The sequence below is a fragment of the Prionailurus bengalensis genome, chromosome C1 (genome assembly GCF_016509475.1).
Source record: "Prionailurus bengalensis isolate Pbe53 chromosome C1, Fcat_Pben_1.1_paternal_pri, whole genome shotgun sequence".
Lineage (NCBI taxonomy): Eukaryota > Metazoa > Chordata > Mammalia > Carnivora > Felidae > Prionailurus > Prionailurus bengalensis.
In genome coordinates, this window is record NC_057345.1 from 66,025,089 (window position 1) to 66,169,267 (window position 144,179).

At 38.0% G+C, this 144,179-nt stretch overlaps 1 protein-coding gene across 1 annotated transcript; it reads left to right on the plus strand.

The window, feature by feature from the left end:
* The first annotated feature begins 45,122 nt into the window (after window positions 1-45,122).
* On the plus strand, window positions 45,123-97,093 carry PTGFR (prostaglandin F receptor). The gene is made up of 3 exons (XM_043575369.1): window positions 45,123-45,329; window positions 46,795-47,665; window positions 93,127-97,093. The coding sequence occupies exons 2-3, from the start codon at window positions 46,868-46,870 to the stop codon at window positions 93,427-93,429; spliced, it is 1,101 nt and encodes a 366-aa protein (XP_043431304.1). The 5' UTR covers window positions 45,123-45,329; window positions 46,795-46,867; the 3' UTR covers window positions 93,430-97,093.
* The last annotated feature ends 47,086 nt before the right edge of the window (window positions 97,094-144,179 follow it).

Sequence of the window (144,179 nt, forward strand, 5' to 3'; positions counted from 1 at the left end):
AACTTTGCTGAATTCATGAATGGGTTCTAGCAGTTTTTTGTGGAATCTTTTGGGTTTTCCATATAGAGTATCATGTCATCTGGAAAAAGGGAAAGTTTGACCTCCTCCTGGCCAATTTGGATGCCTTTTATTTCTTTGTGTTGTCTGAAAGCAGAGGCTAAGACTCCCAATACTATGCTGAATAACAGTGGTGAGAGTGGACATCCCTGTCTTGTTCCTGACCTTAGGGGGAAAGCTCTCAGTTTTTCCCCATTGAGGATGATATTAGCGTTGGGTCACTCATATATGGCTTTTATAATCTCCATGTATGCTCCTTCTATCCCTACTTTCTTGAGGGTTTTTATCAAGAAAGGATGCTGTATTTTGTCAAATGCTTTCTCTGCATCTATTGAGAGGATCATATGGTTCTTGTCCTTTCTTTTATTGATGTGATGAATCACATTAATTGTTTTGTGGATATTGAACCAGCCCTGCATCCCAGGTATAAATCCCACTTGGTCGTGGTGAATAAATTTTTTAATGTATTGTTGGATCTGGTTGGCTAATATCTTGTTGAGGATTTTTACATCCATGTTTATCAGGGCAATTGGTATATAGTTCTCCTTTTTAGTGGGGTCTCTGGTTTTTGAATCAGGGTAATGCTGGCTTCATAGAAAGAGTTTGGAAGTTTTCCTCCCATTTCTATTTTTTGGAACAGTTTCAAGAGAATAGGTGTTAACTCTCCCTTAAATGTTTGGTAGAATTCCCCTGGAAAGCCATCTGGCCCTGGACTCTTCTTTTTTTGGCAGATTTTTAATTACTAATTCAATTTTGTTACTGGTAATGGGTCTGTTCAAATTTTCTATTCCTGTTTCAGTTTTGGTAGTGTATATGTTTCTAGGAATTTGTCCATTTCTTTGAGATTGCCCATTTTATTGGCATATAATTGCTCATAATATTCTGTTATTTTTGTTTTTATTTCTGTTGTGTTGGTTGTGATTTCTCCTCTTTCATTCTTGATTTTACTTATTTGGGTCCTTTCCTTTTTCTTCTTGATCAAACTGCCTAGTGGTTTATCAATTTTGTTAATTCTTTCAAAGAACCATCTCTTGGTTTCATTGATCTGTTCTACTGTTTTTTTTTGGCTTTGGTAGCATTAATTTCTGCTCTAATCTTTATTATTTCCTGTCTTCTGCTGGTTTTGGGTTTTATTTGCTGTTCTTTTTCCAGTTCCTTAAGGCATAAGGTTAGGTTGTGTATCTGAGATGTTTTTTCCTTCCTTAGGAAGGCCTGGATTATGTATTAGGTGGAAAATTCTACATATTAATAAATCAAGTTTATCAAGTTATTCTGGTCCTCTCTTACTTACTTAATTTTTCTCTGCTTGACCTGACAAATACTCCTGAGGTCACAGTTCTGTTTCTCAGAACTCTGTTTTTTTCTAGTAGCTGTTAAGGGATCTACTTTTTTCATTTTTGTATTTAACAATATAGGACAGAAGTCAAACACCTGTGTGATTCTCTTTTATTTGAAGATAATCTTTTAAAAATTATTTTTGTAAGTATGTAGCATTTTATTTAAAACTACAGATTTAAACATTTCACCAGAAAATGTCTGGCTATCCTCCCTGATATTGAAGAAGCCCTTTTCAGGAAAAGGTTTTCTCTTATAACTTTGAACAGGTAGAGGAAAGAGTATGTGTGCAAGTCTTGAAGACTTTTGTGTACCTGGAAAAGCACAATGGAGCTTATGTGCTTGGAAAGGACTGAGCTCAGAGAAGAATGGCAGAATATGAGCTTGGGGAGTTAGACAGGGCCTACATCATGCAGAACTTTGGGAGGAAACAGTTGCCTTTTTTGTAAAGCATATTGTGAAGTCATTGATGCATGCTAGGCAAATCAGTGGCATTAATCAATTTATATTTTATAAAACTGTATGGAAGTTGTATGGAACATTGGAGGCAGATGAAAGTGGAAGCTGGGAGACTAGGAGGGGGACTATAATAGTGTTTCAGGTGAGAGTTATGGTGTGGCTTGGGTTATGTTGTGGGGCAGAGAAGAGGAGAAGAACAGACGGGATCCAGGGTTTATTCTAGAAGTAGAACCAACTAAAGTTACCAATGGATTAGATAAAGGGGATAGGGGACATAGAAGAACTAAAGAAAGTGGCTATCAAAGTATTCAGTTTGTATAAAGGGGGTACAGAATTATAATGGAGCATTAGAGACTCTGTTAACCCTGTCTTCTTAGTCATATCCTCATTCATCCCCAAAACATTTCTGTGATAGTTTGTATGCCAGGAACTAGAGAAGCAAAGATGACATATCCCTTTCCAGTTCTCAATGGGGTCGCAGAATTATCCTTTATTTGGTGAGCATAATCTCAGGGATATGGTGTTCACTAAATGAGGTGACCATGACAATGGAGCTATGTTAGAGGCCTTTGGTACAGGTGGAATCTCTAGCATTAGCAAAAGCTCAGTTGCTGTTCAACTGATTGATGAAGTCTGACAGCATTCCCCAGTCAAGAAAGATACCAAGGGTTGGCTCTGTTTATACAGAAGTACTATGTTCTTTGATCCTTATTTGTAAATAACAAACATTTTTGGAAAATAATCCAAATATCAAATTGACAAGAGTTAAAATCTCAGGTAGAGGGGTGCCTGTGTGGCTCAGTCAGTTAAGCATTTGGCTTTTGTTTTCAGCTCAGGTCATGATCTCATGGTTCATGAATTTAAGTCCCATATCAGGCTCTGCGCTGACCACAAGGAGTGTGCTTGGGATTCTCTCTTTCCCTCTCTCTCTGCCCCTCCTGGCTCATTCTGTCTCTCTCTCTCCCTCTCTCTCAAAATAAATAAATAAATTTTAAAAAGAAAAAATGTAAGTCAAGGTAGAACAATATACATTATATATTTTAGGTGTTATAAGTAATAAATATTTAATATTAATAAATATTAATTTAAAAAAGTATTATATAATTAATAGAAATATATTTACTAGTGGAATATAATAATTGTAGTGTTCTACCTTGACTTACATCTTAACTCTTGTCAATTTGATATTTGGATTATTTTCCAAAAATTAACAATAAATATTAATATATATACTAATATGTATGTATATATATTATTAATTGTTAGCAGAGTTGAATACGCACACATTGTGTATTACATGAAATGTTTAAATGTACGTATAGATTCCTACTGGATTTTCTGATTTGTTAGTCCAGTAATAAATCACTCATGGAGAATTTGGGAAGCAATGCAGTATAAAAACAAGCATGAATCCTAGGAATTTGGCTGAAGTTAACTCATGGAAAAATCCTGTGATAAAATAAAAAGGTTTGGAGAAACATTAAAGTAATGCAAGGGAGAATGTAAAACTTCACAGATTTGTTTAATAAAGAAACATTATGATTTTGATTGATGTAGAAGAAAGGACTAATTATAGTGTGATAATTGTTAGACAAATCTACTCCTGAAGGAGATTCGTCTCAAGAAAATAGGAATGGAAATAGAACACTCAGTTGTACACCTCTTGAACTCCAAACTGAAATGTTAAGACAGAGGGTTTTGCAAGATGGCGGCTTAGGAGGACGCTGGGCTCACCGCACGTCCTGCTGATCACTTAGATTCCATCTACACCTGCCTAAATAACCCAGAAAACCGCCAGAGGATTAGCAGAATGGAGTCGCCGGAGCCAAACGCAGACGAGAGGCCCACGGAAGAGGGTAGGAAGGGCGGCGAGGTGGTGCGCGCTCCACGGACTGGCAGGAGGGAGCCGGGGCGGAGGGGCGGCTCACCGGCCAAGCAGAGCCCCCCGGGTCTGGCTTGCAAAAGCGGAGGGGCCTGACGGACTGTGTTCCGACAGCAAGCGCCACTTAGTGTTGGGAGGTCATAAGTTAACAGCTCTGCTCGGAAAGCGGGAAGGCTGGAGGACAAAGGGAGGGAGAGCTGCTCTGCCCCCGGAGGACAGAGCTCAGTTTGGTGGGGAACAAAGGCGCTCGCCAGCGCCATCTCCCCCGCCCATCCCCCAGCCAAAATCCCAAAGAGAACCAGTTCCTGCCAGGGAAATTGCTCGCTCCACGCAAACACCCAACTCTGCGCTTGTGCGGAGCCAAACCTCCGGCAGCGGATCTGACTCCCTCCCGCTGCCACAGGGCCCCTCCTGAAGTGGATCACCTAAGGAGAAGTGAGCTAAGCCAGCCCCTCCTGCCCCCGAGCACCTTGCCTACCCACCCCAGCTAATACGCCAGATCCCCAGCATCACAAGCCTGGCAGGGTTCAAGTAGCCCAGACGGGCCACACCACCCCACAGTGAATCCCGCCCCTAGGAGAAGGGAAGAGAAGGCACACACCAGTCTGACTGCGGCCCCAGCGGTGGGCTGGGAACAGACATCAGGTCTGACTGCGGCCCCGCCCACCAACTCCAGTTATACACCACAGCACAGGAGAAGTGCCCTGCAGGTCCTCACCATGCCAGGGACTATCCAAAATGACCAAGCGGAAGAATTCCCCTCAGAAGAATCTGCAGGAAATAACAACAGCTAATGAGCTGATCAAAAAGGATTTAAATAATATAACAGAAAGTGAATTTAGAATAATAGTCATAAAATTAATCGCTGGGCTTGAAAACAGTATACAGGACAGCAGAGAATCTCTTGCTACAGAGATCAAGGGACTAAGGAACAGTCACGAGGAGCTGAAAAACGCTTTAAACGAAATGCAAAACAAAATGGAAACCACCACAGCTCGGCTTGAAGAGGCAGAGGAGAGAATAGGTGAACTAGAAGATAAAGTTATGGAAAAAGAGGAAGCTGAGAAAAAGAGAGATAAAAAAATCCAGGAGTATGAGGGGAAAATTAGAGAACTAAGTGATACACTAAAAAGAAATAATATATGCATAATTGGTATCCCAGAGGAGGAAGAGAGAGGGAAAGGTGCTGAAGGGGTACTTGAAGAAATAATAGCTGAGAACTTCCCTGAACTGGGGAAGGAAAAAGGCATTGAAATCCAAGAGGCACAGAGAACTCCCCTCAGACGTAACTTGAATCGATCTTCTGCACGACATATCATAGTGAAACTGGCAAAATACAAGGATAAAGAGAAAATTCTGAAAGCAGCAAGGGGTAAACGTGCCCTCACATATAAAGGGAGACCTATAAGACTCGTGACTGATCTCTCTTTTGAAACTTGGCAGGCCAGAAAGAATTGGCACGAGATTTTCAGGGTGCTAGACAGAAAAAATATGCAGCCGAGAATCCTTTATCCAGCAAGTCTGTCATTTAGAATAGAAGGAGAAAGGTCTTCCCAAACAAACAAAAACTGAAGGAATTTGTCACCACTAAACCAGCCCTACAAGAGATCCTAAGGGGGACCCTGTGAGACAAAGTACCAGAGACATCACTACAAGCATAAAACATACAGACATCACAATGACTCTAAACCCGTATCTTTCTATATAACAATGTAAATGGATTAAATGCACCAACCAAAAGACATAGGGTATCAGAATGGATAAAAAAACAAGACCCATCTATTTGCTGTCTACAAGAGACTCATTTTAGACCTGAGGACACCTTTAGATTGAGAGTGAGGGGATGGAGAACTATTTATCATGCGACTGGAAGCCAAAAGAAAGCTGGAGTAGCCATACTTATATCAGACAAACTAGACTTTAAATTAAAGGCTGTAACAAGAGAAGAAGAAGAACATTATATAATAGTTACAGGGTCTATCCATCAGGAAGAGCTAACAATTATAGATGTCTATGCGCCGAATACCGGAGCCCCCAAATATATAAAACAATTACTCATAAACATAAGCAACCTTATTGATAAGAATGTGGTAATTGCAGGGGACTTTAACACCTCACTTACAGAAATGGATAGATCATCTAGACACACGGTCAATAAAGAAACAAGGGCCCTGAATGAGACATTGGGTCAGATGGACTTGACAGATCTATTTAGAACTCTGCATCCCAAAGCAACAGAATATACTTTCTTCTCGAGTGCACATGGAACATTCTCCAAGATAGATCATATACTGGGTCACAAAACAGCCCTTCATAAGTTTACCAGAATTGAAATTATACCATGCTTACTTTCAGACCACAATGCTATGAAGCTTGAAATCAACCACAGAAAAGTCTGGAAAACCTCCAAAAGCATGGAGGTTGAAGAACACCCTACTAAAGAATGAGTGGGTCAACCAGGCAATTAGAGAAGAAATTAAAAAATATATGGAAACAAACGAAAATGAAAATACAACAATCCAAACGCTTTGGGACGCAGCGAAGGCAGTCCTGAGAGGAAAATACATTGCAATCCAGGCCTATCTCAAGAAACAAGAAAAATCCCAAATACAAAATCTAACACCACACCTAAAGGAACTAGAAGCAGAACAGCAAAGGCAGCCTAAACCCAGCAGAAGAAGAGAAATAATAAAGATCAGAGCAGAAATAAACAATATAGAATCTAAAAAAACTGTAGAGCAGATCAACGAAACCAAGAGTTTGTTTTTTGAGAAAATAAACAAAATTGACAAACCTCTAGCCAGGCTTCTCAAAAAGAAAAGGGAGATGACCCAAATAGATAAAATCATGAATGAAAATGGAATTATTACAACCAATCCCTCAGAGATACAAACAATTATCAGGGAATACTATGAAAAATTATATGCCAACAAATTGGACAACCTGGAAGAAATGGACAAATTCCTGAACACCCACACTCTTCCAAAACTCAATCAGGAGGAAATAGAAAGCTTGAACAGACCCATAACCAGCGAAGAAATTGAATCGGTTATCAAAAATCTCCCAACAAATAAGAGTCCAGGACCAGATGGCTTCCCAGGGGAGTTGTACCAGACGTTTAAAGCAGAGATAATACTTATCCTTCTCAAGCTATTCCAAGAAATAGAAAGGGAAGGAAAACTTCCAGACTCATTCTATGAAGCCAGTATTACTTTGATTCCTAAACCAGACAGAGACCCAGTAAAAAAAGAGAACTACAGGCCAATATCCCTGATGAATATGGATGCAAAAATTCTCAATAAGATACTAGCAAATCGAATTCAACGGCATATAAAAAGAATTATTCACCATGATCAAGTGGGATTCATTCCTGGGATGCAGGGCTGGTTCAACATTCGCAAATCAATCAACGTGATACATCACATTAACAAAAAAAAAGAGAAGAACCATATGATCCTGTCAATCGATGCAGAAAAGGCCTTTGACAAAATCCAGCACCCTTTCTTAATAAAAACCCTTGAGAAAGTCGGGATAGAAGGAACATACTTAAACATCATAAAAGCCATTTATGAAAAGCTCACAGCTAACATCATCCTCAACGGGGAAAAACTGAGAGCTTTTTCCCTGAGATCAGGAACACGACAAGGATGCCCACTCTCACCGCTGCTGTTTAACATAGTGCTGGAAGTTCTAGCATCAGCAATCAGACAACAAAAGGAAATCAAGGCATCAAAATTGGCAAAGATGAGGTCAAGCTTTCGCTTTTTGCAGATGACATGATATTATACATGGAAAATCCGATAGACTCCACCAAAAGTCTGCTAGAACTGATACAGGAATTCAGCAAAGTTGCAGGATACAAAATCAATGTACAGAAATCAGTTGCATTCTTTTACACTAACAATGAAGCAACAGAAAGACAAATGAAGAAACTATTCCCATTCATAATTGCACCAAGAAGCATAAAATACCTAGGAACAAATCTAACCAAAGATGTAAAGGATCTGTATGCTGAAAACTATAGAAAGCTTATGAAGGAAATTGAAGAAGATTTAAAGAAATGGAAAGACATTCCCTGCTCATGGATTGGAAAAATAAATATTGTCAAAATGTCAATACTACCCAAAGCTATCTACACATTCAATGCAATCCCAATCAAAATTGCACCAGCATTCTTCTCGAAACTAGAACAAGCAATCCTAAAATTCATATGGAACCACAAAAGGCCCCGAATAGCCAAAGGAATTTTGAAGAAGAAGACCAAAGCAGGAGGCATCCCAATCCCAGACTTTAGCCTCTACTACAAAGCTGTCATCATCAAGACAGCATGGTATTGGCACAAAAACAGACACATAGACCAATGGAATAGAATAGAAACCCCAGAACTAGACCCACAAACGTATGGCCAACTCATCTTTGACAAAGCAGGAAAGAACATCCAATGGAAAAAAGACAGCCTCTTTAACAAATGGTGCTGGGAGAACTGGACAGCAACATGCAGAAGGTTGAAACTAGACCACGTTCTCACACCATTCACAAAAATAAACTCAAAATGGATAAAGGACCTGAATGTGAGACAGGAAACCATCAAAACCTTAGAGGAGAAAGCAGGAAAAGACCTCTCTGACCTCAGCTGTAGCAATCTCTTACTCGACACATCCCCAAAGGCAAGGGAATTAAAAGCAAAAGTGAATTACTGGGACCTTATGAAGATAAAAAGCTTCTGCACAGCAAAGGAAACAACCAACAAAACTAAAAGGCAACCAACGGAATGGGAAAAGATATTCGCAAATGACATATCGGACAAAGGGCTAGTATCCAAAATCTATAAAGAGCTCACCAAACTCCACACCCGAAAAACAAATAACCCAGTGAAGAAATGGGCAGAAAACGTGAATAGACAGTTCTCTAAAGAAGACATCCGGATGGCCAACAGGCACATGAAAAGATGTTCAGCGTCGCTCCTTATCAGGGAAATACAAATCAAAACCACACTCAGGTATCACCTCACGCCAGTCAGAGTGGCCAAAATGAACAAATCAGGAGACTATAGATGCTGGAGAGGATGTGGAGAAACGGGAACCCTCTTGCACTGTTGGTGGGAATGCAAAGTGGTGCAGCCACTCTGGAAAGCAGTGTGGAGGTTCCTCAGAAAATTAAAAATAGACCTACCCTATGACCCAGCAATAGCACTGCTAGGAATTTATCCAAGGGATACAGGAGTACTGATGCATAGGGGCACTTGTACCCCAATGTTCATAGCAGCATTCTCTACAATAGCCAAAGTATGGAAAGAGCCTAAATGTCCATCAACTGATGAATGGATAAAGAAATTGTGGTTTATACACACAATGGAATATTACGTGGCAATGAGAAAAAATGAAATATGGCCTTTTGTAGCAACGTGGATGGAACTGGAGAGTGTGATGCTAAGTGAAATAAGCCATACAGAGAAAGACAGATACCATATGGTTTCACTCTTATGTGGATCCTGAGGAACTTAACAGGAACCCATGGGTGAGGGGAAGGAAAAAAAAAAGAGGTTAGAATGGGAGAGAGCCAAAGCATAAGAGACTGTTAAAAACTGAGAACAAACTGAGGATTGATGGGGGGTGGGAGGGAGGAGAGGGTGGGTGATGGGTATTGAGGAGGGCACCTTTTGGGATGAGCACTGGGTGTTGTATGGAAACCAATTTGTCAATAAATTTCATAAAAAAAATAAAGCCAGATGTAAAGCAAAAAAAAAAAAAAAAAAAAGAAATGTCAAGACATAAGATCATTGCACTGTTAACAATGTAGTACCATGTAATATTTTCTATCCACATCTCCTGTAAGGTATGTGTATGTAACTTAAGATATGGGGTTTTGAAGTAATTCGATGATAAAAGGGAAAAATGGGTAAAGAGTATTGTAATATTAAACACAAGTGCCCTCCTTAATACCCATCACCCATTTACCCCACCCCCAGCCACCTCCCCACTGGCAATCCTGTTTGTTCTCTATAGTTAAGAGTCTCTTGTGGTTTGCTTGCCTCTCTTTTTTCTCTTCCTTCCCCTATTTTCCTCTGTTTTGTTTCTTAAATTCTGCATATGAGTGAAATAATATGGTATTTGCCTTTCTCTGCCTGATTTATTATGCTAAGCATTATACACTCTAGCTCCATCCACGTTGTTGCAAATGGCAAGATTACATTCTTTTTGATGACTGAGTCATAGTCCATTATATACATGTATATACGTATATACGTTTCTATACATATGTATATATGTATATACACACCACATCTTCTTTATCCATTCATCAGTTGATGGACATTTGGTCTCTTTCCATAATTTGGTATTGTTGATAATGCTGCTATAAACATCGGGGTGCATGTGCCCCTTTGAATCAGTATTTTTGTATCCTTTGGGTAGATACCCCTTAGTGAAATTGCTGGGTGTAGAGTAGTTCAGTTTTAACTTTTTGAGGAACATCCATACTATTCTCCAGAGTGGCTGCACCAGTTTGCATTCCCACCAACAGGATAAAAGGGTTCCCCTTTCTCTGCATCTTCACCAACATCTGTCATTTCCTCTGTTGTTAATTTTAGCCATTCTGACAGGTGTGAGGAGATATCTCACTGTGGTTTTGATTTGCATTTCCCTGATGATGAGTGATGTTGAACATCTTTTCATGTGTCTGTTAGCCATCTGGATGTCTTCTTTGGAAAAAATGTCTCTTTATGTGTTCTTCCCATTTCTTAACTGGAGTATTTGTTTTTGGGTGTTGAATTCGTTAAGTTCTCTATAGATTTTGGATACTAACCCCTCATCAGATATATTATTTGCAAATATCTTCTCATTGTAGGCTGCCTTTTAGTTTTGTTGATTGTATCCTTCAGAGTGCAGAAGGTTTTTACCTTGATAAAGTTCCAATAGTTTATTTTTGTTTCTGTTTCTTGCTTCCAGCTATGTGTCTAGTAAGAAGTTGCTATGGCTGAGGCATCCATTCTTTTGTGTCATTCCTGTTATCACTTTAGTCTATCATCTCTTGTCTGGATTTCTGCAGAGCTCAAATATCAGTAGATGTATAAGCCTTAGAAAAAAATTAAAAATGTAGCATATTTCTTTGAATTTAGGTATAAATGCTACTTATGCAATATAAGGATGTTATGGGAATATAACAAAATATTTTGAAAGGGTTTGTGGATTACCTGTACTTGGGCAGGCTAGACTCTGAATGTATGTTTTTTGTCCATGGACCCAGCATACATCCAGCTTGTCCCATAAGAGCAAGGTTTTTTTGACATTATTTCTGAGACAGCCTAAGGCAAGAAGACACCTATAGCTGCTTCTTTTGTACTGTTAAGACCATCTGAATCAATTGTTAGTCATCCCCTGATCACATGAAGAAAGACTCTTTTTAGAAAACTCTAGGCTCTCCAACTCAACACTCTCCAACTGTATGGAGAGTGCCCCATGCTCTCCCCTCTTTCCTTCCTTGTTTATAAGTTTTAAGGGTGCAGGAGGAAGCATTAAGGCTGGCTGTTGGTTTACTGCTCTCAGGAGTCTGCACTATCTGTGTAAAATCTGGTGCAACAGAGGAATAAATCTGTTCTTTGTTCCATCCTGAGTACTAGAAAATTATCTATAATCAAATGAACACATCTTCTATCCAGTTTCTCTGATTCCAGTTTTGATCCTGCTCATTCATTTTTCACACAGCAGCCAGAAACTGAGTTTTAATAAATTAAAAATTTTAAGTATACACCCTGAAGAACACACAAATCCTAAGTATAGACTTTGATAAATTATGACAAAGTTATTACTACCAAATTCAAGAAATAGAAGATAGTCTTTAGAGAGATGGTGCGATGAACACTGCCTCCAGCCTGGCAGACAAGCTGAATTTCAAAAGGCTCATTATACATGGAAAGAGCAAAAACTGGAGTCTGAAGACTTAGGTTTGAGACCTGACTCCATAACTCACTTTCCAACCTCTCTCGTAACATAGCACAAGGAAAAAATTATAGTATTTGGTATTGGTTACATTTTTATTTAGTGTTTAATACACAGTATACAATATTTAATATAGTGTAAGTATAGTATTGTCAAAGTCACCAGGCATTTCCACTTTTGAAAACATCAATTCTTAGAATTATATTTGACTTGTTGGTGGCATTTGTCAGTCGATCACTTTTGTCCTGTATACTTTCTTTACTTTTTTACACCAGAATATCACACTTGTCTGGTTTGCCTTCTACCTATCTGCTGCTTCTTAGTCTTTTTTGCTGTTCCCTCTTTATCAACCCATACTCTTAATGTAAGAGTACCTCCTCTACTTATTCTTACAGGTTGAAATATCATCTATAGTTGGACAATTACCAAATTTACATTTCCAGTCTGATCTCCAGGTTTATATATACAACTGCCTGATCAACACTCTGTGTGTATTACTGACAGGCATATAAAACTTCCCATATGTGCAGCTGAATTCCTCTCTCCCTCACCAGACCTTCTCTATCCTTAGTCTTACCCCTCTCAGCTAATAGAAACTCCATTCTTCAGTTGCTTTGACCAACATCTTTGGAGGCATCTTTGACTCTTCTCTTTTCTTTTCACCCCAATGGCAAATCCATCAGTAAATCTTATTGGCTCTACTATGTGATTATGTTCAACTACTTGTCACATTTCCACAACTTGGTCCAAGCCACAGTCATATCTTTCCTGGACTATGTGGTTACTTCCTAATAAGAGGCCCGAAGTTTGAGAGGGACTCAACAGAGAACACAGTAAGAGCCGTTGTGCCGGAGGCAACAGCTAGTGCAAGGCCCCGTGTTTCCTGCCATTGGCACACAAGCTCCATGAAGGATTTGGGTCTGGTTAACTGCTATATTCTAAGTGTCATCCAGTGCCACAGCAATGCCTTACAAATTATTTGTAAGTAAATGATTTTTCACTTTTAATGATATCTCATGATATGAAACATGGATTTCTGGTATACTATATTTATAAAATTATAAAAATTTTGCAAATAATAATAATTTTTGTCACTGTTACTTCTTTCTGCCTTGACTATCTTGTACTTTTTTATTCCACCATTTAGTTATGCTGTATATTTCTAACATCTTTCCACAATCTATTATATATATATATATACACACACACATATATATATACACACACCACTTCTTCTTTATCCATTCATCCATCAATGGACATTTGGGCTCTTTCCATACTTTGACTATTGTTAATAGTGGTGCTATAAACAAGGGGGTGCATGTGTCCCTTCGAAACAGCACACCTGTATCCCTTAGATAAATGCCTAGTAGTGCAATTGTTGGGTCGTAGGGTAGTTCTATTTTTAGTTTTTTGAGGAACCTCCATACTGTTTTCCAGAGTGGCTGCACCAGCTTGCATTCCCAGCAAGTTGGCATTTTCTTCTCTCTCTTTCTTTCTTTGGTATTTTATTCTTTTTTTAAAAAAATATTTATTTTTAGAGAGAGAGAGAGCACATATGTGTGTGCATGTGTGAGTGGGAGAGGGGCAAAGAAAGAGGAAAAGAGAGAGAGAATCCCAAGCAGTCTCCATGCTCAGCACAAAACTGGACATGAGGCTCGATCCCATGAACCTGTGAGATCATGACCTGAGTTTAAATCAAGAGTCAGACGCTTAACCAACTGAGCCACCCAGGTGCCCCAGTATTTTCTCAAGTGTGCATATTAAGATCTGAAATATTCATTTGAACATAATAGGGGAAATTATAAAAAATTATCTTCAGGAACACATTTTTTCTTTGTGAACATTAATCTTGTCATTTCTTGGTAAAAATTTTCAATCTAATAATAATATATTTTATTTTGAAGTTTTTTGAACTTCTAATAAAAGAAATTTAAAATATTGGTATTAGTTTCAACTCCCAAGTTTCCAATAGCCACTGATAAACTTTTTTTTTAAAGAGCAAAAGGAGAAAGTTTAATTGGAATCCTACATATTATCAGGTTTTCCTTTAATAAATAATGAAAAATGATATTTTTCAAATGGAAACTTGTTATCTCTTCTATTTTTTAATAAGGAAAAGGGTAGTAAGACCCAAGTATTTATGTGGAATCTTCTGCCCAGCCAGTATACGGTTTATTCCTCACTTCTTCCCCAAAGGCACTGTGTGCAGAGAACAGGACAGTTCAGTGCCAGACTTCTGCCCTGCCTGGATGGCTTCCTGCAGCTGCTGGGAACAGCCTGAGTTAGGGGTCCTCCCAAATAGAATTTGGATCTTTGCTGTCTATATCTTGAATCACGGGTCTACTTTCCTGGATGACTAACACTATTTTTCATGTTACTCCTAAACCTTTCTTTTCTGGATGATGTCAAGAATCTAGGTTTTCTTTTTTATAAAATTATCTTGAATCTCATAAAAATACTGAGGATGAATTTTGAGTGCTATGAATCACAAACCCTGTCTTCAAAGCTTGTAGAGAGAAAATGCAGGTGGTTAAAGTACTAATACATTCACAGGTAAGATTGTGAATGCTTCAGTAATTAACATTTGGTTTACTAATTGTTATTTGGTTTTAAAAGAAAGTGAATTCATTTGGGCCATTGGTTGTTACTTCTAATTTGCAGTAGGTTAATTTACTTTCAGCCTACATCACCCCCTCACTGCATGCATACATGCACACACATACATGCAAAGTCTATTTTTGAATCTAGATCAATGGGAATCCTTAGGAAAAAGGAAAAGTTGTCAGCTTAAAATACAATTTTTCATGAGATTTTAAAATAAAATGTTTTTGTGATCTCTCTTCTTTCATTCTTGATTTTATTTATTTTGGTCCTTTCCTTTTTCTTTTTGATCATACTGGCTAGTGGTTTATCAATTTTGTTAATTCTTTCAAAGAACCAGCTTCTGGTTTCATTGATCTGTTCTACTGTTTTCTTGGTTTTGACAGCATTAATTTCTGCTCTAATTTTTATTATTTCCTGTCTTCTGCTGGTTTTCAGTTTTACTTGCTGTTGTTTTTCCAGCTCCTTAAGGTGTAAGGCTAGGTTGTGTACCTGAGATCTTTCTTCCTTCTTTAGGAAGGCCTGGATTGTTATATACTTTCCTATTATGACCACCTTTGCTGCATCCCAGAGGTTTTGTGTTGTGGTGTTATCATTTTCATTGACTTCCATATACTTTTTAATTTCCTCTTTAACTGCTTGGTTAGCCCATTCATTCTTTAGTAGGATGTTCTTCAGTCTCCCAAGTATTTGTTACCTTTCCAAATTTTTTCTTGTGGTTGATTTTGAGTTTCATAGCGTTGTGGTCTGAAAATATGCATGGTATGATCTCGATCTTTTTGTACTAACTTAGGGCTGATTTGTGTCCCAGTATATGGTCTATTTTGGAGAACGTTCCATGTGCACTGGAGAAGAATGTATATTCTGTTGCTTTAGGATGAAATGTTCTGAATATATCTGTTAAGTCCATCTGGTCCAATGTGCCATTCAAAGCCTTTGTTTCCCTGTTGATTTTTTGACTAGATGATCTGTCCATGGCTGTGAGTGGGGTGTTGAAGTCTCCTACTATTATGGTATTACTATCAATGAATTTCTTTATGTTTGTGATTAACTGATTTATATATTTGGGTGCTCGCACATTTGGCGCATAAATGTTTACAATTGTTAGGTCTTCTTGGTGGATAGACCCCTTGATTATGATATAATGTCCTTCTGCCTGTCTTGATACAGTCTTTATTTTAAAGTCTAGATTGTCTTATATAAATATGGCTACTCTGGCTTTCTTTTGTTGACCATTATCATGATAGATGGTTCTCCATTCCCTTATTTTCAATCTGAAAGTGTTTTTTAGGTCTAAAGTCTGTCTCTTGTAAACAGCATATAGATGGGTCTTGTTTTCTTATCCATTCTGTTACCCTATGTCTTTGAATGGAGCATTGAGTCCATTGACATTTAGAGTGAGTACTGAAAGATAGGAATTTATTGCCATTATGATGCTTGTAGAGTTGGAGTTCTGGTGGTGTTCTTTGGTCCTTTCTAATCTTTGTTGCTTTTGGTATTTAATTAATTAATTAATTAATTTACATGTTCATCTTTTCTCCCCTCAGAGAGTCCCCCTTAAAATCTCTTGCAGGGCTGGTTTAGTGGTCACAGACTCCTTTAATTTGTGTTTGTCTGGGAAACTTTTTATCTCTCCTTCTATTTTGAATGACAGTGTGCTGCATAAAGAATTATTGGCTGCATATTTTTCTGATTCAGCACACTGAATATATCCTGCCACTCCTTTCTGACCTGCCAAGTTTCTGTGGATAGGTCTGCTGCAAACCTGATCTGTCTTCCCTTGTAGGTTAGGGACTTTTTTCCCTTGCTGCTTTCATGATTCTCTCCTTGCCTGAGTATTTTGTGAATTTGTCTATGATATGCCTTATTGATGGTCGGTTTTTGTTGAAACTATTGGGAGGCCTCTGTGCTTCCTGGATTTTGATGTCTGTGTCTTTCCCCAGGTTAGGAAAGTTTTCTGCTATGATTTGCTCACATAACCCTTCTACCCCTATTTCTCTCTCTTCCTCTTCTGGGACCCCTATGATTCTGAGGTTGTTCCTTTTTAATGAGTCACTGATTTCTTTAATTCTCAAATAGTGCTCTTTTGCCTTAATGTCCCTTTTCTTCTGCTTCATTATTCTAAGTTTGTCCTCTATATCGCTGATTCTTTCTTCTGCCACGTCCATCCTTGCCGCTGCTGCTTCCATCCATGATTGCACTCAGTTATAGCATTTTTCATTTCATTCTGGCTATTTTTTTACTTCTTTTATCTCTGCAGAAAGGGATTCTAATCTATTTTTGACTCCAGCTAGTGGAGTCTAAATTCTGGTTCAGACATCTTGCTTGTATCTGTGTTGGTTAAATCCCTGGCTGTCGTTTCTTCGTGCTCTTTCTTTTGAGGTGAATTCCCTAATTTTGTCATTTTTTTTTTTGGTTATTGTGATGATTAGTCTCTTTTGTGCATTTTTTATATTTATTAATTTTTTGTTAACTTACATCCAAGTTAGTTGACAAATAGTGCAATAACAATTCAAGAGTAGAATCCAGTGATTTATCACCTACATATAACACTCAGTTCTCATCCCAACAAGTGTTTCCTTAATGCCCCTTGCCCAAATAGCCCATCTCCCCTCCCACAACCCCTCCAGCAGCCCTGTTTGTTTTCTGTATTTAAGTCTATTATGGTTTTTCCCCATATTTGTATTTATAATATTTTTGCTTCCCTTCCCTTATATTCATCTGTTTTGTATCCACATATTCCACATATGTATTCCACATATGAGTGAAGTCATATGACATTTCTCTTTCTCTAATTTTGCTTAGCATAGTACACTCTAGTTCCATCCATTTTGTTGCAAATGGAAAGGTTTCACTCTTTTTGATTGCCAAGTCATACTGCATCGTGTGTGTGTGTGTGTGTGTGTGTGTGTGTGTGTACTTTTTTTACTTTGAATTTATTTATTTATTTATTTATTTTTCTAAACTATCTTTATTCACAGATGGCATGATCCTATGTGAGGAACGTATTTTTATTTTTTTTAATTTATTTTATTTTTTATTATTTTTTTAATATATGAAATTTATTGTCAAATTGGTTTCCATACAACACCCAGTGCTCATCTCAAAAGGTGCCCTCCTCCATACCCATCACCCACCCTCCCCTCCCTCCCACCCCCCATCAACCCTCAGTTTGTTCTCAGTTTTTAACAGTCTCTTATGCTTTGGCTCTCTCCCACTCTAACCTCTTTTTTTTTTCATTCCCCTCCCCCATGGGTTTCTGTTAAGTTCCTCAGGATCCACATAAGAGTGAAACCATATGGTATCTGTCTTTCTCTGTATGGCTTATTTCACTTAGCATCACATTCTCCAGTTCCATCCACGTTGCTACAAAAGGCCATATTTCATTCTTTCTCATTGCCACGTAGTACTCCATTGTGTATATAAACCACAATTTCTTTATCCATTCATCAGTTGATGGACATTTAGGCTCTTTCCATACTTTGGCTATTGTTGAGAGTGCTGCTATGAACATTGGGGTACAAGTGCCCCTATGCATCAGTACTCCTGTATCCCTTGGATAAATTCCTAGCAGTGCTATTGCTGGGTCATAGGGTAGGTCTATTTTTAATTTTCTGAGGAACCTCCACACTGCTTTCCAGAGTGGCTGCACCACTTTGCATTCCCACCAACAGTGCAAGAGGGTTCCCGTTTCTCCACATCCTCTCCAGCATCTATAGTCTCCTGATTTGTTCATTTTGGCCACTCTGACTGGCGTGAGGTGATACCTGAGTGTGGTTTTGATTTGTATTTCCCTGATAAGGAGCGACGCCGAACATCTTTTCATGTGCCCGTTGGCCATCTGGTGTCTTCTTTAGAGAAGTGTCTATTCATGTTTTCTGCCCATTTCTTCACTGGGTTATTTGTTTTTCGGGTGTGGAGTTTGGTGAGCTCTTTATAGATTTTGGATACTAGCCCTTTGTCCGATATGTCATTTGCAAATATCTTTTCCCATTCCGTTGGTTGCCTTTTAGTTTTGTTGGTTGTTTCCTTTGCTGTGCAGAAGCTTTTTATCTTCATAAGGTCCCAGTAATTCACTTTTGCTTTTAATTCCCTTGCCTTTGGGGATGTGTCGAGTAAGAGATTGCTACGGCTGAGGTCAGAGAGGTCTTTTCCTGCTTTCTCCTCTAAGGTTTTGATGGTTTCCTGTCTCACATTCAGGTCCTTTATCCATTTTGAGTTTATTTTTGTGAATGGTGTGAGAAAGTGGTCTAGTTTCAACCTTCTGCATGTTGCTGTCCAGTTCTCCCAGCACCATTTGTTAAAGAGACTGTCTTTTTTCCATTGGATGTTCTTTCCTGCTTTGTCAAAGATGAGTTGGCCATACGTTTGTGGGTCTAGTTTGGGGTTTCTATTCTATTCCATTGGTCTATGTGTCTGTTTCTGTGCCACCTAATTTTGTCATTTTGAAGGGAGAGAAGGAATTCATGAGGTAGAAAAATTGAAATAAAAAAAATTTAAAAAATATTAAAATTAAAAAATTAAACACACACACACAAATCGACTAAATGATGCTAGATCCTAGGTGTGTTTTGGTCTGGGTGTTGAAAGTGGTTTCAAAGATTAGAGAAAAAAAACGGGGGGGGGAAAGGAAATCGTTTGAGAATTTGAAAAAGTGAATGCACTGAAGTAGACTAAAATAAAATGATGGAAGTAAAATAGAATTTGAGAAAGTTACACAAAAGCAAAAAATATAGTAAAAAAAATAAATAAAATTATTTTTAATAAAAATTGAAAATAAAAATGAATATTTTTTCTTTCTGCTGAATTCTGTGGTTTAGGCTGTACAGATTGTTGTGTTAATCCTCCAGTGAGTTTTCTATGTGTGCAGGATGGTTTAGTGTTGGTCTGGCTGTATTTAATGGACGTGAGACACACAAAAAACTTCCATGCTATTCTGCCATCTTGGCTCCTTCCTAAAATAACATGTTTTTAAAGATTGATTATAGAATTCCACTTTTTTTTGCTCAAATATTCAATCTAATAATAATAATAAAACATCCAAACCTCTCTGAACTATTATTTTGAAACTAGGCTTTTATTTTGTGATGTTGCTAAAGAGCTCCTACCACTTAATTAAGTTTATATCGGACTCTAGAAAAGAGACATTTTAAAAGGCATTTGTTGTATTAGAAGAACTCATGTTTTACACTTGGAGAAATATTATTACTATATCCATACATAGCAGATCACTTGTTATTGGGTGTACTCTTAACCCCTTCAAATTTATAATTTTAAGAAGAGCTATTTGTTTTGTATTATTAATACTAATAAGCGTACATGTTTACAGTTGAGCTTTTTTCAGAGGGATCCTTTTCACTGCTTGATTTTCACTAGTCTGAGAAGCACTTGCTTAGTCTTTCAAATAGCCTTAAAAATTGATGCTACCTGATAAGTAGGGAAATATTTAGGAGTAATGTTTTCAAGTGGTACATGTGGTTGTTGCTGCATATTTCCTAATATTTTCAGAGTAATAATAAATTATTAATAAATTAATAAATGCATTAAGCATTTACTATAATAAGTGTGAAATTTATTTGCTCCTTTCAACAGCCTTATATATAGGTAGGCGGAAGTTATATGCAAAGCATTTAACAGCATGTAAAGCATGGGTTCTGGCCCATTGGAATGGATATAGGCCATGGAGCTAGAGCAGGGTGGCCAGGCTTCTGCTTCAAGGTGTTTTCTTTTTTTAAATTCAGTGTTAAGGGGTATAGAGAGGGAAAATAAGGGGTGAGGCCTGGGTGGAGGTTGTGTACATATGGGCACTGGGGTGCTTGATTAGCTAGCAGGTTAGTTACTGGCATGAAAACATTTTACATATTTTTATTTTATTTTATTTTATTTTATTTTATTTTATTTTTTTATTATTTAAGAAAGAGCATGAGCAGGGGAGAGGGGCAGGGGTAGAGATGGAGAGAGAGAGAGAGAGAGAGAGAGAGAGAAAGAGAGAGAGAGAGAGAGAGAGAGAGAGAGAGAGAGAGAGAGAGAGAATCTTAGGCAGACCCCATGCTCTATGCAGGGCCTGATGTGGGGCTCAATCCCACGACCCTGGGATCTTGACCTGAACCAAAATCGAGTCAGATGCTCAACCGACTGAGCCACACAGGTGCCCCATATTTTAGTTTAGGTGCCCCAAATCTCCCATACTGGTGCATGCTGGGGAATATTAGCACTAGTGGTAGTACTGTTATCATCTCAATTTGCAGTTAAGAAAAATCACTGTACAGAGAGATCAAGTAACTTGCTTAAGGTCACAATACATGAAGCTGGAGTTGAACCAGGAACATTGGTGCTAAGACCTGTGCTCTTAGTCATTGTGGAATATAGCTTCATAGAGATGCATTCTGCTGATCTGTTACAATGAATGGTGTAGGGACTAAGTGGAAGGGAGACAAGCGGGCTTTAAAGTGAGCATCCAGGTTGCTCCTTTCTCCATCCCTGGTCACACATCTTAAGAAATTCAGTTGAGAAATAACTTTCAGAAACCATAAAAAAGAAAATTGAAATAGAATGTGTCTGGTATATATTTTTTTAATTTGAAAAAGTATGGATAACTGTTTATGTAATTATATATTTTGTATGGAAGCAGGTTGATTTAAAAAGAAATGAGAAAAAAAATTATAAAAATGCTCAATGAAATTGTAATGTGAGAAATGTTATGAATATGAAAGTATATAAAATATAAGTATATACTTTTATATATGAAATGCAGAAGAATTATAATGTGAGAAAATGTTACAAATTCACAAGGTATTATATATCATAAAATGGGTAACAACAAGCAGTAGTTGTGCTCCAAGTTTTACCAGATCCTTTCATTCCTACTATTCCTGACTGTGTGTTATGTCCACCTTAATCGCATGTTAGTTTTATTAGAGAGGATAAGAGAACAGCTGCTCTGTGTGGGGTTGAGAACTGAGTGAGGGCCAGTCTTCTCTTTTGTGAGAGAAGAAAACCATGTTCCACAGTATCTAGAGGATGGGTGCTCTATAAATATTTGTTATACAAGTACAAATGTTTGAAGATTTGGGATGAAGAGAGAGAAAGATGGGGCACAAGAAATGTATAAATTCTTCAGTGAGAAAATTTCTGCATTTATATTTTGCCTTTCTCTTTTGATCACTTCAGTTTTGTTAGAAGAGAATGACAATAATAATACATTCCACTTTCTTTTTACATCTTTGCTGTGGGATTGGTCAGCAGAATTTGCTTAAGGATTTGGGATCTGAATCATTATTGCGTGAGTTTGACTCTCAACCCACCACTTACTAACTTTGAGATGATGGACATGTTATTTACCCTTTTTGTGCCTCAATTTTCTCATCTGTAAAAGTTGGGATAATAAGAGTATCTGCCTTTAGTACTGTTTTGAGAATATAAATTATGTTAGTGAAGTAATATATGTAAAGTATTTAAGAAAGTTTTGGGGCCTATAGAGAGTGCTCAAAAATGTTGATTACTTTGGGAAGTTCAAGCATGCTGATGACAAACTCAGGTTTACTTATGAAGATAGAAAATGTCAAGAATTTTCCAAGTGTGTGATATTCCATAAGAACCATTATTAGATAGGGATGATTGAGAGAAATAAATAGGCTGCTCTCATCTAATGAGATCTCCTTACCTTGTTAATTACAAAGTAGGAGATCAAGACAAAGTAGCAAAATAGAGACCCTCTTACTGTGCTTCTGATGATCAAGGCTGGACTTCATTATGGAGTTCCAGGGGAGAATGACATTGGCTCTGCATAATGAGGTGGTCAAATGAGCCACTACAACAGAACCATCAGATTTAATCAAACATTAGTTTTAATGAAATCTTCTCACTGAATTGTTCTGAATGTCAAGTGTTGCTTCAGCAGAGCTGTATTGGAACCATTCTCATCACAAATGTGAGCGTACCCATCAGCTACAGCTCTTTCAGCCTTAGAGAGTTATTGGTGTCATCCTACCATTCTCCGCTTCAGAGAGGATAACTTTTCATGTTAGTTTTGCCAAAATAACTTGAGGACCATGGGCAAGTCCCCAGCCTCTTCTGAGCCTTGTTTCCCTCTATTTATAATGAGTTACATTAGATGTTCTCAAATTGAACTTTCCAGTCTGTTATTATTATAAGGTTGTGACATTAGTTTTAATCAAATTTGGAGGGAACTAGAGATATCAGTTACTTACTTGCTGGGCTTGGTTAGGCAAGCTGCTTAGACTTTTGGAACAACGGTTTTTTAATCTATATGATGAAGAACAGAATAGTATTTACCTTCTAGGATTGCAATGAGGATTCAGAGATAAAGTGTGTGTAAGTTACAGGGAACAATATTTGGCTTAATGGTAGGCATTCAATTAATATTAGATATTATTATGATTTATGATAAAGTTGGCAATGTATTTTAGAAATTATCACATTAATTCCATCCCATTGTTACTTATACAAAAACAGTACACTAGATCTGTAAATTTAAGCTTCCAGTTAGGCTCCCATGTAAGATACTTATTTTAGATGTAAGATGCTAGTGAACATTAATAATAGACAATATCACTTAAATCTCTTGGTGCCATGCCTATTGCTGGGCCTGACAATGGTGCATTGCTCTGCACACCATGCACCACTTACTCTGTACAGCAACCCTTTTTAAAAAATGTTTTAATGTTTATTTTTGAGAGAGAGAGAGAGAGAGAGAGAGAGAGAGAGAGAGAGAGAGAGAGAGGCAGGCAGAGAGAGAAGGAGACACAGAATCTGAAGCAGTTTCCAGGTTCTGGGCTGTCAGCACAGAGTCTGAAGTGGGGCTCCTACTCAGGAATCGCTAGCTGAGCTGAAGTAGGACGCTTAACTGACTGAGCCACCCAGATGCCCCTGCATATCAACTCTTTAAGGTAGATGTTGGTATCCATGTTCAGTTGCTTTGCATGTATCACATAATTTACTGTTTACGATAATACAATTAGGTAGGTAATTTTTTTATCCCTATTAATGGATGAGAAAACTGAAGCTTTGAGAGGTTAAGTAGGGGGCTGGTTTTTAAACCCAGATGTTTATGACTCCAGTGTTCTTACTCGCCATTGCATATTACATATCATATTTTGTCATGCATATTCCAATATAGTATCTCTCATTCATGTGCTAGAACAATTCTCTCCCCACACCTCTACTTCAAAAAACTGGTATTTCACCCTTCCTTCTTTGTCTCTAACAATGGTATGACTATTTCTTCCTTTATATGTTGTTTTACAAGAAAGCTTAGGTCCAAATTTGTGGCTCAAATATAGTAATTCTATAATACTGATAAATTGCATGTTTAAGCTCTCCTGGTAATGCTATCTTGGGCATATTTTGCCCAGTCTTCATTGTTATTTAAAAATTTTTTTAAATGTTTATTTATTTTTGAGAGAGAGAGAGAGAGAGAGAGAGAGAGAGAGAAAGAGCATGAATGGGGGAGGGGCAGAAAGAGAGGGAGACACAGAATCCGAAGCAGGCCGCAGGCTCTGAGCTGTCAGCACAGAGTCCAACGCTGGGCTGGAACTCATGAACCGCAAGATCATGACCTGAGCCGTAGTCGGACACTTAACCGACTGAGCCACCCAGGAGCCCCCATTGTTACTTTTAAACTTGCATTGTTATTTAACCATCTTTACTAAAATAGCTCCCTTTAAGCCACAGGCATGTTTTTGGTGGAACTAGACAAGTGAATGAATGAATAAGTAAAGCCTATATTCATAGTTTGATAAATTGCTCAAGATGGATTAAAGACCTAACAGCTATTAATTGAGAGCAGCCATTGCTTCTGGTTGTTTCCTCAAGTTTTATGAGTCCCAAATCACCAAGTGCTAAAACATACATTTTTGAGAGTCAATATTGTAGATTATTATCTGGAGTTGTAATTCTTCTCTGTATGGTAATAAACATCTTTAAGAAGGTCCCAAGTCTAGTATGCCATTCAGTAACTGTTGACTGAGTAGCTAAACTTTCTGAATTAAAAACTTTAAATGTATGTATCCTCAGAAGTAGTCTTTTGCAGATATTTTATAGCATATAGAAAAAACAGAAAGGTGGGTAATAATTTAAAAAAAAGGAAATGAAGGGTGAGGGAATCGTATTTCAGTCTAATCATTCAGGGAAATTCAATTTAATAGCAAATCCATTTCTTCCAGAGAAAGAAATGTGCTAAAATGTGACAGAGGTAATTGTGTGAATAACACTAGACAGTATGGGTTTTTTATTTATTTATTTATTTATTTATTTATTTATTTATTTATTTATATGAAATTTATTGTCAAATTGGTTTCCATATAACAATGAGTGCTCATGCCAACAGGTGTTCTCCTCAATGCCCACCACCCACTTTCCCCTTCCTACCACCCCCCATCAACCCTCAGTTTATTCTCAGTTTTCAAGAGTCTCCTATGGTTTGCCTTCTTCCCTCTCTGTAACTTTTTTTTTCCCCTTCCCCTCCCCCATGGTCTTCTGTTAAGTTTCTCAGGATCCACACAAGAGTGAAAACATATGGTATCTGTCTTTCTCTGTATGACTTATTTCACTTAGCATAACACTCTCCAGTTCCATCCACGTTGCTACAAAAGGCCATATTTCATTCTTTCTCATTGCCAAGTAGCATTCCATTGTATATATAAACCACAACTTCTTTACCCATTCATCAGGGAATGCAAACTGGTGCAGCCACTATGGAAAACAGTGTAGAGGTTCCTTAGAAAAAGTATGGGTTGGTTAAAAGCCCTTACCAGATTGTGAAATTCTCTGTGAATGGATCTTAAGATCAAATATGATTCTTTCAAATTCTGAACTCTATGTTTTAAACTACTTGTCTTGTTCTACTTTAGACAACAGTTTACTAATCCAACAGATATTTGTTGATTCCCTATTGTGTTCCAGGTTTGGGCTTGAGACACCTGAGGGAACAAAATGGACAAGAATCCTATTCTCATTGTGATAGCCTGAACAGTGCCCACCAGAAATCTATGTCCTAATCCCTGAAACCTGTGAATATGTTACTTTATGTAGCTAAAGGGACTTTGCAGACATAATTAAGAATCTTGGGATGAGAGATTATCCAGGATTATCCCGGTGAGTCTTAAATGTAATTACAAGTGTCTTTTACAAGAGGGAGGCAGAAGGGGATTTCCTTCAGAAGAGGAAAAGGCATTGCGAATACATAAACAGAAGCTGGGGCAATGTGCTTTGAAGATGTAGGAAGTACCACAAGCCAAGAAGTGTGGGTGGCTGCTAGAAGTTGAAAAATGGAAGGAAACAGATTCTCCCTCAGAGCCTTCTGCTAACACCTTGACTTTGGCCCAGTGAAATTGATTTTGCGCTTGTGACCTCCAGAACTCTAAGGGAACAAATTTAATTTGTTTTAAACCATGAAGTCTGTGGTAGTTTGATATAGCAGCCATGAGAAACTAATGTATTCATGGAGGTTTCATTCTAGAGGAAGAGATGAACAGTAAATAATAATGACATTAACAAATCATATAGTATATTAGAAGGTAATAAGTAGTATGGAAAAGAGGAACGGTAGTGCAGGGTAAGAGGGATGGAGAAGGTCTACCCCACTCAGGTATGCTGGTGAGCCATGGAGGGAGATTTATAGTAGAAGTAGAATTGGCAGGATGGACCTCATTGAGAAGGTGAGATGTGAGGGAAGATGTGAGTTGATAAAGGAGTTAGCTAAGTGCCTATCTGTGGGAAATACTCCAGGCAGAGAGAGCGACAGTGACGAGTGCCCTAAGGCAGGAGTCTCCCTGGTGTGTTTAAGGAAACAGGCTGGGGTGATGAAAGTGAGAGGGAGAGGAGCAGGGAGACTGGAGAAGTAGCTGTAGGCTGATGAGGTGAACTCTTCTAGCTCTTGTAAAGCCTACTGTTAGGAAGAGGAAACCATTCTACATATTTACTAGAAGTTATTCTCTAGAAGACAATATGTAGCTGGCCGATTCAACTTAATAGTTTTTGATTGAAAAACAGTTATTGATAGGTTAAGCTAGAGGATGACCACAGACACAGAAGCATCTCCTAAATTAGTTTCAAAACACCAACCGGTGTGGCAGAATGAGATCAATCAACTGATTATGTGTGTGAGACAGAGTTTTCCATTGCTTTTGAGTGTATATATACATGGACTCTACTTGAAGCCAAATGAGTTTCAGCTGGTATCACTGTCTTTTATAAATTTTTGATTATTTTAAGGTCCAACTTTCATAATTTTGATGAAATAATTTCTTAAAAATTTTTATTATCTTCTGGCGTATGGTTTTGGATTATAGCACCCACTTTTTGGTGCAGTCTGTATCTGGATTTAATGTATTTGAAACTACGGGAAATTCTGTGTGTGAGACAGGGTGTCAAAGATTAGTAGCTAAAGTTTAGTTGCAAGGGTCAGCAGCATGGCAGAACAGCATGGACTGATTGCTTTGAGCCCTTGAAGGCACCATGATGCAATGATTTCCAGCCTAGTCCTGGGACAGTGGTTCATTTCATATTCCAGGCACCTTCAGCCTTTCAACAGCAGCAAGGTTCACCCACTGTGTTTTCCATTCCACACCCTGATATGGTCAAATTCTAAAATCACCTGCAGCTGTGGTGTGATTATTAGCTCAACCTCTCTTTCTTCTTCACATGTTACACTTGGATTATGTCTACCATGTCAGTTCTATCAAAGTTCTCTTAGCCACTTAAATCTTGGCTATATATATATAACTTGATGGCAAACTCCAGAAACAATCTAGAATTATTACATCAGACTTTTGTTCAAGCTAATCAAGTAAGTATTTGTTGAATAAATGAATAAACTGATATTAGAATTAGCAGGGAGTGTGTGTCCTTGCCTTCCCTGGCTACTCTTAACTTTTAAGTTTTTGCAGACTCCTGGGCCTGTTCTGATGTTCGATGGAGTTGTATCAGTGGTCTCAGTCCATCAGCCAAGGGGAGCTGGAGAAGATCTTGCACAAGTGGTACCTGGGCTGAGTCCCAAGCACTAGCATGTCTAGTGAGCTGAATCTTCCACTAATCCCACTACATTTAGTCTTTATAAACAGGGTTCTATCTTGGTTTCTTATTCTATGCTCTAGTTCCTTGTGTGATTGCTACCCCAACTGGCTGGTGCTCAGACCACCTGCATGGTATATGGAGGGCCAGTTTCATTTAACATGCCAGAGTATGATCAGGGGTTTGTATCTGGGTTCTTCAGAATAACAGAGCTAAAGGATGTGTGTGTGTGTACGCATATATACATACTGAACACTTGACTAGAACAAAAAGAGGCTTTTCTAAGGATATGATACATATAATGAAATGTATATATTATGTATATATTATGTATATATATCATATCTCATTCTATGTATATCTGTCTATATATCTATGTATGCGCATGCGCACACACACACACACACACACACACACACACACACCTTAGTGGTTCTATTTTTCTAGAGAACTTTGACCAATACAGAATCCTAAAGACCATTCTATCCTAGCCATTTCTCCTCTTTTTCTTTCCTTTGCCTATTGCTTTCCAGTGTGGAGATGAGAAAACTAAAGCTTAGAGGGGTCAAGTGACTTGTCCAAGATGATCAGCTGAATGGTGACTGAGTTGACATGTTGAGCTATTGGTGGGATGGGGAAGGGGTGGGATCGGTGATGGCTAATACATTGACCTCTTGGATACCTGGGATTGTTTGAAGGAATAGAGATGCCAGGAGAATGTACATATTTTGATTGTACATTTGATTCAATTGTGTTTAAACCATCAACCGTGGCAGAGATATGCAGAAGGTGTTCAATGTGCAGGAGAGCCATTTTGGAATGGCAGACATTTCTGTCTGATGATTATCCTATTAAGAATAAAGATTTGATTATGTGAAAGAAAAAAACTTCCAACATGTGTGAAAAAAGCAGTTTCTATTTGTCAGGGACACAGTGTTCTGACAGCAGTTTTGTTCCCTCTGGTTAATGATAACTGGCTCTGGCTGGCACTTTCATGAGATGAGCTCGTCTTCTAGTTAGAGAAGTAAAACTCTGAAAGCCAAGATTTTTTTGAACTTTAATAAAGAAATGCATGACAACTCGGTTTTTAAAAATTTGACAACAAAAGAAACAATGTCAGCAATTTAAGAGTAAGTTACAACTGGCTTTTAGAAAATGAGATGTGAATCTTCAACTATGTCTGGATGTAGAACATATTGGAGAATGTGGATAATTAGGTGCACAATTCAGCCAAGAATGACTTTTCCTCTTCGTTTCCTTTTCTGCCTTGTGTGTTGGATAATTTGAGGGTATTTTTTTTTGTTTTAATTTATTCAGTCTATAATTTTTATGTCCACTTAAAATTTTCTAGAGAGATATAGTCATTGAGACAAGGAAAAGACACAAATGTACATAATATTTAATATACATTAATAGCTATCACCAAAGGAATTGTGCTAAGTTTTATGGAAGATACAAAAATACAGAGAATATAGCTTCTTTGTCAGTTTAGCTGGTAGAAAGAATTAAGTTCCATAAGGGAGAAATTGTTATAGGAATTTATTTGCTCACTCACCAAATATTTATTGATTGTATATTATAGCTTAGACACTATAGATTTATAGATGTATAGATGCCTAAGATCCAGTGTTCAGTGAGGAAGCTGAGAGAAAAGCAAAAAGTAGGGAAAAGTACTAGAATATAAAGCTTTTTCATTTATTATTTTTGTGGTCTCTGCCTCAACTTGTCATGGTGTTATATGCTATTTGATGTTCTAAGTAAATAAAAATCAAAATGTTAAATTATTAGCATGAATTTTAATTGTTCATCTCTATATTGTGCAATGCCAATTCAAATGCAAATATCAGAGCATTTCATTTGTGTGCAATCACCAAAATTACACAATTTGTATTTTGTGGCTTGTCCTTGGAAGGTGCCTCTAGGTTAGAGATAAACTCAAGACAGAATGAGGAGGATTGGAAGGAAGAAGAGAAGATCCCCTAGGCATGGAGCTGGCTGAGGGGACACTCAGCACAATGATATTCATGGGGCTATGCAGCCTCTCATAAGCATCCTGCTCCATGATTTGGGGTGTGTGCGCATTTGCTTGGGCCTGATGGCTACTGCTGGGTTTCTCTTTCCATCAGCCAAGGAACCTATAAGCAGCATCCAAGCAGGGGCCTGGGGCCATGGAGTCAAACCAGGGGTCCCTTATTTCCATGGGCCTACCATCCCAACCGATGGTAGATGGCAACCCCTATAGATCCTAAGCCTCTGTGCCAGGATGTATTCCATGCCTTGATGAGGTACAGAGGCTTGCCCCTGTCCTGGCCCAGACAGATCTTACCTGGAATGGGAATGGCAGCAGCTATGCCCGGTCTGAAGATGCCACAAGGTATGGCATCTGATCCCAACCCCACCCAAGCTCATGGCCAGGCCCCTTCCTAGGGTGAAGAGTGACAGCAGTTACAGGTAGGGGTAGGGTTGGGGAGTCTGGCTGGAGTCTGGGACAGGGGAATGGGTTGCCAAGAACTAGTTCCAAGGGGGCCCATCCCAGAAGGTGGGACTGTGCAGGAACCAGAGGTTCTAAGCCCCTGGGGCATGCTCCATTGTCCTGTTGCACTTCACTTACAAAACACAAGTAAAAAATGATTAAGAATTTCAAGATTTCTCTGGCTGCACAGCTAAGAAGCTAGTCCTAGTCTGTACTCAGTTTTTTGATACTGTTTCCACAGGTGTGATGACTCCATCTTTCAGGGAAAGCAGTTTCTTCTCTGTGCTGAGTTAGAGGAATAGTGAGCTATCAATATTTTCCCCTTCAAGCTCTCTTTCCTTGAATTGCAGTTCCAGAGACTAATTTTTAATTTTTTTTAAGGACTGATTTTCTTCATTTTTACAAGGATGGTATCATCATCCTTCCTAGTAGTTGTGGATTTGCTTTGGATTTGCATGCTGATGTTTTGAAGCTTCATTAAAGTGAAGTTTCATGTAAAAGTTGTGGACAAGTACTGAATGCAGTCAAGAAATCAAGATGATCCTGATAACCACTTAACCACAAAAGGAAGCTCCATAACAGCTTCCTTTGGATATTGGATAACCCTGTATGTCCAACTGCAGTGTGCAGGGGAGTTGTGGCTGCTTATCATTTTCAGTGAGGCAATACAGCCACTGGTTAAGGTCAAGGGAGGTATTGAACAGACCCGAGACTGAGTTCCTCCTCTATCATTATGTGATTTAACCCCTAAATCTTCCTGTCCCTCAGTTGCCTCATGTGCAAAATGAAAATCATGGTTTTGTCTTTTCTTGTAGAATTCTTATGAAAGTTAATTGAACATGCATGTAAAGCATTTAGCATGGTAGTTGAGACATAGTCACTTCTTAAGAGATGTAAACTCTGTGTCTTTTCATATGCAAGCATGAACAAAAAAGTGAACACTATTCTCCTTTTTGACACCCTGTGCCAGGGTCCCCGTTGCCTTCAAGCATTTCTGGTCCACTCCCTTCCGTGCAGCAAACTCTTGCTTGTTACCTTCACTCTTGTCAAACACTATATCTCCTGTGTCCCACCGCTTAGGACTATTCAAAAAAATAGTTTACTTTGTGGCTTAAATTTGTTTCTTAGTTGGATCCTAGATACCTATATCAAATATTGAAGTCAGGTAAGTCAAGAAGAAAAGTTCCATAGAGCAAATAGGAGTCTGGAAAAGGATGCAGGGGGTACTCCCAGCAGAAAGCCATGGCTGCCATGGATGGCCAGAGATGAGATTGGGTGCTGCCAGGCACTGGGCTGAAGCTGGGGAGCAGTCCAGAGTCATGGAGGGCCGGGGTGGGGGGAGCTGGGGTGGGTGGAGGTTTCTGGAAGATCTCACTAGAAGATTTTAGAAAAGAATTTTTTTGTGGATGGTTGGGGATAGTAAACTTCCTGAGCCACTTGGGCCCTTCAGGAGTTTCTCTTCAGGCCAGTTTTTTCTTTTTTAAATTTATAACTATAATATATATAAATATAGAAAAATAGGTAATGTTTGTGAGAATGGGGCAGGCTGACTGAGGTGTTGGGGTCAACAGGGAGGGGCCAGAGCATCCTCTCTTTCGGCCAGCACCCCTACCTCCACCCCTAGTCCCAGAGCAGGTGCTTGGAAGCCATGTGGCGTGATCTTGCAGTCACGAGGTGCCTGCTAGCTCTCTCCTCTCAAAGGTCAAACCTTCTGGAATCAGAAGAGGACCACCATGGATCCACTCCAAGGAGTACAGCAGGGGCTGCTGGAAGTGAAGGTATGGAGGGCTCCTTGCCATCACGAGCTCTCCCCACCCTCCACAGTGGCCCTGCAGTTCCTTGCCTCTTCTGATATCACCCATCTCCAGCTGGAGGTGCAGGCTTGTGGAGATCTAAAGAGGTGACTTGGGTCAAAGGCCCACACTCTGCCTAGGAGGGGGCCTGATTCTCCAGAGCCATCCTGCGTGTCGTGCTGTGTGTCCCATCTGAGTGGGTGACAGAATAGAGAGTTTGCCTTTGGATTTAGTTCCTAAATCAATCCTCTCACCAGGGTGAAATTTTAATTTAAAAACTTAAAAGAGACTTTTCTAAAAACAAACAAAAAAAAAAAAAGGAAGGGATGAAGTTGAACTGGAAAGCAAAGTTAAAAAAAAAAGAGGGGGCTGTTAAAGCACTCTAGATTTTAAGTCTCTTGAGGGCAGAACCTGGAGCTATCTGGTCTCTGCATCTTAAATGTTCTTAGCACAATGCCTTGATCACTTTAAAAGTGCAACAAATTCTTAGAATAAATAGCAAATAGTGCTAGGCCCTTAGGGGTCTGAGGGGAGTGGCCAGGAGCAGAGTCCAGGTTGAAAGGAGGTGTGGGAATGGGCAGGAGGTTTAAGAGAGTCTGCACTGCCCCCTGCTCGCTGAATGAAGCAGAGGGAATGGACACTTCAGGGCTTGGATTGTATCTCACTTTCAGCATAGCTGTGTGATCTTGGATAAATTAATTTATTCTCTTTGGGCTTCAGCTTCTTCTTCTCTTCTCTGTGTAATAAAGGTAAAAATAACCACCTGCTGGTGTTAATGTATACATTAAAAGGGCCTGCCATAGTGCAGAGCAGGAAATCAGTAAATATTATTGTTTTGTTCTGCCTCTTTCCAATTGTTCCCTTCTTCCCACCTTGCAGACTTTCTATTCTGCTCCTGTCATAAAGAGTTAACACAAACATTAATGCTAAAAATGTGCCACTGTTGGGTTTTGGGTATTGTGAAAGAATGTCGATGGATTATTGAAAAACTTTTTGCACTGAAAGAAAAACAACAGAGGCTTCTGTCCTTCTGGTGGTAGGATTAGTAGCAACAAACCTTGTGCATAAAGGACAGCACTTTATGTTTTATTAAACCCAGAGGCCATATGAAGAGTTGGTCAGAGTACGGGTTTTGTGGTCAGATAGAATTGATTTTGTCACATGTGCTTGCCATTCTAATCAGGCAAGTCATTTCTTTATGCTTGGGTTTCCACCTCTGTAGTATACATATTTTATTTTTTCATTTCTTCATTCATTCACTCATCATTCATTCATTCATTCATTCCCGAGCACCTTCTCAGCATGTAAAAAATGGTGAAAACACAATGGCAATGGCAGATGTGCAGCTGGCACAATGTATAGAAAGCACACTAACTTCTGGGGTGCTGATCCCTGAAGCCTGAATAGGAGTCAGGCAATGCATGAGGGGTTGAGGGAAAATTGTTAAAGATAGGAGGTGAATGAAGGCCAAGGGATAGGGTTCAAGTCCTGAGAGTGTCAGTGGTGCTGAGACATTGAGCTCTAAGGGTGAGGAGTGAGTTAAGCCTTGGAGAGAAGCGGCTGGATAGATGATGAAGGGCCTTGAAAACCATGTTAAAGAGTTCAGAGTATCCTAAGAGTGACAATAGCACTAGGACCAGAGGGCAGGGGGACTGCTGAGCATTCTGTTCCTTCCAGAATATTCACAATGCACAGTAGTATCTGTTAATGTTCTTCAATAAAGAATTCTATTTAATATTTGTTTACCAGCTTTCCCAAACCTAATTAATGTTTTTAAGAAACTAGCCTCTTTCAAACTGAGGCCCCAGAGAAACTGCTTGGGAGAAATGATGAGAAATGGAAAGCCATTTCAAGGTTGTAATTTGGGGCCCAACATAACCATATTTGCATTTTATAAAGATCTACCATATATGGAGCACCAGGTACTCTTCAAAGCACTTAACTAATTTAATTTAATTTTTATAACAAGTCTGTGAGATAGGTATTGTTATTTTTTGCATTATTAACATGAGAAAATCAAGGCATAAAAGAATTAGGTAATTTCCTAAGGTTATGGAACTAGTAAGTGGAGAGCCTTGAATATGAACTCGGCCAGTCTGGCCTTGGAACCCATACTCAATAGATCAATGTGACTGCATGGGGCAATGGATTAGAGTCAAACAAGCCTGGAGACAATTAGGAGGAGGTTGTTGCCATAATTCAGATGAGAGGTGATGGCCACTTGGACTTCCTACATTGGTTTACAAGATTAAATATCATAACATAATTAAAATATTTAGTATAGTTTTTACTATACAGTAGGAAGTCACCAAAAATAGTTTTCCCATGAATGTATAGTTAGTGATGAAGCGGGGGGGGGGGTGCTGTATCAATTTGCTAGGGCTGCCACAAAAAATGACCACAAACTGGGTGGATTAAATAACAAAAATTTATTATCTCACAGTTCTGGAGGCTAGAAGTCTAAAAGCAAGGTTTGGGCAGGGTTGGTTTTTTCCGAGATCTATGAGGAAAGATTCTGCTCCAGGCCTGTTTCCTTGGCTTGTTGCTGGCCATCTTCATGTTCACATTGTGTTCTTCCTGTATGTGTCTGTCTCCAAATTTCTTTCTTTCTTTCTTTTTATTAGGACACCAGTCATATTGGATCAGGGCCTACCCTGATGACCTCATTTTAACTTTACTACCCAAGACCTTATCTCCAAATAAGGTCACATTCTGAAGCACTGGGGGTTAGGGCTTCAACATATGAATTTGGGTGTGAGGGACATAATTCGACCCCAAATAAAAAGATGATTTAGTAATAGCACCACAAAAATCAGTTATCTGTATGGAGAAAAAACCCTGGATTCCTACCTCACATAATACTCAAAAATCATTATCTGAAAGATTGAAGACTTAAATATGGAAGACGAGAATGATAAAATGTTTAGAAAATGTATAGTAGAATATCTTTATAATATGGAAAAACTTAAAATGTGACACAGGGGGTGAATTGCTGGGAAGATGGCAGAGTAGGATTCTAAGCTCACCTTGTCCCATAGATACAACTAGATAACATTCATATTAATGTAAATGATCGAGAAAACAACCTGATGACTGGCAGAACAAACTTCATAACTAAATGTAGGGAAAAAACCACATTGAAGAGGGTAGGAAGTGTGAAGATGAGGTGGGGAGGGACTGGTAGGCACGGAGAGGGGAGAGAAACAGACTGTCACACCAGGGAGCTTGCATGGGGAAGATGAATCCCTATAACATTTGGCTTTGAAAACCAGAGGGGTTGAATTTCATGAATTCTTACACCAGCAGGACTTAAAACCTGGAATTTTAAAAATCAGTGAGCTCAGCTTTGGGAGAGAGTGGAGGGCAAGAGGAAACTGAGTCCTTGCCAATAAAAAGAAAGCACAATAGCCCCTGGAGATACAGCATAGAAGCAGTAGTTTGAAAAATGCCTGAGACATATGGGAAGGAGAGTTATTTACTAATCTCAGAGCCACAGAGATGTTGGGAGACTCCTCCAGGAATAAAGGAGCTGGCAGGCACCATTTCTCCCCCCACCCCCATCCAGCATAAACACACAGGCAACAGAGAAAACTAGCATGGCACTGACATTCCCTACCTAACTTGCTAATGCTGTGCCCCCTGTTCCCCCTGTTATGCCTCAACAGATCTGCCGCCTCCAGGCAGGCCTGCTTTGGTTCTGGTGCTGTCAGTCCCCTCTCTCAGAAGACCAGTGCAAACTTTTCTAACACCTTATCTCCTGACCTATGTGCTTTGCGGATCTGCCCACTCAAATTTGGTTGGCCTCAGTCCTGGCAGTGGCAAAGGCAGGTCCCTCTTACAGAGGACCAAAATGCAAACCTTGCTAAAACTATGTGCCCCACCCCCATGCGTGTTTTGGATCCATTCCCTTCAATGTGCTCTTGGCTGAAGCCCATCCAAACCAGGGCCACAAGCTGGGCTGTGTGAAAGCAGCCCTGAGAGAGGCCAACACCACTCCAAAGTGACTCCTGTCCTGGGGAGAAGTAAAGATAACCATACACACCAGTCAGACTATGGTCCCAGCAGTGGGCTGGGGGAAGACAGTCTGATTGGAGGCCCCACCTGCCAATGAAAGCTTCTCAGGGGACAACACAGGGAAAGCACCTTGAAGTTTGGTGATACTGCATCTCTAGCAAATGCCTGGTCTGACTCAGCTCAAGCCCAAGGTGGCCCAGATTGGCCCATTAACACCATGGTGACGAAACACTGCCTACAACAGGCAGAGAGCAGATGACTGGACTGAAGGGAAAATCAGCTTAGCCACAATAGCAGGGCACATACAACACACATAGGAATCACCTCTGAAGTGCCAGGTTCTGGTAAACAGGGGAGACTGTACTAGGGGCACTCCAGGACATCTTCATAAGACCATTACTTTAAAGAGAAGGATATATAGCTGACTTTCCTAATGCACAGAAACAGACACAGAGAGGTATACAAAATGAGGAGACAAAAGAATATATCCCAAATGAAAGAATAAGACAAAATCACAGCAAGAAACCTATGCAAAATGGAGATCTGTAATATGTCTGATAGAAAATTTAAAGTTATGGGGGTGCCTGGGTGGCTCAGTCAGTTGAGTGTCCCACTTTGTCTCAGGTCATGATCTCACAGTTCATGGGTTTGAGCCCCGTGTTGGGCTCTGCACTGACAGCTCAGAATCTGGATCCTGCTTCAGATTCTGTGTCTCCCTCTCTCTCTGCCCCTCCCCCACTTGTGCTCTGTCCTTTTCTCTCAAAAATAAATAAATAAACATTAAAAAAAGAAAATTTCATGTAATGATCATAAAGATACTCACTGGACTTGAGAAGAGAGTGGAGGACATCAGTGAAACCTTTAACGAAGAGAAAAAAAAAAGAGATGAAGAACACAATAAATTAAATTAGAAATATACTAGATGGAATAAATAGCAGACCAGAGGAAGCAAAAGAACAAATCAGTGACCTGGAGGACAGAGTAATGGAAAGTAATCATGCTGAGCAGGTGAAAGAAAAAAAAATTACACAAAATGGAAACAGAATAAGGGAACTCAGTGACATCATCAAATATAATAACATTTGCATTATAGGGATCCCAGAAGAAGAGGGAGAAAAGAGGGCAGAAAATTTATTTGATGAAATGATAGCTGAAGACCTTTCCTAATCTGGAGAAGGAACAGAGATCCAGATTTAGGAAGCACAGAGAGCTCCCAACAAGATCAACCCAAGGAGGTACACACTGAGATACATAGTGATAAAAATGGCAAAAAGTAGTGATAAAGAGAGAATTTTAAAGTTTTTTGTTTTAAATTTTTCAAATTTTTATTTGAGAGAGAGATAAAGAGTAAGCAGGGGAGGGACATAAAAAGAGGGAGACAGAATCCCGAGCAGGCTTTGCACTGCCAGCACAGAGCCTGATGTGGGGCTCGAACCCATGAACTGTGAGATCATGACCTGAGCTGAAGTGAAGAGTCAGATGCTTAACCAACTGAGCCACCCAGGCACCCCTAAAGAGAGAATTTTAAAAGCAGCAAGAGGAGAATAGTTAAAAGGAAACCCCATACAGTGGATTTAAAGAAGAGTTAATACCTATTATTCTCAAATTATTCCAAAAAATGGAAAAGGAAGAAAAACTTCCAAATTCATTCTATGAGTCTTTCATTACCCTGATACCAAAACCAGATAAAGACAGCACAAAAAAAGACAACTACAGGCCAATATCTCTGATGAACATAGATGCAAAAATGCCCAACAAAATACTAGCAAAATGAACCCAGCACACATTAAAAAATCGTTCACCACGATCAACAGGGAATTATTCCTGGGATGCAAGAGTGGTTCAATATTTAGAAGTTAATCAATGTGATATATCACATCAATAAAAGAACGAATAAAAACTCATGATTATTTCAATAAATGCAGAAAAAGTATTTGACAAAGTACAACATCCATTCATCATGAAAACCCTCAACAAAATGATTTAGAGGGAACCTACTTCAATATAATAAAGGACTTAGAAAAACCCACAGCTAACAACATGCTCAACGGGGAATACTGAGAGCTTTTCCACAAGGTCAGGGGCAAGACAAAGATGTCCACTTTCACCACTTTTATTCAACATAGTGCCAAAAGTCCTAGCCACAGCAGTCATACATGAAAAAAAGAATAAAAGACATCCAGATTGGTAAAGAAGAAGTAAAATTGTCATTATTTGAAGATGACATGATACTATATGTAGTAAACCCTAAAGACCCCACCAGAAAACTACTAGAATTCAGCAAGGTCACAAGATACAAAGTCAATGTACAGAAATCTCATGCATTTCTATACACTAATAATGAAGCAGCAGAAAGGGAAATTGAGAAAATAATCCCATTTACAGCTGCACCAAAAATAATAAAAATGCCTAGGAATAAACCACCACGGAGGAGAAAGGTCTGTACTCTGAACACTATAAAACATCGATGAAAGAAATTTGAGATGACACAAAGCAATGGAAAGGCATTCCATGCTCATGGATTGGAATAACAAATATTGTTAAAATGTTGATCTCTCCAAAGCAACCTATAGATTTAATGGAATCCCTATCAAAATACCAACAGTATTTTTCACAGAACTGCAACAAACAATCCTAAAATTTACATGGAATCACAAAAGACCCCTGAATAGCCAAAGCCAAAAAGAAAAATAAAGCTGGAGGTGTCACAAGTCTAGCTTTCAAGTTATATTACAAAGGTATAGTATTAAAAATGGTATGGTACTGACACAAATATAGGCACATAAAATAATGGAGCAAAATAGCAAGCCTAGAAGTAAACTCACAATTGTATGGTCAATTAATCTTTGACAAAAGAGGCAAAAACATGCAATGGAAAAAAAGGCAGTCTTTTCAGCAAGTGATGTCGGGAAAATGGACAGCTACATGCAAAAAAATGAAACTGAATCACTTTCTTACACGGTACATAAAAATAAAGTCAAAATGGATTAAAGACCTAAATGCGAGGCAGAAAACCATAAAAATCCTAGAAAAGAGCCTAGGCAGTAATTTCTCTGACATCTGCCATAACAATATTTTTCTAGGTATGTCTTCTCTGGCAAGAGAAACAAAAGCAAAAATAAACTATTGGGACTACATCAAAGTAAAAAGCTTCTACACAGCAAGGAAACAATCAACAAAAGTAAAAGACAACCTACCCAATGGGAGAAGATATTTGCAAATGACATATCCAATAAAGGGTCAGTATCCAAAATATATAAAGAACTTATACAGCTCAACACACAAAAACCTACAAATAATCCAATTAAATACATGCAGAAGACGTGAACAGACATTTCTCTAAAGAAGACATCCAGTGAATGGATAAAGAAGATGTGGTACATATATACAATGGAGTATTAGTCAGCAATCAAAAAGAATGAAATCTTGCCATTTGCAACAATGTGGATGGAAGTAGAGGGTATTATGCTAAGTGAAATTAGTCATTCAGAGTAAGACAAATATCATATGACTTCATTCATATGAGGAATTTAAGACACAGAACAGATGAACACAAGTGAAGGGAAGCAAAGACAATATAAAAACAGGCAGGGGGACAAAACATAAGAGACTCTTAAATATGGAGAACAAATAGAGGGTTACTATTGGAGGGGTTATGGGTAAGGGGCATTAAGGTATCTACTCCTGAAATCATTGTTGTACTATAGGCTAACTAACTTGAGTGTAAATTAAAAAAAAAAAGTCATATGGACTTATAGACTTAGGCAAGGTTATTGTAATAAAGTTTATTTAAACTTAAAAAGAAGACATCCAGATGGTCAACAGTTACACGAAAAGATGCTCAGCATCACTCATCATCAGGGAAATGCAAATCAAAACCACAATGAGATATTATCTCACCCCTGTCAGAATGGCTAAAATCAGAAACACAAGGAGCAATAAGTGTTGTGAGGACATGGAGAAAAAGGAAACCCCTTGCACTTTTGGTAGGAATGCAAACTGGTGCAGCCTGTGGAAGATAGTATGGAGATTCCTCAAGAAATTAAAAATAGATGGGTGCCTGGGTGGCTCCATTGGTTAAGTGTCTGACTTCAGCTCAGGTCATGATCTCACAGTTTGTGAGTTGGAGCCCGTATTGGGCTCTGTGCTGACATCTCAGAGCCTGGAGTCTGCTTCAGATTGTGTGTCTCCCCGTCTCTCTGCTCCTCCCCTGCTTGCAGTCTGTCTCTCTCTCAAAAACAAATAAACATTAAAAAACAAGTTAAAAAAATTAAAAATAGAGATACTCTATGATCCAGTAATTGCAGTACTGGGTAATTTACCCAAAGAATATGAAAACACTAATTTGAAAGGATATATGCACCCCTATGTTTATTGCTTAGTATAATAATGGAAGCAAGTGTCTATGAATAAATGAATGGATAAAGAAGATATAGTATATTATGTAGCCATAAAAAGAATGAAATCTTGCATTTTCAACAACATAGAGCTAGAGATTATAATGCTAAGAGAAATTAGTCAGAGAAAGACAAATACCATATGATTTCCCTCATCTGTGGAATTTAAGAAAAAAAAAAGAAAAAACAAGAGACAAACCAAAAAACAGACTCTTAAGTATAGAGAACAAACTGATGGTTAGTAGAAGGGAAATCGGGGGGGGGGGGAGGGGGAAGGTGAAACAGGTGATGAGGATTAAGAGTACAGTCATCTTGTTGAGTACTGAGTAATGTATAAAATTGTGGAATCACTATATTGTACACCTGAAACTAATATAACACTGTATCTTAACTACACTGGAATTAATATTTTAAAAAAAGTGACACAAAAATGCTAAAAGGCAACACAAAAGATAAGATTTAGAATATTTAAATTTGGTCACATTAAAATTAAAAACTGATTTGACAATTATGTAGTTTACAAAGTTCTCACCAGGATAAGTGTAGTCACCATCTGTCACTATATACAATTATTACAGTATTATTGACTATATTCCCTATGCTGTACTTTTCATCCCCATGGACTTATTTATTTTATAACTGGAAGTTTGTACCTCTTAATCCCCTTCATCTATTTTGCCCTTCCTTTCATACTCTTTCCCTCTGGCAACCACTTGATTGTTATCTATATCAGTTTTTTTCTCTTTTTGTTGTTATTTATTTTATTTCTTAGATTCCATGTATAAGTAAAATCATTGTGTATTTTTTTTGTATGATTTATTTCACTTAGTATAATACTTCTAGGTCCATCCATGTTGTTGTGAATGGCAGATTTTATTCTTTATTTATGGTTAAGTAATATTCCATTGTGTGTATATACCACATCTTTCTTATCCACTCATCTATTGATCGATATTTAGATTGCTTCCATATCTTAGCTATTGTAAATAATGCTGCAGTAAATATAGGAGTGCACATGTCTTTGAATTAGTGTTTTCATTTTCTTTGGGTAAACACCCAGAAGTGGAATTCCTGAATTGTATGGTAATTCTATATTGTACACCTGAAACTAACACACCATTAAATGTCAACTCTACTTCCATTAAAAATACAAAAGATAAAAAGTAAAAATATGCAAAAAATGAACAACTGTTCATAAAAATTGATAGCATAAAGAGAATGAAAAGACAAGGTGTGATTTGGAAAAAGATGTTCTCAAAATGTATAACTGAAAGAGGTTAGTATCTAGAACACAAAAGAATTAATGAGAAGACAAACAACTCAATAAAAAATTGGATGAAAGAGACAGATATTTCATAGAAGAATAAACATAAATGTAAAGGGATATGTAATTTAGGTTTGCAATGTAATATCATTTTACTACCATCTGGCTGGCAATAAATGAGAAGGTAGACAGTTCCAAGCATTGTCACGAAATGTGGCTGGCAAGACATCCTTATGCACTGTTTAAGGAGTATGAATTGATACAAAATTTCAGCATTATCTTGTAAAGGTGAACATTCTCACACCTTATGATCCAGTAATTTCACACAAGGTACGTATTCTAGAGAAACTCCTACATAAGGTGAAGAGTATGAGACCATACTCATAGCGGAATATTTTCTGAGAACAAAACCCAAGGGTTATTGACAGAATAATATTTTAAAAATTTGGATATCCAAACAGTGAGATATTATAGAACTTTGTTAAAGAATAAACTACTACTGCATACAACAATATGCATGAATCTTATAAATCTTGTATGAAAAAAGCAAGTTATGGAAGGTTAAGTTATAAGATAAGGAAAATTAAATAATATGTTGGTTCTTCTGCATATTTATGTGATAAAACAATGAAATTCAAGAGAATGATGACAAACACAAATTCAGGATAGTGGTTATGTCTGTTATTCCTGAGAGAGAGATACAGAGGAATGGAATGGGGCAGAAACATATAAATAAATGTAGCAATATCAGTAATGTTCTAGTATGGTTCTTGTTATGGATTGAATTGCTTCCCCCCCAAAAAAGATATATTGATGTCCTAACCCCCAGTATCTCAGAATGTGAACTTATTTGGAAATAGGGTTATTGCAGACATAATTAATTAAGACCAGGTCATAGTGGAGTACAGTGGATCCCTAATGCAATGTGACTGGGGTCCTTAAAAGACCCCTTGTGAGATCAGAGACATGGGGAGGATGGCATAGATTGCTGATGAAGGTAGAGATTGGAGTGATGCATCGACAAACCAAGAAACACTAAAGATTCCCAGCAAATCACCAGAAGGCAGGCCTGGGACATGGAAAAGATTCCCCCTCACAGCCCATAGAAGGAGGTTTTGGACTTCTAGCCTCCAGACTGTAAGATGATAAATTTCTATTGTTTAAGCCCCCTCGACTTTGTGGTGCTTTGTAGGAAATGAATGCTGTCCTTATATTAGGTAGTTGGTGCATGGGTGTTTATATTATGTTATAATTCACAATTAACCAATGTGTTACATGTATTACTTTTTATGTATCAAATGGTTATATAATAAAAATAAAAAACCAAAAGAAGTTATTAGTTTCCAAATCAGGGCATGTGTCTACTATTAATCTCAATGGCAAATTCCAGAAAAGATTTCTAGACAGTTTTATTAAAACTATAAAATTCCACTTCCAACACTCCCTTTAACTTTTATGGAGTTTTTATTGCCGCCTCAGTGTCACTAAGTTCCCGTTTCTCTGACTTTAATTATAGTGTTCACGTCTCCTTAGCAAAGTGTCCTGCACTGAATTCTGAGTGAAGGTGGATTGCCATGCACACACCTGTCCCGGTATGTTATCTCCTTGTAGACCGGCTGACATCAGCTTTGCCTCCATTTCACACAAAGGGAATCCTGGACATCTAAAATCACTTTAAAGTTTCCGGCACAGATGCCACAAAAGTGAGTGCCTTCTCTTGGCCTAGAAGTCACACCTGAGCAGGGGTGTTTTGTTCATGTAGCTGCATCTCTGCCACCTCAAAACAGCGCCTGACACAAAGTAAGTGCTCAAAAATTTTGTTGAATGCATGTGTAAATGAATAGTTTTATAAGAGTATCCACTTCTCAGGATACCAACTACTATGTTTCAGAAGAGTTTATCAGCCATTCCCCACGCCCCAATCATTTTTGACCTGTTTGTTTTTCTTGTCTGTGGAATTACATGTTATTCTTCCTTATATAAGTAGCCAAAGGCTACCTTTGGGAACTTGGAATAGACGATCAGATTTGGGTCCCATAAGGCCAAAGTGTGTGTATGTGTGTAATTTTTAAAGAAAAGTTAGGTGTTTAATCTTCCATACTGATTAGTAGCTGGCTCTACTAAGAGTAACATATTGTTTTTATCTTGAGGAGAAGAGATGTTGGTGTTTTAGAATCTTTTATTGAATCCCAAGTGAAATGTATCTTGATTAAGGATTGGATTCTAAAAAAGAAACTCCAACAATACATGCAAAGTAGATACTTTTTTAAAAAAAAGTGGGATTTATGTAGTATTTTGAAAAATAAATTGCTATTGTTTTGAATATGTCACATAAAGAATGTTATGATGCGACATTACATTAATGAGTTTTTGTTTTTTGTTTTTTACACGATAGAGCAGCTGATGTTAGTTAGGTGCTCCAGTGAGAGATGGAGAGTTGTCAAGGTCTCAAAAGTATGATACTAGAAATGCTGGTTGTAACATTGATAAATGCAAACAGCAGATAAATGACCAGGCACAGTCCTAGGTGAGGATGGAGAGATGAACAAGACCTCTGCAGAATTAATTTCGGTGGGAGAGACATAAATAAACAGATAATAGCAATGTAATGTGATTAAGTGTTCTTAGTCATTCAAGGAAAGAATATTGCTCTATGGCATTCATGTTTTAAGTATAGTTTAGTAGAGTTGTTCTTTGGATACTGGTTACCCAGATATAATATTCCTTTACTAACCAGAATATTTGGTTAATCAAATTGTTCAAGTCCCTGACCATACCTGAGTAACAGTTTATTTTACAAGTTATGATCATATCATTAAAAAAAAAATCTCAGTATCTACCACAGGGGAAAACTGTGCAGTTGTTCCTTTCTATAGTTAATGACTAATTTATTTTATCTTACTTTAGCGTTTTATGGTCCTTTTCAATTTCCAGGAATTTAGAGGCCCCTTCTGATTTTAGAACAGAAAAGAGGGTTTATTTCCACGTGGCACTGTTTTTTCACATAGGTGGTGGCAACATTTTACTAAAATAAAAAAGAGCAAGGGTCGGTAATAGATTTCCTTAAGTGTTTCGCTGGAAGAATGAGACACAGCAGGTATGGATCCAAACAATATTAGCAAAAAAGCAGTTACAGTGTTAAAATGACTCAAATCATAATTCCTAAGGAAGTAGTGGGTATTTCTTCACTTGATCATAAAACGATCTCCACAAAATTTAGATTCACAACGCTGGGTAAACACACCATTAGAAATACTGTCAACATTGGGCTTTTAAAATCATCAAAATGTTACTAATCCCTTATCTGCAAGTATCCTTCACTAATACTTCCCGTCCCTTCTCCTTCGCACATTAGAAAAGTTAGAAAGTAGTCCAGTCTTCTAAGTGACAGTGAACCCTTAGGCAGCGACTGCTTTCATTTACAACACGTGGCTTGAATACTTGTTCTAACCCCCCTGGGGATATCGGCTAAGCCCCACCGTCGCTCTCTCCCTCCTTGGTTTCTTTACCCCTTTCGAGGTGGATTTGGGGCGAATTCAGTCTGCAAACTACAATCTGACAGTACAACACGCTGCCAAGACAGCTGTCTGCAGGCTCTCCTCAACTCTCCCGATTCCTATTTTGCAGCTTTAGAGGCGGCACCTTTAGCTTGAACACAAGGTTGAAGCAAAACTTTTCCCTGAGCGGTGGGGCTGCTGCAAGGGCAGCTCTGATGCTGAGGGGGGATGCGGTTGCACCGGGGCGCGCAGCCCGCGTGTCTCGCGCTGGGGCTCTGGGCTCCTGGAAAAGGGGGCGGAGAGGAGCGACGAGAGGAAGGGGGGCTGAGGTCACCCGCGCTCTCCATCCCGCCCAGGCTGCGAGCGCCGCTGGGCGCTGAGGGACCAGAGGAGCCCAGCGCGCCCGCAGGTTCCGCGCTGGGGCAGCGCGCGGAGGGACGTGCTGCGGTGCCGAGCGGAACCGAGCGGGAGCGCGGCGCTGCGCCAGAGGAGCCCGCAGCGGCCGGGAGAGGAGCCGGGCGCGCGATGGCACTGGGAGACGCGCGCCCTTCGCCGACAGTTCTGCGGGCGGCCTGGGAGGCCAAGGTAACCACCTTTCCAGGGTCTGGATTCCCGCGCGTCGGCCTCCGGGTGCTCCACCCGACCGACGCGGCGCGCTCACCCAGCCGCACTGGAGGGCACCTTAGTCTGAGCTTGGCAACAAGTTTGGACCAGATGGCCCGAGCTGGGGAGATCTTCAGAGAGAAGAGTATTCCGGCCGACGCGAACCGATTCAGAGCTGCGCGAGTAGGAAGCGGGTGGAAAGGGTCTCAAGGGAGGGAACCGGGCCAACGGGGAGTTCTCTTCTCGTCCTGCGGTTCCCGGCCAGCGACCCTTGGGAGTCCCGCGCAGGGGCAAGCGCAGGCCTTTGGCGCCCCCCCAGGGAGGAAGGGAACCGGCCCTTTGGCGTTTGAGCAATAGCAGAAAGTTTCAGCAAGTTAGGTTTGGGAAGGATGTTGCAAGCGGAGGCTTAGGGGCAGAGGGGTAGTAACGGCGAAAGTTGAGCTGTGAGTAAGACCCGGAGCAGGCGGCCGCCCTTGGGGCAGCCCGGGCGGCCCCACTCGGGCCGGGCCCAGGAAAGGCTGGCTCCGTAATTCCCAGCCTCCCGGAAAGCGGCTCGGGGAAACCCCAATCGAATTAGTTGGGGCGGGTGGGTGGCTGTGGTCTTGGGTATCAAGGTCTGTGACTCAGATCTCAGCACACTACGGAGAGGACGATAAATGAATACAAATGAATACTTCGCGTTAGATGTCGCTCCCCTGAAGCTGTCACTTGATCAACAGCATGTAGGCAGATGTGCTCACAGTGTGCATGACCTGCCTCCTTTCCTACCGAGAGAGCCGGGATTTCTGCACAGGTTGTGGCTCGACAAGAAAAGCTTCTTAGCGACCCACCAGTCTACCTTCCAGGGGTTCCAGACCGTGTGGTTTGCTATTATTTCATCTAAATTCAACAGTCTTAGAACGTACTGTGGGAAGCCCCGTTTAACAACAGTGAGTTTGCCGGTCCACTCGGCCCCCTCCCAAAGTTCGAAGAAGATGGTTTTGTCCGCCTGACAAACAGGTAGTTTACCTAAAGAATAATCTGCAGTTTGGGGACAAAGCCTATGAAAGAAAAAAAAAAAAAAAAGCAAAACTTGAAACGGTCACTTAATTATTTAAACAGACTAGTATGCTTTTACAAATTTTCTTGGGTTTAAATCTAATCTTGTTAGTGATTTTGTAAGCTTTAAAAGTTTTAAGGTGTCTGTGAAGTGTTAGGAGATTTAGGAGGCACCCATTTGCAGAGGGGCCACAGCCTTAACCAAAGGGTCTCAAGTTTGGCAGCCTCTTTACCTTGAACATGAAATGTGGAACCGCAGGCAGATGTGCGCTGCTTTGGTATGATGCAACCTTGTTTATGATAGGCCAGATAAATCTGATTCTCACCACAGGGTGCTGGGGCGCTTCAGTCTTAAATGTCAGATGAGCAGTTATCCAGGGCTCATAATTCCTCTGTCTTTATGCTGCAGATGTCCGGACTAGAAGCCTGCACTGTTTTGAGAGGGAGATGACTTAAGTGGCCAGCTTTTTATCTCCACAACGATGTCTATGAACAATTCCAAACAGCCAGTGTCTCCTGAAGCTGGGCTCCTTTCAAATACAACTTGCCAGACGGAAAACCGGGTTTCAGTATTTTTTTCAGTAATCTTCATGACAGTGGGAATCTTATCAAACAGCCTTGCCATTGCTATTCTCATGAAGGCCTATCAGAGATTTAGACAGAAGTCCAAGGCATCATTTCTGCTTTTCGCTAGTGCCCTGGTAATCACAGACTTCTTTGGCCACCTCATCAATGGAGCTATAGCAGTCTTTGTATACGCTTCTGATAAAGAGTGGATCCGCTTTGACCAGTCGAACATCCTTTGCAGTATTTTTGGTATCTGCATGGTATTCTCTGGTCTGTGCCCACTTTTTCTAGGCAGCGTGATGGCCATTGAGCGATGTATTGGAGTCACCAAACCAATATTTCATTCAACGAAAATTACATCCAAACATGTGAAAATGATGTTGAGTGGAGTGTGCTTGTTTGCTGTTTTCATAGCTTTGTTACCCATCCTTGGGCATCGAAACTATAAAATCCAAGCATCGAAGACCTGGTGTTTCTACAAAACAGAACACGTCAAAGACTGGGAAGATAGGTTTTATCTTCTACTCTTTTCTTTTCTGGGGCTCTTAGCCCTTGGCGTTTCATTCCTGTGCAATGCCATCACGGGAATTACACTTTTAAGAGTTAAATTTAAAAGTCAGCAGCACAGACAAGGCAGGTCTCATCATTTTGAAATGGTCATCCAGCTCCTGGCTATAATGTGTGTCTCCTGCATTTGCTGGAGTCCATTTCTGGTAAGCGTCTAACGTTTTGACAATTTCTGCTTTCTTCCATTTTTCCATGTTTAATACAGGGTTTATTGTGTTTTTTGAAGCTGTTAGTCTTGATGGGCAACAGTGTTCAATCTTTTAAATGCTGGAGTTTATTCCTACTCAAAACATATGTCAACACCCAGCTCTGGCTTAGAATTAAGCTACTTATGGTACATGTGGTTATTTTCCCACAAGTCCTGAGTTGAAAGAAGGGTCTTGCTAAACATTTCTAACCATAGTGTAACTTGCTTGCAGTAGAGTAGGGAGTAATTTTAACAGAGTAACATAGTTTTAATATACTTAATACGATTGGTTTCTAAAGTGTGAAACAAAAATGACCAAGTATAATACAGTCTTGGAGTGGACTCAACCAAGTCTTGGTAGCAAGTCACAGAGACTTTTAACTTATAGAAAAGGCATATTAGCTACTGAGTTTTTCTAAACATATAAGACTAGGTCTCGGCTTGCAAGAGGAGGTGATGAGTTGAAATAGTTGGATAGTGCAGGTGAAGTCTATGGATAGATTAGGTGAAGTGATCACTAGTACACCAACCCAAGAGCAGTGCCAATAGTTCAGGGAGAGGTATGATTCTCAGGAGAGCCAAGGATCCTTCCCTTATCATTCCATTCCATTCCTTTTTTTTTTTTTAATGTAGCCAGTAGCTATGTTTCACAGCTTGATATTTTTATTTGTAAATGAAGGCTAAAGTTAAGGAATTAGCAACAAACATAAGTCATTTATATTACCTTCTTGGTAGAAGGAAAAAATACTTATAATTGATAAGTATGGCCTTAACTCCCTTCATCATTTTATGACAGAAAGGTCGACAACATGTCACGAAAGAGAAAAGAATCCTCTGTACATAGTGAGTGAAAGCAGCAAAGATGATTTTTATTCCTTTTTCTGTACCAGTGAAGAAATGGGCTAGAGACAATAATATAGGTGGTCCGCAGGCAGAGGTAAGGCAAACCGGGGAGACAAAAGTAGATGGAACAGAAAGGTTGTGGTCATACTTTGCCTGGTACTTGTTACTGATGCAGTTTTCCTAGGCCCCCAGCAGGACCACTGTCCGAGAATTGTTGCCAGTGGAGTTTTAATCAACAATCCTGCTGATCCTGATGCACAAGAAAGTTGGGGAGAGCTTCTGTGGCTGACAGATTCCGTGACGGCTGACTTTATTTTACAAAAGGATTTCTACTTTTTGAATATTTCTTTATTCATATTATGTCCTCACACTTTGAATTTAGCATCTTCAATTGTTAAATCACTTAAATATTTTTTCATGATGTGCCTGAACTGGTCCTAAGAACCCAACCATGGGGGATGGGGGTCAGGTTGAGATTGTCAGTGGCAGGTCAACATTTTGAGGCCTGCTTGTTGTCAGTTTAGGAGGCCTGGGGTGAACCCAAGCAGTGATCTGATCTGTGCTCAGAGTCTAGTTATTTGAATCTGAATAGCAGAGAGCAGTTCTATCAATACTTAGAATCACTTTAGTGCTCATTCTTGGAGATTTTAATTTACACCACTCAACAAAGGGAATTTCCCTTGGACAATGCTTCTTTTTTCCTTAAACTTTGAAACACAGCAACTTTTCCAAGTAAAAAGTGAGTATGAATAGCACTGAAATTAATTTGGAGGTTGGAAAGGGAATGTGAAGAAGGTGAGAAAAGAGGTACCTGAAAATATTTAAAGAAAAATTTTAAATGAGGGCCCTAGCGCTGGAGAGAACCTGAAAACAACAAAATAGTGAACTCAGTGAGATACAAGATAGTCTGGACAATTGAGATAATCACTGGTGCTTTGGTTTTTTGTTTGTTCCAGTCATGTTTAAAATCCTGCTTCATTCTGGCTTCTGACTGGGAAATAGGAATGACAGGTTAGCTGCGGTGACACGGTGGAAGGTAGCACAATTTCATGCTCATCATGGATATTTTGAACTTATGTTTTTCTTTAATTTCTCTTTCTGAATTCTTGGCTTCCTTCACTGTTAAATTGGATATAATTTAATTCATATTTTGAACATATTTCTAGTAGAAGCATAATTTTATTTCTGAGATCTGTGTTCTATTTACAAGTTATCAATACATCTATGACACCAATGTATCAGTACTTTTTAGTGTGAGAATTATTTCTGTGTGAGATGCATGGTAGATATACCACAGATGCATACTCCTTTTATTTGAAGCATTCTTTGCATTCCTGGTTTCTCTTGTGGAGACCTGGGTCTTCATAGCACATTCTGCCTAAAGGATTTATAACTTTTGTGGTCTGGACACATGTGCCTTGGGCATTAGGTTAAGGCCATCAGACAGCTCTAAATGGAGCCCTCATAAAAAACTCAGGTTTGGGAATGCCAAATAGCACCCAACACTAATATCTCATTTGAAATATTTCTCTTTTTTTTCCCTTAAATGCTTAGAAAAAGTGCATAGATATTAATGACTGAGCCATCATTCTCTATTCTCCATTTTTATTTTATCTTATATTTTTAATTTTTAAATTTTATTTAAGTCCGAGTTAGTTAACATATAGTGTAATAATGATTTCAGGAGTAGAATTTAGTGATTCATCACTTACATAAAACACCCAGTGCTCATCCCAACAAGTGCCCTCCTTAATGCCCATCACCCATTTAGCCCATCTCCCCACCCAACACCCCTCCACCAGCCCTCAGTTTGTCTTCTGTGTTTCAGAATCTCTTATGCTTTGTCTCTCCCTCTCTCTTTATTTTATTTTTCCTTCCCTTCTCCTATGTTCATCTGTTTTGTTTCAATTCCACATATGTCTACTGTCCATTTTTAAAGTGCCTCTGAAATCAAGCTTCTGGATTCCCATAGTTGTACTATAATGCTAACAGCTTCCACAGTGCCCTACTTTACATCATGTGTCTTCTTTCTATGATTGATGAGTATGAATCAACTGGATTCATACAATCTAAACCCAATAAATCATTTGGATTTATAATTTGAATGAACATCTATACACATTTTCTGACCTGTTATCACTGTCATGTTCAAGCCTCAAACTGAAACAAAAAGATACAGGTGCACTCATGAAAAGGAGCAGATGATAGTGTTTGTGCTTGACAAGATTTAGTGCATCAGAATTTATCAATAGAGGCATACTTTCTAAAATTATTTAAATTTGTAGCTGATGACAAAGGGAATACTTTATTAATTTTGATGATTAGGTTCAGTCAATACAAAGATGATCCTGTTGTTTGAGTTTTCTCTTCCTTTGTGTTTTTAATAGACTTTATTTTTCTTGAGTACCTTTAGGGTTACAGGGAAATGAGTGGTAAGCACAGAGTTCACATATACCCTCTCATGTCCCTCCCACACCCCCAGGTATCCTTATTATTAAGTCTTACCTGGGTGTGGTACATTTGTCACAATTCATGAGTCAATACCGTTACATTCTTATTGACTAAACTCTGTAGTGTTTTACCTTAGTGTTGTAGACTGTGTGAGTTTTGATAAATGTATATTGACATGTGTCCACCATTACAGTATCATGCAGAATAGTTTCATTGCCCTAAAAATCCCGTTTTTTTTTAATTTTTAAATTTAATGTGTTATTTTTCCAAAGGAGGAAATGTGTGTTTTCAGGAATTAGGATTCAGAAATGTAGTACAAAAATAGTATTAGTTTAAAATATAGCTCATTAAAATTTTGAAATTAAAAATTTTACAATATCTGGATTTTATAGTTTTAAACAGGGTGAGCTCATATAAATTCGGTTAATTACAATCCCAACTGAAAAATACAGGAAACTACAATGGGCACTTATTAGCTTATAAGCTTATTAGCTTATTAGCTTATGATTTCATTTAGCAACAAATTAACACAAAAATCTTTAAGAGTCAAATGGCAGTTATAAAATTGTCTTGTGCATATCCTAGGTGAATCACTTCTCCTTAATAAATAAATCTTAAAGACATTCTTTCGTTGTTTCTAGAGTGAGGGAAAAAAAACCCATTTATCCACACTTCAAGTAACATTTTCTTATTATTTTTGCCTTTATACAAGTAATGATTCTTTTTAATGTTCCATTTCTAGAATATGTAACCCTGAAAAGAATTTATTATTATTGCTATGCTTATTTAACCAGTTTGGCAGAGCAATAAATACTTGTTGACTGGTTGACTGTAACTTAAGTAATATGAATGTCAAAAGATTGCAAATGATTGACCAGAATGTGGATTTGCAGTTTTGTAGGTAAGAGTCAATTAAGCAAATACTGAAACCAAGTGGTAATTTTTAATCTGTTCCCTAAGTCAGCAACTGTAGATGCTATTAAACTTCGACAATCTTTTACTAGAAGGCCATACGTTGTTTACTTTCTCTTCAGGGATAGAAGATAATTTTGACTTGGGAAAAGAAGTGTAAAGTATATGAAAAGTACATAGATTTCTTACGTAGGTGGGTTTACCCAAGAAATGTGTTCTCTTGCATATATAAATTTTGAACTTGATTTCTAAAAAGGTTATTACTCTTACACTAGTGTTTCTAGTCAATGTAGTTAAACATTTAGTCACTAAGATGTTTGTCAGATATAAATAACAAAATTAGGTAGCTGATTGAAGTTTGACTGAATTACTAAAGGTATTGGCATCATAATGAACAGGTCTTAGAGGGCTAATGGCAAATGATAGGTGAGCCTTTCTCTCCGGGAAGTTACCCTTAGCCAACGGAAGCTGCCTTGACTGTGGTGCACCCTTTGGTCACTGTGTCTGCAGGGACGGATGGTTGTAGAGATACAGAACTCTTACCCCCTTGCCTCATTTAGGACATTTCTGAAGGGTCATCCATACTTCAGAACTCACTGGCTGAGGCCTTTGTTGCAAATGCACTGAACTCTGCTTCCCTCTTTGCCAAACCCTGCTTCCCTCACCATCCCACACTCCCCGGAACCTGCTTGCAGATCTCTGTCTCAAAGTTTATTTCCTGCAGAGTCCAGCTTAAGACAGTCTTTCAGAAGCCCATTTGTTCATATATTATCTAAATAGAACATATATTACACATAGGTTTACAGTCTGATTCGACTAATATATTGAGCTATGTATACATCTTTGGAGTTGAATTCCTTTTAGTTTATTGTCTCCCTCCATGGAGCATATGGTGTAAAATTGGTCCTGCAAAGGTCAATCAATTAAAAAAGACATTGCTAAGCTGACGATTTTCATAAAAATCTGCTCTGTATGTGTACAGTGGTGTGGAATAATTTTGGTATTTTAAGTTCATTTACTCTTAACAAAACATGATTTCCTGTTTTTAAGGAGAAAGAGTTATAAAAATGCCCAAAGATACCATAGACATTGGGACAGCACTTAAAAACATTGCTTGAGTGATTCAAGTGTAAATGAATCAGAAACATGTGGATTTATTTATACTCCCTTGGATATAAAAATCTTTTGGCTTAATGTGTCTTGGGGTTTTTATTAAGCTCCCAAACATTTAAAGAACAATTCAAGATGTTAATGTGCCCAGAATCTCTCTAGGTTGCCAGTTTTAACTTTATTTGTTTAGTCGTATCCTTACAGGGGGGTATATAAAATGCCTTCCATTTATATTTGCTCTGGAAGGCATTTATAATCACATGAAATTTACCTCGGATATCAATGCTGTTTATCTATATTTAGAGAGGACTTCATCCAATAGGAAAAAACTGCCTTTTGATATTTGCAAATATTACCTTTCAAAGCTTGTATAAGTTTGTCATTCTGTCCATCCTCTGTCCTGGGTGTAAGTATGGTAGTGTCACAAAAGAGTGGGTACAATTATGGCTTCATACAGATGGGGAGGTGGTTTTTCTCACTCCCCCTTGGCTAATAAATCCTCAAAAAGAATTCAGACAGTGGAATGTCAGAATGGAGTGGCTGTGGTATGGTGGTGAAGGAGACAGAGACAATGGGATTATGTAAAAGGATTTATTTTTAGCTTTTAGTGCACAGTTTCAAATTAAGCCTTCTCTTTAGGTACTGTAGTTATTCAAGTACAGGAAGGGGACAGGATCCCAGCCCTACCACCTCTTAGCTGTCACATGGAGCTACTCTAAGCCAATTCTGTACCGTTGTCAACCGATTATAATAATGCTATTTCCTTAAAAGTGCTATCAGAAAAAATGATTTGACCTCCCTACATCGATAGTACAGTGATTGGCTCGTAGTAAATCTAAAATCCCCAAATCCTGCCATCCACCATCTCAATTAGAAAAGATCATCCCTGTTTAGTTCAGATGTTTTCCGTGTTCTCCTCTATGAAGAAGCTTTGCTTGCACTGGAAAGGAGCATAGGGAGCTCGCAGCTTCATAAAACTTTTCTTGGACATTTCCACCTAAAGTTTCGGGTCACTGTTCCTTATTTCACTGTCTCATAAGAAGTAAAGATGTCACCTGCTAATCCTTTGCATCTTATTCAAATTCTCTAATATTTTATAATTATAATAATTTACAAGGTATTAATGTACAAATTATTTAAATCAAGTTAAAATTAGTTCAAAATGATTGAGACTGTTAGGTATAAGGCAGTATGCCCAGGTTGTGAGTAGTTCTAGGGAGTGAGAGATAAAACTCTTTCCTCAAAGAGCTTATAGCTTGGAGTAAAAGATATACCCTGAGAGCTAAGATAAGTCTTATTTCTTCCACTTCCTGGCTGTGTGACCATAACCACTTTGTGCCTCAGTTTCCTCATATGTAAGAGGTGTTGTAATAGTTTTCAACTTCCTTGGGTTGTTGTGAGGACTAAATAAATTAATAATGCAAGTTAAAATAGTGTCTGACATAGTATCATATGCTTCAGTTATTATACTATTATTGTTATGGTTGCTGTTATGATTAAATATTAATGCAGGGGTGCCTGGGTGGCTCAGTCAGTTGAGCATCCGACTCTTGATTTCAGCTCAGGTCATGATCCCGGGTGGTTGGATTGAGTCCCATGTAGCTCTGTGCTGGACATGGAGTCTGCTTAAGATTCTCTCTCACTCTCTCTCTCTCCCTCTGCCTCTCTCCCCAGCTCGTGTGCTCTTTCTCTCTCTCTCAAATTAAAAAAAAAAAAACACAACAAAACATTAATGTTGCCAGACAGTAACTTTGTCAATGAGATGATTGAAGGCACTTTTTAATTATTAAATGAATAATGGATGCTATAGTAGATGGCTGTCCACGAGTTATTTGTTTATTTATTTGACAAATATTTATAGAGCACCTACCATTGTGCAAGGCAGTGTTTTAGATACTATAGTAACAATCTCTGTGATTTAACTGTCACAATGTCTGTGCTGTAAGCAACAATACTTGTAGACGATGAGAAGAAAGGGTATGTGTAGCAAATTGAAATATGAAGATACTTGATTATATTTTCTATTCTAACAGAGTAACAGGTATTCTGTTGTGAATATTTGTGGATGAGATTGTTTTTTATAACATGAAGGTGAAAAATTTCTATAGTATATCACTTAGAAGGAAAAATTACTGGAAGTAAATGTGATCCTAAGTGAGGTCATGTAAACTGTGAAAAACAAGGAGAAGAGAGGTCATAATGCATATAATTCCTAGCGATATAAAAATGTACAAATAAGACAGTATTTGGACAGGTTTGAACAAGATAAGAATACAGCAGGCTGTAATAAACTAATATTGAAAGCTAGAAGAATTTTCAAGTAATGAAACAGGAGTGGCAGAAAAATTAAATCATATCATAACAAGTTAATAATTCATATCAGTATTTTATGCTATCATTTGATAAGAAAAGTGACTCAAGATATAGAAGAGAAATAAATGGTGAAGTGAAGCATTACAGAAACCACCAACTCTTTCTGAGATTATACATAAAGAAAGTGTTGGAAAGGACTGAAAATAAAGAAAAAAATGTGAACATTCATAATAGAAATGAAGAAAATAAAATAATTCATTGATGCTTTAATGTACTCGTTATTTTACTCATTGATTTGTTCATTCAGCAGGCATTTGCTGAGCAAAACGTGGGGTGTCTCTCCAGGTGGAGGGTGAAGCCCAGATGGAGACTTGACCTGGGAAAGTACTCCTGAGGCACACACTAGGAATCATATTTTCTAGCTTCTTCATTTTACCCATGTTCTTTGCACTCCGTTCTTCAATCTCTTGCTCATATGTGCATCCTCCTTTTCCTTCTCTTTCCACATGTAATGTGAGATAAATATAACTGTTTGCATTTTTCCAGCCTTGTCTGGGAGCAGGGCAAAGGGTTGATTGCTTTATTGATTGTTCTAGTGATAGTGGAGGAACATCTGGGCCCAAAGGTGCATTAATAAGTATTAAATAATAACAGTGCTGTAGCAGTCCAGCAACAGTGGTTGATATTGTTATTATGAGTACGTATTCCTTTATTTTGCTTCTTGCATTTATGTTCATGGCAGAGGACCAGAAAACAAGGAAAACGAAACCCACAGGAATGCCCAGGAAGGACTGGGAGACAGAATGCAGGAGTTGCGAGAGAAACAGGGACTAGGCAGGGAAGGAAGCAGAAAGCCCAGGGTAAGAGTGTAAGTGAAGAGAGAGGCACTCCAGTGTCCTAGGAATTCCGTTGGAAAGGAAAGGCTTCTGTTTATTTCCACAGGTATCTTTTCCTTATTGAGGAATATTAAATTTTGTGTACTGTGTTCTCTCAAGCTATTTTTAAAAATGCAGTGTTTTTTTTTTTTTAAGTATAAAATTTTAGTGTAAAAAAATATAGAAAACTACAAGTTAAAATTAAGGAAAAAAATGTCCCAAATCCCCACTCTCCAGAGATAACCACTATTAGCATTCTGAGTGTATCCTTTTACTTATCGGATAGGGAAAATATATTGATTTAATTTCTTTGATTGACAGAATAAACTTTCTTTTTCTTATATAATTGGGCATTATCTTCTTTTTTTTGAGAATATGAGGTTTCTGTGAATCATTTGCAAGAACTCTTTGGATAATAAAGAACAGATAATTCTATTATATAAAAATAATTTTAAAATCAGTTATTATAAAAATAATTGTTTTTCCATATTTATTGTTAACCTTTTAATTTAGTATTTTAATTTATATAAGTAGTGAATGAATCAATATTTTTTTGTGTGGTTACTGCGTTCATGTTAAGAAATACTTTTCTCAGGCTGAGATGATATTGATGTTCATCTTTTTTTTCTTGTAGCTTTTTTCTTTTTGCTTTTTCATTTTTTGTATTTATGTTTTTAACACATTTATAGTTTATTTTGTTTAGTTTGCACATTAGTGATATGAATTTTCTTTTGAATGGTTAGCTAGCTGTCCCCAAATAGTTTATTCCGTGGTCTTTCTGCAAGTGTTTAAAATTCCACCTTTAGTATGTATGAAATTCTTAAATGTGTTTGGCTCTTTCTGGACCCTTTATTTTACCCTACTGATCCATCTTTAACTTTATGTACAATTACAATCTTCTTCACATTTTACTTAGGTATACTTTCAGTTTATTAATTACAATGTTCCTTTCCATGATCATGATCTCCCATACTTGAAGTCATTTTTAGAATAATAATTTATTTTTATTGTGACAAAATTCGCATAACGTAACATTCACTATTTTAACCATTTTAAGGGGGACAATTCCATGACATTTTTTACATTTAAAATGTCATGTAACCATCACCACTATCATGTCTAGAACATTCTCATCATCCCAAAAGGAAGCCCCATACCCATTTAGCAGTCATTCCCCAGACCCTGTTTCCCACCTTGTGGCCCATGGCAACCACTAATCAATCTCTCTCTGCCTTTATGGATTTGCCTATTTTGGTTATTTTATATAAATGGAATCTTAAAATATGTCGCCTTTTCTGTTTGGCTTCTCTCAGCATGATGTTTTCAAGGTTCATGCATGTTGTAGCATGTATCAGTATTTCATTCTTTTTTGTGGCTGAATGATAATTTGTTTCTATGGATACACCACATTTGGTTTATCCATTCATTAGTTGATGGACATTTGGGTTGTTTCCAGCTTTGGCTATTGTAAATAGTGTTGCTATTTGTATACAAGGTTTTGTTTGAACACTTGTTTCCAGTTCTTTTGGGTATACAACTAGGAGTGAAATTTGCTGGGTCATGTAGTAATATTAGGTTTAACTTTTTGAGGTAACACCAAATTATTTTCCACAACAGCTGCACCATTATGCCTTCCAATCAGCAATGTATGAGGGTTCCAGTGTCTCTATATTTTCACTGACACTTGTTAGTTTCTTTTGAAAAAAATTTTATAATAGCTGTTTTAGTGGATATCTAGTGGTAGCTCATTATGCTTTTGATTTTCATTTCCTTTCTGACTAATGATGTTGAGCATCCTTCCATAGGCTTGTTGAGCATTTGTGTATTTTGGGGGAAAGTTGTTCATGCACAACTTTTTTGTGTTTAAAAAAGTCTATAATTTTCTTCTTTTATTGTATTCAGCTTTTGATACTAGAATTATACTAGTTTAAAAAATCAATAGGGAAATTCTATTTCTATGTACTGGAATAATTTAAGTAACTTGGATGTTAGCTGTTTTGTGGTGATTTGCATCATTTTGATGTTTTTTTCATAGGGTTTCAGGGTTTTTTCCTGATTTTTGGTTTGAGTTTTCTACTTTTTCTTGAGCCAAACATTGGCATATTTTCACATAACTTAATTTCATCAAGAATATAAACTTAGCAAATTTTTATACTGAGAATTTCTTTATAATTGAAGATATTCTTAACTCTTAACTTATATTTATCACACATAAAAGTTATATATACATTTATATGTGTTTATTTTACCAATATTTTATATAATATTTATATTTTTTCTTTTTAAATTAGGCTTTTCAGAGGGTTATATAGTTTAATAGTTAAAAATTTTTTATATCAACTTATAAATCTTACTCTTCAAATTAGTTAACTTTTTACTATCAGATTTTGTAAATATTTCACGGGCATTTGAAAAGAATCTACATTTTCTTTTTTTAAGTTATAAAGTAAAATACATAGCTATTAAATCAAGATTATTATTTATAGAATTCTATTTTTCTTCTTTTTTTTCTAAGGTAAGCAATTATGATTACAATAGTAGCATTAGACTTCTTGTATATTTTGGATTTTGTTGTGCATTTACTATTATTGATATAGTCTAAGAAAGTTTTAGGCACATTCTTATTAATAGGATGCAGCATCATCATAACATTCAAACAGAACAAGTAGAACTTCTCCCCCGTCTCTGTCATGCCCCCATACCTCTTGGTTGGGCTTCAGAATCCTGACATTGAAAAAAAGGTAATGTGGGGAGTAAATTTTCTTCTCATTTTCTGCTACCTGTATTCTGTTAGCTGCTTTGGTTTTGCTAACTTAGGAAGTATGAAGTTAAATCAGAAGGGAGTCAGTGTATGGAAGGACATGGTAAAATCTGCAGTTTAGAAAGCAAATCAATTCTGATTAGTTCCAGGAATCTACTACTGACAACTCTGGGCATCAGCACTTGCCGTTGGCCTGTCCTCCATCCAGTCCTGCTTGAGGTTTTGGTTTAGAATTGCTCAAGACCTGTGCACTAGGAAGAAGCTTCTGAGAATATTCCTCCAACATAACATGTTCTTTGGGTCTGTTGATATTACAAATGCACTCTTTGGAGAAAAGCAGGACTAGAGCTGCATATAGAAAGAAGGAACTGTTGGGTGCCTGGGTGGCTCAGTCGGTTAAGCGTCCAACCTCGGCTTAGGTCATGATCTCACAGTTTGTGGGTTCGAGCCCCTCGTCAGTCTCTGTGCTGACAGCATGGAGCCTGGAGCCTGCTTCGGATTCTGTGTCTCCCTCTCTCTCTGGTCTTCCCCCATTCATGCTCTGTCTCTCAAAAATAAATAAAAGTTAAAAAAAATTAGAAAGAAAGAACTGTGTGAATGCCTTCTTACTCCTCATTTCCTAATGTAAAAGCTTATTTCCAAATTGCAACAGAAAGTAGCAACAGATGTCTTTATTATTATGCTTGTGATCATTGTAGTTCAGAGAATTAGTTTCTGATACAGTTTAATCTTTATATGCTTCTATAACTACATATTTTTGCGACTGACAATTTCACTATTTCTCTCATACACTATTTCTGAATCAAAAAACTACCTGACATACCAAAGAATTTTTAAAAATTCTAGAGTCTTTATAAACTTTGATAACATGCCGTGATTTTGAAATGATTGTAGGATGTGTGGTGATTCTTTTCTCTACCGAAAGTCCAAAGGCAGACTGTTTCTTATTTCAAAGGAATACAGACTTTCTAAAAAAAAAAAAAAGCAGTTGTAAATGCACGCTTTTTTTTTTTTTTTTTAATTTTTTTTTCAACATTTTTAATTTATTTTTGGGACAGAGAGAGACAGAGCATGAACGGGGGAGGGGCAGAGAGAGAGGGAGACACAGAATCGGAAACAGGCTCCAGGCTCTGAGCCATCAGCCCAGAGCCTGACGCGGGGCTCGAACTCACGGACCGCGAGATCGTGACCTGGCTGAAGTCGGACGCTTAACCGACTGCGCCACCCAGGCGCCCCAAATGCACGCTTTTTAGAAGAGATCTTTGTTTTTTTAGTTCATCCCCTGGAGCTTATGGTAGGCTGATCTATGGATTTGGGTGCTGAAGCTAGTTTGCTAGAGGCTCTCCTGGATGGTGGCAGATCCAGTAGTCTGTCCGGGAATAATTTCCGCTGTGTGATATTGACCTTCTCCTAATTGCATGCTTTAGGTTTATCTGTGTAAGCTAAATGGTAGTAATACAAAGCCATTTCTGCTTGTTTAGATAGCTTTAGATTGATGTGGATTTCCATATGGTCGATTTAGCACGCCATTTATATTTGGCTGTAAAAATGAATGGATAACCTCTTTTATCTATATTGGTACCCTTGCCTCTAATACCTCCCTTGTGTATAAATTGACATTAAGATGTAGCCAAACTGTTGACGCCTTCATTTTTTTGAATTTCTTGGATTGTTTTATATAGTTGCCGAAATCTCAAGTTCAAATCAATTCAACTCACCCAGAGATTATCTGCTAAACAGTATAAAGAAACAGCCAAGAACTCAAAAATCACGCATCCAGTGATTTCTGAGTGATGCCCTATGTATTCAGGTACTGAGCAAAGTAATAGAACCCAAAGAATTCTGAGGAATTTCTGTTGGCCTCCCTTCCCTACTCTCCTCCCCAGTCAGGCCAAAACACTAAAAAATGTTTTAGTTTGAAAGATAAAGATCTCTGTTTTGGAATTAACTTCATTTTTCCTGGCTACTGAAGGCCACTCTTTGTGGTGGGTAGAGGGAGAAACCCAGCCTTAGGCTTTCTTACTCAGTGACAGACCTAGTACCCCACACAGTCTGGAGAGGGGAGGGAGGGATGAATGTGCAGTGACTTTATTTTGATTTTTTAAATTTATTATTTTATTGCATTTTAATTTTTTTTTTTGAGGGAGAGAGAGAGAACAAGCAGGAGAGGGGCAGAGAGAGAGGGAGAGAGAGGGAGAGAGAGAGAGAATCCCAAGAAGGCTCCATGCTGTCAGCACAGAGCCCGATGCACAAACTGCAAGATCATGACCTGAGCCGAAATCAGGAGTCAGTCGCTTAATTGACTGGACCACCCAAGTGCCCCTGTGCCATGACTTTAATAATAGGTAAGTGTTGTTTTTTAAATAATGCTTATAATTAAAGTCAGAACGCTCAGGGGCGCCTGGGTGGCTCAGTCAGGTAAGTGCCTGACTTTGGCTCGGGTCATGATCTCATGGTTCACAAATTTGAATCCCGCGTCGGGCTCTGTGCTGACAACTCAGAGTCTGGAGCCTGTTTCAGATTCTGTGTCTCCCTCTCTCTCTGCCCCTCCCCTGCTTGTGCTCTCTCTCTCTCTCTCTCTCTCTCAAAGAATAGATATATAAATTATTAAAAAAATAAAAAGAGTGGTCATATATAAACACTGATTAACTATTTTTCCTTTCATATTTGCTTGAAGAAAGGCTGTTTCATAGATAAAATGCCAAAGTTCCATAGTTTAGCATGAAATGTCATCAAATGTGTACACACCTGGTGGCTAGAAATCATGTCTTTAAGAATATATTACTATAGCACATTACACTGATTCAAGTCTGATTTTCTTTTTATTAGAGGAATCATAATTCTGAAATTCTTTGTTTTTATTTGTAATAATTTTCTCCATGAAACCTGTTCTGATTATTCTATCCCACATATATATCTCTTTCTGTGGATAAAGTATAGCATCTAATTCTATGTAATCATAAAATTCACACTGTTTGTTGTGTGATTGTCTAATCTCTTAAATGGATAGGGAGCTCTTTAGTGACCGAGTCAATGTCATATGTTTCCTGCGATGTCTGGTATACTTCTTGGAAAGGTTCAAGGAAAATGCAGCTCATCTAATAGAATTCTTTAATCACAATTAAATTAGTGATGAAACAATATCCTTATAGCTATGGTTATTAAATGCCTATGAATATCATATAAAGATTTTATTTTTTAAATGTTATTGTTTTGAAAAAAAGTAAAATTTTGGAAATATAGCTGTAAAACTCTAATGGTATGATCATTTTAAATGCAAAGTTCTTCCTTGCTTAGAAATGTTGTTTTGTAGTGTAAGGATTAACTAATTTAAAAACCTGTAAATCTGTATCTCCTACCATATGCCAGACACAGTGCTCTCAGCATTTCACAGAGAATTCAACCCATTGAATCTTTATTATATTTTCGGTTGTATATTTTCTCAGCCATGACTCTCTATGTGCAGAGGATTTACCCAAAGGATACAGTCATAGAAGGCTTGATGTTATTTGCAGTTAGCATCAAGAGCAGTTACACTACATTCTTGGCCATGTGTTATAAGTGAAATTTTAGCTAAAATTAAGATGTCTTCAGATTTAAGCCAAGATTCATGAAAAAGACCTCTGATAGGAAGACAGTTCAAAGACATTGAGTTGCTTCTGATGGAGAAAGATAAACATGATTAAAAGGAAGATTATTTTTGTACTCTTGTTGTACTGACCTAGGCCTGATTGAAAGTAAATCTTTGAACAAATTTGCTAAAAAACCTGCCTGCAATAAACTAAAAAAATTTCTTTGCTTCTCTTCTCCTTTCTAGAACATTAACAATGCCCTTAGTCTCCTACCTTCTCCTGTCCCCGACCTAAAAGGGTCCTAATTTATCTGTGTAAATTATAAATTCCAAATTAGAACAAATATGGTAGCTTTGTTAGTTGGTATTGGATATTAAAAATAACCTGGATTTTGTGCAGAATTTTTTTTTACCCTTTGAGAAGTGTTATTTTTCTTCTGTCATTGAAAGGGTAAAAGCCCCTTCCAGGAGAAAGAAGTCTTCACTGAATGTTTTGAGGGACTAGTGAGCTTTGATTAAAACCAGAAGGTGCCATGAGCATTACAACAAAACAAACTTTTATGTTGAAAATATCTTCATCTTTCACTGAACAGCCTGTTTATTCCAAATGTCTTGCAAAATCTGATGGCTTTGGTATCAGAACACTACTGTTTGCAATCATACCCAGGCATGTTTGTAGCTGGAGGATGCCATAGTCCTTGATTTTTAAAGAGAGCCAAAGATATGGCCTTAGTGAGAATTCACTGTAAAAAAGGAATTAAAACATGTCCGTAAATATAATATGTTTAGAAATGCTCATTCACTTATTCAATAAATATTTTTCTTGGCGCCAAGTTTCAGACACTGTTCTGGGTGCTAGGCTATGGTGCTGGACAAGACAGGCGATATTCCCTCTCTTGCGAAGGTTACGTTCTTTTGGAGGAGTGGTTGCCAAGGGCTAGGGGCTGTTTGGAGAGCGCGCGAGAGAGCGCGCACGAGAGAATATAAGTAAATAAATTAATGGGATGATTTCAAATAGCAATAAGTACTTTAACTGAGTAAAGCTCAAAAACCCAGTGGTGTGGATGAGCTGCTTGTAATGAGGGACAAAACAAAGGCCATTACCTGGGACAAGGGAACCCAGGTGAAGGTGATAGGATCTGATGATGGAAAGGAAGGCAGGGGCCAGATAAGCTGTGGTGGGTTTGGGTTGAAATTCAGTTGGAAACCCTTGGAGAGTTTCTTAACAAGGGAAAGATATGATCTGATACATGGCTTAGAAAGATCACTTCGGTTGCCAGATATAGAATGGGTTACAATGGAGAAGAACTATAGCAGAAAGTTGTTTGACATTTCATTTGACACATGAATATGAATAAATTACTTTTCTTGAACTTATATTGGGAAGTAAAGCAAATAATAAGTCACTATTAAACAAAGGCTAGCTTGTGAGTAGAAAAGGAAACATTTTGGGGCGCCTGGGTGGCTCAGTCGGTTAAGCATCCGACTTCGGCTCAGGTCATGATCTCGTGGTCCGTGGGTTCGAGCCCCGCGTCAGGCTCTGTGCTGACAGCTCAGAGCCTGGAGCCTGTTTCAGATTCTGTGTCTCCCTCTCTCTCTGACCCCCCCCCCCCCCGTTCATGCTGTCTCTCCCTGTCTCAAAAATAAATAAACGTTAAAAAAAATTTTTAAAAAGGAAACATTTTCAAAGTAATTCTCCATAAGGCTTGAAGTATAATTATAAAGGAAATGTTTAATTATACCTTATCTATTCTGCTTGATTAATAATTTCAGTATATCTTCTCTGATGGTTTAGCGAAGGGCATTTTGATGGGCATTAATTTGACTGAGAATATGCAATTATACATCTGCAGTTTGCTCTTGAAATGAAGTTATTTGGCTCTTTTTTAATTCTTTTTATTATTATTAATTTTTTGTTTCTGGTTTTGCACAGCCTAACACACACACACACACAATGAAATCACTGCATGTTTTTTAGAAATAGAAACAAATGGTTTTCTATTTCTTGGCTCTTGAGAAGTCAGCTTTGAAATGCTCTAATAATTATTTTACTACAAAAGAGAAATGTTCAGTCATTACGGCATATGTAATTATAGCATGAAGGACACACATGTGCATGCATTTATAGGAAAGTGTGTATTACGTGCCAGATGGACCATCGACAAGGAGTTTATATATCCCTTGTTTAGGGTTTGACTTTGGAATAAAAGCCAATTTTTCTTTTTTGCAATTGATTTTAATACCACAGTTCCCCCCATTTAAACTGTGTCAGATATGAACAGGGCATATAATTTTATTTTGTGGAGTTTTACTACAGGGCCCTAAAATATTTTAAAACTTGAATACCCTGCAGAAGTGAATCTTTCTGGGCAAAGAAAGACAGCTGACCCCATTGTAACAAACCTCAGCAAATTCTGACTTGAGAAAAGGCTGTGCTTTCTGAGTCAGGGTGCTTAACTATTCTCTACCTTCTGTTATTGGGAAGAAAGGATGGGTATTGACTCCCAGTTGAATGGCATAGTTAGGATCTCAGTAGGATTCCCTAACTTGGAAGACTGGTGGAGTTTCCAACTTCAGTGCTGCATTCACCGACTAAATATTTAGCAGGCATGTATCATATGCAAAGATACCTCAATCTATGTTGTCTACACCAGTGAGCATCTTCATTGGCATTGACTCCACAACATATGACTCTACTGAATCTCCTTAGCCTATCCTTGAATCTCTACTTTTAATAGGTGAACTCATATAGCCTATTGTGGTATGCAGAAATTTCTCACTACTTGAGTTTGGACAGGATAGACACACATCCTTTGGAAAATTACTAAGAATCTTTGTGAGCTTCAATTTTAACCTCTGTAAAATATGAATAATAGTAATGCTGACCACATCAGTGGTTTAATCAAGTAACATGAGTTTTCACATGATACCTGGTGAACATCCAGTAAAAGGTTCTGTGTAATGGTTACTGTTATGGCCATTATTCCCTTTGGTACCATAGTGAAACCCAGAGGTAATTTGAAAAACATTTACTGAGTGTCTAGCATGGGCATTCGCACAAGTGCTGCATGGGTATATAAACATGACTAAAATGGGATCCCAACTTCAAAGGAATGTGTAGTTTATTTGGGGACGCATGAGCAGAACTGGCTGTATTACAAAAGAACAAGTGTGAGCAGAAACTTCATCTGTGTTTAGTCTATGCCAAGAGGCGAAGGGCAGTAAGTTCTTGATGGAAGCCTCCTTGAGTTCAGGTTCACTGTGGTCTCTGGTGGTCTCTGGGTTTAGTGAAGTAGGCTCTTAACCGCCAGTTCTCTCCTAGGAATGCAATTCCTGTCTTTTGATTTAATCATCAATTTATAAACTTTCTGTTTTCTTTTCTTCCTTGGATTAAATGACCTCATCTTTTTCCTCACACTGATTTCTTTTCCATAGACTTGTAGTCAATGCCATTTTAGGTTTATACCTCCTCCTTTCTTTTCATGATGTGCTTCTTAATATGAATGTGTTTAATAAGGTCAGTTCTTCTCTAAGATGCCAACCAGACACTGTTTTACTCTTTGGGATTTTGGACCTTTACCTACAGGTCTAAAGGAGTCTTGGCTCCTTGTATCTTTCACTGGTTAATCCAACCAGGGAAATCTGAGGGCTACTTAAGGCCATTTTATCAAATCACTTACCTGAATGCAAAGCCTAATTTCTTGTTGATTACAGATGTTTCTTACCTCTCGTTTATTTCTGGAAAAAGTCATGGTCTTTTACGTGAGGCCATTTTTGGGGTATTATTTGAAAAACCTTGTAAGATCACAGTGTCTTCTGTACAACCACAGAGGAAGGACTTGGCTTTCTGGTATTGCAAATAATACCACAAAGGAAAAAATAATAGAATTTGTACTGGAAAGGAGGGAGTGGAATTGGAGCCACAGGTTTACAGTATGCAAGGAGGAAATTTCCTGAGCAAAAACTTCCCAAGGGAAGGAGAACAGTCTTGGTGTTTTTGGTGGTCATTTTCAGACCTGTTCATAGGATTACTTAGACCTCTCTTAGTGATGGGAGTGAATCATTTGGGCAATTTGTGATGATTGGCTTTCATTGTGGGATGGTTTAACCATGGTTAAAATATACAGAGGGTGTTTCTCTCCATTGCCTACCTTGAATATGTTCATAAGGTGAAAATAATTTGACCTCCTAAGCTGCTTTTTGTATTAAATTTACATACTGCTCTGGTGCATTTTGTAAAGGTACTTATTAAGTATGTTGTGCATTAATCACTATCTTTTGATTGCCCCTGGGATCTGAGAATCAAACTCCATGAGGGATTTTTAATACTGTTGTTTCATAATTTGAAGGCAGGTAATGGCAAGGTCCCCAGTGTTCTCATTCTTGGAACAGCTGAGTTCATACAGAGAGTTGCAATATGAGCTACATGCACTTTTTTGTTCTGTCCCTTCAGAAAGGACAGGATGGTCAGGTGCAGCCCATGTGTGCTAATTCCCTTTCCTGCTTTTCCATTCTCCAGCCTTATAGACATGTCCTACTTTCCATGCCAGCTCAGTTTTTTGCTCTCTGAAATCTTTTCAGTAAACCATCTTGCCTTTTTGATCTTCTTGGGCTGTGTTCCCTTTTTCCTGACTACAGTACGCATAATTAATTCAGAGCAATTTCTCAGAGAAGGTAGAAGGCTGAAGTTTATCTTCCCAGACAGTTCAGAGACAGAAATATAATAATCATTTAATTAACAATTGTAAGGTGCAAGGCTGAACTGCCTATTTATTGCCGGTGCCATTCTGACTGATTGGTGCCAGTGTTCTACATATTTTGAATATCACCACTGCTATATTTTTATTAGCAAAGTAATGTGTGTTTATTATGTGAAATTTGAAAAGTACAGAAAAAGATGAATTAAAATGTAAGCCCCTTTAAAGGTCCTGTTTATTTCTTAAGTAAATTCCTAGAAACCTTATAATTTCTATGCTATTTTGAATGGGAGTTTTATTATATTCTGTGGTTTGTAATGTTAGTTTAGAGAAGTGTCTTTGACTTATCTAAGTTGGTTATGTATTCATAAACTTGCTGAATGCTTTTATTGGTGTAATCATTTTTTTAATATTTATTTTTTTTGAGAGAGAGAGATGGGGGGGAGGGGCAGAGAGAGAGAGAGAGAGAGGGAGACACAGAATTTGAAGCAGGCTCCAGTCTCTGAGCTGTCAACACAGAAGTCAGATGCTTAAGCGACTGAGCCACCCAGTCACCCCTGGTTTTAATCATTTATTGATTCTAATCATTTTTAGATAACAAAAGTTTATATTTTTCTAATTCTTATAACCTCATTTTTTTTCTCAAAGCATTAGCCAGGAATTGCCATGCTTTGTGTTTGTTTTTAAGTTTATTTATTTATTTAGAGAGAGAAAGAGTGTGCAAGTGGGGAAGGAGCAGAGAGAGAGAGAGAGAGAGAGAGAATCTCAAGTATGCTCCACATCACAAGTGCAGAGCCCGATGCAAGGCTCAAACTCAAGAACCGGGAGATCATGACCTGAGCCGAAGTCGGATGCTCAACTGACTGAGCCACACAGGCGCCCCACCATACTATGTTAAGCACTGGTGGTAATAATGGGTATCTTTGTCTTGTTCCAGATCTTATAATGTATCCATATTTTCTCCATTAAGTGTAATGACTGGAGATTTCTACTATTTCCTAATTTTAAGTCCTGCATAAGTACGGCATTAGCTTTCTATTACTGTATAACAAATTCCAATAAACTTAGCAGTGTGAAACAGCTTTAAAGTATCACAGTTCTGTAAGTCAGAAGTCTGGGTAGGTTCATCTGGGTTCTCTCCCAGGGAACTGAAAACAAGGTAAGAGCAGGCTTGGGCTCTAACCTAGAGGCCTGGGAGAAGAATCTTCTTCAAAGTTGTTGGCAGAATCCAGTAGCTGAAGACCTCAGGTCCCTGTTTTCTGGTCGGCTGGTAGCTGCTCTCTGACTTCTTGTGCTACCAGCTGGAGAAAGCTGTTTGCTTTTTTTTTTTTTTTTTTTTTTTTTAAGTTTATTTTGGGAGAGAGAGTGTGCGTGAGCAGGGGAGGGGCAGAGAGAGAGGGAGAGAGAATCTGTCAGCACAGAGCCAAACGTGGGGCTCGAACCCACGAGCTGTGAGATCATGACCTGAGCTGAAGTAGGATGCTTAACTGACTGAGCCACCCAGGAGCCCTGAAAGTTCTCTGCTTTTAAAGGAGCTCATGTGATTAGATTAGACCCAACTGGATAGCCTCACTGTGTCACCTGTGTCATATAGCATAATTATGATGGGAGTTATGTCTTATAATCACAAATCCAGGGATCAGGAGCGTTTACAAATCCACAGGGATTGGGGCATTACGAGGCCATTTCAGATTTTTTTTTTTTTTTAACCGTAAGTACATACCCAGCCTCTGTTAAGCAGTTACATTTTTGTTTATATTCTTCCATGCTTTTCTCAAAGCATATACACATGTATTAGAGAGGCTATATTAAGAGTGTGGCTGGGGCGCCTGGGTGGCGCAGTCGGTTGAGTGTCCGACTTCAGCCAGGTCACGGTCTCGCGGTCCCTGAGTTCGAGCCCCGCGTCAGGCTCTGGGCTGATGGCTCGGAGCCTGGAGCCTGCTTCCGATTCTGTGTCTCCCTCTCTCTCTCTGCCCCTCCCCCGTTCATGCTCTGTCTCTCTCTGTCCCAAAAATAAATAAAACGTTAAAAAAAATTAAAAAAAAAAAAAAGAGTGTGGCTTTGGGATCCAGATTATCTTTACTAATGATTTGACTTTGGGCAAGTTAATCAGCTTTCTTTTGTCTCTTTTTCCTTATCATTGAAATGGGAATACTGGTACTACCTGTCTCAGAAGATACATAGTAATTATGCAATAAGTTCTAGCTATTGTGATAATTATTATGTTAATCAAACTGAAATGCTATTATTTAATAATCCTTATTTTCTTAACTGTAACATATTTTATTTGCAAGCGTCCTTAGGCAATGCCATTTTAATGGCTGCAAGCTATCCCATTGTGTAGACATACTATAACCAATTTTGTTGGGGGTTGCTTCTATTTTTCTATTTTATAAACAACACTGAGATGAATATCCTGTGAATTTTTGCACACTATTTCTGTTTACTTGATTAGAATAAATTCATGGACATGGAATTGTTTTTTTTTTTTCAAGGGGAACTACCTTATAAAGGCTGGTGATGTATTTTACCAAATTGCCCTGCAGAAAGATTGAACCAGGTTGCACATTTCCCTCTCTTTCCCCTCACCCCCAGAAGTTTCATTTACTTTTTATTTATTTATTTTTTAAATTAAAAAAATATTTTAATGTTTATTTATTTTTTTGAGACAGAGAGAGACAGAGCATGAACAGGGGAGGGTCAGAGAGAGAGAGGGAGACACAGAATCTGAAACAGGCTCCAGGATCTGAGCTGTCAGCACAGAGCCTGACGCGGGTCTCGAACTCACGGACTGTGAGATCATGACCTGAGCCTAAGTCGGATGCTTAACCGACTGAGCCACCCTCACTTTTTAAATGATGGAATAATACTGTTAGAGAGTGAGCCCTAGAAATAACTACCTTAGAACAGTGGAAGGAGGAGAAATAGTTCAATTTGAAGCTCATGGGGAAGTTCTCATGAATAAAAGTCTGAGTTGGAGAAAAGTCTGAGTTGGGGGAAAGGAGAATGTGAAAGACAAATATAAGTACCTTTGGACTAATAAGGAAATGAAGAATCTGGGAGTTGGAACTCTACATAGCGTTCAGATGGGACATAAAGTTCAATTTAGAAAGCAATATTTTTTTTTGGTGAGGATTACTAACATTGCAACAGAATTTTACTTCAGTTAATTTTTTGTGTCAGTGGCACACTATTTTAAACTAGCTTACACAATAGGTAGACTGCATTGCTATGGTGGGCTATAAATGGTGGGCTCTTAATGATAACTTACAAATGAATGATATTTCAAAAGTTTGTAAATCGGGCACTGTCTGCATGTCATTGTTTAAAAAAGAGATCCATTTTTATTTATTCATTTATTTCATTTATTTCATTCATGCTCACATGTCCTGACACACTCCTAACTCTTGGGAACTCTATACCAAACATATCTAAAAGTGGCATCTGATCCAGCAAAAGTATTAACACCAGATTTCTGAAGAGAAGATCTCAGCAACACTTCTGGCAGGCAGAGATAAAGTTGTGGATGACAGCATATAAGCAGTGTATGGATGCCTTCTTGTTGGTGTTGCCTTTCAGGCAGCTGCTCATTAATAGAATGATGTAACTTGATGAGGGCACTTGTTCAAAGTGAGCGAGAACTTCTCCATCCCTGTACTTGTCCCTTTCAACTCCCACCCCTCTCACACCACACTCAGCAACTGCATACACTGGATGAGTTAGTTTGTCCCAGACGTATTGGGGCAGCGTTACTCCGTCTGGCTCCAACTAAGTGAAGGAAAGGATAAATGCATACTATCTACAATAGTACTGGACTTTTATTAGTTCTTTTTTTTTTAAGTTTATTTACTTTGAGACAGAGAGAAAGAGTGGGAGAGGGGCAGAGAGAGAGAGAGAGAGAGAGAGAGAGGGAGAGATGGAATCCCAAGTAGGCTCCATGCTGTCAGTGCAGAGCTTGATGTGGGACTGGATCTCACAAACCGTGGGATTGTGACCTGAGCCCAAATCAAGTCGGACACTTAACCGACTGAGCCACCCGGGCGCCCCAAGATTTTTATTAGTTCTTGAAGTGACTCCAGGACCAGAAAAATCCTAATAGTAACAACTATAATAATGAAAATTATAATAATTATGATAATGTTCATATGCAAATGCTAGATATACTTTTTAAGGAACGTATTATGCATCTGACACAATACTAAGTGTTTAAATACATTATTTGAGTTAATCTTAATTACTTATAATTTTTTTTTTAATTCTCATTTTACTGATGAGGAAACTAAGGCACAGAGAGATTAAGGAATTGTTCCAGGTCACATTGCTAGTAAGTGATAGAACCATGTTTTAAACCCAAGACTACTCAAAAATCTTTATTTCTTTAAAAAAACATGTAAGCTTTTAAAATTTTTAAAAAATAATTTTAAATGTACTGAAGAGTTTGCAGAATTATTATGGAGAGTTCCTGTATGTCCTTTACCCATTTTCCTCTAATATTTTCTTTTCTTGGGGGAGGAATAGAGAGAGAGAGGGACAGAGAGAATGAGCAAGGGAGAGGCAGAAAGAGAGAGGGACAGAGGATCTGAAGTGGGCTCTGTGCTGTCAGCAGAAAGCCCGATGCAGGGCTCAAACTCAGAACCATGAGATCATGACCTGAGCTGAAGTCAGACGCTTAACTGACTGAGCCACCCAGGTGCCCCAGTTTCTTCTAATATTAACATTTTGCCTTTCCATAGTATAATTATCAAAACTAAGAAAATCACATTAGTACAATATAAAGACTTTATCTGGGTCACCAGCTTTTTTACTTATGTCTTTGTTCTGTTCCAGTGTCCAATTCAAGATCCAGCATTATATTATCATGGCAGCCTTCATTGTCATGTCTCCTTGGCCTTTCCTTGTCTTTCGTGACTTGGCCAGTTTTGAAGAATTCTTGCATTATTTTGTAGGATACTCCTCAATTTGGCTCTGCCTGATAATAAAGCTGATATTCTTCACTGCCAGGCCTCTCAATAAAGATTTATTCCGTTTTCTAGATGAGCATATGATTTTTGCATAATTGGTTTATATTTGTGTGTTTTGATGGACTGTATCATTTTGAGTCCCTGGGATTGTGAGGAGCAAAAGTTTGTATAGGCAGTAGCATCCCCTCCGCTGCTGCTTCTAGAAGGACCTCTGCAGCCAGAATCTCCTACTTGCTTTTCTCCCCAGATGGTGCCTTGGCCACTCAAGGGGCTGGAGGCCTGAGGGGTTGTCCTTGAATGTGCTTACATGTTGGCTGTGGGTGCCTGATTCTCTCTATCTGGTTCAAGTTCTTTCCTGCCCCTCACTGGAGCCAGGAATTAGAACTGAGTTTTAACTGTTCAGACAAGGAATCAATTCTACATTTTTTACAACAAGACTTCTATAATAGAGGCTGATGAATACAAAGTTAGAAGTGTGCCTTCTTCATGGCTTTGGAAAGTCACTGTTGTCACTGAGCCACGTAGAGAGGAAAGCAAGATAAAGCATTCCTGTCAAAAGCTTCAAGCAAGTTGGCAAGGTCGTGCCCCATGTATGCAATAGGGAAGTTTGGTTTTCCTTTCTTTTCCTAAAATCCTTGAATGACTTGACATGTCTGTAGAATAATGGCCAAATCCCTTTGGCAGAGAAGTCCTTTCACGATACCCCCAGCTGTCTTCACGGTGCTCTCTTGTGGCCTTTGATTACAGGACTTACATAGCTCCATTTATGCTTTTATGAGGATGAAGTTCCTTCCATTAGAAAAGAAGGGCCTAATAATTCTTCTTGACATCTCTAAATGCCTAGTACTGATTTATAATAGATGCTTTACAAATGCTTCTAGAATGAGTGTGGATCTGCATAGGCTACCCCTTTTGTTATGGAGGTCAGCAGAAATGTAAAGAAGACGTTAAAAGTGCTACTTTAATGATCAACCGAAGAAAGACATGACATTTGATTATCCTGCGTGCCATTTTTTTTTCTGTCTGTCTCAGTGGCAAGGCAACCTGACTAGAATTTATCTGCCTTAGTTCCTGAACAATGTGTTACCACAGGAGGATAAGAATCACAGTATGATTTTAGATACTACAGATCTTATCTTGTCCCAGTTGGATGTTAAAATAGCTGTTGGGCAAATCACTTCTCTCCCTCACCTCAGTTGTTTTTGTCCTTGTGAAATGAACAAATTAGGCTACACAATTTTAAGGTTCTTTCCAGTCCCAACCTGGGACTGGATTTTGAATTCCATTCAAAACCCTACACTTGGAACAAAATGCTGAGAATTTTTTAAATTTATTTTTAAAATTCTTTTCTTTTACTGCTAGCTATACCTAGGTTAACCAGATGGCTTAATTGAAAAGTTCATGCATATCCTCCCAAGTGCTTCCTAATGGTATGAAAATGGTATGCAGTTCCAACTGGCAAGATCAATATCAGGATGCCTAAACTGAAGCAGTCCAGGGCTATTGCAATACTTCCCGTGTTGCTTAACTTTGTTACTCTGACATGCTCAAAGATGTTACCAGGTACCTGCAAAGCGGTTCTGGTGCTAACTGCCTGGAGTTATTTCAGATCTCACAGATTAGGGGCACCTTCTCCCTCCAGATTGCCCTCACTTCAGACACTAGCTGCAAGCCTGAGGATTCCCAGGCCCCTTGCTTTTCTGACCAACTGACTACAAAATCAGGAGTACCCACTACATCTTCAGATATGTTAATTCTCTGGAATGACTCACAGAACTCAGAAAATACTATACTCCTGATTACAGTTTTATTGTGGAGGATACCTCTTTTAATGTGGAGGTACCTATTGTGGAGGTACCTATCATACCTGAAAGGTATGAAGGAGGATACCTTTCATCAGGTTTCATTACCTACCCATGAGTGACTGAATCATTGATCGTGTCCATCTCCAGGAGGTCAGGCTAATTTCTCATGGCTCAAAGCCCAACCCACCACAGATCTTACTCAACTCAGGAGGGGATTATATCCTGATAAACCCATTGTAAGTTGAGAATATTATAAGTCAAAAATGCTTTCATGTGTTTAAAACATTTTTCCTTTTTTAAAAGTTTATTTTACTTGGTTGGGGGGAGGGAGAGAGGGAGAGAGAGAGAGAACGCACAAGTGGAGAAGGAGCAGAGAGAGAGGGAGAGTCCTAAACAGGCTCCTCACTGTCAGCGCAGAGCCCAGTGTAGGGCTTGAACTCACGAACCATGAGATCATGACCTGAGCCAAAATTAAGAGTCGGGTGCTTAGCTGACTGAGCTATCCAGGCACCCCCAAAATGCTTTAACTATATCTAACCTACTGACCATGATAACTTAGCCTAGCCTACCCTAAACATGCTCAGGACAATTACATTAGCCTGTAGTTGGGCAAAATTATCTAACATACGACCTATTTTATAATTGCCTTCAATACCTCCTGTAGTTTATTGAATACTGTACTGAAATTAAAAAAAAATAGAGCAGTTGTATGGAACAGAAGGGTGATAAGTGTATCATTTTGTTTACCCTGGTGGTTGAGTGGCTGACTGGGAGCTTTGGCTCACTGCCACGTGCTGCGCAGCATCACAAGAGAGGATCATACCGCATATGGCTAGCCTGGGAAAAGATCAAAATTCAGAATTTGAAATACCGTTTCTACCGAATGTGTACAGCTTTTGTATTATTGTAAAGTTGAAAAATCATGAGTTGGACCATCATAATTTAGGGACCATCTGTAACTACATGAGGGGTCTTTCCAGCATGGCCTGCCCTCATCCTAAAATTATCTAGGTGTCTACCAGTAATCACCTAATGAGCATAAACACCCATGATTCCAGGGGTCCACCATGAATAGTAAAGACATACCCACCATTTAGGAAATTCCAAGGGTTTAGAGGCTCCCTCCCAAGAATCAGGGACAATGGCCAGCCAAATTCTTTATTATACCACAGTACTAAAAGCAGTATAACAATATTTTGTTTGTTGCTTTAGCATCTTAGAAACTGTTCCAATTCAATAGTTGTAAATTGGAAGCAGTCTTCTGAAATTGGTGATATGCTTATATAATAATTCTTCACATAATGATTATACCAAGGAGACGTGGTTTGTTACTGTGATTAATTTATACCAGATGAACAGTATGTCTTTAAAAAACAAAAACAAACAAATTAAAAAAAACCCACCCAGGTCCTGCTCTGTACTACAAGAACTATACATAATTTAAGTTATTCATTGGAACTAGAACATTATTGCTAAACCTGTATTTGAAAGCGATATCCTATTCAAGTGACAGAAAATTGAAGACAAACTGATACTTTTTTTTCTGAGAGGCTACTGAAGTATAGGGTTAATATGGCATCAAGCCAACACTATACTGAGATCCTAGGACGCAGGAGCATTCCTGAACCTCCTCCATGGGCATGACTCATTTCTAGAGATAGTCTTACATGAGATGATTGAATCCTACTAGACATGTGCTGGCGCTTTTGCCTTTTGCTTTGTTTGGTGTCATTTGTCAGCAGGAATGATGCACAGGTGAGGTATAAATTGACACGTATAACTTGTATAAGCCAAACACCCCATTTGCCACAGATATCTAGGGTCCCAAACAGTTTTAAGTACAGATCTTCCTGAACAGCGTGGTGCAGGGCAAGAACACCAGTGATTTTATTGGAATGAAGCCAAGTCATGTGCTTTTTATAATAGAGGTCCTCAGGATTGGACGAATAAAAAGAATGAGATCACCACGTATATAATTGGTGAGCAAGCTACAAGTGAGGCAGTAAACAATATCTTAGTCAGTAGCACAGCAAGGAAATATTCACGACAGGCATTGTGATCTGTGAGAGGAACAGGAATGAGGTGCCTTCAGTGAAGCAAAAGTTTGGGGTCAGTAGTGAATTAGGAAACATTTCATGGATGGGTTACAGTAACACATTAAAGGGGATAGAATGCACTTGTGCTCATGGAAGAAATAACCAGGACTTATCCATAAAATAGATGGTGGACTCAATCTACTTCATAAAAGCCAGGTCTGGCAGGACTGTGAATCCCTTGTTAAGGATAAATGATAGCATGGCTGATGTGTCCTTTCTCGCAGACCACTTTGACACATTCTCAAAAGTTTTCTTACACTTTCATACAAGCCATAGTCTTCAGCTACAGAGGCAGCTGATATACAGATTTTTACTAGCAACTGTGAACTTTTAGGCAATCAGTATTTTTTTTTCCAGAAAGATCAGCTCAACCTAATGACTGTATATTCTGCATTGTAAAATGGTTCTTTTTATTTAAAAGTTGAGTTTTTGTGATTTCTGAAAAAGCAATGGGAATCTTTATTTAGAAATTTAAATGGCATAAAGGCAGTAAGCTTTCATATTTTAGTAAGTTTGATTTTTAGACAATGATTGCTGGTCCCTCAGTACTAACTGTAACTAACAAAAGAATTTAATGGAATTTATTATTATTGTTATTATTATTATTATTATACTGATAAAGCAGTAAATGATTGACTTTTTGAAGTCTTAGGGAAGTAACGATTAATGAAATGTAAAAATGTCATCATAATTGCATTCCTAAAATCATACCAAAGATATATATCAGTGACATACTTATCCTAAACTTTCAAGGCCCTATTTTACCACTTTAAATAACTTAGTCTCTTACCAGAATAGATAAGTAAGTAAATAAGTAAAATAAAATGAATTTAAAAAGATCTCTCTTCGGGGCACCTGGGTGGCTCAGTCCGTTAAGCATCCAACTCTTAGTTTTGGCTCAGGTCATGATCTCGTGGTTGGTGAGTTCAAGCCCTGCACTGGGTTCTGTGCTGACAGTGTGGAGCCTGCTTGGGATTCTCCCTCTCCCTCTCTCTCTGCCCCTCCCCTACTCTCTGTCTCAAATAAATAAACTTAAAAAATTTTTTTTTGAAAGATCTCCCCTCACCCTCACTTAAGACCCCACAACTCATTAAATCTGTCCTCTATTGGATGTTGAACATAACGGTATCATGAACATTATGAATGTTAGCTATTCATTTATAATGGTGGTGTAGCCACTGAAGTAAATTGGAATAGCTTTGTGCGTTATAGAGAAGGTTGTATGCCAATTAATAATTAGTCACCCACTATGTGCCCTGCAGTGTGCAATAATAATCATGGACCTCCATGGACCCTAAAATTTCTAATTTATTTATTTATTTATTTGGTATTTATTGAGTGCCTGTTATGTACCACGTATTGAGTGTGACCCTGGGGATAAAGAAGTCCACAAGACAGATTAAATCTTTCTCTTTCTGGGGTAGATGGAGCTGTAGTATCTGCTTCTGAGACAGTTGAAGAATAGACAATGGATATCTTTTTATTATTTATTTATTTATTTATTTATTTATTTATTTATTTATTTTTGAGACAGAGCGAGACAGAGCATGAACAGGGGAGGGGCAGAGAGAGAGACACACACAGAATCTGAAACAGGCTCCAGGCTCTGAGCTGTCAGCACAGAGCCCGACGCGGGGCTCGAACTCACGGACCGTGAGATCATGACCTGAGCCGAAGTCGGACGCTTAACCGACTGAGCCACCTAGGCGCCCCAATATCTTTTTATTTTTAAAAGCACACTCATTTCATTAAAAATTGTCATTAACTTGCAAATTATGGTCCTAGAACTTAGAGTGCGTCAGAAAATCTTTCTGAACTTCTGTAATAATAAACTAACTTTGCCAGTTGGAAACATCTCTTTGGAAAAACATGGTATGCTTCAGAGCAGACATTTGCTGAATCACCTTACTGCTACAGTCTGCATTTGGTATTGAAAAGAGTTTTGCCAACAGTCAGAGTAGTTTTTCGTTCCTGAAACAGTGTGCCTCAATACTACCACTAATTTCCAACTAGGTCTTTTCTCTTTAACTCACACATTAGTTGCTAATAATTACTTCAGTTATGACATTTTAGATAAAAAATTCTTGATTAGGATGAAAATGTCTTAAGTGTCTATCATTGCCAATGTTTAAAGCACAATCCACCTGTGGTACATGACCCTACCTGTCACTTGCATCTGTTGTTATGGGTATAAGAGATCTGGAGCAAAGTATTTAATAGCATATGTTCCTGATTTTCACAAAAGATATTAGTGAAATGCATTAATAGAAATACTGAGTGAGAAAGTGCTAGAATTGTAGCAGGATTCTCACACAGAGAGTCATGACACTGAGGCTTTTTGATTTCCAGGAAGCAACTTCATTCATGCCAGCACCGCTTAGTTGTGTTCGTACCCGAAAAACTGAGCACCAAACGTTACGTGGCATAGTTTTTTATACATTTTCTGTTTCTTTGTCTCACATATATGGTAACACACAAACATGTAGTCTGATTAAGTAGTCTCAGTTTATAAGGTCGTGAGGGATGTTGTCACGTAGGCACCTAGCCAGCATACCTTGAAGTTTTCTCTCCCTTTTTTTCTCTCCTTAGGGAGGGGTCCCTACCACAGAATCAGCTAGAAAGAACACTAGATATGGACAGAAAGAGATAGGAACCTAGTGAGTTCAAAATGAGATCTGTGAATGCCAAGGAGACCAACACGTTCATCCTCACTCACCATCTGCAACTCTTCAAATCCTGACCCTATTACATTTTAGTGCCATGACCTTGGGCAAGTTACTATACTTCTCCATGCTTCAGCTCCTTCATCTTCATATAGAGATAACACTGTTTTCTTCAAGGACTGGTAACAGAATTCAATATGATGATAGATGCAAAATATGTTAAGACAGTGCCTGGAACATAGTAAGTACTCATAAGTGTTTGTTATTATTTTCTTTTTATCATCTTGTTCATAAATGTATCATACAATTATTGGTTTCATTACTGGAAATGGTTTATTAAAGATCATAAGTTTTGAAGCCACATAGACTTGGGTTTAACATTTTTTAAAATGTTTACTTATTTATTTTTGAGAGAGAGAGAAAGAGAGACAGACAGACGGAGCATAAGCAGGGGAGTGGAGAGAGAGGGAGACATAGAATCCCAAGCAGGCTCCAGGCTCGAGCTGTCAGGACAGAGCCCGATGAGGACAGGAACCCGTGAACTGCAAGATCATGACTTGAGCTGAAGTCGAACGTTTAACCAACTGAGCCACCCCGGTGCCCCAGACTTGGGTTTAAATCCTGCCTCTTCCACCAACCAGCAGTGTGAACTTGGCAAGTTAATGTCTCTCTGATTTTGTTTTCTTATCTGGACTATCAGCAAAATAGTAACAATCCGTGTGAGTTTTGTGAGGATGAAATAGTTAAAATATATAAAGTGCCAACAGGACTTTTCCTTTCCCTTTCTCTCCTTTCTTGTAGACACGTTGGGGCAAAGGAATCCCATCATTCCTACGGCACCTACTCACCCCAGTGGACTAGTTTGGTCTTCCTGCAGCCCCCTGTGGCTGGAGCTGTCAGTGGCCAGCTGTAGGTGGGCCAAAGCCTCTCTCAAGTTAGATCAAACTCATTGATTAGTCAGCAAGTTTGATTTAACAGCTGATGCAGGAGGTGCAGGGATGGCAGAAGCCCTTTAGTTAGGACCTCTAAGACAGAGAAGTCTCTGGTATAGCATTTTGAATGTACCCCCTTGCCCTTCCCCAGGCCCCCAAACCCTCCTGGGGTCTGGCCAAGGTGGGAATCTCTGCATCTGCCCTGCTTCTTTACCCTCTGCAATGATTCTCAATTTGACCAGAGGATGAGGGACATTTCTCTGAACCGTAAAAGCTTCCGGGGGGAATGCTTGGTTAATCCCCTGAAAAATAAAAAATTTGGGGCTCCTGGGTGGCTCAGTAGGTTAAGTGTTCAACTCTTGATTTTGGTCTGGTCATGATCTCCTGGTTCTTGAGTTCGAGGCTTGCAGTGGGCTCTGTGCTGATGGTGTGGAGCCTGCTTGGGATTCTCTGTCTCCCTCTCCCTCTGCCCTTCCCCACTCACGCTCTCTCTCAACATAAACATTAAAATAATTAAAAATTTAATTTTTTTTTCAACGTTTATTTATTTTTGGGACAGAGAGAGACAGAGCATGAACGGGGGAGGGGCAGAGAGAGAGGGAGACACAGAATCAGAAACAGGCTCCAGGCTCTGAGCCATCAGCCCAGAGCCCGACGAGGGCTCGAACTCACAGACCGCGAGATCGTGACCTGGCTGAAGTCGGACGCTTAACCGACTGCGCCACCCAGGCGCCCCAAAAATTTAATTTTAAAAAATATTTTATTTATTTTTGAGAGAGAGACAGAGCATGAATCAGGGAGGGCCAGAGAGAGAGACACACAGAATCTGAAACAGGCTCCAAGCTCTGAGCTGTCAGCACAGAGCCTGATGCGGGGCTCAAACTCACGGACCGTGAGATCATGAACTGAGCTGAAGTCGGACACTTAACCGACTGAGCCACCCAGGTGCCCCAAAATAATTAAAAATTTAAAACTAACTTTAATTGTACCAGGTTCTTTTAGTCTTAAATACATGGGTGCTCTAGGTAAGCTATAGACGAATGGTCAGAGAGCCTGAGGCATTCTTTGAGACACAAGTCCACATAAGCTTTCATTTACTTCTCTTATTTTTCAGTAAATCCTTGACTTCTTGGATCTGGGACTGCCTGACCTACTTTCTGCTTAACCCTCCAAAATTCTGTGCTCAGAATTACCTGTTTTTTCTTGTCTTTCTCATCTCAACTGTGGGAGTCTTTTCCCCAATTATCCTGTCAAAAGTAGAGGAGAAGGATTTGAGAAAGTTAAAGATACAAGGCATTTACAGTACAATTGAAGGGCTATTATGCTGACTTGATTTGGTTATATTTTACACATGGTGTCAGTGGGATGGTGAGAGCATAATGGGAATGTAGAATGAGAGAGTACAAGCCATAGAGTGATTTAGGAAAGACTTCCCAGAGAAGATTGGATAGGAAAGGTGGGAGGATTTAGACAGGTCCTGCCTGGTGAGGAAAGGACAGGGAAAATGACCTGTTGTGGCACTTATGAAATATTTGACAAATAAAATGAACAAGTTGAAATAAGATAAATGAATAATTAAATTGTGTCTGGAGGATAAGTTAGGAACCTACAACATAATGGTCTGGTTTTTAAGTGATCAGACAAGAGAGGGCAGGTGTTGGTTTGAGAGACATCATGCTAGTGGATCAAAGAGCATATACAGAGGTCCTACCACGGGGTTGACATCTGAAGCTCCAGAACTGGGTATTATGCCACAAAACAAATCCATTAGGATAGCCACAGATATGTGCTATAACTGTGCATATTTATGTCTAAATATTTATTTATTTGATTTGACTTAATTATTTATTTTTTTAAATACACATAAAAATTAGCATATAATGAAACAATGATTTCAGGAGTAGATTCCTTAGTGCCCCTTACCCCTTTAGCTCATCCCCCTCCCACAATCCCTCCAGTAATCCTCAGTTTGTTCTCCACATTTATGAGCCTCTTCTGTTTTGTACCCCTCCCTGTTTTTATATTATTTTTGTTTCCTTTCCCTTATGTTTATCTGTTTTGTCCCTTAAAGTCCTCATATGAATTAAGTCATATGATTTTTGTCTTTCTCTGACTGACTAACTTCACTTAGCCTAATACTCTCCAGTTCCATTCACGTTGTTGCAAATGGCAAGATTTCATTCTTTTTGATTGCCGAGTAATACTCCATTGTATATATATACCACATCTTCTTTATCCATTCATCCATTGATTTTTTTGAGGAACCTCCATACTGTTTTCCAGAGTGGCTGCACCAGCTTGCATTCCCACCAACAATGCAAAAGAGACCCTCTTTCTCCGCATCCTCGCCAACATCTGTTGTTGCCTGAGTTGTTCATGTTAGCCATTCTGATAGCTGTGAGGTGGTATCTCATTGTGGTTTTGATTTGTATTTCCCTGATGATGAGTGAGGTTGAGCATTTTTTCATGTGTTGGTTGGCCATCTGGATTTCTTCTTTGGAGAAGTGTCTATTCATGTCTTTTGCCCTTTCTTCACTGGATTATTTGTTTTTTGGGTGTTGAGTTTGATATATTCTTTATAGATTTTGGATACTAACCCTTTATTTGATATGTCATTTGCAAATATCTTCTCCCATTCTGTTGGTTGCCTTTAGTTTTGCTGATTGTTTCCTTCGCTGCGCAGAAGCCTTTCATTTTGATGAGGTCCCAGTAGTTCATTTTTGCTTTTGTTTCCCTTGCCTCTAGAGACATGTTGAGTAAGAAATTGCTGCGGGCAAGATCAAAGAGGTTTTGCCTGCTTTCTCCTCGAGGATTTTGATGGCTTTCTGTCTTACATTGAGGTCTTTCATCCATTTTCAGTTTATTTTTGGGTATGGTATAAGAAAGCGATCTAGGTTCATTCTTCTGCATGTCGCTGTCCAGTTTTCCCAGCACCACTTGCTGAAGAGACTGTCTTTATTCCATTGGATATTCTTTCCTGCTTTGTCAAAGATTAGCTGCCCATACGTTTGTGGGTCCACTTCTGGGTTCTCTATTGTGTTCCATTGATCTGAGTGTCTGTTCTTGTGCCAGTACCATACTGTCTTGATGATTACAGCTTTGTAGTATAGCTTGAAGTCTGGGATTGTGATGCCTCCTGCTTTGGTTTTCTTTTTTCAAGATTGCTTTGGCTAGTCAGGGTCTTTTCTGGTTCCATACAAATTTTAGGATTATGTGTTCTAGCTCTGTGAAGAATGCCGGTGTTACTTTGATAGGGATTGCATTGAATATGTAGATTGCTTTGGGTAGTGTTGACATTTTAACAATATTTGTTCTTCCTATCCAGGAGTATGGAATCTTTTTCCATTTTTTTTTGGTGTATTCTTCAATTTCTTTCATAAGCTTTCTATAGTTTTCTATAGTGTTTAGATTTTTCACCTCTTTGGTTAGATTTATTCCTAGGTATTTTATGGGTTTTGGTGCAACTATAAATGGGAATTGATAAACCACTAGTCAGTTTTATCAAAAAGAAAAAAGGAAGGACCAAAATAAATAAAATCAAGAATCAAAGAGGAGAGATCACAACGAACACAACAGAAATAAAAACAATAATAAGAGAATATTATGAGCAATTATATGCCAATAAAATGGGTAATCTGGAAGAAATGGACAAATTCCTAGAAACATATACACTACCAAAACTGAAACAGGAAGAAATAGAAAATTTGAACAGACCCATAACCAGTAAGGCAATCGAATTAGTAATCAAAAATCTGCCAAAAAACAAGAGTCCAGGGCCAGATGGCTTTCTAGGGGAATTCTACCAAACATTTAAGGAAGAGTTAACAACTATTCTCTTGAAACTGTTCCAAAAAATAGAAATGGAAGGAAAACTTCCAAACTCTTTTTATGAAGCCAGCATTACCTTGATTCCAAAACCAGACAGAGACCCCACTAAAAAGGAGAACTATAGACCAATTTCCCTGATAAACATGGATGCAAAAATCCTCAACAAGATATTAGCTAACTGGATCCAACAATAACTTAAAAAAAATTATTCACCACGACCAAGTGGGATTTATACCTGGGATGTAGGGTTGGTTCAACATCCACAAAATAACATGATTCATCACATCAATAAAAGAAAGGACAAGAACCATATGATCCTCTCAATAGATGCAGAGAAAGCATTTGACAAAATACAGCATCCTTTCTTGATAAAAACCCTCAAGAAAATAGGGATCGAAAGAGCATACCTTGAGATCATAAAAGCCATATATGAATGACCCAAGGCTAATATCATCCTCAATGGGGAAAAACTGAGAGCTTTCCCCCATGTCTAAATATTTATACATCCTTACATATAAGCCTGAATAATTTGGAAGCAAGCAGGGAAATATGATGGTTGTCTTGCTCCACATATTCATTAGGAGTACTTTTAGTAAGTAAGAAGCTTGTTTCCTGTAATGAGCCAGGATCTGTTCACAAGGGGAAGCTGGCTGACATAATCCTGGAGGCACAGATAGAAGTGGTTTCTCCAGATTTCAAGAAGCGATTGTTCCCCTGAGCTCTGTACTTGTCGGACTATATAAGAAAGTGTTAATTTTACTTCCAACCAGTGCATTTTTTAAAAGGGAGGTTGAGAAACTCAGGTATAAGACGTGGATAGCCAGGCATTTGCAAGCCATGTCGTATGAGGAGCAGTAGAAGAAATGGAGAAATAGATAAAAGTGTTATTTATAAAAGTTGTGAAAAGCTGACAGCACTTATCCTATGGTGCTCTGGAAACCAAACCTAGAATACATAAATTTCATCTCATGATAATAGAGAATGTTCAGCAACTCACACAGTTTAAATGGAAGAGATTCTCTCATGAGTAGGGCTGAGTCTTCTCCACCAGATGCTTAAAGACACCTGCAAGGAATTTCCACTTTATATAGAGGATTGGACTAGATGAAGGAAGGTTTCCTGCTTACTCTAAGATTTTGTGATTCTGTCTTCTCATGTGAAGTGATGTAGACAGTTCTGTGTATATAATAAGCAAAGCAGATTTTGTTTGCCTTTGCTCTTAGAATCCCTTCAGTGACATTCCTGCTTTTCTTTCTGAAGTATGAACTTGTGTCTTGGTGGTAGTGATCCCGTGAACACGTAGTTGTGCCCTCTACATCATCTCTAGCTTTGGGCCAAGAATTTTGAACGGAATTCCCTGGACCCCTCTGACTAGGAGACATCAATCTGGAATCTTGTTTACCAGCCTCTGCCTTGTCATCCTTGTCCTATCTCAGGGGCAAGGTGTGTATATCTGTGTTAATCTGAAGGGAGAAAGAGAAGGACTTCTTAAGGCATTTTTATGATTAGAGCAGGGCCTTAATTCAGCATTGTTGTCTCCTATCCCCACCACTGCCTCAAGGTGGGTGGGGATGTTGGCAGAAGAAGTGGCAGGAATAAGGCCAGGAAAGGCACTTTTCTTGATGCTGAAACAGATTCTAACGGCGTCCTTTCCTTGGAGTGGTTGCTGTGAGGTCTCTGTTCCTGCAGGCAAGTGCCTTCCTGAGTGTGTCCCAGTCCTGAGGAGGCTCCGTCTACTCTTCCTGGGTGAAGTTTGGTCAGAGGATTGAGCCAGTAAGCTACAGAGCCTGGAGGTAGTAATTAAGAAGACAGGCCTTGGACAGGCTTTTATTCAGGCTCTGACGCTTACCATGGTTGGGTCTCTTATCTTGCCGGACCATACTTTCCTTATCTGTAAGATGCAGATAACAATACACAGGTCACAGGGTTGTTAGGAAGACGATATGACCTGTATATCAAAAGAGCTTTCCTAGCACAGGGAAATACTCAGTTTTAGTTTCTGTTGTTAGTATTCATGACTATGTCTCTCACTCCTAGGTGGCATGTTCTGGTTTAGAGGAGACTTTATGTCTTTCCCATGATACAGGATCCCATAACTGCTGGAATGACCAGTCCTTATGGACTAGTGCCAGCCTGGGTTTTGATAATGGTCAAGTTCTATGAGGGGTCTGCAGTTTGTAATAAGGATGTTCTCTTAACTGGGTAGTTGATTTTCATTCAGTTATGAATAATTTACTTTTATTGTAACTCAGTACAATCTCTTTGGTCTCTAGAGCATATCTTTTGATTGTATTTATTTTACATTTTCTTTTTTTTTTTACTTAAAAAATTTTTAATGTTTATTTATTTTTGAGAGAGAGACAGAGAGAGAGAGAGAGAGAGAGAGAGAGAGAGAGAGAGGCAGAGAGAGAGGGAGACAGAATCTGAAGCAGGCTGCAGGCTCCAAGGTGTCAGCACCTTTAGGTGTCAGCCCCATCTTGGGGCTCAAACCCGTGAACTGTGAGATCGTGACCTGCACCGAAGTCAGATGCTTAACTGACTGAGCCACTCAGGCCCCTATTTTACATTTTCTATATTTTTTCTTAAAGACATGATCACCTGTGACATAACTGATATATAAATTTTATTTATTTTAAATTTTGTGATATTTGGTGTTTTGGGATAAATGACTGTTTTATTCCCTTAAAAAGTATCAGAAGAAGAAATTACAGCATTCTTTTGTGAGTACTAACAGCCAAGGACGACATGGACAGTTATACCTCGGGCGTCTGGTATAAATCTTCCCACTAACAGATTTAAAAAATGATGTATCCTGAGAAACTTAACAGGAACCCATGGGGGAGAGGAAGGAAAAAAAAAAAAGAGGTTAGAGTGGGAGAGAGCCAAAGCATAAGAGACTGTTAAAAACTGAGAACAGAGGGTTGATGGGGGGTGGGAGGGAGGAGAGTGTGGGTGATGGGTATTGAGGAGGGCACCTTTTGGGATGAGCACTGGGCGTTGTATGGAAACCAAGTCGACAATAAATTTCATAAAAAAAAATGATGTAGACCTTGGAGAAGAGACTGCAATAGCAAATGAAAATACATGCGTTCTACAACTGAATCTTCTTTAGAAAGATGAGCTTTTGGATTTTTCAGGTAGCACACATTTTTTTTTTTTTTTTTTGGTCTCTGTGTACTGTTTAGTTAAAAATTTTTCCCATTGCTCATTTTACACATCATTTCTTCAGCTGATGTGAAGGAGCAAGGATGCATGTGAAGTATTATGGGTATTATGGTTGGGATTGCACCCATTCCAAAGGGGGCAATATCTATACAGCACTCCCTGTTCTCTCATTTGTTTACAACTTTGTAAGTCTTTAGGCAGGTGCAAGAATGTGCGGTTGACTGGTCTTTGGTTAATCTTCTTCTTTTTTTACATTTACTTATTTATTTTGAGAAAGAGAGAGAGAGAAAGAGAGAGAGAAGGGGAGAAGCAGAGAGAGAGGGAGAGAAAGATAATTCCAAGGAGGCTCCACACTATCAGCCTGGAGCCTGACTCAGGGCTCGAATTCACGAATCATGAGCTCATGACCTGAACTGAGGCCAAGAGCCAGACGCTCAACCAACCGAGCCATCCAGGTGCCCCTTGTTAATCTTCTGTCAACAAATCAAGTAGAAAATAAAAATTTAATCTGCACAAATGTTTGTATTTTGCAGCACTGATCTGTACTTTGGGGGTGGCAACATTTTGTAGCTGTTCTACAGTTGGGGTATAAGAAATACCATACGCTTTTGTCCTCTCCCTATTGTAGTATTCTAGTTTTACTTATCTCTAAATCATCTACCATGTGCAAAATACTGTTTAAAAAATTTCAATGAGCAGTCTGTAAATGGGAAATGACTGAAATATTGCTACCTTCTATATTTAATGGTGTAAAAGTTTACATGGTGTAAATTTAAGTATGGAAAAAATTCATAGTTGTAAAGAAGTATCCTGTTAGAGCCTCTATGTTTCTGTTTCTGACAGTTTTTTTAAACCTATTTTTCTAGATTTGCACAAGAGTAGTTTGTTTTTTTTTTTCCCTGAAGTCTCTTGTAGTCACTATTGTAGAGATACAATACTATTCTAGTTCCAGAATAAATGCTATCTGGTTAAATCACCACAAATATATTTAACTCTAAAAGTCACCCGTCTAGTTGAGACAGATTCAGTAACTTATATGATTTTCCTTTTCCAAAATTGCCATTACAATTGAATTAAATGGAATTTCTCCTTTGAAGATACTCTTAGGTGCTGTGGCACTTAAAAATCCATTATCTTTACCTAGTTCTTTATAGTCACTAGTCATCCAAATAACATAAGCTAAACTTCTCAAACATGGAGATAGAATGGAATGGTCCATTGGTAAAGCTTACAGATGGAACTTTTTTTTGTCATCCAATAAGGCTGGATTGTAATTGCATATTCACACCTATCCCCTATCTCTGTGGTTATTCAAGTGCCAGACCTAAAGATCAGTGTTTGGTTGATAATATTATAAGGGACGGTAACTTGTAATCAGTGGATTGTACTTCTGTATACACTATCATTCCCCAAAGAAACTGTCCCTGAACTGGTGTTCTGTGATGACAGAAAGGACGGAAGTTATGGTCTGCTTCTTGGAATAAGATAATTACGTGTGAAAACACCTGCTTCAGGGACTAGATGAGAACCCTGTATAATTGTCATAGACATTGTTCATATGCAAATAGATGATAAAATTCTAGAAAATGGTTTGCTGTCTAAAGAAGTTGGACATCCCACCAGAAATGGTTTTGATTATGTATTCATTTAAATTTCCTTAAAAACTAGTGACAAAGAAAATTTTGGCAAACTGCAGCAGAATCACCATGAATTCAAAATTAGTCAAGTATGAATAATTATAGTTGTGGTATACTGGAAAGATTGCAAAATGTTATAATTTCCAATGACCGCATCTGAGCTCACATGTCAGTAAATAGCCCTGCCTATGGCATCTTTTACATGCCTGTATTACACTACGACATTATAACGTCTGCTTTCTCGTTGGGCTCTCCTCATAGGGACATCCTTCATTTAATGCATTCAACAAACACCGACTGCCCTAGTGTATGGCAGGTGCTGGGGATACAACAGAGAACCAACCAAAGAAAAATACGTGCTTTCTAGAAGATTTCATTTTGGTGTGAGAGACAGAAGTAAAAACTAGATTCATACGCAAAATATATGTTAGATGGGATTTCTCTATAAATATTCATCTCTGCATCACTGCTATCTAGCACAATACCTGGATATAGTAAACACTCAAAAGCTAATCCCTGCTAGAAGGATTTACTTATTTAAAAAACTGAGATAAAACTGACATATAACATTATATTGGTTTCAGGTTTACAACATAATGATTTGATATTTGTGTATATTGCAAAATGATCACCACAATAAGTCTAGTTAAGATCACTACAAAATTCCCTCACCTGTGGCAAGCACTGGTCTGTTCTCTGTGTCTGTGAGTTAGTTTTTATTATTGTTGTTGCTGTTGTTTGTTTGTTTTAAATTCCATATATATGTGAGATCTAGATTAATTTACTTTTATGATTGCTCAGAGGAAAGGAAGCATGATTTTTGAATTTACCATTGCTTTTAATTGTGAACAGCCACTGGGGTCCTGATAGTGGCCCAAAGATACATAGACTTACAGTAGAGGATGATAAAATAGCTTCCAGAATGAAACTGTTATCTATGAGTAAATATCCTGGAAGATTTATTAATTTTGGTGACCTTAACAATTCATATAATTGTATTACATGGTCCAAATGAATGGATGATTTATTCCACCATCTATCTATTTTGGTTTTTGCAACCAGCAGTGAACATAATCCCTCCCCCCTATATACTTCTTTGACCTCATTATTTGTCTTTCATCTTAGTGTGGAGTGTTTAGAGGGATCATGTTAATCAGTTGGTTTTTCCATAGAATATGCAAACGCTTGGCCCTGTCCATTTCTCAGAATTCTAATCATTAGTCAAGATGAACATGTCAAGGTTCAAAGGAAGATATTTTAGAAAAATAATACATAATATTCCTCTAGTTCCATGTGATGGATAGCACTTGGAAATTAGATGAAAGGCGGAGTGTGTAATGAGAATCTAATCTGTACACAGCTCTCTGGAATCCAAGTTTGGGTGGGCTGACCAGAGAAGAAGTCTTTCAAGGATTATGAGGTGACTATTGACAGACACAGCCCAGGGAACATGGCATACTTCCTCATTCACTTCCCAGCCCCCACACTTCTCCTGTCAGGGTCATCAGGTCTTGCCCTGTTCAGGCAATTCTGTGGCACCTCATTCACATACACACAGACATACATAAATAATCCACATAAGTTCTGATTCTTTAGTACAAGAGTATATTTCAAATTACTTGGAAAATGCATGAATTACAAAAGCAATGCATGATCTACCTAAAATATTAGTAAATTAGTGCTTAACCAAAGGCAAAAATCAAAATTATCTGTAATTCTACTATCTAGATATAACCAATTGAAATACTGATATGCACCCTAGTCTTTTTTCTACACTTTTGCAAAATTACATATTTGGTTTTGTTTTTTTTCCCTCCAAAATTGGGATTACTTAGTTGATACAGTTTAGTAACTTGCTTTTTAAAAAGTTAACTCTGGATCACAAACATTAATGCTTACATATTTTTCCATTACATAAAATTACCATAATTTAGCTTTTGTGGGTTACTTAGGTTGTCCTGAATTTTCAATAATATTCTAATAAATATATTAATATACTTCTGCTAGCCGAGGACACAATGTCTTTGCACAGCTGGTGACCACACTGCAAGGAGAGAGGAGAGTTCGAGAAGCACGTGTCATGTTATTCAGGTGTTTTTAATTTGAATGTCTCTAAACAAGGCCCAGCTGTTCTAGGCAATTACATGAAGCATCTTTGTTCCCAACTTTGTTCCCAGTGTCTTGTCTGGGCTCTGAGATTCCTAGGAACATATCTAATCATTAATAGAAAATACATTCATTTAATACTCACAAGGCAAGAGAAATACTTATTCATTCATCCCTGAGCCAACTCCCCATCTCCCAACCCCCAGCAAATAGATTGCAAATTCCGTGGGAGGCAGGCACACGTCTACTTGTATGCCACTCCATCTTTGCCTGGCCCATAGCAGATAATCAATAAATATTTGATTAGTAAAGAAAAAATATAAAGTGAAAATATCTCAATCCAACTACCTGAGTCTTGGCCCTGCTTTCTTCTAAGAGGAACTAGGCTCATAAAGGTTTATTTGTTCTATGCTGTTGGATAACTTGGGGAACAGTGACATAAGAGCCTATACTTGACCCAGGTACTTATTGGATGAGGATTTTTATTTTTATTTTTTTTCTTTTTATTTCCAATTTTTTTTCAATCTTTTTACTTTTGAGAGAGAGACAGAGACAGAGTTAGAGTGGGGAAGGGACAGGGAGAGAGAGGGAGACACATATATGAAGGAGGCTCCAGGCTCTGAGCTGTCAGCACAGAGCTGGATGAGGGGCCTGAACTCATGAACTGTGAGATCATGACCTAACCCTAATCCTAACCCTAAACCTTAACCCTAACCCAAAGTCAGGCGCTTAACCAACTGAGTCACCCAGACATCCCAAGGACTGTGATTTTTTTTTTCTATGTTGAAACTTGGTTGGCCTTATTTAGCTACAGAATGGTTAGGTCTAACGTTTGATACATTATTCCCCTAGGAAATGAACCCAGAATGAAAGAGCCATTTCCCAAGGAATTAGCATGGAATGCAAGATCCTGTTCCTTTGAGTGACAATAAAGCATTTTGGAATCCTTCACTAGTGGATGCTATTGTATTAAAACTTCCAGAAACATTTAAGCCTCAAAATATTAGTTGGTTATGATGGATGATCACATATTTTGCTGTACTTCTAGAAATAGCCTCAATGAATAGAAAATAATACAATTTTATTCATTCTAATACTGAGTACGTTCTAGGTGTCAGCTTTTGTACTGGATATTAGAAAAAAAAAGAAGAAATGCTTACAGATAATAGAGACAAATGCATGATTATCACACAGTGTGGTAAGAGATATAATTGGCTATGGACAGGGGGTTGTGATAGCACAGAAGAAGGAGCAACTCATCTTGGAGCTAATTCATCTTGGTAAAGTTGGGGAAAATGTCATGGAGATGAGCTCATTTTCCATGGGGCTTGAAGGATGGATTGGAGTTTATCAGGCAGAGAAAGGGGACATAGGAGATTAAAATAGAGTTGCACAAGCCAAAGCTCAGAAGGGCAGGGTGCTCCTGGGACAGGTGAGGACTTCACAGCAGTTGGAGCATAGCATATAAAATTGCAGCAGACTTCGGATGTATCATCAAGGAGCCAGCCAGATAAGGAGTTTGTACTTTGTTGTGTAGGTAATGAAGGTTTGGATGAGGGACGTTCATCCTTCAACCATTCATATCAGCCCAAATTAAGACATTTCTTTCTGATAATGGTCCATTAAGAAGACAAGAAAGATGATTTTCTTTTCATTTGGGTTTTAGGCTTTGTTATACCCTCTCTTAATGCTGGTGGTGTAGTGGTCTGACCCTCCCTTAATTTTTCAGTTTCACCTTTGCTTCATTTTCTTTCTTTCTTTCTTTCTTTCTTTCTTTCTTTCTTTCTTTCTTTCTTTCTTTCTTTCTTTCTTTCTTTCTTTCTTATAGCCAAGGTTTTTCAAAGCCCTCTTGTTTGTCTGTTCTGCAACTGTTTATTTGGAAGTCAAAGCTGGGCTCAGTGATTGGACCAGTTCTGACATGTAGCTGGGGCCATTTATGGAACTTATTCCACAAAATGATCTCTTTAACATCACGGGAGGTCAGGAAATGAATACATGAGGCCAAAATCTACATTGTTATTGTTGACCAAGTGGTAGTATAGAGGGGACTCATTTCCTCAGAACCCTTAGAAAATTCCATTGCATTTTTGGAATATTTTAGCCAAGTTAAAGCGAGGGTGAGGAATCAGAGAAGGGAATAAGAAATAAGAAGAAAGCTACCAGTATTGTGGTTACAAAGCAGAAAATTCTAAAAGTAACATTCCAGAACAATACCATTTCCATGTGCAAATTGTATCAGATGCTCTAAATTAATTTTAAGAACCTCTTATCTATAGTTTATCTACACTTTAGTTTATCTGAACTTTAATTGGTTTACATAAATAAACTTTAGTTTTTTTCATTGAAATTTCCAAATGTATGTTGGCTTTGAACTTACTATTCCCAAAAGTAAGAAAAGGTCTGTTCCTGGTCTCATTTTTTTGTCCTCTCTTGAGTCATTCTATTTGTGTACAATTGACTTGCCAAATAAGTTATCATTGTTGTAGTTCTAATGTCAATTTGAACTCAAAGTATCCAGATGTCTACATCAGTGTTTTTGCTACTGTTCATTTCTTTCTGTCAGTATTTTGCAAAATAACATCACTTTGTGGAAAATGAAATGGATGCCCTGTAGCCTAGCTAGTTAAGCTAAACAATTATATGACTAAGAAAATGCCTGTATCAACTGATTTTGTTATTTTGTTTGTTTCTCAGGTGACAATGGCCAACATTGGAATAAATGGAAATCATTCTCTGGAGACTTGTGAAACCACGCTTTTTGCTCTTCGAATGGCAACGTGGAATCAAATTTTAGATCCCTGGGTGTATATTCTGCTACGGAAGGCAGTCCTTAGGAACCTCTACAAACTTGCCAGACGCTGCTGTGGAGTGCATATCATCAGCCTGCATGTTTGGGAGCTCAGCTCCATTAAAAATTCCTTAAAGGTTGCTGCTATTTCTGAGTCACCAGTTGCAGAGAAAACAAATCAGCGAGCACCTAGTTTAATAGAACAGTAAGTCAGTGTAGGTCTAAGACAAAATTAAAAGCGTCGTCAGTATTTCAGTTAATTGGCTAGAAATAGAAAGCCTAACAGGGAAATTCAGACCTCAGCAGTTAGTTTGGGGGCACTTTTGTCAGACTCGGCTTTTGAAATTTGTTAAATTAACTGTATAATTACATCTTTTCACTTGTTTTTGTCAACTGGAGGTAAACACGATGGGATAATTCCATGGGGGAGTCAAATTGAAAAAAAAATTGAGCTTATTTATGTTATTTACACTTTTGGAATGAGTGACTGTGTTGAAACCTAAAGCATTGACTCAGCCTATCTGACAAAGAACATCTCAATACTTACCTTCACAGTGAAATGGCTGATTTGGGGGTCACTGCTCTGCAACTGTTCCTTATAAACGAGGCTCAATGAAGGGGAGCACCCTCACTGTTTGATCTGGTCTGTTACACCCCTCATTATGTTGCTTCTATCTATATATGTATGGTCATGTCACATGGGAGTCACTGTGGCTTTATAGTTATAATGACCTCTCTTACACCAGGTGTGGCTTTCAGGTTGCCTGACTTGGCGAGCCTCTAGAGAATGAGCCTATCCTTGTCATTTTGACAAACATGACTGCTTGCATGTTTTACTATGGAGGTAAATTGTTGTTTGAAGGTTTTTGTTTTGTTTTTTGTTTTCTGGGTTTTTTTTTTTGGCAAGCTATAGATTTGCACGGTTTTCAAGCAATCTCCTTTTTCTCTGAAAATTCTAGTGCACAGTAAGTAGTTTTTAGAGAAACAAAGGCTCTATGTCAGCACATAAACAGGTAATTTGCAGTGTAGCAGATCCTAAGAAACTCTGCCCAGTGATAGGTACAAAGAATGTTGGCAAAGGAGCTCTACTTTGAGCTCTCATTTTTGTATCAGAGAACAAAAGAAACACAATCTATATATAATATTCAAAGACTATCTGTAGCTTATTTGTGCTTTCTACACACACACACACACACACACACACACACACACACAAGCATATGAGAAATTTCTGTTGAAAGCTGGTTCATTAAATCTCTCAGATGGCATCTTTAAAGCCTATGCTACCTGTGTCAAGGGGAAATTGGCAATTAGTCAGGCATTTGGAAATCATTATTATGGTTGACCAAGAGATCAGGGGATGATGATCTCTCCCCAAATTTCCCAGTAATACTTTAGACTTCTTTGCTTGTTTGTATAATTCAACCCCCCAAATTTTAGTAATCACTCAAAATGTCCTGGGGCCATCAGAACATAGGGTAAGCAGTTCTGTTTCATAGTAAGGAAATGTATTTCTGTAAAAGAATTTTTTGCCTTCATTAACTGTGGTCCATTTTAAAACTAACCTTCTCTGTGAGACTGATTTCACATTCCCCAGGAAATCTGTGTGGTTCAGCTAGACTTAAATTATTATATTCACAAGTTTTTGCTTTTGGCTGGTAATTTACATTGGAAGTTGTTAGCTTTTGTGAATTTTGGTAAATTCTTATGAATAAATGAAAAGAAATGAAGCAAATAGTCTCATTAAAGATTTAAAGGAAACTACTTTTTCCAGTGAATTCAAAGAAAGGAAACACGCTCCCCAACACACACAAAAAGGCACATGATATTCTTTGTTTAAGACCAGTAAATGATGAGTAACACAAAGGTTATTCTAATATATAGAACACATAGAAGATGCTCAGTAAATACTTGTCAGTTGAATTGCAGACAAGAATTTTTTGATGCAAAATAAGCATGGAATTGAAAAGTTTTTGTGCATTTTGTTTCAAATGACAGTTACATATCGGTTATTTTGATATATATATATATATATATTTAAATATATATATATAATTTAAATATATATATTTAAATATCCAGTGTATATACTTTAAAAAAGCCATTGCAATTTTTGATTGCTGTTACATTACATGAATGTTCTCGTGTTTCAAGAGCACTTAAAGCCTAGAACTTTTAGATGGTTTAGAGGAGACATTTGTTTCCCATAGCTACTTAAGAGAATGTTGGTTTCCTGGGAACTGAGGCACGAGGAAGCAAAATTTCATCCTTCCTCCTCATGCTGGATAGGATGCTGTAGCAAACACTTCCATGTATTGTGACTCAGGATTCCAGGCCTCTTCTCCTTAAGGCTTCTAAGTAAATGGCATAATGGTTGCTCTATTGCCATGATGTAACCCTGGCCATGTGTATCTGTATTGAAGAGAATTTGTGACATTACCATATGTGGGAATGCATGGGTGTGGAAGGTGTTAGGGAATGACAGGTGAGTCACTCTCTGCATATCCTGGAAGGATTATGTGTATTATCTGAGTGTAGGTTTAGGGCAACTAAGTTGGTTTTATAATGATGTTAAACCCAAGAAATAGACACCAAAAACTGAAAAAGAAATAAAATAAAAGAATATGCATTTACATTGTTTTAGGCTTTTTGTTCAAGGAAAATGAAATAAAGTGAACACGATAATATGCATATATCTGATTTCAGAATTTTATCCCTGTTATTATATATATTTCAGTGTAGTTTGGCATCCTAAGTTGAATAATAGAGTGTAGCATCCATCAGTAACTTTCATATAAATGTTTAATGTGAAAGTACATTTATTAAGATGAGTGGAAATAAATAGCACAAATAGTGGTCAACAGGTTAACCAATTTTGAAATTTTAAGCTCTGTTTAAAACTTATAAAATGTATAACTTAAAAATGTATAATTAGATTACCAGAATAACTGACTTTCCCTTCTCATTGGGTAAAGTAGTATCGAAGCAACTTCACATAATATTTGATCTTATTATTTCTGGGAAATTATTTTATTCTGGGAAAATGGCTTGCAAATGACAGGCTTTTTCTTTTTTTAGTGACTTTAAAAAATGAGCCAAAAAAGCCAATGACATGTGGGTTTTTATGATTATGATACAAAGACAGATAATACTGACTCATAATTAGTTGTAGGTGCATCTCAACGCATCACACGTTTTACTGAGGCTTTAACTAGGTGACAGAAATTTCTAAATTTTTTCCTAAAGGCCAAAAGTTGCTTTTACTTGTTTGTATTGCTGAAGTGCAATACAGTTTGTATTGCTGAAGTTAACCCAAAAGCTAACACATGCGTGCGTGCATACACGTGTGTGCGCGCGCGTACACACACACACACACACACACACGTCTTATGGAATAAATGGTCTTGTTTGCTCATTTTCAGTCTGTAAAAGAAAAAGCTGCTTTATTATTGTGTCTGTTCTGAATTTAGAACCCAGATAAGAGCGCCTGCTAAATACATAGACGAACTTTTTATGAAACTTGCTGCTAGCTTCACCTGTATTGCCATCATTGCTCCAAATGAATAAACTAAGGTCAGAAGATGAAGGATGGGAATGGACATTTTCTTGCTTCTTCAGCTGGGTGTCAGAATATTTTACCACCTGGTAAATAATGTTGGACTTCAACTTGTTACTGATGCATTTTAACAGTAGACGCAAAGTGTGATGTGAATAAATATATTTTGTGTTCTTCATATGTGCTGCACTGTATGAGATTAAAGATGTGTATATTTTGTTGCTTGTATCAGTATGCAACTCATGTAATTTTAGTGTTTTAGCTTAAAACTTCAAACAAATGATTTATAATAAACTTGGACTAGTGTTTATCGAGAATCTATTTTTGGGAAGGTCATATAAAGCTTGGAACTCTTGAATCTAAACTTCTATTTTTATCTATTCGGTGGGAAGAATTTCAACTTGTTTTCTTTATTATCTTTGGTATGTCTCTCCTTCCTACTTTTCTGTGACATTGGCTTTCTTTCTCTTTCTTTCTTTCTTTCTTTCTTTCTTTCTTTCTTTCTTTCTTTCTTTCTTCTTTTGTGGTTCATCTAAGCAGGTCATAATTAAAAAAATTTTTTTCTATGTTTTATTGATTTTTGAGAGACATAGAGACAAAGAGTGAGCGGGGGAGGGGCAGAGAGAGAGAGAGAGAGACACCCAGAGAATCTGAAGCCCGCTCCGGGCTCTAAGATGTTAGCACAGAGCTAACAAGTGTCTGAGCTGAAGTCAGACACTTTACCGATGGATCCAGCCAGGCATCCCAGCAGGTAGTAATTTTGATGGAAATCTGAAAATTTCCAAATGCATCAGGATAGCAGAGAAATGTCTGTGATAACAAATAACCCCCCAAATTCTCACCTATGGCTCCTGTCCATTCAGAAAGGGAGCTCTTTTCATTGTAATGACTCAGAGACCTTAGGTGACAGAGCAACCACCATCCTACATGTTGTTCGCCATGCTACAGGGGAGAAAACACGGCGAATCACGAACTGGCTCTTAGAGCTTCCACCTAGAGGTAAGACATAATACTTTTGTTCACACATCTCTGGCCAAAGCAAGTGATGGCCCTGTGACCTTTAAGGGAAGCAGGTTAGTACAATACTATGATATGCCCAGGAGGAGAACTGAAAATAATTGGTAGACAACACAAATGATTTCCATATCAGGTTATATATTTTCATTCTTGCCTTCCTAATATAATTCGAACCTGAACTTAAATTTTTTTTTTTTTAATTTAAGAGTATCAGGGGATGAAAGCATTTAGGATTCAGTCCTCTGAGTAGCTTATAATCTATAAAGATAAGGGAGAATGAATGCTACATATGTTGTTGGCAATTAATAGAAACGTTAGAAGATAAAAAACCACTATAGAATAAAAAGTGAAAAAAACTTGGTTTTAAAAAAAGGCAGGAAGTGAGACGCTTCTGTGCACTGCCCAAACATTGCCTAAATTGCAGCTCAGTCTGGAATGGCTGCTTTTCCAATAAATGAGGATGCTTGAAATACATTTTTCTCTTTGTACTTTCAGTTTCCTTATGATAGAATATATTTACCTTTGTATATCCCATGCCATTGAATTCTATCAAATGGTCAGAAAATCTAAAGTAGTATAATAGCCCTAGAGAGAGATTAAACTATTCTTTTTCTCCAAGTAAGAACAGTCCCTTCATTTCCAACCTAAACATGAAGTATATAAAACAAATCAGGGGTGCCTGGGTGGCTTAGTTGGTTAAGCATCTGACTTCAGCTCAGGTCATGATCTTTGTGAGTTGGAGCCCCACGTCAGGCTCTCTGCTGACAGCTCAGAGCCTGGAGCCTGCTTCAGATTCTGTGTCTCCCTCTGTCTCTGCCCCACCCCCACTCACGGTCTGTCTCTCTCTCTCTCTCTCTCTCTCTCTCTCTCAAAAATACATAAAGATTAAAGAAAAAAATTAAAAAGAAACAAATCAGAAACCTGGCTAAAATTAAATCATAATCTTGAGATGTACGTTCATATTTACCAAGTATTTTGTTCAAAGCTGCCAGAGGGAAAGAATTGCAAAGATTGCAATTATAAAGAATTTCTGGGAGAGCTGCCTTTCTGCCTGCAAAAATACCACCTGCACACAATATGATGAAGATACGCTATACAATAAGAGAAGCGTGAAGATTTTTATGCTGTCAAAAATCTCACATCCATTAAACATATTTTTAGTTAGCAATCTAGATAGTTTATGAAATAAAAATGAAAATGTCATTTTATATATACTGTACATCTTATAGTACAGTAGGGGCAGAATTATTGAAATTAAAGGAACCATATTTTGGATTTGAAGTGCACTTTACATTTCCACTTACAAAAGCATGGAAACTCTTAGGTATTTAATAACATTTGAGTTATTTTTTAAAAATATCTGATTGGTAAAACCCCAAACTAACAAAATGACTTCTGTTGTTGTAGTACTGACTTTCCCATGTTAAATAAGGCAATCCTATCCTTGTCTACACCTAAATAATGAGATTCTACTAGATATACTCTTGTGTTGTGAAACTTGTGGATTTCAACAACCCATTTTGGTACATACAGAGTATTCTTCTTAACAACTAACTACTCTTACATAATGCAAGTGTTCCGTGATGTAGATAACAATTTTTCTGTTGAAGGAGAGCTGTTTTTGTTTTTGGTTATTTGCCTCTTTCAAATAACGCTATTTCAACACATATCCTTACCCTTTGTCATGTTCTGTGGGATCGCTAGGTAAAGGGCACGTGTATTTTCCATGTCCATGGAAACTGCCATATTGCAACATATGTACTCCCATTCTCTTCTTCTTCTTCTTCTTCTTCTTCTAAAAGTTTATTTATTTATTGAAATAGAGGGAGAGAGAGAGAGAGAGCACATGGAAGGGGCAAAGAGAGAGAGAGGATCCCAAGCAGACTTCACACCATCAGTGAGGAGCCCAATGCAGGGCTTGAACTCATAAACCTTGAGATCGTGACCTGAACTACCCAGGCGCTCCCTCCCATTCTTTTCTTAAGAAAAGGCCCTATTCTTGACACCACCTACTGTTTATTTCAGCAATCTTTTTATTGTCACCCATGTGATTAGCAAAAGTAAATCATATTTAATACTTTGTTATGTTACTTGTATTTCCCATTGCGAATGAGGCTGAGCATCTTTTCATACCTTTATTAGTCATTTCCACTTCCTCTGTAAATTTTCTGTTCCTGACCTTTCTTTTCAATATGTTACTATTATTTTTTTCTTACTGACTTGGAGGAGGGCTGTGTTTTTTAAGGATATTGTTTTAGACAGCCTGGGCTGCTATCACAAAGTACCATAGACTGACTGCTTAAACAAGAGAAATTGATTCCTCACAGTTCTGGAAGCTGAGAAGTCCACGATCAAGGTGCCAGTCAGTGAGGTACCTGGTGAAAGCTGTCTTCCTAGCCATCTTCTTGCTGTATCCTCACACAGTGGAGAAAGGGGGGAAATTGAGGGGGAAGGAGAGAGAGAGAGAGAGAAGAGAGAGAGAGAGGCAAAGAGAGAGAATAGACAGAGAGAGAGGTCTCAAAGGTACAAATCCCATCATGAAGATCCCACCCTCCTGACCTCATCTAAACCTAGTTAGTTCCCAAAGGCCCATCTTCAAATACCATCACACTGAGGAATAGGCTTTAATATCATGAGTTTGGGGGTGGGGGTGGACACCATTCAGTCCATACCAGACTTTATCTTTTTTTTTAATTTTTAAAATGTTTATTATTTTTGAGAGAAACAGTGCAAGCGGGGGAGGGACAGAGAGAGAGGGAGACACAGAATCTGAAGCAGGCTCCAGGCTCTGAGCTGTCAGCACAGAGCCCGATGCAAAGCTCAAATTCATGAACTGCGAGATCATGACCTGAGCGGAACTTGGATGCTTAACTGACTGAGCCACCCAGGTGCCCCTATTTTTTACCAGTGTTACAAATACTTTTCTCCCAGGCTGCTATTTTCTTCTGACTTGAAGGTATCTTTCACCATACTAGAGTTCTACATATTTACTTAGGCAGAACTAACCTTTCATGGATTCATTGTTTTGTTTCTTGTTTAGAAAGACGTTCTGTTCTTGGGGTGCCTGGGTGGCTCAGGGGTCTGACTTCAGCTCAGGTCATGATCTCATGGTTCATGAGTTCGATCCCTGCATAGCGCTCTGTGCTGACAGCTCAGAGCCTGGAGCCTGCTTCAGATTCTGTGTCTCCCTCTCTCTCTCTGCCCCTCCACCATTCTCTCTCTCTCTCTTTCTCTCTCTGAAAAATGAATAAACCTAAAAAAAAAAAAGACATTCTGTCCTCAAAGATTATAAACATATCCCCATATGCCATTTTCTACAGAGTTTTGTTTTTTATCTTTAGATTTTGTAGTTTTCATGGAATTCACTTATTTATTTCTTTTGTGCCATGTAATATAGGGACCTTTTAAAAAATTTTTTTAATGTTTATTTATTTTTTACAGAGAGAGAGACAGAGCATGAGCAGGGGAGGGGCAGAGAGAGAGGGAGACACAGAATCCGAAGCAGGCTCCAGGCTCTGAGGTGTCAGCACAGAGCCTGACCCGGGGCTCGAACTCACAGACTGCGAGATCATGACCTGAGCCGAAGTCGGACGCTCAACCGACTGAGCCACCCAGGCGCCCCTGCCTTTTTTTTTTTTAAATGCCAAATGTATAAATAATAGACCCAACACCATGATAACAATTTTAGAAAAAAACATTTTTTTTCTAGTTGTATTCTTGGACTCTTATCTGGGATAGATTTTTATTAGGGATTTTGAAATATTGAGCTTAGCTCACCTGGCCTCTCTTACTAATTCAGGTTGGGAATACTAGTCTAGACATACATAATAATAAAAGTAATACTACCCTTAGGATTCAACAATGACCCTAAGACCTATCACCAGTAGAATATGGTCTTTAAATTGCTTTTTAGCCAAGGAATTTTAGGTATATGCCACATAATTTTATGTAATGCTATTTTCCCTTTTTGCCAGATGTCTGCTGTGGCCAGTAGTTTTCAGATGGTTAAGTGGGTTAATTAGGAGTTGTATTAGTGTGCTAGAGCCACCATAACAAGTACCACACACTGGGTGGCTTAAACAACAGAGATTTATATCTTCACAATTCTGGAGGGTGGAAGTCTGAGATCAAGATGTCGGTAAGGTTGATTTCTTCTGAGACCTCTCTGTCTTGTAGGTGGCTGTCTTCTTCCTGTGTCTTCACATGGCCTTTCATCAGTATATAATCTCCTCTTCTTATATGGTTACTAGTTATAATAGACCTAGTGACCTCATTTAACCTTAATTACACCTTTAAAGACCATATCTTTAAATCCAGGCACCTCCTGTGGAACTGGGGGATTAGGACTTGAACATGCTAATTTTGGAGGGACACAATTCAGCTCATAACAGGGATATAGTCTGTGATGTTGAGATAAAGTTACAGAAACTGACCCACACAGGGATTGAGCTTGTTATCACTGATTTATTACCCAGTGGTTCTCAAATATTAGCATGCATCTGTTTTACATGAAAGACTTGCTAAATTGCTGGGCCCCACCCCAGTGACTGATTCAGTTGGTCTTAAGTAGGGCCAGAAAACTTATATTTCTAACAAGGTCCTGGGGAAGGTCCCAGGGCACTGCTGATCTGAGGAATACACTTTGAGAACCACTGGCTTAATCAACTATGCTAAGCAGCCACAGAGGGCATGATATGAAACATATAAAGAACTGTGAAGCTTTCTGTCAATGCAAAATTGTACCACTATTTTAGTACTGGCAATTTAATTCCTTTCCTAAGGACTGTTTTTGCTCCAACCTGAAACAAATTGGACTTGAAAAATGTCAGAGCTATGCAGGAAGGGGATAGAAGAACACAGGATACTAGAGATTGACAGTAAGAGTCACATATAAAAAGACAAAGCAGACAAAAGTGAGACCATGGTTAACTGCTCACGTATTTTTTACTGGTGTCAAAAAGACTTTTGTTGCCATGTAGACTGGCAAGATTCCCATAGTAGCCTGGAAATTGTGCTATATTGGTTATGTTTTATCAGCAACCCAAACTCTCTTTTTTTGTTGTTTTTAAAGAAAAAGAACAAGGCTATTTGGATTAATTTTACATTTTCCTCCCTTACACTTCCAATGTTTATAATCTTCTTTGATTCTTACATTTTCCATTCTTATTTGAGTCCAGTTGGTTTTAAAATACTTTTCTACTCTAGTAAAATAAATCTTGAGTCAGTTGTTGGGTTTCAAGGTTGGGGGGTAGTACTGAAACTTTTTCAGTTTCCAAATAAAATATAATACTAATACTTTTGGGACAAGTAAATTATTATAGTGGATTTTGTTGAAGACAATTAGAATGACAGTAGAGAATAAATGGACCCAAACTAAACAAAAATGCTTGAACTCAAAATCTCATTCTGAAGGCATTAAAAATACAGTGTCTTTTATATAAGTCCAAGTAAGTGGCATTTCTAAGGTAAGAAGAAGAAAAAAAACTACAGAAGAAAAAACCCAGGCCGAGATTTTTCAAGACATGGTTCCACTCAGGAAAATTCCTCTCCCTCTTAAGAAGAATATGTCATTGGTCTCTGGGAGATATCAAACCTAAGCACAGAGAAAAATGTTTGAAGTAGTCAATTATTTAAATATATCATTCTGAAATCTCAGAGCCAAGTATACCAGTCTGTAAAATTTGAACTATTAGAAGAGTTGAAAACAGCAATAGGATATAGTTTCCTGATGATTGTGGCATTTGTCATCACTTATGATAATGGCTTTATAGGATTAGTGATTTCCTCAGAGCAATACTCAAACGCAAATGCAAAACAGAGAGCTCAAAACTGTTTTGAGAATTAAAGAAGCTAAAATTAGAAGTACTACATAGCTATTTGCTTTCTTAATTGTGGTGAGGCAGCTATTAAAGTTGTCCTTTAATGATGTTTCTGGTGGTGCCTTAAAAAAATAATAATGATCTTTCCCATGAGGCAGAATTCTCCAGAAGATCTAGCTATGGCTCCTGTGAATCTTACCCAAAACATAAGATTTGTGGTACACATCTCCTAGCCCTTCTTAGTTGTGCCAATCAGTAACTTGTAATCATTGGGAAGAATTTTCTAAGAAGAACTCCATGTGCCAAGGCCTTGGGATGAAAAGGAGCTTGGATTTGTTTGGTGGCTATAGTTTTACGCTATAATAAAGAAGCATCAACTGACTTCTGTCTCCTACATTCCCTAAACATGTTAGCCCACCCTTCAGGCCTGTGAAGATAGGTGATTTGTCCAATACTGATTTCAGCCCATTACCGCTTATATCCAACTAAAGTATCAGTATATTTTGGACCAGCTTGCCTTCACATGTCAGGAGAACCTATTGTGGATTGTGATTCAATTCAGAATGGAGACAGCAGTTCATTTTGACCTAATGAAGCATTGGGTCTGGCATTTTTGTCATTCACTTGTACTTGTGTTTAGGAGCTTTCCACATTTCTGCTTTGTGAGGAGTAGTCATGGAGTAGGATCAAGAGGGAGATGATTTTAGTGTCTCTAGCCTCAGAAGAAAAATCTCTGCAGATTTCAAGAAAGGAAGATATTCTACCATTAAAACATTGCTCTTGGAAATACTTCAACTCTCATAAGCCTTACCAGTAATTCTTTTCAAGATCATAGCCACCCTCCGCAATTTAACATTTCAGCTGTAATTCTGAGTAAATTTTGCTAGTGGGTAAGAGTGTCATTATTAAATTTGTAACTATTACTACCCTCTTAGCAAGTGATTTAGACTTCACTTGAATAACAACATATTTCTTTATGGAATACAAGTCATTCTTTGCTCTGATGATTAAGAGATGATACCTGGCTGTTGAGTCCCAACATACAAGTTTCTTGATTTTGCTCTTCATTGCAATTGCCACTGTAGGTTAAGTTTCATCATGTTTTTCCTAATGTGTAGCTGCCTAGCTGTTTTCTTTGTCACCACTTTGTTTCCGAAAGGGTCACCACTTTGCCTCTTCATATTGAACTTATAATTTCCTTCCTAAAAAATAACTATGACTGTTTTATCTACCTGCTTTCAAATCATTTCTTTCCTCACTGCCTTCAACGTCAGGTCAAACTATTTAGCATGACAACAGCTCTTCATTATCTTGTTTATAGTGGATCTTTTCTGAGGAGTCTAAGCAGCCTTCTATCCTCCCTTCTCTGAGATTTCTGAGTCTCCTTCTATCATTATCAGGGGTATTTATTTACCAATAACTATGCTTGTACCTTGAGACTCACTGGATCTGACCATGAGTAGGTGAGTAGGCCTCTTTATCAAGTTGTGCAACTCAGATTCTCCTGAGTGGGATTTTAGATTCATGGAGTACATTGATTATCTAATTTGATCTTACTGTGGTAATATTATTCCGTTATATTATCATATTATTTTAAATAGACAGAATCTATAGCTTGAAAAGCTATTTGCTTAGAAGCACATAGAGAGGTTTAAAACACCAGTCTCTTACAATCCAGGTTACATTGCTGCCATGAAAAAATTTTTTTAATGTGGTTTTATAATTAAAGTATAATTCCACATGAATTACCTAATTTGTAAGACTGGACATCAGAATCATTAGCAAGAATTCCATTTGTCTAATGTCATTTAATAGTGATTAAAGGAACATGAACAGACATTTTCTCAAAAGAAGACATCCAGATGGTCAACAGACACATGAAAAGATGCTCAACATCACTCATTATCAGGGAAATGCAAATCAAAACCACAATGAGATATCACCTCACACCTGTCAGAATGGCTAAAATCAACAACACAAGAAAACAAATGTTGGCAAGGATGTAGAGAAAAAGGAACCCTCTTACATTGTGGGTGGGAATGCAGACTGGTGTAGCCACTATGGAAAGAGAATGAAGGGCCCTCAAAAAGTTAAAAATAGATCAACTCCATGATCCAGTAATTGCACTGCTGGGTATTTACTCAAAGAATATAAAATCACTAATTCAAAGGGGTACATGCTTTCCTATGCTTATAGCAGCATTATTTACAGTAGTCAAGATATGGAAGCGCGTGCACACACACACACACACACACACTATGTATACACATACACACAATGGAATATTATTTAGCCATAAACAGAATGAAATCTAGCCGTTTGAAATGACATGGATGGAGATAGAGAGTACAATGCTAAGTAAAATAAGTCAGTCAGAGAAAGACAAATACTATATGATTTCACTTTAATGTAAATTTAATAAACAAAACAAATGAGCAAAGGGAAAAAAGAGGGAGAGACAAGCCAAGAAATAGACTCTTAACTATTGACAACAAACTGATGGTTACCAGAGGGGAGGTGGGTAGGGGGATGGGTTAAATAGGTAACAGAGATTAAGAAGTGGACTTGTGATGAGTTCTGGGTGATGTATGGACTTGCTGAATCACTATACAGTAAAAACTTGGATTGTGGGTAACTTGTTCTGTGAGTGTTCGACGAGATGAGCAAACAGTTCTAATAAATTTTGAGTTGATAAATGAGCAGTGTCTTGCAAAACGAATAGTACCTGATACCGAATGTGACGTGATCACAACTGAGCCCAATGGTTCTTGAAATTCTCTTTGATATACAAGTGCTTTGGATTACAAGCATGTTTCTGGAATGAATGATGTTCACAAAACCAAGGTTTTACTGTATTGTACACCTGAAACTAATATAACATTGTGTGTGAACTAACTGGAATTAAAAACTTAAAATAAAAAAGAAAAACAGTTAAAAACCAGTAAAGGGTCCCCTGCGTGGCTCAAATGGTTAAGTGTCTGACTTATGATCTCATGGCTTGTGAGTTTGAGCCCCACATTGGGCTCTGTGCTGACAGTGCGGAGCCTGCTTCAGATACTCTGTCTCCCTCTCTCTGACCCACTCCAGCTTGCTTTCTTTCTTTCTCAAAAATAAATAAACAGCAAGAAAATTTAAAAATAGTAAAAAAAAAATAAATTCTATGTTTAGTAGATCTACCTCAAATATGACTCATGAAATTTTTTGTTTTTCCAGAATTATGCCTAACCATTTCTAATATTTATTGTAAGTATATTTAATAGATGAACAATCAGGATGAATGTAAATTTTAAAAAGAAGTATTTATTTATATTTGATAATTGGCTTTATAAAAATTGGGGGCAATAAAGTCATTTGGCATTACTGACGCTCATGTATTTCTGCACCAGTTGCAAAAGCCTGGTTGGAAAAGGAGGAATATATGTGTGAATAGGGAAGAAAGGCGGGAAATACATTTTTTGAGTATGCTCTATCCCAGTCATTGTACTTGATGCACATTTCTGAATCCTCAAGAAACCCCAAGAAACATGTATTATTATCATTATTTTACAAGGAAACTGAAGTAAAGAAGAAGGACTTTGTAGATTTCTAAGAGGCTTTATGTATTTATCACATCACAACCATACTATTAAATATTAAATGTTGTAGAGGATCATGTTAGAAAAAAACCCCTGAAATCTGAAAAAAAAAAAAACCAAACCTGTTAGGACAACTGCACTGATACCAGGTGTTGGTTGTCAGGACAAGAGAAAATCGAAGGTAGTCAATCACTCCAGTGACATCTAAGTTTAATTGCTGTCATGGGGATGTTAACTTTGTGAAGTACCAAACTGTGGCACACAAAGGTGATGCTAGAAGTTTGCAGATCTTCAGTTTTAAAAATTATCTGTGCCACTTTCTTTCACTGGTGTAGATGAAGAAGTTCATCTAAAGAAAGATCACAAAGAATGGATTAGTTCAGCACATGGGGCAGGCAACAGAAGACACAGTTGCAGGTACCACCGGATACGATACATTCGGGAACTTTTTGGCACATTAGAAGGGGCTATGGTACAATGTTCATGTTTCCTCTTGGACTTGGGTATTTCATGTCTTCAGGATTTCCGTATTCCTATACTAGCTTCTTTCAAAATTGTAATGCATGAAAGATAAACTGTTAATTGATGTTGTTTAAACAAAGCTTTTCTTGGTCAAACATATTTGAGAAACTCAGTCTAAATCTTTCCCAAGGTGTGCCAAAGTCTACAACAGGGTTAAAAACCTGTTTAGTTTGTTTAATGGTTTTAAAAATGTATTAGCTAGGGCAAAAACTGTTTGCCTTGTATACTTACTATAATCCTTTAAAACCATTTTTGGAAAACACCATTCTTGATAAACAAGACATCATTTCTTGCTGCTCTTAGCTATAATTTGTGGTTTTTCTCTGAGTACTACTATCTTAGATACTAATTACACAAGGAAAATTCTAGAGCAGAAAGCCATCAAATAATAAAAATGCCAAGAATTATCAATATTAGTATGCATCCTTGATCTTTGAGAGAATAAAGCAGACGGCTTACTGACTTCTGAGCATTCATCTTAACCATAAGGGAGGATAACCAGGATCAAATAAAGTCACTTAGGGGGCTAGATGAAGTAATGCTTACATTGTTGCCTTATTTTCCAGGGTTTACTTGCTTGTTCCTAAATAGAGATATTTCTGCTCTCACATTCCAAAGCAATGCTTGATGTGGTTTCATCCTTGAATGTCTGAGACAGTTATTAACTAAGTGAGAAGGTGTTAAATGGAAACTAGCTGAGAAAGAAAACTTTGACATGGATTTCAGAAATTGTTTCTGGCCTTCAGAATACTTTTATCCAGTACCAAATTTGTACTATTCATGGTCTACTCTTAGCCATTCCTAATTTTGTCAGTGCTCTTCCTACAGCAAAGTAAGTAAATGCAAGCATTCGTTAATAGTGAGAAATATAGGCTTAGTCCATGAAATCAGGTTCCCAGGAGTAGTCATAACCACGGATAGCCCAGTGGAAAGGCACAGTGTATTAAATGTGTCTTTAACCAATAAAATAGAAAGTAGGACAAAGAAAATGGAGACAGTATTTTGAGTAAAATACTTTCTCAGGCTAACCAACTAGTTTGTTAGGCTAACTAACTCAGGCTAACTAGTTTGTTTCTCTTATATGCCTGTTTGATTTCTTTCAGGGTATGAACCCCTGGAAATATTGCAGATTAAATTTTACAAAATGAATGAAAATAATCTAGGCCAGACAAAAGAAAATCTCTACCTTGATTGTTAATTTTGCCATGTTACTACTATCAGTTACTTGGAGCAGTAGAATGACTGATTTGAGCCAAGTGTTACAACTTGAGGTTTTATTTATTTATTTAAAAAAATTATTTTTTTAAAATTTATTTTGAGAGGAAGAGAGACCATGAGTGGGGAGGGGCAGAGAGAAAAGGAGAGAGAGAAAATCTCAAGCAGGTTCCATGCTGTCAGCACAGAGCGTAAGGTAGGGCTCAAACCCACGAACTGTGAGATCATGACCTGAGCCAAAACCAAAAGTCAAATGCTGAACTGACTGAACCACCCAGGCACCCCTCACTTGAGGTTTTTGAAGGATGTTCTGCAATGTTTCTTAGAATTGGCTGTTCCTGTTTCTGACTTCCATTGACTCTTCTCCAGAAAGAGAAAGTGGAAATGGATACAATGTTGTGGTCACTGATGGGTGAATCCATGGGACTGAGTTTCAGAAGTCGGTCAGTTGTCCGATGACTATTGAAGGTGAGGAAAAATTTTCCCTACCCAGTGGGAAATCTCCATTAGCTATCAGAGTAGGTTTTCTTGGGACTGAATGACAATGGTATTTCTCTTTGCAGTTGTGGTACATCTACCAAGAATTCCATAGCTTACCTTCCACACTGCTATTGCTCAGTCCGAGAGTCACAGAGAAGGTTTGAAGGAATAGTGAATTTATTGACTCATGATAGCATTTTAAAACACAATTTAACTTGTATTTCAAACAGATTTCAAATAGTTTCATGTCTGGTTAGTAAAGTGCAGTGAGACCAGAGTAGTGATTTTGCATTGTGTTGTTAGTCACGTGAATTTGCAAGGGAGAAATGGCAGGGGCAATGCGTCTTGGCTAAACCACAAGTTAGTCCTCCATGGAATGAAAGATTCTGAATTAAGATTTCAGAACTCTCCCGGAAATGTGATTAGGTATCATGTTCCCATGCATCCCACAGAGTGTGAAACAAAGTGTCTGTGCAAAAATCAGGGCACTAGGTAGCTAGGCAAAGATGTTTACACAGATTTACAAGAAGATTAGAAAATCTAGACAGTAAACTGATACTATACTTTTTCTTTTTCTAGAAAGAATATGGGCAACATATTTACAAAAAAATATTCACAGTAATCAAATACAGCATTTAAAAGATATTCATAGTTTTAGCGGGAAAAAAATCTGACAGTTGTCAAAGATACTAGAAAAACCAGTGAAGTAAGAGGGTGGATGGAATAGCAGGTAAAGTAAAAACAAAGGATGAGAAAAATTCCAGCTTTGTGAACTTCCTGGATTGAGGCTGGGCTGCAGTGAGATTGACTGCATCTTTTAGCCTGACCTATCTGACCTGAGCTGCAAGAATTCAGGTAAAGGGCCCTGCCCTGATGACCTTCGTCTGCCTTTCTGCTTTCTCCACCTCCTCCTAGTTTAGAAGAAAAACAAAAGTGCTTCCTTGATCTCCTTTTGTATCTTTCCTTTTTTGATTCCCTCTTAATTTTCCCTAAAATTCCCTTTTTTTAAAAAAAAATCTTGGTACAGTTCTCAGAAAATGTAGGTTGCTAGAAGAAAGAAACAAAGTGAATTGAGTGGCTAAACTGTTATTTCTTCTGCTTTTACAGCTTATTTATCCTCCAAGTAATATTCCAAGAAGATCTGCTTTGGTCTTAACAGTTTTTATCATTAGCTTGTAAAGCAATTGATTTTATTAAATGCTTTTAGCAAACAAAAGATTGTTTTCTTACTGGCATCCCGGAATTGCCTAAATACAACCCATTATGGATGATCATTTGCTAAAGGTTTTTAATCAGTGGCTGCTCATCTCTTAAATGCTTCAGTAATATATTCTTGGAATCAAAATTGTTGATATTCTTGAGATATTGACTATGCGTATGATATTTTAAAGAAGTTTTATAAATACCCAGCAGGCCTACCTCTACAGAGTAATCAAGTACCTTAATCACTAATAAAATGAACCCAATCTTGTTGTTGTGTACCTCTTTCATGTCAGTTAATCATGACAGTGCATTAAGGAACTCACTAGGTGAAAAATATTATACTGAGAACTTTAGAAATCAATGTGGAAAATCTTAAAAGTGGAAATGAAGGCAGCAGATCCATTTGAAGTGTGTTTTTTATTTACAAACCTGCAGTCTTGTGCATTGATAAAATAAATAAAAAGTAAACAATAATAACTATTTAACAGATTAGGTCAACTGTCGCAACCTGCTTTGGTAAACATGAATGTTTACTAAATCATAAATTATGCTTTAGAATCCTGTGTCTGCAAAGCTAGAACTGGAGCTCTTTCTGAAATTGACACAGAAATGTATCAAATTCAAGTACGTGGAAGAGTCCTCCAACCCAACAGATTAAACTCTTCAACCTATCTGTTCTCTGGGAGGATAATCTGGGGCCTGGCAGGAGTGATGAGGACACTACCATCAGCACAAATTAATGAAGGTAAGAGAAATAGGACTTGCACAGTTAGGGAGAGCACCTTACCTCAACCAGTTTGGAGATTATGTTTATCCAGGGGTTTTCACCAAGTTTTACAATGTTTAAGACTGCAGTGAAAGGCAGGAATGAGCAAAGTGTAAACCAAGTTCAGGATTGTTCCTTATTTCTTAAAGTGTTTATTCTCAGATGGCTGGGGGAAAGCTCAGAGACCTGACAAACAATGACCGTCTGATATCACGATGATAACATGAATGGGTGGCTTCTCAAGAGCTGTTAGTTTCTGAGGTCAGCATGTATGGCAATGAGGGAGTTATCCTGACAAAGTGACATACCACCTCTGAAACACAGTATTTGAGGTTTTGTGTATACGACAATATGGGGCAATACGTACATATAATGAGTATAGAAATATGTAATAAAGAATATTAATATGCAGAACAATCTTCATCACTATTTACATACTTCCTCCCTTACTCCTTTTTTCTTCCTTTTCCAAGCAAATGATGTGACTCCACTGAAATAATATTAACATTTATTTTATTATGACTTCCATTTAATGAGTGGCTTTATCTTCACCAGAACTTTGCTGATGCTTTTTATTAATTTAATGTATTTTATTTCATTTAACACTTACATTAATACTGTGAGATGGGGATTGTTGATCAGTTAACAGATAATGAATTGGACACTGACCAGAGTTAATAATCAGGTAGCCAGGATTTGAACACAGGTCTGTCTGATGCTGAACCTCACAGACTAGTTAATGTGTCTGTCCATATAACATGAATGCACAAGTCACTATATGTATGTATATATACACACATCCATAGCACACAGATATATAATACAGTGCCACTGCACTTTTCTCTCAATTGTGTGACTTTAATGCAACTGATAAAATATTACAATTTGATTCAAACTGTTCTAGTTTTTATTTTCTAAATTTCTGACTAAGAATCTGTTGGAGAAAAGAATCAATGTCCTGGGGACCTCAAAGAAGAGTAAGAAAGAAGCCATCCATATTGATATCCATGTTGATATCTTTTATAACCCAGACTTTGTAGAACCAAGGGCTAGAGATAGATACTAAAAACTTAAATACTTAATTTTTAATGGGGCTTAATTATGAATTAAGCACTTCATCTACATTGCTATGAGTTGAATTTTATCTCCTCAAAGTCCATATGTTGAAGTTCTAAACCTCAGTACCTCAAAATGTGACCTTACTTAGAAATAGGGTCATGTAATTAGTTAAGATGATGTCATACTGGAATGGATGGTCCCCTAACCCAATACAACTGGTGTCCTCCTAAAAAGAATGCTACGTGGAAAGAAGAAAGAGACACCTATAGAAGCAAAATGATATGAAGACACAGGGAGAAGACATCCACCGATAAAGCCACGGAGAGGGGCCTGGAACAGATCCTGCCCTCATGGTTTTCAGAAGGAACCAACCCTGATTTTGGACTTTTAGGCCCTGGAACTGTGAGACAATAAATTTCTGTTGTTTAAATCATCCAGTTTGTGGTTCTTTGTTTTGGCACTGCTAGCAAATAATAATATTATCTCGTTAAATCTTCACAGAAAACCTGTGAGGTAGGTGTTATTATTGTCTTTAGCTCACCAATGAGGAGAAGTTAAGTACCAGTGAGCAAGGGGCACTCTGGGCTGTAACACCAGGTCCCATTTTTTTGACTTAGAGGCTATATTGCCCCAACCCAGGAGAAGAGATAGCCATTGGCCTCAATATTAAGGAGATGTCAAAATACCCCCAAAATTCACTGGTGTGAATTAAAGGGATTAACTGACTATATTTTGTCCTCCAAAGTCTTAGAAGAGTTAATCATGTACTTTCCTGGGGAACTGATAGAGAGTGAACTAGCTTGTCAGGCCCCAAAAGTGTAACATCCCTGCCTGTCACAATCATGAACATAGGAAAACACAGACATGCACTCCCAATCTGCTCTTTATAATATAGGGAAAAAGTATATCTGGGAAACCTCTTTCCCAGTTTCCCTCAAAAGAACCCCAAACTCACTTGGCTTCTTTGCACAAGCACCTGGTGAGTGATCACTCACACACAACATGTGTCAGGCCCAGAAATACAGCTCCTCTCAGGATATGGTATCTGGTATTTTCATTTCATACAAGTCCACCAGTCTCTTTATTAATAACAACTGAAGGATGGACTGCTTATGCTGCCGGTTAAACGGGCCATTATTTTCTCAGATTGTTGTGAACACTTTGTGATGATTTATCTTTCCCTTTTAACGTTTTGTTTGTACCTTTGGTGTTAGAGAACAGATTTAACCCACAGTGTTCATTTTTTATTTTCTAAAATGGCATGAGGTTAGTTCTAAAGTAATGTCATAAGGAATGCTTAGTTTTTTTGTGAATGATCTTTGAACATTTGAAAGTGAACCAAATCAAAAGTCCCATACATTGTATCCTCTTTTCTACTGTGTACATATTTCTGTTTAGAGGCAGTTAGAGGGAAGCCATGCTTTTGTAAATAAAGTAAGAGGGTTGGAATCAAAATGGGTTTGAATCCTGTTTCAGTATTTTGTGTTGTCATGTTTTCCTTTAACAATTTGAGCCCCTGTTTCTTCACCTAAATAAACAGAGATAAAAATAACTTTTTATGGACTTTATGTTTTAAGTAAGAAGATGGATAAGAAAAGGTCATTGTAGAGTGCCTGGCATACAGTAGGCATCATTATTTACATTTTCTATAGTTCGGGGAAAGGTGATTTTCAACCACTTTTAAAGATACATTTGTGAACTTTGGCAAGATGGCGGCGTAGGAGGATGCTGGGCTCATCGCGCGTCCTGCTGATCACTTAGATTCCACCTACACCTGCCTAAATAACCCAGAAAAACGCCAGAGGATTAGCAGAACGGAGTCGCCGGAGCCAAACGCAGACAAGAGGCCCACGGAAGAGGGGCCCCTCCTGAAGTGGATCACCTAAGAGGAGCGATCTAAGCCTGCCCCTCCTGCCCCTGTGCACCTTGCCTACCCACCCCAGCTAATACGCCAGATCCCCAGCATCACAAGCCTGGCAGTGTGCAAGTAGCCCAGACGGGCCACACCACCCCACAGTGAATCCCGCCCCTAGGAGAAGGGAAGAGAAGGCACACACCAGTCTGACTGTGGCCCCAACGTTGGGCTGGGGGCAGACATCTGGTCTGACTGCGGCCCCACCCACCAACTCCAGTTATACACCACAGCACAGGAGAAGTGCCCTGCAGGTCCTCACCACGCCAGGGACTATCCAAAATGACCAAGCGGAAGAATTCCCCTCAGAAGAATCTCCAGGAAATAACAACAGCTAATGAGCTGATCAAAAAGGATTTAAATAATACAACAGAAAGTGAATTTAGAATAATAGTCATAAATTTAATCGCTGGGCTTGAAAACAGTATACAGGACAGCAGAGAATCTCTTGCTATAGAGATCAAGGGACTAAGGAACAGTCACGAGGAGCTGAAAAACGCTTTAAACGAAATGCATAACAAAATGGAAACCACCACAGCTCGGCTTGAAGAGGCAGAGGAGAGAATAGGTGAACTAGAAGATAAAGTTATGGAAAAAGTTAGAAGAAAAAGTTATGGAAAAAAGATAAAGCTGAGAAAAAGAGAGATAAAAAAATCCAGGAGTATGAGGGGAAAATTAGAGAATTAAGTGATGCACTAAAAAGAAATAATATATGCATAATTGGTATCCCAGAGGAGGAAGAGAGAGGGAAAGGTGCTGAAGGGGTACTTGAAGAAATAATAGCTGAGAACTTCCCTGAACTGGGGAAGGAAAAAGGCATTGAAATCCAAGAGGCACAGAGAACTCCCTTCAGACGTAACTTGAATCGATCTTCTGCACGACATATCATAGTGAAACTGGCAAAATACAAGGATAAAGAGAAAATTCTGAAAGCAGCAAGGGGTAAACGTGCCCTCACATATAAAGGGAGACCTATAAGACTCGTGACTGATCTCTCTTTTGAAACTTGGCAGGCCAGAAAGAATTGGCATGAGATTTTCAGGGTGCTAGACAGAAAAAATATGCAGCCGAGAATCCTTTATCCAGCAAGTCTGTCATTTAGAATAGAAGGAGAGATAAAGATCTTCCCAAACAAACAAAAACTGAAGGAATTTGTCACCACTAAACCAGCCCTACAAGAGATCCTAAGGGGGACCCTGTGAGACAAAGTACAAGAGACATCACTACAAGCATAAAACATACAGACATCACAATGACTCTAAACCCGTATCTTTCTATAATAACAATGTAAATGGATTAAATGCGCCAACCAAAAGACATAGGGTATCAGAATGGATAAAAAAACAAGACCCATCTATTTGCTGTCTACAAGAGACTCATTTTAGACCTGAGGACACCTTTAGATTGAGAGTGAGGGGATGGAGAACTATTTATCATGCAACTGGAAGCCAAAAGAAAGCTGGAGTAGCCATACTTATATCAGACAAACTAGACTTTAAATTAAAGGCTGTAACAAGAGATGAAGAAGGACATTATATAATAGTTACAGGGTCCATCCATCAGGAAGAGCTAACAATTATAAATGTCTATGCACCGAACACCGGAGCCCCCAAATATATAAAACAATTACTCATAAACATAAGCAGCCTTATTGATAAGAATGTGATAATTGCAGGGGACTTTAACACCCCACTTACAGAAATGGATAGATCATCTAGACACACGGTCAATAAAGAAACAAGGGCCCTGAATGAGACATTGGATCAGATGGACTTGACAGATCTATTTAGAACTCTGCATCCCAAAGCAACAGAATATACTTTCTTCTCGAGTGCACATGGAACATTCTCCAAGATCGATCATATACTGGGTCACAAAACAGCCCTTCATAAGTTTACCAGAATTGAAATTATACCATGCATACTTTCAGACCACAATGCTATGAAGCTTGAAATCAACCACAGAAAAAAGTCTGGAAAACCTCCAAAAGCATGGAGGTTAAAGAACACCCTATTAACGAATGAGTGGGTCAACCAGGCAATTAGAGAAGAAATTAAAAAATATATGGAAACAAACGAAAATGAAAATACAACAATCCAAACGCTTTGGGACGCAGCGAAGGCAGTCCTGAGAGGAAAATACATTGCAATCCAGGCCTATCTCAAGAAACAAGAAAAATCCCAAATACAAAATCTAACAGCACCCCTAAAGGAACTAGAAGCAGAACAGCAAAGGCAGCCTAAACCCAGCAGAAGAAGAGAAATAATAAAGATCAGAGCAGAAATAAACAATATAGAATCTAGAAAAACTGTAGAGAAGATCAACGAAACCAAGAGTTGGTTTTTTGAAAAAATAAACAAAATTGACAAACCTCTAGCCAGGCTTCTCAAAAAGAAAAGGGAGATGACCCAAATAGATAAAATCATGAATGAAAATGGAATTATTACAACCAATCCCGCAGAGATACAAACAATTATCAGGGAATACTATGAAAAATTATATGCCAACAAATTGGACAACCTGGAAGAAATGGACAAATTCCTGAACACCCACACTCTTCCAAAACTCAATCAGGAGGAAATAGAAAGCTTGAACAGACCCATAACCAGCGAAGAAATTGAATCGGTTATCAAAAATCTCCCAACAAATAAGAGTCCAGGACCAGATGGCTTCCCAGGGGAGTTCTACCAGACAGTTAAAGCAGAGATAATACCTATCCTTCTCAAGCTATTCCAAGAAATAGAAAGGGAAGGGAAACTTCCAGACTCATTCTAGGAAGCCAGTATTACTTTGATTCCTAAACCAGACAGAGACCCAGTAAAAAAAGAGAACTACAGGCCAATATCCCTGATGAATATGGATGCAAAAATTCTCAATAAGATACTAGCAAATCGAATTCAATGGCATATAAAAAGAATTATTCACTGTGATCAAGTGGGATTCATTCCTGGGATGCAGGGCTGGTTCAACATTCACAAATCAATCAACGTGATACATCACATTAACAAAAAAAAAAGAGAAGAACCATATGATCCTGTCAATCGATGCAGAAAAGGCCTTTGACAAAGTCCAGCACCCTTTCTTAATAAAAACCCTTGAGAAAGTCGGGATAGAAGGAACATACTTAAAGATCATAAAAGCCATTTATGAAAAGCCCACAGCTAACATCATCCTCAACGGGGAAAAACTGAGAGCTTTTTCCCTGAGACCAGGAACACGACAGGGATGCCCACTCTCACCGCTGTTGTTTAACATAGTGCTGGAAGTGCTAGCATCAGCAATCAGACAACAAAAGGAAATCAAAGACATCAAAATTGGCAAAGATGAAGTCAAGCTTTTGCTTTTTGCAGATGACATGATATTATACATAGAAACAACTATTCTAATGGATAGAATAGGAAATGGACGAACAAACTGTTCATGTCGTGAGATACTATGTGGTGTCAAAGGCACGAATTAGAAATAATTATAGGAAAATTGGTAGATACCAACATTTCAAAAACACAATTTTTCAAGGAAAGGGTAAATACACAACACTGGATGGGCATGAGATGTGATGGAGAGGTGCACAAGCAAGGTTAGGGGGATAAAGGAGATCAAATATGAGGGACTGGGTCTGGAAGAGTTGATAAATGTACTGTGAACTGAGGACAGGTTTTATCAATCATTATGTTTACCTAAGATCCATACAATAAAAATGAAACGGTAACAAAAGTAGATATATTACATACTTTTATTCCTCAAAATATATGCATTGGATGCTGATGGAAACAATTTGGGGCCACTAAAAAACAAAGCTTAAGCAAAACTTGTTTTTTTTTCTGGGGCTTTTCCCCCTTCAATTGTATGGGATCTAAATACAGTTTCACATGAGGTCCTCCTCCTCCTCCTCCTCCTCCTCCTCCTCCTTGCTTTATTTATTTATTTAGAGAGAGCCACAGTGCAAGTGGGGGAGGGGCCGAGAGAGAGAGGGAGAGAGAGAATCTCTAGCAGACTCCACGCTGTCAGTGTAGAGCCCGACACAGGTCTCAAACTCACAAACTGTGAGATCATGACCTGAGCTGAAACAAAGAGTCAGACGCTTAACTAACTGAGACACCCAGGCACGCCTGTCACATGAGCTCAGTCTTAAGGAGACTCTATCTTGTTCCTATAAACACTTACACAACCTTTGCCCTGACAACTCCCAGCTATTGCCAACGAGCCACTTTTCCTTTGAGTTTTTTACCAGGTTTTAATCAGCTTGCCTTTTGTCTTAAAATTTTAAGACATCAGGCATCACTTCATTGTACTTCCTAACAGCAAGAGAAACAAATTGAATTCCCAGAGAAGACTCTGAAAATCATTATTGCTTGGGCTACCATAACAAAATACCATATACTGAGTGGCCTAAAACAACAGACATTTATTTCTCACAGTTCTGGAGTCTGGGAAGTCCAAGATCAAGGTGCCTGCAAATTCAATTCTTGGTGAGAGCTCTCTTCTTGGCTTGTAGAGGTCCCTCCTTCTCAATGTATTCTCACATGAGATGGTGAGGGGGAAGAGGGAGGTGGGAGAGGGAGAGGGAGAGAGAGAGCGAGGGAATCTGGGGTCTCTTCTTATAAAGGCACTAATCCCATCATGGGGGCTCCATCATCATGACTTCATCTAAACCTAATTACCTCTCAAAGGTTCCACCTTCTAATACCATATAACAATTCCTAATACATAATGTCACGTTGGGGATGACGGCTTCAACATAATGAATTTTGTAGAGATACAAACTTTCAGTCCAAAACTATGACAAACACTATGTCACTAGGCTTGAGGTAAGAAGAAAGTGCTGCCTTTTAGAGAGACAGGACGCAGAGCAGAGCTCTGTTCGATGAAAGCTCTCACAACCTCTCTTCATGTGATCTTCAGCAACCCTATCATTTTGTACTCTTGGTGTGGGATGGGTTTAAGAGCTAGGCTCTTTCTCCTTCTGTCTGGTACCTTCCATGTCATCTGTGCTCTACTTGAAGGTCTTATTACATTTACTCTCTGCTCCTAAAGCCCAAGGACACCCTTTTTTTTTCATATTAAAATCTCCATGCTTACACGCTATCATATAGTAAGTACTTAATAATTGCTGTTTAAACTCACCTGCAATAGTACAGTAGTATCCTAATTGCCCCTTTGCTTCCAATTTCATCATTCCCACCATCACTCATTTTCTCACATAGCAAGCAAAATGAATCTTTAAAAACATAAATCTGAAATGTTACTCACCAGCCCTAAATGAGCTGGTGAGCACCTGCTTAGTGAATACACCCCTGTCTTTACCATCGTCTATAGGGCTCTGCCTGATGCAGGCCCTGACTATTTCTTCTACTTCCTCTAAGATTTCCTCACTTCTCACCAGCTGCACAGCCTTATTTCCTGTTCAGTCACCATCCGTGTGAGATGCCACCGCAGGACTTTTGCACTTGATTTTTCTTCTGTTTCATAGATTCTTCCTTTAGATATTGTCACAACTTGCTTTCACACCTCTGCTCAAATGTCACCTCATCTAAGATGCCTTCTGGAACCACTTAACCCAAGACGGCATCTCAACTCAACAATTCCATCCCCTTGTGTGGCTTTAGTTTTATTCCCAGCACTACTTGGAATGGTATATTTGTTTTTCTCTGCCCATTAGAATGGGAGCTCCACGAGGACAGAGATTTTGGTGATTTTGTTCACCTAGTGCCCAGAACAGTCTTTGGCATATCGTAGGTTATCACCTCAATAATAGGGGATTAACTGCTTCTCCCATTCTAAGAGGCTGGTTGATTGAACGCTTCTGGCAGAAAATCTTCAGAATGCCATGCAAAGCTATGCAAATCTGCCCCCAACTTCACCTCCTTTCCTTTGTGCTTTAATATTGGATCAATTGCCTTGCTTTCTAGTTCAGAATATTCTGTGAAATAGATTCAGATTGGGGATGGTTGAGTTAGCTCACATTGTGTTTTTCTTTGCAAATTAAATCTGTAAACCTTTATGTGGCACGTTTGCTCTGGTTCACTCCAGTCTTGGTGAATCTGTAAAATATGGTTTCTAGCTGGTTGAGGTTGTTTGCATTACTCACCTGGCTCCCCTACCCATCTGGGTAAATTTGTTCAGTCACTATTTCTTACACTTGCCATTTAAAAAAAATGTATGATCACTGTGATTTTTCCCAAGTACTTCCTTTTACCTAAAACTCCCTCTTCCCTTTTCCATCTATTTAAATCCTATCCATTCTCAGCATGGCACAATCATTGCCTGGAAGCCTCCTACAATGCCCACTTAAGGGTGTGATTTCTTCATCCTCAGAATGCCTTTGGTACTTTATGTTATCATTTCATTGTTTATCTAGTGTATTTTTGTGCTGGTTATTTATATACCTTTTGGAATCTTTCCTCTTGGAGGAAAAGCGTTTTGCTTTATTTGTCTTTGCATTCTCCATAGCACCTACCTGCTGGAGCCCAGCATGTGTTTGCTGAATGAAAGCTGACTGAGGAACGAAAACAGAAGCAATATTCACAATAATTCTGAACCAAGTAGGACAAAGACTCTTCTCTACTGTCACTACATGGGGACCCAGACAAGTTAAATGTTTGCCCAAGGTCCCCAGTGAGCCATTACAGCGGGTGATTAAGAGATGCTGGGTCTTCTGATTACTTGCCAGCATGCTGTCTGCACTCACTCATTTCCATGAGTCATATCAGTCCCAGACAGTCATCAGATATGCCAAATGTTAGATTGCTTTCCTATGTGATATGGATAGTAATAGTGCAGAAGATGACCCTTATTTAAACAAAATTTTTTAAATGTTTATTTATTTTTGAGAGAGAGACAGAGCGTGAGCAGGGGAGGGGCAGAGAGAGAGGGGGACACAGAATCTGAAGCAGGCTCCAGGCTCTGAGCTGTCCGCACAGAGCCCAACGCAGAGCTCGAACTCACAAGCCATGAGATCATGACTTGAGCCGAAGTTGGACGCTCAACTGACTAAGCTACCCAGGTGCGCCTGGGTTTTTTTTTTAACTTCACCTATATTTCTCCCCACATAGTAGTTTTATATTTTTACTTTTCAATAGCTTTCTTATTGAGACGGAAACACAAAGGTCAAAGCCAGCATTTTAAATTTAGCAAAATATATTCATTGGTTCAGGTAATAAATATTTTTTCCTTTTCATTTTATATATGTAAAAAAAAATGTTTATTTATTTACTTTGAGAGAAAGAGAGAGAGCACCAGCAGGGGAGTGGCAGAGAGAGAGAAAGAGGGAATCCCAAGCAGGGTCCACACTTAGTGGAGAGCCTGAAACGGGGCTCAATCTCATGACTGTGAGATCATGACCTGAGCCGCAATGAAGAGGCAGACGTTTAACTGCCTAAGAAACCCAGGTGCCTCATTTCCTTTTAATTTTAAATATGCATATCCATTTGTTTGTTGGGTGAAGAAATTAATTGTGACCTTTGGTTTGAAGGCTTCTGATTAATTTATTCTATGAGTATAGCATATCATCATAGTAGCAATGTGTACTTCCAAACTATTTACTGAAAAAAAAAAAGATTCAATTCTAATATTATCTTGTGATGACCTCATTTTGCTTTAGAGAAAAGTCATCCATGTAATGGCAGGTGAAAAAAAGCATAGAACAAGTATGGAGTGATTGTCTTATAGTTTGTGAAATGGGTGCTGCTTTCTGATGTCTGAGAAGGCTGTGCAGAGGTGTGAAGAAATCTATATCCGCACCACTCATCCGTGCTATATCTGTCAGCTGAATATATAATATGCCTCTCTATATAAAAATAGTTTTTTCCCCAATTTTAGACATGTGGCTAATAAAATAATTCATTTAAAATTATTATTTATTATTAATTTTTTGCTATTTATATTCCTGGTCATTGAGTATATAAAAGTACAGCTATGGACTCAAGAGAAATGTTTTCAGCTTAGAAGAAAGACTTACAGCCCCTAAATATTGTGGAATACTGATCTAATTGATGCTCATCATTTTTCAGCTAAGGAAACAGAGCTGCATAGAGCAAAGTGAAACACCCAAGTTCACCCAGGTGGTGAGAGGCAGCGCCCGCCTCGGGTGTCTCTGCCCACAGGGTAGTGCTCTTTCCTTTTGGCCAGTTTGTTTCTCAGTCAAGTGAGCCTTGACTTAGGGTCTGGCCTTTCAGGGCCTTTGCCTTCTCACTATTATTTTCCTGACACTTAGACACCCCCTTGTTTTGTGCTTCATTTGTTCTAGTGGATCTGGGAAATGACTGGCTTTCTAATACATAACTGAACCATTAACTGTATTGTGGATATGTGTGATTATGACTCTTTTAGCCCAGGGCAATTTGCTTTGTAGCAGATCACAGCAAAGATGAACTCTATCATGACCCTCCTTGGTCAATGATCTACACCACCTTTGACTAAAACTGAGAATAACACTCAACAAACTTGTCAAGTGCGTAATGTTGATCTGGGCTCTGAGACTCATCTGTAAGAAAATAGCTAATTTAGACCTATGCAACACTATGTGATCAGAGACAGCTGTGGCATTGTGAACTACTATGGATACGTCAGAATATTTTAGTGACCACAGAGTAAGTGTCCAGAAACTCCAAAGAAAGCATGAACACACATTTAAGTTCACTGAGTAAACTAAGATTTAAAAAAACCCGTTTCAATGCATTTTTTTTCTTTTAGCTTTTTGTTTTGACATAATTTCAGAGAGAAGAGTTGCAAAAATAGCGTTGAGAGTTTGTAGTCACTGCTGTGACATTATGTGAAGGTCACTTCAGCTTCTCCCTGATATCCCATAGCCCCAGTCCAATCATGAGCAAAACATCAGACAAACTCAAGTTGCAGAACCTTCTACAAAATACCTGACCAGCGCTCCTCTAAACCAACAAGGTTGTGAAAAACAGGCAAGACTAAGAAATTGTCACAGGCCAGAAGAAATGAAATGCAACGTGGTATCCTGGATTGGATCCTGGAACAGAAAAATGACAGTGGAAAAACTAGTAAAATCCACATAAAGTCTGCAGTTTAGTCATAACGTACCAATATTGCTTTCTTAGTGTTGATAACTGTACCAAGGTCATATGAGATGTTAACATTAGGGAAAACTGGACATACGGGGATTTCCTGTACTATTTTCAAAAAATTTTTTAATCTAAAATTACTTCACAAGGAAATGCTTATTAAAAATATATTAAATCATATTCTGACCATTTCTCACCAAGTCAGACTCTACCTGCCAACCTAGTCTAACTCACTGTGTTACCATGAGTCTTTCTGAATTATTATACTAGACCACCCAAATGATCTCCATGTCTCTACCTTTATCACTTTCCAATCTGTTCTCCATGTAGCAGCCTGTATTTCTCTTCTCAAGGTGGCTTCTCATCAGTCACCTTAGAAAAAGTCATAACCATAGACGATGAGGGCCTGCAAGGGCTGAAATTATCTTCTTACCTGCATTTCACTCTACCCAGTGGGCCTCCTTGTTCCTTGAATACACTAAGCACTTCTACACTTGCTGTTCCTGGAATATTCTTCAGATGGCCTTTGGAGTGTGCTATTGTTATTCATATTTATTTTTCCCACTTGGAGCTACAGGGGAGCCATACATGTTTTCTTGTCGACTCCTTTTGCCATTTGGATTTTTTCCCCTCACACAGATTTTTTTTCTTCCTTCTGAATATCTAAGCTTTATGCAGGGGCTCAAGTTCATTTCCTCCAAAGCCTACTTGCTTGTTATTTAAATTTTTGGGAGGAGAGACAAGTTAATTTTCAATACTTTCTTGGGAGTTAAACAGTTTTTTAAGCATAGATTTCACTCATTCAAGAAATATGTATTGAGCACTGTAAAGAAAGAGAAATATATAAAGTTGCATCCCCACCTTGATCATTCTTTTATTCTGTTTGGATAATTTTAATCAGCAACCAAATATATGGTGACAAATTCTATCATAAATGACAACCAAATTTCTACTTTTATTAATATCGTACAAAAGATATGTATATTATCTAACTCTTGAGACTGTTGGAGCAGAAAACAATAAGGCTAGAAAAAGCAGAGATTTCTGAAAGATGGACATCATGAACAAGAATTGAGTCTGTATGGAAAAAATGGTAACTGTTTTCAGGAGAGAGAGATTTTTTGTTTTGTTTTGTTTTGTTTTCCTAAATGAGAGGTAGGGATTAAGATTAAATTCAGATGGGAGAAGAGGTGATCAGAGGGGGTAACTCTATTTTCATGAAAAATTGCAAAATGTTTTTTTAAATATTAGAAATGAGTCTCATAGTTAATTGTTAGGCTAAAAAAAAGCATTCAATTCGAATACTCCTCAAGGAGCATATCCCGTTTGGGCCTGTTGGTTTCCCTTTATTATAGCCTTTGTTTATAATTTTGGCAGCAAAAGAACAGCAACATCAGTTCAGAGCATCTCTGACAAATGATGCAAGCTATTGGACAGCATGGTAGCCACAGACACCATTGGAGATGGCTTGACCAGAAACTGTTGAGTAACTGATAACTGAGCCAGGAAATTTATTTGAAGATGAATGAGACTTGCACTCATTCTCTCAACCCCTCATTGGCTGAGAGTGGGTCTGAAGGGTTTGCCAGTGCATTTCTGATCTCTGCTATATTTATAATTCTATGAAAACCAGAAGGATGAGTTCTTTATACTTTAAAACTTCCTTCATGTGTTGATGCAATACCATGCACTGAATACTGTTTAACAATTTGATTTTCCTTTGTTTTATATTAGTTTACTCAGCTAGTGCATTGACTCACTTATCTTTTCTACTTGACAACAATCTACAAACCTGAGATTTTAGCAGGCATTGATCCCCAAATGATTCTGCATTCTTCCTACCTAACTGAAACCATTTGTTTCTAGAGAAACTATGAACAAAGACGCAGACAAACCCAATTTGGGTTTTCAATATCATCAAATAGCATCTATAGTGGTCATGATAATAAATTAATACAGGATCAGGGGTGCCTGGGTGGCTTAGTTGGTTGAGCCTCCGACTTTGGCTCAGGTCATAATCTCACAGTTTGTGAGCTTGAGCCCTATGTCGGGATCTGTGCTGACAGCTCAGGGCCTGGAGGCTGCTTCAGATTCTGTGTCTCCCTCTCTCTCTGCCCCTCCCCTGTTCATGCTCTGTCTCTCTCAAAAATAAATAAACATTAAAAAAATTAAAAAAATAAAGATTGATGGGAACAAAGTAAATGTCTAATTGGAAGTTAACCTTATTATTTTAAAAACATGGGGCACGTGGCTGGCTTGGCTCTCCTGTGCCCACACTGGTCTCTCTCTGTCTCTGAAAAATGAATAAACCTTACAAAAAATAAAAAAAAACTTAATTAAATGACAATTTGGATACGAAGAAAGATATACATATTAAAAATTACTGTTTAATGTATAAATATAAACAAAAAAAGAGGAATGGTGCCATATAGAAAAAGAGATAAGAACTGGATTGCGAAGATACAGATATCTGTTTATAAGCTTAATCTGCTTTATTTTATTTAACATTTATTTATTTTTGAGAGACAGAGACAGAGAGCAAGCAGGGGAGGGGCAGAGAGAGGGAGACACAATCTAAAGCAGACTCCAGGGTCTGAGCTGTCAGCACAGAGCCTGACATGAGGCTTGACCTCATAGACCCCGAGATCATGACCTGAGCTGAAGTCAGAGGCTTAACCAACTGAGCCACCCAGGTGCCCCTAACTTGCTTTAAAATCATCACTAATTTCCTTAAGAGCAAAATCATATGGATTAAAATTCTGAATGATAGTACATTGGACACAACTCTATTTCAATAATGTGGAAAAATCCTACAGAGTTAAAGGCCTGTATAGCTGGAGATATAAATTGGAAAGGAAGAAATAACTTTATGCCTATTTTCAGATGACATGAATGTCTACATAGAAAATCTCAAAGAATTTACCAAAAAATTCTTAGAAGCAGTGAGTGAATTTATCAGGGTCATAGGATATAAAGTCTATACACAAAAACCAATAATATTTCTATTTACTAGCCATGAACAAGTAGAATTTGAAATAGAAAAAGAATATATCATTTACAATATCACCAACAACCTTTAGGTAGAAAGCTAACAAAATACGAACTGGATCTGGATGCTGAAAACTATGAAAATTAATGAAATAAATAAAAAATATTTAAATTAATAAAGAGATATGATGTGTCTATGGACTAGAGACTCAATATTATTAACATTTCAATTCTTTCCAATTTGATCTATAGTTTCAATATAATCCTAATCAAAATCCCAGGCAACCATATTATGGAAATTGACAAATTGATTTTAAAATTGCATAGAAAGGCAAAGGTATTAGACTATCCAAAATAATTCTGAAGAACAAGATCAAAGTTGAAGGACTCAATTTTGTGATTCAAGACTTGCTGATGTATGGGGCATCTGAGCGTCTCAGCTCGTTAAGCATCCAGCTCTTGACTTCAGTGCAGTTCATGATTTCACAGTTTGTGGGTTCGAGCCCCATGTTGGGCTCTGTGCTGGCAGTGTGGAGCCTGGTTGGGATTCTCTTTCTGTTCCTCCCTCTCTGCCTCTCTCCTGCTCACCTGCTCTATCTCTCTCTCAAAGTAAATAAACTAAAAAAAAAAAAAGACTTGCTGATATAATTACTGTAAAGCTACAGTAATGAAGACAGTGTAGTATAGGTGAGAGAATAGATGTGTACACAGGGCTGGCCTTTTGGGTGTGTGATCTGTGCAGTCAGACAGGACCCTTTCCTCTGAAGCATTCTGTGCTTGGCTTATGCTCTGCTCTCATAGTTTTGAAGTTCTTAATAGGTTTTGAACATGGAAGCTGACTCGACAAAAAATACAAGATCCAATTTAAATCACTTAACTTCTTTTCATTGATGTTCCAGAAAAAAAACAAAACATGCAATTTAAAATTCTATTTTCAGTGTTTTTCTATATACTGAAGATAAAACAAGAGGAGAAACAAAGAAATCAAGGGGGGGGGGTCTATACACGTAGGGTGCATTTTTATTTTCATGTAAAGGTCTTCAGCATATTACGTGTTGGAAAAAACTTACCAGGCAAAAATACCCTATATTAAACACTATTTATTATTCCTGTTGCAAGAGTAACATGAGCTTTTTATATTTTGAGATGCCACTTAGAAAATGATGGTAGCAATTTCCCCCTGCCAGGTTTCTTCACAGTCTCTCAAGGTATAGATCATAGGATCATAGCAGGATAGTAGAGGCTCTTCAAAGACACTATGATAGAAACAATCCTATGTGTTCATTAAATTTATTTCATTTTGTCCTGGCCATTAAAGAAAGGCTAGATTTTTCAACTACTTACAGTTAGGAGTGGGGACAAAGTTCTGGCTGATGGAATAAGTGAAATGTAGCTGGAAGCTTTGTATACCCTTCCAGGGCTGGCTTCTAAAACCTCTCCCATGGTCCTATATGTCTTTCTTCTTCAAGTGCTGGGAGGATGTCATTACCAAGGGCGAACTGAGGAGCCATGTGTTGAAGATTGTGGAGGCTTTGTCAGCTTGGATGCCTGAATGACTGTGCAGTAGAGGGAGAGTCTCCCTCCAACCCCCTGCTACCATTTATTGGGGTGTTTTATGAGCAAAGAATAAACTTCTTTTGGTTTACCCATTGAGATTCGGGGGGAAGTTCTTGTAGCAGTTATTTGCCAGAATTAACATTCAGATTAACTGAACTTTTTAATGAAAAAATTGCCAGCAAATGAAGCAGTTTCAATTCATCAGCAAAGAAGAAATTACTTCAAGTATATAGAACACTTAGATGATTTTATGAATTGTTTTCATTCAAAATTTAGAAACAGAAAGTTTTCTGTAAATTGGGTTCGGGTAAAAGAGAAATGACCTTGCGCGCAGACTCCCAAGAGGTAACGGCAGTGTGTACTATTATTTACATTTTAGAGATGAGTCAAATGAGGCATGGAGGAACTTCATACAAGTTTATACCATTGGCAAGGAGGCAATGTGGCTGCAGAAGTTGTGCGTGTAGCCCCCATGCTGTACTGGTTCTTATTGCTAGAAGGCCCTGGTCAGCAGTTGGGGAAATCATAGAGCTGTTGACAAATCAACAACTGTATTCTTGTGGCTGTTAAAACATCGAGGCATCCTTTGCAAGAAGAGCAAATGATAATAACTTGAATCTCATGATAGATTGTTTTGTGCAAACCATTCTAGCTTCAAATTGCTTTTCAATGATTCATTATGCATGAAGAACTATAGTATAAAGTTGGAGTTTCAACACTTACAGAAACTTTCCTCTAGATTCATATGGACTTTTCTTTTCCTGCAAATTGCTTTAGGGCTGCTAGCTCAGCATGGCTCTCTATCCTTAGTGCACATTCAAAACAAATAGGCATTTTGGAATTGTCATATCAAGACTGATTAGCAAAACTTAGCAATTCAAATGCAGTGCAGAGACTCAGAGATATGTCAATCATAAACATTTTTTCAGTTCATGTTAAAATCTTGAATGAGAATTTCTCACTAATTTGTATACAAATAACTAATCTAATTTGAATATAAATAACTCTTTGTAGCAGAGTACCCTGCCAACTTTCATTTATTCATCAAATATTTATTATGCACCCGTCTGTCATTAGACACTATTTTAGGTGCTTGGGATTTATTGCTCAAAAAACAAAGATTCTAGCCTTCATAGAGCAAATTGTGAATGTTTTCCTCAGGGAACAATCCATTATAATGCCACTGGAAGAAGTTTGAGCATACTGGCTCCTTTTTTTTTTTTTTTTTTTTGCAAGAATACGAAGCACATGATATTTGCATGTAATGGGTGTCATAGGGTTACACTTAGTGTGCTCCATTTGGGTTCCAACCTGTGACACTCCTGGTAACCCTTTTGTTGCCTTTGAGAATATAAATCATTTCTAAGTCACAAAAGATAGTTTCTTTTCAGGACGAGGTGTGTCAAAGGTTTGTGCCTTCCTTAAAGGTAATCAAGATTTACTCTTCAGAAAGTTGAAGCAATCAATGGAGGGCATGGATGAATCAACCTTTTATGTATGGACAAAAAAGTGAGATCTCCCCAGGAGTTGTTCTCTCACTAAGAGAAATAGAAATAGATGGTGTGTATCTACATAGTGTGCATATCATGAATAACATATCACAAGTAACTAGATTGGTAACTTTCTATTGCTTAATAGATTTCTCATAACTCAGACCTTCTAGAACATGGCCACAGAGCCAAAAATATGTGAAAATATTCTTTTTAAAAGGATAATTACACTCTTAACAAAGCCCCCCCCCCCCCCCCCCCCCCCCCCCCGATCTATCCTCTGATCTCAGCTCACCATGTTGAGCTGCACTGGCCTTCTTTCTGTCCTTTAAACAAGCCAGACTTGTTAACTCCGGTGGCTTGGCTCTCTCCTGGGAGGACTCTTTCCCAGATCTGTAAGTGATGGTTGGTTCAGTTTTCTTAATCAGGTTTCTGATTAAATGTTCCCTTCTCAGACAGGCCTTCCTTGATCAGTCTGACTGAAATACTGTTCCCCATCCACTCTTGAGCCTCCATGCAATCAGATATCTAGTTTATTATTCCCATGGAACTTGTTACTCTGTTGTCTCGTTTATTAGGTTTTTTTTGCCTCTCCTACATCAGCTCACCACTCTAAAAGTTAGGCCCCATTAGAACAGGAAACTTGTCTGTTCTGTTGTATCCCTGGCATACAGAATCACATCTGGACCTTAGAAGGAGTTCATGAGTATTTGCTGAATGAATGGATACAAGCTGCATTTCATAAAACGAGGCCTGACAGCTACCGAAAAACTATATTTGCTTGAATTCAAAGTTATTATAAATCTAGTTTACAAACTTGTTATTTAAACAGTAAAAAGTGTCAGACTACCATCATCCAATTGATATTTCAATATTTTGCCCAGAATTGAACCTAAGACATCATGTATTCTCACCATTTGTCTCCAATTTTCATTTTGTTTATATGTATATCCACGTATACTAATATATTTAGTTATAAGAATATAAACACACAGTGAATTCAGCAGAAAAGTGTCAGGAACACAGGCAGCCTGTGGTTAATAAGCCATGACCTTGAACCTATGCCGTCAAGAAGTGATTACTGGATCAGGGCACCTGGGTGGCTCAGTTGGTTAGGCAACTGACTTCAGCTCAGGTCATGATCTCACAGTTTGTGAGTTTGAGCCCCGCGTCGGGCTCTGTGCTGACAGCTCAGAGCCTGGAGCCTGCTTCAGATTCTGTCTCTTCCTCTCTCTCTACCCCTCCTCTGCTCACGCTCTGTGTCTCTCTGTTCCTCAATAATAAATAAATGTTAAAAAAAAAAGTGATTAGTAGATCAAAGGTAACACTTCTGTAGAGAAATTGTAGCAGGAAGAGAATCTAAACCACATGGCCTCAATTCTAGGCAAGTACAGTTTTATAACAAGCGTTCTTCTATAAAATCCTAAGCATCTGTGCCTAGAGCTCAATGCATTCATGATGCAGAAGTCAAACATTAACGGGCAGCAAACATTTCCTGTATTGTCTTCTGTGAGCCAATCTCTTTATCCGTGAAGTAGATAGACTGATTCTTGCCACACTGAATTTTTGTGGGACTAAAATAAAACTACATATGTGGCCTTGCCTGTGCCCAAAACACAATAGGTACTTTGTAAATATTCCCATATTCCTGAATTCATTCAAAAATATTGTGCTTGGTGTAAATATAGAATTAGTGGAAGCAGTTAAAAAAAGACTATCTTGGGGCACTCGACAGCCTTTCTGATTCTTACTATCCAACTATTCTCTGTTGGGTTGCCCGTCCTAAACAGTCGCTGTGTATGTTGATGTGTGCTGGGGAGGAGCGAGGATCGTGATGAGCGGTGGCGTGAGAGAAGAAGTACAGTGGGATATAGTAAGTTAGAATACATGTAAAGCGATTTTCCGTTTTGTACATGAGAAGGGACTGGATGAATATGTGAGGTCACTATTTAAAAATTTTTTTAACGTTTTATTTTATTTTTGAGAGAGAGAGAGAGAGAGAGAGAGCAAGCGGGGGAGGGGCAGAGAGAGAGGGAGACACAGAATCCAAAGGAGGCTCCAGGCTCAGAGCTGTCAGCACCAGCAATCATTCAGCAGCTTGTTCCACCAAATGATAATTTTAAGACCTGTAAATCAGTGTTATTTAAGGCACTTGGCCACGAGAAAACCACCGTAAATACCTGGGGGATGTGTTTATTTAACCTTTGCTTGCTTCATAACTAATACTCTAATAAACGCCATTCAAATTTTCATACTCCAGTGGAATAAAAGACATCCAATCTTTATTCTTATCCTAAAAGCTTTTATACATAATATTTATCTCAATGCTAAAGTGATGTGTATAAATAGTCCCGTTAAACCGGCCTAGATGTCATTTTAAAAGTGTATATTAAGATCTGCTGACTAGCATGAAATATTAGGGTTGTATCTAAATACTTCTGATATATCAAGTGTATTTCAAATCTGTGGGAAGAGAGTGAGTTTCAAAGCCTACTTCTGGCTAAATATTTGGCTCTGTGGAAAACTTTGGAAAGGTGATATTATAGCTTTCCATTATAATAGCTATTAGTGGTAGCTGCGTGCTATATGCTTTTGTTATTAAAAAATTTTTTTAATGTTTATTTACTTTTGAGAGAGAGACACAGAGTGTGAGTGGGGGAGGAGCAGACAGAGAGGGAGGCACAGAATCTGAAGCAGGTTCCAGGCTCTGAGCTGTTAGCGGAGAGCCCGATGCGTGTGGCTTGAAATCACAAACCGCGAGATCATGAGCTGAGCCAAAGTTGGCGTTCAGCTGACTGAGCCACCCAGGTGCCCCTGGTTTTGTTATTTTTAATCCTCCTGTATCAATGAGAGCCTTGATGGAAAATAGAATTCCATGTAGATAAGTCTACTGAAAAGACTTTAACAAGGGTGGGGATAGGGTTAAGAGAACCCTGATGAGGGGTTGCCCAGGAGGCTAGCAGCCCAGCAACAGTGGCAAATAGTTATCACTTGAGGAGGCTAAAAGGGAAAAGGGGAATGTCACCAGAGGCCAAGGAGAGATAGAGCCCTGAAGGAAGATGCAACTGGCAGAAGTGGAAGTCCTGAGACGTTCAGCTGCTGTGTGAGCCTCCACATACTAAGAAGGAGGGGGGAGAGGGAAGAAATGCCACAGCTTCTCTCTTTTCCTGATCTCTGATCTTCTACTGACAGGTTACACTAGCAGCAGAGTCTGTGGATGCAATCCATTGCTGTCAGCCTATTGGAGCATAGATTAGGGCAGAGAAAGATGGAAAAGGGTTAATCCTCTCGAGGGGCAAAAGCTATATTATGAATATGAAGACACTGAGCATGCCAAACTACACAGATTATAAATGGGAAACTTGGGACCTGAACCCATACTCTTTCCATGATAGCATTAGGATTATTTAACTCAGGATGAAAAAGAATGGGTCTAGACTAGCATGCAATCAAGAGTGACAATGGTGGATAGAGTAGATAGGATGACAAAAAGAAGGAATGGAGGGTTAAGGGTGAATTCCAGAAAAGAGACAAGGTAAATAAAAGATAGTCTCTGAGACAGTCATTACATCATATCAAAATAGTCTCACCATGATTGAAAGAATGGTAAACAGAATTTCTAAGCAACTGGGATCATATAATAAGCCAAAGGTTAAGTGTATGGTAGGTGTTAAATAAACACTTGTAGAATGAATGAAGACAAATATATTAGTCATTAAGGTCATGAGTTCTGCAGAAAAAATGACTAGAGGGGACCCAGGCTCTGCAATTTAGGTAATTGGGAGCAAGGACCTCATTTCCCTTATCTGTAAAATCAGACTACCCCATAAGGTTGTATACATTGAATAAATATAAATGAATAGATATAAATGTATGTGTACACACACATATGCATACACACATTGCTTGGTAAAGTGCCTAGCACATAGTGGTGTATAATTTTTATCTATTTTATATTCTAACGAGACTGATGTTAACCCCAACCATTACAGGAACACCATTTGTAATCATGTATACTACTTAAAAAAGTGTCTATTTATTTACTTTGAGAGAAGGGGAGAGAGAGAGAATGAGTGAGTGTGGGGGAGGAGCAGAGAGAGAGGGAGAGACTCCCAAACAGGTTCCATGCTCTCAGCACAGAGCCCCATGTGGGATTCGATCTCAGGAACCATGAGATCATGACCAAGAGTTGGATGCTTAACCAACTGAGCCACCCTGGCACCCCTCATGTGTACTACTTTTGAGTAGACTACATTGAGATATTTAAAGTTTTCTTTAAAACCCGCTTTGTATGTTGTAATGGCCTTGAGCAGTATGCCCTAAATGCCTTTAGTTCACATCAAAATACACATTGACATCTCAAATAGCTATAGGTCATCAAGTGCTGTGATTTATAACTGAACACTCATTAACTGCATCAGAAGACACAAATTATTTACTGTTTATTAATGTGAAATGAAAGGTTTTGTGATTTATCCTCTTTCCTTTCAATAATCTGAACACCAGTGCTTCCAAGAAAACTAACTAGATGAATGCTTGTCTTCATTCAGGGCACCCAACTTCTGCTGCACTTCCTGGCACTTCCAAAAATAAATTTACTGTCTGTAAAAAGATTCTGATGCTGGGGCAATGTTTCATTTCACTTATCACTCTATTTTATAGCAATATCACTTATTTTATTTGCGTTTAAAGAATAGTAGAAATTTCAGTCCTTTTTTCCTGGTACATTAACTTTTATAACTTGCATATTTTTTATACCACAGTTGTAGCTGTCACTATGGTTTATTTCATAATGGAGTCTTATGTTGTATCTTTTTTGACACAGAGATACTTTATTTATTCAAACATGCATTCCATTTGTTTTTTATCTTTATTTTCCCACTTTTGAAAGAGAAATGCCTTTGGAGATGCTGTTGGTGTCTCCAGCCGCATCCTTTCCACCTGCCTTTGATTTTCACTGTGATCTGGTAGATACTTTTTTGCTTCCCACTTCAAGCGCCATCTGTATCTGTTAGTTTTTGTTTTGTTTTGTTTTGTTTTTTCCTGCCGGAAGGCTTTTTCCAAAGCCATGGGAGCCTAAGATTCTGCCTTAGAGTTGGGGGATGGGGGTGGGATAGATGTATCCCTAGGTGCCACCTCCCAGTAATGTGGAGTAGGGGAAGCAGTGGGTAAATTCACCCGCCTTTCAACAAGAGCAGTCATATTTGTCTCTTTTTACTCAGCCTCAGTTTTGGAATAAAAGCAGTGAAGGGAAGTAACTTGGAAAGGGTATTCCCTATGCAAAGGTATTCCCTATGCAAATGAGAGCAACTAGAGTGCAGCCAACTGGTAACTAGGGGGAACAGCCCAGATCTCTCCATTTTTTGAAAGAAGTTAGAAATATTGCTAGTTCAAGTTTTTGAAACGAAGAAAAAATTCAGAATAAAATATCTTGCCTTTAGTCTGGATTCAGCCATTGATTACCAGTTGCAAAATAAAACTATAATGTCAGTAACTGGCTTTCCTATGCGATAGCCAAACCAGTTAGTATCAAGTATCTGGGAAAAAAATGTAATGAAAATGTTGTGCAGGATCTAAATGCAAAATACAGAGTCTTATTGAGAGACATAAAAAATATTCAAAAATTATAAAGATGTAAATTGTTCTTAAATTAACTGTTAAAATTAGCACAATACTAATAAAAATTGCATTAGTTTTTTTTTTGAAACTGAAAGAATTATTTTAAAGTCCATTTGGAAAACTAAATAAAAATATTTTCCAAAGAAAAACAGGAAGCACATATTAAATGTATTATAAAATTACGGTACTTGAAACCCTGTAGAACCACAATGAGATATTATTTCATACCCACTAAGATGTCAATAATAATAATAAACAGGAAATAACAAATGTTGGTGAGGATGTGAAGAAAGTGGAGGCCTTGTACATTGCTGATGGAAATGTCAAATGGGGAGGCTGCTATGGAAAATAGATTGAAGTTTCCTCAAAAAGTTATGCATAGAATTATCATATGACTCAGTAATTCTACTTCTAGGAATATATGGAGAAGAATTGCAACAGGTATTCAGGCAAAAACTTGTGTACAGATAGATGTTTTACAAAAAGTGGAAACAACCCAAATGTCTATCAGACATCAATTTGGGCCCATATTTACAGAATTTTGAAGAGAAGACTTTTAAAAATGTTTACTGATTTATTTTGAGAGATACATATAGAGAACAAGTGGAGGGGAACAGAGAGAGAGGGAGAGAGAGAATCCCAAGTAGGCTCCATGCTGTCAGTGCAGAGCCTGATGTAGGGCTTCATGTCATGGAACATGAGGTCATGATCTGAGCTGAAATCAAGAGTCGGATGCTTAACTGGCTGAGTCACCCCAGTGCTCCTAAAGAGGAAATTTTTGATCAAAGAAAATTATAACCATTCAAATTGTAGTTCATATATGATACTAATGAAAAAATAAAATCAGATGCACAGTAGTGCAGAGAATATATCCCAAAAGTATGCTTCTTGAGAAATATGTCAAGGCATGCACAAGTCAGCAGAGAAACAAAGTTTATAATCCAAGAATGAGGAGTTTGTGGTGTTATAGCAATGGGATGAGTATGGAAAACATTTCAGTACAGAATAAATAATCAGCAATTATGTTAAATATTGCTTTAAAACATTCTAAATGTCAAAAGTAATTTTTAAAAGAAAAAACATGTAATAATGGAAATAATAATTTGATGTGACTAACCTATATTGAACACCCCGGATATATTTACAGATGTAGGATGGGGAGAAAAGTTAAGTAAATTCCCATTTTACACAGAATGAAGTAAGGCAAATTCATTATTGATTTTGGTAAACAGAAAATTATAGTATTTTAATTTTATTTTTTATTTGAGAGAGAGAGAGAGAGAGAGAGAGAGAGAGCATGAGCAGGGGAAAGAGGAGCAGAATGGGAGAGAGAATCTTAAGCCAGCTCAGTGTGGAACCTGATGCAAGGCTCCATCCCATGACCCTGGGATCATGACCTGAGCCGAAATTGAGAGTCAGAGCTTAAGTTATTGAATCACCCAGGTGCCCCAGTATTTTTACATTATAATCTTAATGTGACTAGAAGCATATATTAAAGTTGTGTATATATCTGTGAAATCAGTGGAGTAGATAAAAACTAAGAATATTTAGCCTATGCAACAAAATACAAAAAATTAAGAGTGTATTTATTTAAAGTAGGAAATAGGAAATAAAAGAACAGTTATATCAGTCATTAGAATAGACACCAATAGGTTAATGTCCCCTATTGCATAGCAACATTCTCATGTTGATTTAAAAAGGATATTTCAACAGTAAGTTGCTTGTTAGAGCACATCTAAAGTAGCGACACAGGTGGTTAAAAAATGTAGAGATGATGAAAAGTTATAAGGCAAGTAGAAACGAAGAGCAAAGGAAGCAACATTAAATTTCAAAGAAAGGATAATTCAAGACAAGTTATTAAATGAGATAATTTTATACCAATAAGTATGGTTCACAATGACAATATAATAGGCATGAACCATTTTAGCAGAATATGTAGCTTTGAAATATTTCATGTGAAAAGGTGTTAGAAGTATGCAGATAACTTGATAAAAACAATTGTGGAATATTAGGAAACAGGCAACTAATGAAGCAAATTATATCCAAAGGACAGATATTTCAATGACAAAATCAATCATTTTATTTATTTATTTTTACATTTTTATTATTATTATTTTTTTGAGTGAGAGAGAGCACACACGTGTGTGTGCGAGCAGGGGAGGGGCAGAGGAAGAGGGAGAGAGAATCCCAAGCAGGCTCCATGCCCATCACGGAACCTGGCATGGGGCTTGATCTCACCACCATGAGCCAAAATCAAGAGTCAACACTTAACCGACTGAGCCATCTGGGCACCCCACAAACTCAAGTAATTTAAAATTTGTATACATTAAAAAAATGAATTATTATATACAACCACCTAAATTACTACCAGATATAAAGTAATATCCAAACTCAACTTTATACTATTTAGAGAAAGTAAAGTGAGACTATTTCATATCAAAACATGAAATATACCCAAAGAGCTACTCCAAAGCAAATCCAAAACCTTAAATATTTAATAGTTCAAACAGATGAAATTTAAAAATAATTGAATTAAACACCCAACCAATGAAATTTGAAAATGAACAACAAAAGAGTTATTGAAAGCATTGTGGACTAAAGGGAAATTCTACAGGAAAGGTAAAAGCAATGTTATTCCCAAAGTTCAGAGAAGAGCACAATGCCAAAAATGATGCAGAATATAGAGCAAACAAGGAACCAATAACTTAGAAAATAGTTAAAACAAGAAAATTGATAAAATCTAAATCTTTGTTACTTGTCTGAGGGAAACTCAACAATCCAATGTCCTTGAAAAGCAAACTTAATTGGGATAAAGAGGAAACTGCTAAAATCAATAATGAGAAGCTAGATAATAGTAACACATGTCTAAATTATTTTTTAAAATTAAGAAAATATTGTACACAATTCCATGCTATATATTAAATAAACTGGATAAAGTTGGTTATTTGATTATTTCTATTCATTCCAATTGTCCTGTATCAACACACATTGTAAAAACATGAACAGTATTTTACAGTGTACAAAACCATGTTGTTAACTATAGGTACTATGCTGTAGAGCAGATCTTTACTACTTACTCATTTGCATAACAGAAACCTTGCATATGTGCAAACTCACCAAGAGTTTGCAGACTTTAAATGTGTGTAATACTTTTGTGTACTAGTTATATCTCAATAAGCTAAAAATGTGAACAGTATTTAACCAGGCTTTTATAAGGGCACAGTCTCAATCAGACTTCAGAATCTAGACTCCATTACTGTTTACTTTTGTCCAAATATTGTTTGATCTATTATTTAACTGTTTTGTCTCCAGTCACTTTCTCCAATTGTCATTTTGTATACTCTATCTACCTACATGATAATTTGTCTACCATCTGTCTCTAATCTCATCTTTCATAAGATGTTATTCATATAAGCCCTCCAATACTTGCAAAACTCTTTTAAGGTTTCTTGAAGCAGTTAACAGATAATTTGGAGTGTCTTTGTAAACACCAGAATATACACTTATCCTGATAAGCTACCAAAGCATAAGCATAAATTTATTTGGTTGTACAGCTTCCTCCAAATACATTATGCCTTATTAGTCTTGGCTGGAAATTTGGGTTAAAATAAAGGACCTCAGTGAGAAGTTCATGCTTCATTTGAGTTCAGCTTTCCAAGGCCATAAATAATGAAAGACAAATTTTAACTTAGTATTTCCCAGAAGTCATCAGGCATTAAAGCATGACAGTGAAACAGAACATTAGGACATGAGCAGGCTCTTTGTACATCAATAGAAACAACATCTGTTTGATCCTGATCTCTGCACTCTGTGTTCTTCAAAACAGGTGCTTAATTTTCCTGAGCTAATAAGTCTGTGTAAATTGAAATGTTATATCTTCTTCATGGGAAGTACTGATTCTTCCTTCCCTCTAAACAAATATTTGTTAAACGCTTTCAATATCTCCTAATTTTAAAAGCCATACATTAAAACTACATATTAATCATTAAGCTCATGGCAACTAAGTGGCCAATATTACTTTTATAAAAATACAAAGCACAACGAGAATTTGAAACTTATATTGGGTATTATTAACTTAATAGCACCTGGTGGTTTTAAGCATAAAAGAATTTGTCCTTGGTTTCTTTTTCAAAAACACTTTTATTATTGAAATATAGTTTACATACAATGTTATATTAGTTTCGGGTGTATAACTTAGTGACTGGACAATAGTGTACATTACACAATGCTTACAATGATAAGTATACCTTCCATTATTATAATATTATTGACTATATTCTCTATGTTGTACTTTTCATCTCTGTGACTGATTTACTTATTCTATAACTAGAAGTTTGTACTTCTTAGTCCCCTTCACCTATTTCTCCCATTTCCTTACTCTTTTTCCCTCTGGCAACCACCAGTTTATTTTCTGTATTTATGAATTTGTATCTGTTTGTTCATTTGATCATTTGTTTTGTATTTTAGATTCCACATATAAATAAAATCATATGGTATTTATCTTTCTCTGCCTGACTTATTTCACTTAGCATCTACCCTCTAGGTCTATCCATGTCATGAATGACAAGACCTTATTCTTTTATTTTAAAGCTGAATAATACTCCCTTGTGTATATATATCACAGCTTCTTATCCATTCATCTACTGGTGGACACTTAGGCTGCTTCCATATCTTGGCTATTGTCAATAATGCAGCAATAAAAATAGAGTGTACATATCATTTTGGACTGGTGCTTTCATTTTCTTTGGGTAAATACTCAATAGTGAAACTATTGGATCATGTGGTATTTCTATTTTTCATTTTTTGAGGGACCTCCATATTGTTTTCCATGGTGGCCGCTCCAATTTACATTCTCACCAACAGTGAGAAAAGATTTCCTTTTTCTCCACATCCTTACCAACACTTGTTGTTTCTTGTCTTTTTGATACTAGCCATTCTGACTGGTGTGAGATTATGTCTCACTGAGGTTTTCATTTGCATCTCACTGATGTAGTGATGTTGAACATTGTTTTGCGTGTTTGTTGGTCATTTGTATATCTTCTTTGAGAAATGACTATTCAGGTCCTTTACCCTAATCAGATTACTGGTGCTTGTTGGTGTTGAATTGTATAGTTTCTTTTTTTTTTTTTTTTTTTTTTTTTTAAAATTTTTTTTTCAACGTTTATTTATTTTTGGGACAGAGAGAGACAGAGCATGAACGGGGGAGGGGCAGAGAGAGAGGGAGACACAGAATCGGAAGCAGGCTCCAGGCTCTGAGCCATCAGCCCAGAGCCCGACGCGGGGCTCGAACTCCCGGACCGCGAGATCGTGACCTGGCTGAAGTCGGACGCTTAACCGACTGCGCCACCCAGGCGCCCCTATAGTTTCTTTACATATTTTTGATATTAATCCCTTTTGGATCTGTCATTTGCAAATACTTTCTCCCATTCAACAGGCAGTTTATTTTTGCTTTTGTTTCCCTTGACTGAGGAGACATATCTATAAAAATGTTACTAAGGCCAATGTCCAAGAGATTATTGCCTATGTTTTCTTTTAGGAGTTATATGTCTTCAGGTCTCACATTTAGGGCTTTAATCCATTTTCAGTTTATTTTTGTGTGGTGTAAGAGAGTGGTCCAGTTTCATCATTTTGCATGTAGCTGACAGTTTTCCCAACACTGTTTATTGAAGAGACTGTCTTTTCTCCATTGTGCATTTTTGCCTCCTTAGTTGTAGTTTAACTAACCATATAAGCATGGGTTTATTTCCAGGCTTTCTTGTTTCCCTGATCTGTGTGTTTATTTTTGTGCCAGTACCCTACTGTTTTTATTACTATGTCTTTGTAGTATATCTTGAAACCTGAGATTGGTAGCTAGAGGTGAAACGGTCATAGTAACTGAATCTTGTGGGTGGCAGACTAGCATGGGATTCAGGGACTCCCACTGTGGTAGGGTGGCAAGTGGACCAGAGGTTTAAAGCTTCTAGTGCTGTGAGGGCCAACAGCACTGTAGTATCTTTTCTTCTTGTAGGGTCAGGGTGCTTGGCTTTTCTTGAATTCTCTTGACAACTAACCATGTGCCTATGATTCCTACTTCTGTCGTTTCCATGCATCCAATCAGTTAGATACTCATTAACTGAAATAACTTGAGTAAAACTCTGTATTTTGCCAAAAACCTAAAGCACACACACACATACACAAAATTTATTCACTATTCCATCAACAGTATTCCTAGATTCTAATCAATGATTTAAAGTGAAACCAAACATTTATGAAATCATGAGAGCAATATCTCTAAATTTAAGGTAAGTAATGACACGGAAACCATTCTGAAAGTTAATGAATTGAATGATTCTCACCAAGGTTAATGACCTTATATAGAAGGCAAAAAAAAATACTATTCATATTTTGAAAAATAATAGTAAGAACTGTGGAGTACACAAAAGTTAAGTTCTAGATACTTTGAAATTTTAAATGAAGTCTTGTCAAAAAAATCAAACAAATTTAATATTATATTAGCAAAGATATTAACATATTAAGAAACCAGAGAGTATAATTCTATAAAATAGAATTCTAAAGGATCTTAAAGTTTCAAAAATTATAAATTATCTATTAGTTGGAAAAAATAAACATAATGTTTATACAGTATTGGATATATGACTTACACACAAAATTGTACTTTCCTGAATAAAGTCAGATTATATGAATCATAGATATAGGATTGTATGAGTCAGGAATAATCTTAATGACTAGTATTTGAGGAACCTAAGGAGATTCAAAGCAAAAGACACTCAGGTGCAATGTTCTCACTGCACATATTTTTAAAGTGCCAAATATTTGAGAGAAGACCAGAAAACAAATTTATAAGTTATATTCCAAAGCCACTGGCTAGTATGTAGTCTGAAGTCGCAACAAACCAATGATTATGACAATGTTGTTCCTCCTCTCTCCTTGTCCAATGGTATGTGTGATCTCATCCCATTTTATCAAAGCTTGCAAATTTTCTATCCAGCTATGTTCAACCCTACCCTTATGGAACTACCTTGATGCAAACATTTAAAAAATAATTTTGTTGGGTGATCGAAAAAGGGTGGAGATTTAAATTGTTATGACCACCATCTGTAATTTGTGTATGTTTGTGTGGATGATTTTTCAAGGTCTGTGTCCTGCACTACATGGAAATCTCTGTGAGAACAAGCACCATATGTATTCTGTACACAACTTTCTTCTCAGTACCTGGCTTAGTAACAAGGCACATGCGAGATAGTCAGTAAAGATTAAGTAAATTAATAATAATGGAAAATGGTTTAAAAAAATTTCTCTGCTTCTCCAACCCTGCTATTCCTTATCAGTTGTTAATTCTTTATTTCTTGACCCTAGTGGTATAGTTTAGATACACTGGAGTCTTCTGCAAGATAACAGGGACTATATGAATAATACACATGAAGAGGTTCTTTAAAGTTTGACTTTCTAGAATAGCGAAATGTAAAGCTTGATCAGTATAATTCTCTCAAAATTTTATTCAATTTTCTTGGACAATTTTTAGGAGATTTAGTAAGCTAGAGTTTTGATGATTTGCTGCAGTAGGCATAAAAGCCAGGGTTATTTGTTGATTGGACCTAAATAGAACCAAAGATTCCAACACAGGCCCTGCCGGCTGCAGTGAGTTATTTTCAACATACCACAGTGTTTTCCATAACACACTATTTACCACTGAATTGAAAATCAGACTTTGAACGATAAGGGAAACTTTTATTTATATACCTATATTTTCTATTATTCTCTATCTTTTAATTTTTAAATACTTGCAGGGAGCAGTGTTTGCTGATCTGTTGGAATATGGAATGCTTTTCTTTAATTTCAAGAAGTAAATATATTTATGATCATCTTGTAAAAAGAAAAGAGAGTTTTATTTATAATTATTTTAATATTTTCTATTTTGTAGGTAATTTCCATTCTAAGAAAATACATTTGTTGCCCATGGTACTGTCACTATTAATATATCCTTTTATTATTCAGACTGAATATTGTTTTAATATTTTACTGAACAAACTGTAAAAGTGAAGATTTTATTTTACAGCACCTTCAAGATATAAAATCTTTAATTACCAGCAGACCTAAATATTTATAAACAAACCAATATATTTCTCTGTAATCTGTTTCTTTCCTCTTCGCCCTGTCCTTATCTGTCCATTTGTCTGTCTGTCTGTCTGTTTCTGTCACTCCTTCCCTCTCTTGCCTGGCTTTCTCATTATTTTATATTCTGACTAAAATTAAAACATGCTTTTTTATGAGTAGTTTTCTTTAAATCAAAAAGTGAAGTCATTCAGTGAGACTGATACTTAAGTGTTGTCCAATTCCTCTTAGGTAAATCTCCCTCTATTTTGCCAAACAGGTTTAGCTGCTAGGATTGACCTGACCTATCAGGTTACTGGAGAAAACAAACTTAAGTCAGGCAAACAATGCTTTTATCTGCCTTATAAAAAAATTGTCAAAGTGTTGGTCTTTGAGCTGGCTTAAAAGTGTTTTTTAAATGGCAAAATTTTGTTTACAGAATCTCTGTTTAATTAATGTGTTTTATATAAATATTAGCATTAGTTCAGGTAATACAAACATGGACACACACACACACAAATCCAGTTCCTGATTTCCGACAAGAAATCTTTCCTGATGGGGCGCCTGGGTGGCGCAGTCGGTTAAGCGTCCGACTTCAGCCAGGTCACGATCTCGCGGTCCGTGAGTTCGAGCCCCGTGTCGGGCTCTGGGCTGATGGCTCAGAGCCTGGAGCCTGTTTCCGATTCTGTGTCTCCCTCTCTCTCTGCGCCTCCCCCGTTCATGCTCTGTCTCTCTCTGTCCCAGAAATAAATAAACATTGAAAAAAAAATTTAAAAAAAAGAAATCTTTCCTGATTCCTGCAACTTTTTACTCTCTGGGGAGGGGAATGAGATAAAGGTACAGTATATAAGGCAGGTTAAAATGCATACTCTGTTTTAAGTAATGGCTATTCGGAGACATGTTAGGCAGTGGGGGTTGAGGGGTGAATCTTCGAACATTATCTAAATAAAACCTGGGATATGCATTCTACTAGAATTTCCAAAATCAGCTTGCAGATGGAGAGAGGAGGGGAAAGTAAGGGGCTGAACAAATCATGAAGTGATGGGCATCCTTAGGGAGCC

Excerpts from the sequence above, each read along its gene's own strand:
- PTGFR (XM_043575369.1), top strand. The coding sequence starts at position 46,868 with ATGTCTATGAACAATTCCAAACAGCCAGTGTCTCCTGAAGCTGGGCTC. Across the intron at positions 47,666-93,126 it reads TTTGCTGGAGTCCATTTCTG|GTGACAATGGCCAACATTGG; the intron begins GTAAGCGTCTAA and ends TTTGTTTCTCAG.